This window comes from Rattus norvegicus, chromosome 16 (genome assembly GCF_036323735.1).
Source record: "Rattus norvegicus strain BN/NHsdMcwi chromosome 16, GRCr8, whole genome shotgun sequence".
In the NCBI taxonomy this organism is placed as follows: domain Eukaryota; kingdom Metazoa; phylum Chordata; class Mammalia; order Rodentia; family Muridae; genus Rattus; species Rattus norvegicus.
The window spans coordinates 77,364,705-77,506,477 of record NC_086034.1 but is presented as its reverse complement, the minus strand read 5'-3'; the positions used below and the strand labels follow the sequence as shown (position 1 = coordinate 77,506,477).

Genomic DNA, 141,773 nt, shown 5'->3' with positions numbered 1-141,773 from the left:
CCACCAATCAATGAGTACACATGGAGGGACCCATGGCTCCAGCCGCATATGTAGTAGAGGATGGCATTGTCTGGCATCGGTAGGAGAAGTCCTTGGTCCTGTGAAGGCTTGTTTCTCCAGTGTAGGGGAATACCAGGGCAGTGAGGTGGGAGTTGGTGGGTGGGAATGGGAGCATCTTCATAGAAGCAGAGGGAGGGGGAATGGGAGAGGGGGAACTAGGAAAGGGGATAACATTGGAAATGTAAATACATAAAATATCCAATAAAAGTAAAATAAATAAAAGAAATGTAAAAACTATAAAAACAATAAGTGAGGTAGTCTTTCCTTTGGGTTTTAACTTTATTTCTCTAGTGATTGGTGATACTGAACATTGTTTTATTAACAACTGTCATTTGCATATCAGTCTATGAATAAATGTGTCCAGGTTCTTTGGCATTGTTTTAATCGGGTTCCTTTCTGTGTTTCTCTTTATTGTTTTATTTTATACTCTGACTTGGATGTTGCATACTTATTAGCCCTATCAATTATTTCCATTTTGACTAGTTTCTGGCATTCCTCTTACTCTGTCGTCTCCTTTCTTGGGCAAAGATATATTTTTTTTTAGTTTGATATATGCTTATATGTTTATTCTTGCTACAATGGCCAATTCTACATGCCTCGTATTCATAGAATTGTCTTTTTGAGCAGTGTTGTAGAGGTTTTGTACCATATTTATTTCTTGTTTTATAGTTTTGAGTTTTCGCACTGAAGTTTTCAACCCATTATTAGTTGATTTTGTATATGACACAAGGGGCTGGAACTGAAACCTAGGATTTCATCCTGTGAGGGCTGAGTTAAAGGCTGTATTCAATTTTTAGCTCATGATATATCCATGATTATCCAAGAATATCAACTGGAAAACAACTAGGTAACGATGCTAGAGTTGAGGAAGGTGAGTCATTCCATATCTACGTTGTGAAGCCCATTATTGAGTTTACAAAGGCTTCTTGAAGGCTTCAAAAACATCTGCCTTTGCATCGATCTTTCTGAGGCAGGGAACTCATAGGTGTAGGTTTAGATTTTTCAAAACCTGCTTTTTGAAAAGTGTTCTTAAATGCTTCAACCCCCGTACTAGCCCATCATCCACCAGAGGCAGTAGAAAAGAAAGGAGATGTGGGTGGTGGACCTATTCAGAAATAGTTCTTTGGGGCTACCCTGTTCTTCTTTGTCAGCAGTCCAGTAACTTGGCAATCACCATTCGTAAATCAGCAACAGCAGTTTGATCTAGAGTAAACTGTGATCACTTGGCCTGAGTCAGCCAGCAAAAGGCACAAGAAACTGCTGGAATATCACAAGGTCTTTGGTGAGTTAACACTCTACAAAGTCACAATAAACGAAGATCAGCAACACAATGCAAAACGAACCAATACAAGAATGTTGGTAGCCAAGACTGGCTAGGTGCAACCAGGGCCAGAGCCTCCTCCTTCTCCTGTCTGTGAGGTCATCTTTATATTCTTTCTAACCATCTGCCGTGCCAGCCCGACTTCCTTTCAGGAAGCTAGCTGTGTGCGCATGTGCAAGAGTGTGTTCGTGCCAGGTCTTTGCCCACTCCAGGGCGTGCCTATGAGATCATGGGTAAGCGACCAATCAGGTGTGGATGCGCCGCGCTAGGGTGTATATGAGCCGCGCCATTCTGGGGCTCGGGGCTCTCCTCTTCAAGATGTAATAAATGCTTTGCTGCAGAAGGATCCTGGTGTCCATGCGTGCGTTCCTGCTGGCGAGATGTTGGGCGCGCGATATATGGTGCCGAAACCTGGCAAAAATGCCTCACCATTGCCGGCGCCGAGGAGAGCCTCCATTCATGGAGAGGATTCAGAACTGCAGTGTCTAGGGTAAGCTCTGAGAGGCATGTTTGGTCTTGATCTTTCTCGTCTCTCTCCCCCATTAGAAGATGCAGTGGAAGCTTTTGTTATTGTTTTGGCAGCGCCCATTCTTTCTCTTTTGGTTTTTGATTTTGCAGCTGCTGCTAGGCACAGTCAGAAGTCGTGCCTAGAAGATGGGAAATGCCGCCCAACAGTGATAGCGGGACAGAGAGTGCTAGGGGAGTTACGGGACAGCATGTCAGAAACAGAGCGGGTTGAAAGATTAAAGAGCTCAAAGAGAAAAGGTGCACATAAGAAAAAAGGCCCTTCCAAGGACTTTAGATCCGAGGAAGCAAGAGATAAGGGAAAGGACGCCCTGGGAGAGAAAAAGGGAGGAGAAAGAAAAAAAGAAAAGAAAAGGAGATAAAAGGAACACAGTATTTTGGGAGAAAAATTTTGTGTTTGTGCTTGTAAAAGGTGTGATTAGGCTCTGGAAACTTCACAGAGTCATACTGATCAGATTTGATAGAGGTAGACCGCCTGAAAAATTTACTCAGGAGAATCAAACAAAAGATATCTCAATTCTAAACTTTTGTCTTCAGAGCTGTATTTTACAGAGTGTGCCTACTTGGATTCCTGGTCTCAAGGACTTTCATCTGAGACCAGTCAGGTTTCATTTTTCCTACCCCCTACCCCCAAGGACATCTCAACGCCCATACACAGCTTGATGGAGTTAATGTAATTGGGTTGTGAGTGGAAATATTCAGGACTGTGTTTCACTTCCATACCATTTGTGAATGTCAGTCGTGCTGCTCAGATATCCTGTAATATATCTCAGTATCTTACAGGAATTTGGTTTCAACATGTTGATGGACTAGTCCAGGAATTGAGACAATCCATCGTCCATATCAACTCCACTCGAGTGGATGGTCACTGTGGAAGTGGTGGGAAAGGGGAAATCCTACCTCTCTGCTGACTCCTATTGGAATCTGGGTTCCTTTGGTGGGACACCATCTAGTTTTTCCCCTTTGTCTATTGTCTGTCCTTGGTGCACCAAGCTGTCCATGTATGTCAGTTTATGTCTGTGGTTTTTGTTTCTTGTTGCTTAAATGTTTTATGTTTCATGAAAAGAGAAAATGGTAAAAACTTTATCTGCCAGTCGTTCACACCTTGATTTGATTTTTAACTCATTTCAAAAAAGGAACAAATGAATAAAAAGCAGTTTCAATCAGCCCTTGGAGCCCTGTACCTGTAGCCAGGTGTCTAGGTCAGCTGGAGAAGCTGCCTGGGGGTGAGCGTCTGCACGAGCTGATCTTAAAGTCACCAGCAGCTCCTCAGCTTCTATGGTGATAAAACTGATGGCTGTTTCTCTTAGAAAATCTTTGACTGTGATTATTGGACTCAACAGGTGACATGGTGCTTCTCTTAAAATCATAGCTAGAAAAGTAAAAATGGTGCTTGGTCTAAATATTAAAGATATGTGTAGCCACTTCAATTTTGTTTCTCATTGGTTTTAAATGTATAAATATGCTCTACATGCCTTAGTTATGGACTGTTGGCTTTTAAGTTATTGGATATGGTTAAAAGGTATAACATTGGTAACAGAAAGTTGACATAAAACTGGTAATTTGGATAAAGTCATTCTAGACAACATGTGGCATGAGCCAACCTAGGGAAACAGGTCTAAATTGAGATAATATTTTTATGTTATTCTTATTCTAGAAACCAGGCTTCTAAAAGATTTTAGGGCAATGTCTCTTTGTTGAGGTATTGGAGACCACACCATCATGCATTCATTTGTAGGAATTGACAGTCAAACTTTGTAACGGTGTTTTGGAGACTGGATTTTAGAGGCTAGTTTGTTAGAAGTTGAGTTTTGCTTTCCAAAGTTGTGGTTTGCCCTGAAGTTATCTGTATTTTGATGCTAATTCCACTGCCCCAAGAACAGCTGCCTAGTCACATACTCAGGACTCAGGTGACTTTCCAAAGTTGTGGCTGTGCTCTGGTGTTACAAAGAGAACTTAAAGATTGTGATCAAGGATTGCCAGTGTTACATTGACTAACTCAAACTTATTTGTAATTAAGAAAAAAAAATCAAACAGGTAGAGATTGTTACAGGATTTACGAAGGATTGATGAGGTTTTGAAACTTGTGAGAGCATTACAGCCAGTTTGCTTACTCCAACTGCCATTTCAAGATAGATTTAGAGGATTGTTTTTATACAATTTGTTACGTCCTGGTGATTGTGAGTTTTCATTTTGTGATCTTGCTTATAATTTTAGAGAGCCCATAAAGTGATATCATTAAAAATTTTACAAAAGAATGGCTAATAGCCTTATATTATGTAATTTTGTCGCTTCTTCAATGTAAGAAGTTAGAACTTTAAATCTTTCAGTGTATACGGAAATATTTACTACAAACTTTTGCTCTCAAAATGAGCTTTAATATTTGGGGAGTAGCTGTTACACTACTCCAGAAAAGAATATTTGAAACTAATTTTAAGCTTCTAAGGATACGTTGATTGGCTAAGTACCTCACCTTACCAGAGGATTTAGGTCTTTGTTTGTTATCCTCATTGGAGATAAAGCTTCAGTTGTGTTAATACAGAATTGTAGGCTGGAGTCATGGAAGTATTTTAAAAAGAAACCTGGTAAAACATATCTTATTCCAAACAACAGTTAAATTGGTTATTACAAAGTACTGATATTTGGCCTATTACATATACAAATTTTTCAGGCAAAATTGATAATTTTACTCTTTGCATGCTTTTGTACTTCCTGTATATTTGTGCATGCAACCAATAGGAAATGTGCTTATTAGAGGCAAATTTTCTACATGAAATCAGTGAGTGATGATTTCAGTGTGAATTGTCTGACAACTCACTGTCCTTTCAGTGCTCTGGCTCAGACAACTAAATTAAACCTTAGACTCATACCTAGCTTTAAAAAAGGTAATGGAGTTGATATGAAAAGAGGAAGACTCCATTTTTTTACTTTCAATTCCCAGCCTCACCCTGCCAGCTCAGGGATTTCTAGTAAGACTGAAATTGGACAATATTTACAGGTTTTGACATTTCTAATTAATGCTTATGTTTAGGTAAATAAAGTTTGTGAAGTGCTAGAGAGATGGCTTAGTGGTTAAGAACACTAAGTACCGTTCCTTTATAGGCCATTTAAGAATTTAAACTGGATTGCCTGGACCCCTTAAAGAGGGAGGACAATGATACTAGACAGTTTATATCTTAATAAATAAAAAGGGGGAGTTATCCCTGTATGCTATACAATTATTAAATAATACTCTTTTTATTTCAATTTTAAAATTTGGGTGCCAAGGAACACTCTGAGTGTTTATGGCACTGTACAACTAGGCATACTTCTGCCTAGGTGAAATAGAAAGATGCACGTATTGGCATGATCCTGTTCAGATATTTTATATGGGGAAGAGGGAATGTTTGTGTTTTTTCTACAGGATGCTACAAGAGTATGCCAGCTGCCAGAAGTGGTTGGTGAGTCTTGCTGATCCTGGTTGCATGAAGATTCAGCTCTCGTGGTTCGGGTCCCTGGAGTCATTCCTCTGCCCTGAGAGGAAGATGGAAGATTCCCCCTCATCTTTTGTCATCACAGAGATTTTGGCGTTGCTGCAGTCAGTGTTACCGCTGCATGTGTCCCGTCCCACTGTGGCCTGCACTCAGACCCTCTGTGCACTGCTGCTTGCTGGAGAAGACTGGACTCCGTTACCCCTGCCCCCCTCATTCCCCTGGCGACTCTTGCTGCCTTAACTGGTGTTGTCATTTTGCAGTCTGTAGCTTCACAGGAATGCCACCTGTGTGAAGCTGCTGTGGACTGGGGAACTCTGTCCTGGTTGTGCAGATCTCAGACATGGTTCCATTGCCTGCTGGTTGTTCCAGAGAAGAATGACCGATCCTAAACTGTCCTGGGAAAGACCTTGTTATTTTCGCTGCTATTGTAGCAGCCATTTACTGCTGCAGCCATTGTGTCTGCAGTGTCTGGAGTTACCCTCCCCCCATTCTATTGTTAGGCAAGCACAGTGGGTGAACTTTCTGGAGTAGTTGCTAACAATTGGGAATTCTAAATTTTATTATAGTAGCGGCTTGACTACGGCCCTTGGTGGTAGCAGCTGAGGAGAACCAGATGAGGTGCCCACTACTTATCGGGAGTGGCTCTGTTTGGTGCAGCCCTATGCTGTGGATTAGTTTTCATGCTATGGTTGGTTTGCAAACTCAGATCTTAACAGAAACGTGACAAGGTCATTATCACTCAAGCACTTGTGGCCATTGAACAAGGGGCCTCCCCTGAAATTTGGTTATCTATCTTCAAAAATTAGTCGACATCTGAGTTCTCTGCTCTTGCACCCCATGGATTTGTGGATCCATTGCACTGGGATGAGAGAGACTCAATTATTCTTTGATCAGCCCTTCTACATCGCTGAGGTTTCCTCACTGCACGCGATAGGGTGATCATGATTTCCCCACTAACTCATTTTCTGGCTGGCCTCTTTTGTAGAGTTCGCCCTAGGTCGTTTAGCAGTTACTGTCACACAGCACTGCGGTATCCAGAGACGGGCAACTTTCCTCATGCACAGACCAATCTAAGACACAGGGCCCGGTGGCGATAGGGTTACCCTATGATGGATAAGGCTGTGACATAGAGAAACGACCTAAGACAGGAGCTACAGCAGATGGACGTAACTACAGAGGCCTAGACCAGCCTCATTCTAGTAAAACAAAAAGGGGGAGATGTGGAAAGCTGCAATAACATTCGCCACCACAAGATGGCGCTGGCTTCCACTGCGCCCCATGTGGAAAGCCAGGATAGCATTTGCCATTACAAGATGGCACTGGCTTCCGCTGCGCCTGCCTGACTTCCTTTCAGGAAGCTAACTGTGTGCGCATGTGCAAGAGTGTGTTTGTGCCAGGTCTTTGCCCACTCCGGGGCGTGCCTATGAGATCATGGGTAAGCGACCAATCAGGTGTGGATGCGCCGTGCTAGGGTGTATATGAGCCGCACCATTCTGGGGCTCGGGGCTCTCCTCTTCAAGATGTAATAAACGCTTTGCTGCAGAAGGATCCTGGTGTCTGCGCGTGCGTTCCTGCTGGCGAGACGTTGGGCGCGCGACATATGAAGGAGGTGGCAGGGTGGTTGTGATGGTTTGATCTGAACAAGCCCTGACTGCATAAACTAATTTAGGTAGAAGTGGCCCCACGCCCCTGCTCTGTCCTTTGCCACTTGAGATGAATTGGAGTAAAGTGGTCCTCATTAGTACATTTCTTGTAAAAACCAAATGAAATCATATTTTCTTATTTCATGGCCATATTTCTATTTAACCAGACAGGGATTTTGGACTGGTCTGTCCTTCACTGCAGGTGCCCTTAAATAACCCACATTTTCCTAACTCGATACAGATTTATAGACAGCGCAGTTTAATATGAAGAAGCTACTTGTCAGTGTGTTTTTTGGTATTACAGCAATGGCTACACATTCTTCTCGCCAGTTCTGATGTATCAAAAGTATTTGTGGCAACATTTGCCTTTTCCCTCATAACAGGTGCCGACTACATCACGAAATCTTGGGCACTGGAGTATGTGACAGGTGTTTCTCTTCTCAATGCATACTCTTGTGTCAAGGACAGCAACTGCAAGAAAAGGAGAGAAAAATCTTCAAACTCTTGGCTGTAGCTGCAGTGATTTTAGAATGCTTGAGGAAGTCATAAGAGTTCTACTCTTGTAAACTACTTTTTTTTTTCATTTAAAAAAAGTGTCCACAATTGAGTTTTTAGGATCTCTAATGAAAATAATATTTTTTTCTGAACTCACTAACCAGAGAGATCCTCACTGCCATATAACTGTGGCTACTGCATTAGAAAAGGCAAATGGAGAATACTTTTCCTATTGATTTTGAGACAAGGTCTCACTCTACAGGCCTGACTGGCTTGGGATTCATTATTTAGGTCAGGCTGGCTCTGACTCACAGAAGTGCTCCTTCCTCACCCTCTTGGATGCTGAGAGTAAAGGAAGATCCACCATCTCTGGCTGTAGAGCACTCTCATCACCACAAACTCTTCTGTGGGACAGTGGAGCTGTGGTGGTGGGAGGAAATGGACACTCTGATTTCCCTGCCCCAGAACTTTCTAAGAAAACCATCACAACCCAAACCACTCACTTGCTCATACTAAATCCCTCTTCCTGAGTTCCGTCTCACAGCCTTTCTCTACATTCTGTGGGTTCTCACTTCTGCGGTGTATGATTGTTGAAAGAGCAATGCTCTAAGTCTAATGTTTGCTCTTATAATGATCATTCCCAGTTAGACCATCCAGAGGTGACCACCTTCAGGTTTTTTTTCCTTTTGTGGTGCTGGTGATGCTGGTATGACCCTAAGAGGATGCTTTATATAGTCTATGTTCCCTAGTGAAATATTTGCAGCTGATTTTCTGTTACTAGGAAGACTAATAGAAATCAAGTGTTTTTGACAATAAACTGACTTGCTGAGATCAAATGCAGATACATGGTTGAGCTAAGGCTGAAGCTTGGCAGGGGGTGGGGGGGGGTTCAACACAGTGTTCAGAACTCTTATCATCCTGCTCCCTAACCTTCTCAGGATCCCTCTAGGCTCTCATACTTTAAACTTGCACTAAAAGGAAACAGTTCATCTTGTCCATTATAATATTTTTCTTCTTCCTCCACCTATTTCAAGTTCTCTTTTTTAGCTTTCCTGTCCTCTTTTGCTCCCAAACGTTCAATGCTGCCTTTAATCTTGCTGCATTCTGTTGGCTGTCTCCCCTGAAATCTTTAGTGCTACAATAGTGCCACAGATCAGTTGACAGCTTGATGCAGAAATTTTATGTTTGGCAGGTTTTAATCTAGAAAAGCCTGGAGGACATTTGTCATCTGCCAAGTGACGTTCTTACAATGTCTCTCCTCCCACGTTCACGAGTGGCATGCTGTGACCTTCCACACACCCACACTGCTGTGTGTACAATTTCAATGGGATGCACATTCTACTTCCCTGAGGGCTCTTCTTAATCATGAAACTACAGTGATGGTTTTCAAATGTAATTTTTTTTACTGTCTGTTACTCAAGTTATTTTAAATATTTGTTTTCACCCTTCATTCACATCCCAAAGGCCTTGCCATGAGAACATCTGTAACTCATGTATCTTAATGGGTCTTAAGTAAAACTGAACCATGCAAAGAGAATTGTTTATTTGTCATGTTAAAAATGAAGCTCTGCATGTAGTAATCAAGTTTTGAAAGGACTTTGCTGTGTTAGTTTTCTTAATGACATCATTAATCTAAGTACTGATATATATATATATATGTATATATGTATATATTTATATGCATATATGTATGTATATATAATGTTTCTTTTTGTTGTTGATCATTTTTAATGGCTCTTTTACATTTTCAGAATGACAGGATTTAGAGTCATTTGGGAGAAGGGCCTCTTTTATGCCTGTGGAGATTCTCTTAATTGTGTTAATCAATATGTGATAACCCATTTACCTGAGGATAGGAATATTGCCTGGGCAGGCATTATGGATTATATAAAATGGAGAAACTGGAAGCTTGTACTAATTCATTGCTCTCTGATTGTGCACTGTGGCTTATTGTAGTTTCCTTTCCAGTTGCTAAAACAAAACTGTATGATATTTGTACAGAGACAGGCAGGTATCAGTGGAATAGAATTGAAGACCCAGAAATGAATCCACACACCTATGGTCACTTCATCTTTGACAAAGAAGCTAAAACCTCCAATGGAAAAAAAGATAGCATTTTCAACAAATGGTGCTGGTTCAACTGGAGGTCAGCATGTGGAAGAATGCAGATTGATCCATTCTTATTGCCTTGTACAAAGCTTAAGTCCAAGTGGATCAAGGACTTTCACATAAAACCAGATACACTCAAACTAATAGAAGAAAAAGTGGGGAAGAGTCTGGATCACATGGGCACTGGAGAAAATTTCATGAACAAAACACCAATGGCTTATGCACTAAGATCAAGAATTGACAAATGGGACCTCAGAAAATTACAAAGCTTCTTTAAGGCAAAGGACATTGCCATTAGGACAAACTGGCAACCAACAGATTGGGAAAAGATCTTTACCAATCCTACAACCGATAGAGGGCTAATGTCTAAAATATACAAGGAATTCAAGAGAGTCAAATAACCCTATTAAAAATGGGGTACAGAGCTAAACAAAGAATTCTTAGCTGAGGAATATCAAATAGCTGAGAAGTATCTAAAGAAATGTTCAACATTATTGCATCAGGGAAATTCAAATTAAAAGAACCCTGAGATTCTACCTCACACCAGTCAGAATGTAAGATCAAAAGCTCAGGTGACGTCTCTGCTCCCAAACCCTGTGGGAGAGAGACCCCACCGCCTGATCAGGTGGGCACTCCTGAGGCTGCAGAGCGGAGGAGACCACCAACACTGCCCACCCCTGCCCACATCCCTGGCCCAAGAGGCAACTGTATAAGGCCTCTGGGTTCCCGTAGGGGAGGGCCCGGGAGCGGCAGGACCCCTGCGCCAGAGACACTGCCGGAACCTGAAAGAAACAGACCGGATAAACAGTTCTCTGCACCCAAATCCCGTGGGAGGGAGAGCTGAACCTTCAGAGAGGCGGACACGCCTGGGAAACCAGAAGAGACTGCACTCTGTGCACATCCAGGCGCCAGAGGAAAACACCAAACGTCATCTGAAACCCTGGTGCACGGAGGCTCCCGGAAGGAGCGGCACAGATTTTCCCGGTTGCTGCCACAGCGGAGAGGACTTAGGCAGTACCCCACGAGCAAACTTGAGCCTTGGAACCACAGGTAGGACCAATTTTTCCCCTGCAAGAAACCTGCCTGGTGAACTCAAGACACAGGCCCACAGGAACAGCTGAAGACCTGTAGAGAGGAAAAACTACACGCCCGAAAGCAGAACACTCTGTCCCCATAACTGGCTGAAAGAAAACAGGAAAACAGGTCTACAGCACTACTGACACACAGGTTATAGGACAGTCTAGCCACAGTCAGAAATAGCAGAACAAAGTAACACTAGAGATAATCTGATGGCGAGAGGCAAGCGCAGGAACCCAAGCAACAGAAACCAAGACTACATGGCATCATCGGAGCCCAATTCTCCCACCAAAGCAAACACGGAATATCCAAACACACCAGAAAAGCAAGACCTAGTTTCAAAATCATATTTGATCATGATGCTGGAGGACTTCAAGAAAGACATAAAGAACTCCCTTAGAGAACAAGTAGAAGTCTACAGAGAGGAATCGCAAAAATCCCTGAAAGAATTCCAGGAAAACACAATCAAACAGTTGAAGGAATTAAAAATGGAAATAGAAGCAATCAAGAAAGAACACATGGAAACAACCCTGGACATAGAAAATCAAAAGAAAAGACAAGGAGCTGTAGATACAAGCTTCACCAACAGAATTCAAGAGATGGAAGAGAGAATCTCGGGAGCAGAAGATTCCATAGAAATCATTGACTCAACTGTCAAAGATAATGTAAAGCGGAAAAAGCTACTGGTCCAAAACATACAGGAAATCCAGGACTCAATGAGAAGATCAAACCTAAGGATAATAGGTATAGAAGAGAGTGAAGACTCCCAGCTCAAAGGACCAGTAAATATCTTCAACAAAATCATAGAAGAAAACTTCCCTAACCTAAAATAAGGGATACCCATAGACATACAAGAAGCCTACAGAACTCCAAATAGATTGGACCAGAAAAGAAACACCTCCCGTCACATAATTGTCAAAACACCAAACGCACAAAATAAAGAAAGAATATTAAAAGCAGTAAGGGAAAAAGGTCAAATAACATATAAAGGGAGACCTATCAGAATCACACCAGACTTTTCGCCAGAAACTATGAAGGCCAGAAGATCCTGGACAGATGTCATACAGACCCTAAGAGAACACAAATGCCAGCCCAGGTTACTGTATCCTGCAAAACTCTCAATTAACATAGATGGAGAAACCAAGATATTCCATGACAAAACCAAATTTACACAATATCTTTCTACAAATCCAGCACTACAAAGGATAATAAAGGGTAAAGCCCAACATAAGGAGGCAAGCTATACCCTAGAAGAAGCAAGAAACTAATCATCTTGGCAACAAAACAAAGAGAATGAAAGCACACAATCATAACCTCACTTCCAAATATGAATATAACGGGAAGCAATAATCACTATTCCTTAATATCTCTCAATATCAATGGCCTCAACTCCCCAATAAAAAGACATAGTTAACAAACTGGATACGCAACGAGGACCCTGCATTCTGCTGCCTACAGGAAACACACCTCAGAGACAAAGACAGACATTACCTCAGAGTGAAAGGCTGGAAAACAATTTTCCAAGCAAATGGTCAGAAGAAGAAAGCTGGAGTAGCCATTCTAATATCAAATAAAATCAATTTTCAACTAAAAGTCATCAAAAAAGATAAGGAAGGACACTTCATATTCATCAAAGGAAAAATCAACCAAGATGAACTCTCAATCCTAAATATCTATGCCCCAAATACAAGGGCACCTACATATGTAAAAGAAACCTTACTAAAGCTCAAAACACACATTGCACCTCACACAATAATAGTGGGAGATTTCAACACCCCACTCTCATCAATGGACAGATCATGGAAACAGAAATTAAACAGAGATGTAGACAGACTAAGAGAAGTCATGAGCCAAATGGACTTAACGGATATTTATAGAACATTCTATCCTAAAGCAAAAGGATATACCTTCTTCTCAGCTCCTCATGGTACTTTCTCCAAAATTGACCATATAATTGGTCAAAAAACGGGCCTCAACAGGTACAGAAAGATAGAAATAATCCCATGCGTGCTATCGGACCACCACGGCCTAAAACTGGTCTTCAATAACAATAAGGGAAGAATGCCCACATATACGTGGAAATTGAACAATGCTCTACTCAATGATAACCTGGTCAAGGAAGAAATAAAGAAAGAAATTAAAAACTTTTTAGAATTTAATGAAAATGAAGATACAACATACCCAAACTTATGGGACACAATGAAAGCTGTGCTAAGAGGAAAACTCATAGCGCTGAGTGCCTGCAGAAAGAAACAGGAAAGAGCATATGTCAGCAGCTTGACAGCACACCTAAAAGCTCTAGAACAAAAAGAAGCAAATACACCCAGGAGGAGTAGAAGGCAGGAAATAATCAAACTCAGAGCTGAAATCAACCAAGTAGAAACAAAAAGGACCATAGAAAGAATCAACAGAACTAAAAGTTGGTTCTTTGAGAAAATCAACAAGATAGATAAACCCTTAGCCAGACTAACGAGAGGACACAGAGAGTGCGTCCAAATTAACAAAATCAGAAATGAAAAGGGAGACATAACTACAGATTCAGAGGAAGTTCAAAAAATCATCAGATCTTACTATAAAAACCTATATTCAACAAAACTTGAAAATCTTCAGGAAATGGACAATTTCCTAGACAGATACCAGGTATCGAAGTTAAATCAGGAACAGATAAACCAGTTAAACAACCCCATAACTCCTAAGGAAATAGAAGCAGTCCTTAAAGGTCTCCCAACCAAAAAGAGCCCAGGTCCAGACGGGTTTAGTGCAGAATTCTATCAAACCTTCATAGAAGACCTTATACCAATATTATCCAAACTATTCCACAAAATTGAAACAGATGGAGCCCTACCGAATTCCTTCTATGAAGCCACAATTACTCTTATACCTAAACCACACAAAGACCCAACAAAGAAGGAGAACTTCAGACCAATTTCCCTTATGAATATCGACGCAAAAATACTCAATAAAATTCTGGCAAACCGAATTCAAGAGCACATCAAAACAATCATCCACCACGATCAAGTAGGCTTCATCCCAGGCATGCAGGGATGGTTTAATATAAGGAAAACCATCAACGTGATCCATCATATAAACAAACTGAAAGAACAGAACCACATGATCATTTCATTAGATGCTGAGAAAGCATTTGACAAAATTCAACACCCCTTCATGATAAAAGTCCTGGAAAGAATAGGTATTCAAGGCCCATACCTAAACATAGTAAAAGCCATATACAGCAAACCAGTTGCTAACATTAAACTAAATGGAGAGAAACTTGAAGCAATCCCACTAAAATCAGGGACTAGACAAGGCTGCCCACTCTCTCCCTACTTATTCAATATAGTTCTTGAAGTTCTAGCCAGAGCAATCAGACAACAAAAGGAGATCAAGGGGATACAGATCGGAAAAGAAGAGGTCAAAATATCACTATTTGCAGACGACATGATAGTATATTTAAGTGATCCCAAAAGTTCCACCAGAGAACTACTAAAGCTGATAAACAACTTCAGCAAAGTGGCTGGGTATAAAATTAACTCAAATAAATCAGTTGCCTTCCTCTATACAAAAGAGAAACAAGCCGAGAAAGAAATTAGGGAAACGACACCCTTCATAATAGACCCAAATAATATAAAGTACCTCGGTGTGACTTTAACCAAGCAAGTAAAAGATCTGTACAATAAGAACTTCAAGACACTGAGGAAAGAAATTGAAGAAGACCTCAGAAGATGGAAAGATCTCCCATGCTCATGGATTGGCAGGATTAATATAGTAAAAATGGCCATTTTACCAAAAGCAATCTACAGATTCAATGCAATCCCCATCAAAATACCAATCCAATTCTTCAAAGAGTTAGACAGAACAATTTGCAAATTCATCTGGAATAACAAAAAACCCAGGATAGCTAAAGCTATCCTCAACAATAAGAGGACTTCAGGGGGAATCACTATCCCTGAACTCAAGCAGTATTACAGAGCAATAGTGATAAAAACTGCATGGTATTGGTACAGAGACAGACAGATAGACCAATGGAATAGAATTGAAGACCCAGAAATGAACCCACACACCTATGGTCACTTGATTTTTGACAAAGGAGCCAAAACCATCCAATGGAAAAAAGATAGCATTTTCAGCAAATGGTGCTGGTTCAACTGGAGGGCAACATGTAGAAGAATGCAGATCGATCCATGCTTATCACCCTGTACAAAGCTTAAGTCCAAGTGGATCAAGGACCTCCACATCAAACCAGACACACTCAAACTAATAGAAGAAAAACTAGGGAAGCATCTGGAACACATGGGCACTGGAAAAAATTTCCTGAACAAAACACCAATGGCTTATGCTCTAAGATCAAGAATCGACAAATGGGATCTCATAAAACTGCAAAGCTTCTGTAAGGCAAAGGACACTGTGGTTAGGAGAAAACGGCAACCAACAGATTGGGAAAAGATCTTTACCAATCCTATAACAGATAGAGGCCTTATATCCAAAATATACAAAGAACTCAAGAAGTTAGACCGCAGGGAAACAAATAACCCTATTAAAAAATGGGGTTCAGAGCTAAACAAAGAATTCACAGCTGAGGAATGCCGAATGGCTGAGAAACACCTAAATAAATGTTCAACATCTTTAGTCATAAGGGAAATGCAAATCAAAACAACCCTGAGATTTCACCTCACACCAGTGAGAATGGCTAAGATCAAAAACTCAGGTGACAGCAGATGCTGGCGAGGATGTGGAGAAAGAGGAACACTCGTCCATTGTTGGTGGGATTGCAGACTGGTAAAACCATTCTGGAAATCAGTCTGGAGGTTCCTCAGAAAATTGGACATTGAACTGCCTGAGGATCCAGCCATACCTCTCTTGGGCATATACCCAAAAGATGCCTCAACATATAAAAGAGACACGTGCTCCACTATGTTCATCGCAGCCTTATTTATAATAGCCAGAAACTGGAAAGAACCCAGATGCCCTTCAACAGAGGAATGGATACAGAAAATGTGGTACATCTACACAATGGAATATTACTCAGCTATCAAAAACAACGAGTTTATGAAATTCGTAGGCAAATGGTTGGAACTGGAAAATATCATCCTGAGTGAGCTAACCCACTCACAGAAAGACATACATGGTATGCACTCATTGATAAGTGGCTATTAGCCCAAATGCTTGAATTACCCTAGATCCCTAGAACAAAGGAAACTCAAGACGGATGATCAAAATGTGAATGCTTCACTCCTTCTTTAAACGAGGAAAAAGAATACCCTTGGCAGGGAAGGGAGAGGCAAAGATTAAAACAGAGACTGAAGGAACACCCATTCAGAGCCTGCCCCACAGGTGGCCCATACATATACAGCCACCCAATTAGACAAGATGGATGAAGCAAAGAAGTGCAGACCGACAGGAGCCGGATGTAGATCGCTCCTGAGAGACACAGCCAGAATACAGCAAATACAGAGGCGAATGCCAGCAGCAAACCACTGAACTGAGAATAGGTCCCCCGTTGAAGGAATCAGAGAAAGAACTGGAAGAGCTTGAAGGTGCTCGAGACCCCAAAAGTACAACAATGTCAAGCAACCAGAGCTTCCAGGGACTAAGCCACTACCTAAAGACTATACATGGACTGACCCTGGACTCTGTCCCCATAGGTAGCAATGAATATCCTAGTAAGAGCACCAGTGGAAGGGGAAGCCCTGGGTCCTGCTAAGACTGAACCCCCAGTGAACTAGACTATGCGGGGAGGGTGGCAATGGGGGAAGGTTTGGGAGTGGAACACCCATAAGGAAGGGGAGGGGGGAGGGTGATGTTTGTCCGGAAACCGGGAAAGGGAATAACACTTGAAATGTATATAAGAAATACTCAAGTTAATAAAAAAAAAAAAGAAAATGAAAGGCATGAAAATTAGACATGAGAATGTGTGTAAGAGTCACAAATATTATTAGAGTATAGGACAATAAAAGAAAAATAAACTGATTCTAAAATATGAAAAAAAAAAAGCTCAGGTGACAACAGATGCTGGCAAGGATGTGAAGAAAGAGGAACATTCCTCCATTGTTGGTGGGATTGCAGCCTGGTACAACCATTCTGGAAATCAGCCTGGAGGTTCCTCAGAAAATTGGACATTGAACTACCTGAGGACCCAGCTATACCTCTCTTGGGCATATACCCAAAAGATGCCCCAACATATAACAAAGACACATGCTCCATTATGTTCATAGGAGTCTTATTTATAATAGCCAGAAGCTGGAAAGAACCCAGATGCCCTTCAACAGAGGAATGGATACAGAAAATGTGGTTCATCTACACAATGGAATACTACTCATCTATCAAAAACAATGACTTTATGAAATTCATAGGCAAATGGATGGAACTGGAAAATATCATCCTGAGTGAGGTAACCCAATCACAGAAAAACACACATGGTATGCACTAACTGATAAGTGGATATTAGCCCCAAATCTCGGATTACCCTAGACACAATGCACAGACCACATGAAGCTCAAGAACAAGGATGACCAAAGTGAGGATGCTTCAGTCCTTCTTAGAAGGGGGGACAAAAATATTCATAGGAGGAGATATGGAGACAAAGTTTGGAGCAGAGTCAGAAGAAATGTCCATTCAGAGCCTGCCCTACCTGGGGATCCAACTCATATACACACAGCCACCAAACCCAGTCAACATTGCTGATGCCAAGAAGTGCATGCTGACAGGAGCCTGATATAGCTGTCTCCTGAGAGGATCTGCCAGAGCATGACAAATACAGAGGTGGCCTCTCATAGCCAATCATTGAACTGAGAACAGGATCCCCATTGGAGTAGTTAGAGAAAGGATTGAAGGAGCTGAAGGGGTTTGCAACCCCGTAAGAACAACAATACCAACCAATCAGAGCTCCCAGGGACTAAAGAGGGTACATAGACAGACCCATGGCTCCAGCTGCATATGTAGCAGAGGATGGCCTTGTTGGGCACCAATGAGAGGAGAAGCTCTTGGTCCTGCCAAGGCTGGACCCCCCAATATAGGGGAATGTCAGGACTGTTGGGTGGTTGGGTGAGGGAACACCTTCATAGAAGAAGGTCGAGAGGGGATGGAATAGGAGGTTTTTGGATGGGAATCCGGGAAAGGGGATAACATTTGAAATGCAAATAAAAAATATCCAATAAAACAATCTAGTGTTCTGTAAAACAAAATCACTGGGATGCTTGTTGGTTTCTTCAAAAGTTTGTGATGGGTTTGTTGGACATAAGATGTCTTCATATTGATCTCAATCCAACAACTTTTAGCACAAAGGAAAGATCTGCCTCACTGCTATGAAACTTGGGGTCAATATTCCTATGGCATTCAGAGGCTCTCAAATTGCCATGTCTCTCCTGATTCCATTTTCCCCTCCATTCCCAACCAGGAGACTCAAATGTATGTGTGGAAGACAGGCCATTGATATTAATTAACTGGAAATGAAGAAAGAAATTCTTGTTAAGGGCTCACAATGGACAACAGTTTTTCCATCCCCTTGTCCTTATAACCAGATGCCCTGGCCTGACTGATGGAAGGTTGGAGTGCTCTTGTCTTACACAGTTGGCATACAGTCTCCAGATGGACTCTGAACACAACTGTGGGAGATTCTTGGGGAATATTTCAGAGGTCAGTGTTGGGAGTCAGGCTGTTTGAAGGCTTTCTCTGAGACTCTGATGAAAGGGAAAGCTACTCCTGCACTGTTGACAGAGGCTAAGTCTGCACTGGGGCTGGGGCCAGGGCTTCAAAGAACCAATGCTTTGATTAGTCCCAAGGGCACACTGTGCTCAGTCTGTGGCTCACTGGAGATATCCTGTGTTCCCTTTGTACCACAGTGACTGATTAGCTTCCTGATAACTTTGTCCCACTGTATGATAGCTTTCTGCGGACTCTCCCATTTCCCCCCTGCAAACCATACATAAACACTACACTTCTCGATAAAGTTGCTTGGCATAAGGCATCAGCTTATGCAAAACCAGTTGACCTGAAATTTTCTTTGTTTTTTTCCACTCAAGTCCTCTACTGTCAGAAACCAGAACAGCCTGACCAGGTCAGAGAGGTACAAGAGAGGCCATGGTGTTCATGGTGAAATTGCATGTTGAGACACATTGTAGATAGGGAAGGTGGGAATTGGAGCCACAGACTGCTGTGTCCTGGAATCCTCATTTTTGCCTCATTTTCAAGGGAGAAAATGAACCTAGTCTTTTTTTTTTTATTAACTTGAGTATTTCTTATATACATTTCAAGTGTTATTCCCTTTCCCGGTTTCTGGGCAAACATCCCCCTCCCCCCTCCCCTTCTTTATGGGTGTTCCCCTCCCCATCCTTCCCCCCTTGTCGCCCTCCCCCCAACAATCTAGTTCACTGGGGGTTCAGTCTTAGCAGGACCCAGGGCTTTCCCTTCCTCTGGTGCTCTTACTAGGATATTCATTGCTACCTGTGAGGTCAGAGTCCAGGGTCAGTCCATGTATAGTCTTTAGGTAGTGGCTTAGTCCTTGGAAGCTCTGGTTGCTTGCCATTGTTGTACATATGGGGTCTCGAGCCCCTTCAAGCTCTTCCAGTTCTTTCTCTGATTCCTTCAATGGGGGTCCTTTTCTCAATTCAGTGGTTTGCTGCTGGCATACGCCTCTGTGTTTGCTGTATTCTGGCTGTGTCTCTCGGGAGAGATCTACATATGAACCTAGTCTTAATGATATACGTGTTCAGACTTTAGAGAAAGGAAGAAAGGGTTTGCAGATTTAAAAAAATGCCTCTGCTAGAGCTGTGTTGTAAAGTTAATGAGAGGCAAACATTTTGCTAGAGAGAGTGCCAAGTGGATCATCTTCTCAATTCTTGCTCACCCATTATTGGCCCTTAATTTCCCCCTAAATACACCAATTTTTAAAAATGCCATTTTCCATTTTGTCCCTGCAGAATTTGAAAACCTGTTGTTTCTTCTATCTTTATGTGTGTGTGCCCTTTTGATCCCACAGCAAGCAATTCTTGAGTTTTTTTCCTTGGATTTCATGATCTTCTCTGCACTGTCCTTTCGGCATTGTGCCAAACCCAAACCTCAAGGGTTCCCAGAGAGACACATCACAACTCATGGCTACTGGGCTTTGACCTACTGAATGCTGGTCATGTGACTATGATTACTATTTATTCACAGGGACACTGTGAGGAGTAAATTAAAACTTGAGCCCTTGTACTTCATTGTATATCTGTGCTTCCCTCACACGGCCTTTCAAGACATACATCATCTCTCACCAAGTTACCTAATCTAAAATATCAAGTTCATATTCCCCATTAGTCAAGTTTATTGCAGTCATGTGTTAAATGGGCCCGTGAAAGGTCTGTAAGGAAATGTATCCATCTCCCAATAGAAATCTGGCCTCTTGGTGAGCTATGCTTTCCTGGGGTAAGAAAGAATGGTTTCTATAAGGAATATTTTCTAGAGGTCTGTGACAGGGAGGGGATTGAAGATCTTGGAAACCTCTATTACTAGCTCTTTGCTCTGGTCAGGCTCACTGTCTGATACCTAGGACACAAGCTGAAGCCCCCGAGGCCAATTGGCCACAGGCTTTTGAGCCTTGCAATTGTGTTCTGCTGGTCACGCCTCAGATCCTAAACTCATTTTTCAACTGTTCTAGGACCCAGTGTCCCCAGCTCTGGCCAGGGGTTTAGCAGTTCTTGGTACTTACATGGGTTGATCTGGAAGCAGGAGAGAGAGAGGACCAGCAGCAGAAAGCAGGAGATCTTCATGCTTGCTGCACAGCGAGCTGATTAAAGACAAGGCCAGAGCTGGAAAGCTTAGTTCAAAGATTAACCCGGAACACAGAGTGCATCCGTAATAATAGAGAGGCAGGAATAAGTAATCTCAAAGTTGAGCTTTAAGGGGCAGTGGCAATCTAGAGTGACTGTCCCAACAGCTAAGCTCTATAGTGTTTATTCTGAGGTGTCTCAAATCCTGAGGGCATTCTAACTCTGTCGCCTTTGCCTACATTTTGCTTTCATCTTGGAAATGCTAATTACCTCTTGTCTAAACAGGACTCATAAATGCTCCATAGGAAACACACAATTTCTTTAAAAATAGTTATTGCCAAGTATTTTAAACTTATACTAATTACACATTGGTTGATTTCTCTCATAGTTTGCACCCTGGTATCTTTACAGTGCAGGACAGGGCTAGGAGGCAGAGGGAGATGTCTTCCCCAGACTTTCATGGAATTATGCTGCAAATGATTGGAGCCAACCATCAGACTGAACTCAGGGAATCTGATGGGGGAGCTGGCTGAAGGACTGGAGGAACAGAGGGACTGCAATCCCATTGGAAGAACAATATAGGCTGGCCTGACCACCCAGTTCTCCCAGAGTCTAGACCTCCAACTAAGGAGTGTACCTGCAGGAATCCATGGCTTCAAATACATACGCAGAGGATGTCCTTGCCTGACAGCAAAGGGAGGGTAGGCACTTGGTCCTGGGGAGGTTTGATGCCCCAGAATATGGGGATGCTGGATCTGTGGAGCAGGAGAGTGTGGGTGGGGGAGCACTCTCATACAGGCAAATGGAAGGAGGGAGAGCAGATGTGGGATGGGTGGATGGGTGGGTGGAGGGGTAACCAGGAAGTGAGATATCATTGGATATGTAAATGAATAGAATGATTAATAAAAACAGAATCATTGTGGATACATCACAGACTTTTAGAGAAAAGTAGTCATAAAATCATCCCTGTATATTGAGAATTTGCTACAAATGTACCATTCTAAACCCTGGTCAGAGCCAACTAAAAGGAGGCTGGAAATGAGAAGCCAGGTTCCTGAGTGTCTTTTTGTCAGCTCTTGTCAGTCTGGCTTCAATGAACGCAGCTGTTTGTGCTTTTCAACCTCTGGGGACAGCACTGGGCAATTATCACAGACGTTTAAATAACCAGCTAGTACCAAATGTTGAAATATTTAGTGTTTAAATTTTTGATTTTTTTTTACAAGCTCAGGTGTTAAGCTGTTGATATTGTCCAATGTTACCCATCATTATAGATGACTCTAAGTCTTTTAATGCTCTTTCTCCCTGAATAAAAATGTTCTCTGTGCTACAAATTCGGGGATCTCCTTACTGTGGTTCCAAATGTGGCCAGTCTCTGGTATTGACTCTTTTCTGTCTTGTAGTGTAGAATACCTCATTCTCTTACTATGTGAACAACTAGGTCCTTTTCCTTAAGACTCTCTTCTACTGTCTCTTGGACTGATTCTCTTAGGAATCATTTCCTGCTCTCTTTCACTTCTGGTATCTGTAGATTAGCAGTAGGTTCTGGCATGTCAATTAGTTTTTAGTGTCATGTGTGGGCAAGAGTGTTCCATATCATGTCTTAATTAGAGTTTTACTGCTATGAACAGACACCACAACTAAGGCAATTCTTATAAAAGACAACATTGAATTGGGGCTGGCTTATAAATTCAGGGATTCAGTCCATTATCATCAAGACTGGAGCCTGGCAGCATCCAAGCATTCATGGGACTGGAAGGAGCTGAGAGTTCCACTTCTTGGGAGAAGACTGGCTTCCAGGGAGCTAGCATGAGGGTCTTAAAGTCCATGCCCACAGTGACATATCTACTCTAACAAGGCCACACCCCTTAATAATGCCACTCCCTGGGCCAAGTATATACAAACCATCACATACTCTGTCCTTCTTTGTCTCTCACAGAGAGTGCAGTACCACCTGTGTCTCTCAGGCTGAGGCCGATCCTCTGGTGCGGTTTGTTTTAGCCTAGGATGAATTTTTTAACAGACTGGCCTTAGAACAATCTGATAGTTTATATTGGTGATTCCATTCAGAGTTATAAAACGGTTCTGCCTTTTTATGTCTTTCAGGTCTACTTACTATGAAACAGTTTTATTAGAGATGGTATGCAGATATTGCTAATACGCTCTCGTGAGTGACCCAAACCACCAAATATCAAGTAACTGTGTTCACCACCACATAGTTTCCTTTTGAAAATAACATCCTTAGTCATCAGGGAAAGGCAAATCTAAACAACCCTGAGAGTCTATCTCACGCCAGTCAGAATGGCTAAAGTCAAAAACTCAGGTGACAACAGATGCTGGCAAGGATGTGGAGAAAGAGGAACACTCCTTCATTGTTGGTGGGATTGCAAGTTGGTACAACCACTCTAGAAATCAGTCTGGAAGTTCCTCAGAAAATTGGATATAGTACTGCCTAAGGACCCAGTTATAACACTCCTGGGCATATACCCAAAAGATGCTCCAACAAATAAACAAGGACACATGCTCCACTATGTTCACAGCAGCCTTATTTATAATAGCTAGAAACTGGAAAGAACCCATATGTCCCTCAATAGAGGAATGGATACAGAAAATGTGGTAAATTACACAATGGAGTACAAATTAGCTATTTGATATTGGATAACCATTTAAGGGTTCATTCCTCGGGAAGACTTATTTCCCACCTCTTAGTGGTCATTAGTAGATTGTAGTGCTTTGTCTATAGGTGAAGTCCTTTGAGATTCACCTCTTCCTTATCAGCATGACAGTTACTTTTGTTCTTTTCCAGTTCTTATTTAGACAGCCATATGATTGAGGCATTATGGGTGTAGTGTCCCTGTCATTTCTAGATGACATAACTAGTGATCAACTTCCCAATCCTCTGTCCTTTAGCAATCCTTTTGTCCCTCAGCTACTGCAATGGTTCTTGATCCACAGGTGAGTGGTATTCTAGGATGTAACACAATGATGCTGATAACCCCTCAATAGATTATTCCCTGTATTTTGAATACTTGTGGCTTTCTGTGATGATCTCTGCTTCAAAGAGAAGCTTCCTTCATGAAGAATAAGAGCTACACATGGAAGAATAATATTTAAAGAAATTAGAAATTAGGTTGACTTAATAAAGTGGGAAGGGGGTAGATATACTTCCCTACGATCCACATCTCAATAGCCAAGATAGCTGGATAGGTTTTGAGTACCAGGCTTGATTTCTTTCTCATAGAGTCAGATTTACATCCAACTAGAGAGCTTTTGGCTATCAGCAAGATATACATGCCACTATTGCATCTTTAGGAGTTTCTCTCAGGGCTGTACCTCTCTCTCAAAACTTGTTTTCATAATACCAGATGTCAAAGGAGAATCCACCAATAGTTCTACATATCAACAACAACTATGAAACACAAAATGTAATGTGTGCTCATCAAATCAAATCTACCCCAAACTACTTTCCCCTTGAATTCCTCTTACAACCCAGGAACCACCCAACTTTGTGTGTCCATTAAAAAAGCCCACAGAGTTCACATAGGACTGCATACATACGTGTGTGTGTGTGTGTGTGTGTGTGTGTGTGTGTGTGTGTGTGTGTTCTTTAACTTGTAAAGACTCTGGGACCTTTAAAGTTATTTGTATTTTTAATTGTTTATTTACATTCTAAATGTTGCTCACCTTCCCGCATCCCATTGTGTAGATGTACCACATTTTCTTTATCTATCTTCAACTGAAGAACATCTATGTGGTTTCCAGTTTTTGGCTATTAAGAATAGAGCTGCTATGAACATAGCTGAGCAAGTGACTTTGTGAGATGTTGGAGCATCTTTTGGGTATATGCCCAGGTGCTGGGGGCCAGCCCCAGCGGCTTTTTCTTGTTGGTTCTTCTTTAGGAAGTTGTCCCACTTCCTAGTTCCTCCTCTGAAAACCTCCCACCCTGTCCCCCCTTCCCTTTGCCTCTAAGAGGGTACTCCCCCACCCACAACCTATTCCCTGCTCACCCCTCCAGCATTCCCCTTAGATAGGGCAACAAGCTTCCACAGAACCAAGCACATCCCCTCCTACTGATGCCAGATATGGCAGTCCTCTGCTACTTATGTAGTGGGAGCCATGGACCCACCCATGTATACTTTTTGGTTGGTGGTTTAGTCCCTGGGAGCTCTGTGGGGTCCATTTAGTTGATATTATTGTTCTTCCCATGGATTTGCAATCCCCTTCAGCTCCTTCAGTCCTCCCCCTGACTCTTCCATTGGGGTCCCGTTCTTACCCTAATGGTTGGCTGTGAGCATCTGCATTTGTCTTAGTCAGGTGCTGGCAGAACCTGTCAGAGGGCAGCCATACCAGTCTCCTTTCTGCAAGCACTTCTTGTCATTAGCAATAATTAGCAATAATGTAGGGGTTTGATGGCTGAAGTTGGGATGAATTCCAAGGTGGGGTGGTCTCTGGATGGCCTGTCCTTCAATCTCTAGTCCATTTTTTTGTCCCTGAGTTTCCTTTAGACAGGAACAATTCTGGATTAAAATTTTTAAGATGGGTGGGTGGTCTTATCCCTCCACTAGGGGCCATGTCTAACTGCTGAAGATGCTTTCTTCAGGTTCTATCTCCCCGATGTTGGGTATTTCAGCTAATGTCATCCCCTTTAGGTCCTGGGGCATTCCTCTCACATCCCTTAAATCTGGGACTTTCTAGTGGTTCCCCTCCTCCACATTCTCCACCCACCATTGCTACTTATTTCTATTCATCTCTTGGCCTTCTGGAATTCTCTCCTGTCCCTTCCCATTACTGGTCTTGCCCCCGTTTTTTCCCTCCCCCTTCCTTCTTTCACCCAGTTCTCTCTATCCCTCTGCCTCCTGTGATTACTTTGTTCTTCCTTCTAAATGGGATTGAAACATCTATACTTTGGCCTTCCTTTTTGTTAAGATTCGTATGATCTGTGAGTTGTATCATGTGCATTCTGAACTTTTGGGCTAATATCCATTTATCAGTGAGTATACCATGCATGTCCTTTTGGGTGTGGGTTACCTCAGGATATTTTCTAGTTCCATCCATTTGCCTACAAAATTCATGCAGTTGTTTTTTTTTCTTTTTCTTTTATTTACTTGCGTATTTCTTTTTTTTAAACTTTTTTTTATTAACTTGAGTATTTCTTATTTACATTTCGATTGTTATTCCCTTTCCCGGTTTACTGGCCAACATCCCCCTAACCCTTCACCCTCCCCTTCTTCTTTTTTTTTTTTTTTTATTAACTTGAGTATTTCTTATATATATTTTGAGTGTTATTCCCTTTCCGGGTATCCGGGCAAACATCCCCCTCCCCCCTCCCCTTCCTTATCAGTGTTCCCCTCCCAACCCTCCCCCCATTGCCGCCCTCCCCCCACCAGTCTAGTTCACTGGGGGTTCAGTCTTAGCAGGACCCAGGGCTTTCCCTTCCACTGGTGCTCTTACTAGGATATTCATTGCTACCTATGGGGTCAGAGTCCAGGGTCAGTCCATGTATAGTCTTTAGGTAGTGGCTTAGTCCCTGGAAGCTCTGGTTGCTTGGCATTGTTGTACATATGGGGTCTCGAGCCCCTTCAAGCTCTTCCAGTTCTTTCTCTGATTCCTTCAACAGGGGTCCTATTCTCAGTTCAGTGGTTTGCTGCTGGCATTCGCCTCTGTATTTGCTGTATTCTGGCTGTGTCTCTCAGGAGCGATCTACATCCGGCTCCTGTCGGTCTGTACTTATTTGCTTCATCCATCTTGTCTAATTGGGTGGCTGTATATGTATGGGCCACATGTGGGGCAGACTCTGAATGGGTGTTCCTTCAGTCTCTGTTTTAATCTTTGCCTCTCTCTTCCCTGCCAAGGGTATTCTTGTTCCCCTTTTAAAGAAGGAGTGAAGCATTCACATTTTGATCATCCGTCTTGAGTTTCATTTGTTCTAGGCATCTAGGGTAATTCAAGCATTTGGGCTAATAGCCACTTATCAATGAGTGCATACCATGTATGTCTTTCTGTGATTGGGTTAGCTCACTCAGGATGATGTTTTCCAGTTCCAACCATTTGCCTACGAATTTCATAAAGTCGTTGTTTTTGATAGCTGAGTAATATTCCATTGTGTAGATGTACCACATTTTCTGTATCCATTCCTCTGTTGAAGGGCATCTGGGTTCTTTCCAGCTTCTGGCTATTATAAATAAGGCTGCGATGAACATAGTGGAGCAGTGTCTTTTTTATATGTTGGGGAATCTTTTGGGTATATGCCCAAGAGAGGTATAGCTGGATCCTCAGGCAGTTCAATGTCCAATTTTCTGAGGATCCTCCAGACTGATTTCCAGAATGGTTGTACCAGTTTGCAATCCCACCAACAATGGAGGAGTGTTCCTCTTCCTCCACATCCTCGCCAGCATCTGTTGTCCCCTGAGTTTTTGATCTTAGCCATTCTCACTGGTGTGAGGTGAAATCTCAGGGTTGTTTTGATTTGCATTTCCCTTATGACTAAAGATGTTGAACATTTCTTTAGGTGTTTCTCAGCCATTTGGCATTCCTCAGCTGTGAATTCTTTGTTTAGCTCTGAACCCCATTTTTTAATAGGGTTATTTGTTTCCCTGCGGTCTAACTTCTTGAGTTCTTTGTATATTTTGGATATAAGGCCTCTATCTGTTGTAGGATTGGTAAAGATCTTTTCCCAATCTGTTGGTTGCCGTTTTGTCCTAACCACAGTGTCCTTTGCCTTACAGAAGCTTTGCAGTTTTATGAGATCCCATTTGTCGATTCTTGATCTAAGAGCATAAGCCATTGGTGTTTTGTTCAGGAAATTTTTTCCAGTGCCCATGTGTTCCAGATGCTTCCCTAGTTTTTCTTCTATTAGTTTGAGTGTGTCTGGTTTGATGTGGAGGTCCTTCATCCACTTGGACTTAAGCTTTGTGCAGGGTGATAAGCATGGATCGATCTGCATTCTTCTACATATTGACCTCCAGTTGAACCAGCACCATTTGCTGAAAATGCTATCTTTTTTCCATTTGATGGTTTTGGCTCCTTTGTCAAAAATCAAGTGCATATAGGTGTGTGGGTTCATTTCTGGGTCTTCAATTCTATTCCATTGGTCTATCTGTCTGTCTCTGTACCAATACCATGCAGTTTTTATCACTATTGCTCTGTAATACTGCTTGAGTTCAGGGGTAGTGATTCCCCCTGAAGTCCTTTTATTGTTGAGGATAGCTTTAGCTATCCTGGGTTTTTTGTTATTCCAGATGAATTTGCAAATTGTTCTGTCTAACTCTTTGAAGAATTGGATTGGTATTTTGATGGGGATTGCATTGAATCTGTAGATTGCTTTTGGTAAAATGGCCATTTTTACTAAATTAATCCTGCCAATCCATGAGCATGGGAGATCTTTCCATCTTCTGAGGTCTTCTTCAATTTCTTTCCTCAGTGTCTTGAAGTTCTTATTATACAGATCTTTTACTTGCTTGGTTAAAGTCACACCGAGGTACTTTATATTATTTGGGTCTATTATGAAGGGTGTCGTTTCCCTAATTTCTTTCTCGGCTTGTTTTTCTTTTGTATAGAGGAAGGCAACTGATTTATTTGAGTTAATTTTATACCCAGCCACTTTGCTGAAGTTGTTTATCAGCTTTAGTAGTTCTCTGGTGGAACTTTTGGGATCACTTAAATATACTATCATATCATCTGCAAATAGTGATATTTTGACCTCTTCTTTTCCGATCTGTATCCCCTTGATCTTCTTTTGTTGTCTGATTGCTCTGGCTAGAACTTCAAGAACTATATTGAATAAGTAGGGAGAGAGTGGGCAGCCTTGTCCAGTCCCTGATTTTAGTGGGATTGCTTCAAGTTTCTCTCCATTTAGTTTAATGTTAGCAACTGGTTTGCTGTATATGGCTTTTACTATGTTTAGGTATGGGCCTTGAATTCCTATTCTTTCCAGGACTTTTATCATGAAGGGGTGTTGAATTTTGTCAAATGCTTTCTCAGCATCTAATGAAATGATCATGTGGTTCTGTTCTTTCAGATTGTTTATATAATGGATCACGTTGATGGTTTTCCGTATATTAAACCATCCCTGCATGCCTGGGATGAAGCCTACTTGATCATGGTGGATGATTGTTTTGATGTGCTCTTGAATTCGGTTTGCCAGAATTTTATTGAGTATTTTTGCATCGATATTCATAAGGGAAATTGGTCTGAAATTCTCTTTCTTTGTTGTGTCTTTGTGTGGTTTAGGTATAAGAGTAATTGTGGCTTCGTAGAAGGAATTCGGTAGGGCTCCATCTGTTTCAATTTTGTGGAATAGTTTGGATAATATTGGTATGAGGTCTTCTATGAAGGTTTGATAGAATTCTGCACTAAACCCGTCTGGACCTGGGCTCTTTTTGGTTGGGAGACCTTTAATGACTGCTTCTATTTCCTTAGGAGTTATGGGGTTGTTTAACTGGTTTATCTGTTCCTGATTTAACTTCGATACCTGGTATCTGTCTAGGAAATTGTCCATTTCCTGAAGATTTTCAAGTTTTGTTGAATATAGGTTTTTATAGTAAGATCTGATGATTTTTTGAATTTCCTCTGAATCTGTAGTTATGTCTCCCTTTTCATTTCTGATTTTGTTAATTTGGACGCACTCTCTGTGTCCTCTCGTTAGTCTGGCTAAGGGTTTATCTATCTTGTTGATTTTCTCAAAGAACCAACTTTTGGTTCTGTTGATTCTTTCTATGGTCCTTTTTGTTTCTACTTGGTTGATTTCAGCTCTGAGTTTGATTATTTCCTGCCTTCTACTCCTCCTGGGTGTATTTGCTTCTTTTTGTTCTAGAGCTTTTAGGTGTGCTGTCAAGCTGCTGACATATGCTCTTTCCTGTTTTTTTCTGCAGGCACTCAGCGCTATGAGTTTTCCTCTTAGCACAGCTTTCATTGTGTCCCATAAGTTTGGGTATGTTGTATCTTCATTTTCATTAAATTCTAAAAAGTTTTTAATTTCTTTCTTTATTTCTTCCTTGACCAGGTTATCATTGAGTAGAGCATTGTTCAATTTCCACGTATATGTGGGCCTTCTTCCCTTATTGTTATTGAAGACCAGTTTTAGGCCGTGGTGGTCCGATAGCACGCATGGGATTATTTCTATCTTTCTGTACCTGTTGAGGCCCATTTTTTGACCAATTATATGGTCAATTTTGAAGAAAGTACCATGAGGAGCTGAGAAGAAGGTATATCCTTTTGCTTTAGGATAGAATGTTCTATAAATATCCCTTAAGTCCATTTGGCTCATGACTTCTCTTAGTCTGTCGACATCACTGTTTAATTTCTGTTTCCATGATCTGTCCATTGATGAGAGTGGTGTGTTGAAATCTCCCACTATTATTGTGTGAGGTGCAATGTGTGCTTTGAGCTTTAGTAAGGTTTCTTTTACGTATGTAGGTGCCCTTGTATTTGGGGCATAGATATTTAGGATTGAGAGTTCATCTTGGTGGATTTTTCCTTTGATGTATATGAAGTGTCCTTCCTTATCTTTTTTGATGACTTTTAGTTGGAAATTGATTTTATTTGATATTAGAATGGCTACTCCAGCTTGCTTCTTCTGACCATTTGCTTGGAAAGTTGTTTTCCAGCCTTTCACTCTGAGGTAGTGTCTGTCTTTGTCTCTGAGGTGTGTTTCCTGTAGGCAGCAGAATGCAGGGTCCTCGTTGTGTATCCAGTTTGTTAATCTATGTCTTTTTATTGGGGAGTTGAGGCCATTGATATTGAGAGATATTAAGGAATAGTGATTATTGCTTCCCGTTATATTCATATTTGATGTGAGGTTATGTTTGTGTGCTTTCATTCTCTTTGTTTTGTTGCCAAGACGATTAGTTTCTTGCTTCTTCTAGGGTATAGCTTGCCTCCTTATGTTGGGCTTTACCATTTATTATCCTTTGTAGTGCTGGATTTGTGGAAAGATATTGTGTAAATTTGGTTTTGTCATGGAATATCTTGGTTTCTCCATCAATGTTAATTGAGAGTTTTGCTGGATACAGTAACCTGGGCTGGCATTTGTGTTCTCTTAGGGTCTGTATAACATCAGTCCAGGATCTTCTGGCCTTCATAGTTTCTGGCGAGAAGTCTGGTGTGATTCTGATAGGTCTCCCTTTATATGTTACTTGACCTTTTTCCCTTACTGCTTTTAATATTCTTTTTTTATTTTGTGCGTTTGGTGTTTTGACAATTATGTGACGGGAGGTGTTTCTTTTCTGGTCCAATCTATTTGGAGTTCTGTAGGCTTCTTGTATGTCTATGGGTATCCCTTATTTTAGGTTAGGGAAGTTTTCTTCTATGATTTTGTTGAAGATATTTACTGGTCCTTTGAGCTGGGAGTCTTCACTCTCTTCTATACCTATTATCCTTAGGTTTGATCTTCTCATTGAGTCCTGGATTTCCTGTATGTTTTGGACCAGTAGCTTTTTCCGCTTTACATTATCTTTGACAGTTGAGTCAATGATTTCTATGGAATCTTCTGCTCCTGATATTCTCTCTTCCATCTCTTTTATTCTGTTGGTGAAGCTTGTATCTACAGCTCCTTGTCTCTTCTTTTGGTTTTCTATATCCAGGGTTGTTTCCATGTGTACTTTCTTGATTGCTTCTATTTCCATTTTTAATTCCTTCAACTGTCTGATTGTGTTTTCCTGGAATTCTTTCAGGGATTTTTGCGATTCCTCTCTGTAGGCTTCTCCTTGTTTATTAATGTTTTCCTGTGTTTCCCTAAGGGAGTTCTTCACGTCTTTCTTGAAGTCCTCCAGCATCATGATCAAATATGATTTTGAAACTAGATCTTGCTTTTCTGGTGTGTTTGGATATTCCATGTTTGTTTTGGTGGGAGAATTGGGCTCCGATGATGTCATGTAGTCTTGGTTTCTGTTGCTTGGGTTCCTGTGCTTGCCTCTCGCCATCAGATTATCTCTAGTGTTACTTTGTTCTGCTATTTCTGAGAGTGGCTAGACTGTCCTATAAGCCTGTGTGTCAGTAGTGCTGTAGACCTGTTTTCCTCTCTTTCAGTCAGTTATGGGGACATAGTGTTCTGCTTTCGGGCGTGTAGTTTTTCCTCTCTACAGGTCTTCAGCTGTTCCTGCGGGCCTGTGTCTTGAGTTCACCAGGCAGCTTTCTTGCAGCAGAAAAGTTGGTCTTACCTGTGGTCCCGAGGCTCAAGTTCGCTCGTGGGGTGCTGCCCATGGGCTCTCTGCAGCAGCAGCAACCAGGAAGATATGCGCCGCCCCTTCCGGGAGCTTCAGTGCCCCAGGGTTCCAGATGGCTTTTGGTGTTTTCCTGTGGCATCCAAGATGTATGTATAGAGAGCAGTCTCTTCTGGTTTCCCAGGCTTGTCTGCCTCTCTGAAGGTTTAGCTCTTCCTCCCACGGGATTTGGGTGCAGAGAACTGTTTATCCGGTCTGTTTCCTTCAGGTTCCAGCAGTGTCTCAGGCAGGGGTCCTTCCGCTCCTGGGCCCTCCCCCACGGGAGCCCAGAGGCCTTATACAGTTTCCTCTTGGGCCAGGGATGTGGGCAGGGGTGGGCAGTGTTGGTGGTCTCTTCCGCTCTGCAGCCTCAGGAGTGCCCACGTGACCAGGCGGTGAGGTCTCTTCCCCACGGGGTCTGGGAGCAGAGAGCTGCTGCGGGCCGGGATCCGCGGGTGCGGGACTTCCGGTAAACAGAGGACGTGCCCGGTCCTAGAGGAGTTCTGCCTCTGTGTGTCCCGATTTCACCAGGCACCTTTCTTGCAGCAGACAAGTTGGTCTTACCTGTGGTCCCGAGGCTCAAGTTTGCTCGCGGGGTGCTGCCCACGGGCTCTCTGCAGCGGCAGCAACCAGGAAGACCCCCCGTCCCCTTCTTTATTGGTGTTCCCCTCCCCATCCTCCCCCCATTGCCGCCCTCCCCCCAACAATCTAGTTCACTGGGGGTTCAGTCTTAGCAGGACCCAGGGCTTCCCCTTCCACTGGTGATCTTACTAGGATATTCATTGCTACCTATGAGGTCAGAGTCAGGGTCAGTCCATGTATAGTCTTTAGGTAGTGGCTTAGTCCCTGGAAGCTCTGGTTGCTTGGCATTGTTGTACATATGGGGTTTCAAGCCCCTCAAGCTCTTCCAGTTATTTCTCTGATTCCTTCAACGGGGGTCCTGTTCTCAGTTCAGTGGTTTGCTGCTGGCATTCACCTCTGTATTTGCTGTATTCTGGCTGTGTCTCTCAGGAGAGATCTACATCCGGCTCCTGTCGGCCTGCACTTCTTTGCTTCATCCATCTTGTCCAATTGGATGGCTGTATATGTATGGGCCACATGTGGGGCAGGCTCTGAATGGGTGTTCCTTTTGTGTCTGTTTTAATCTTTGCCTCTCTATTCCCTGCCAAGGGTATTCTTGTTCCCCTTTTAAAGAAGGAGTGAACCATTCACATTTTGATCATCTGTCTTGAGTTTCATTTGTTCTAGACATCTAGGGTAATTCAAGCATTTGGGCTAGTAGCCACTTATCAATGAGTGCATACCATGTGTGTTTTTCTGTGATTGGGTTACCTCACTCAGGATGATATTTTCCAGTTCCAACCATTTGCCTACGAATTTCATAAAGTCATTGTTTTTGATAGCTGAGTAATATTCCATTGTGTAGATGTACCATATTTTCTGTATCCATTCCTCTGTTGAAGGGCATCTGGGTTCTTTCCAGCTTCTGGCTATTATAAATAAGGCTGCAATGAACATAGTGGAGCACGTGTCTTTTTTATATGTTGGGGCATCTTTTGGGTATATGCCCAAGAGAGGTATAGCTGGATCCTCAGACAGTTCAATGTCCAATTTTCTGAGGAACCTCCAGACTGATTTCCAGAATGGTTGTACCAGTCTGCAATCCCACCAACAATGGAGGAGTGTTCCTCTTTCTCCACATCCTCGCCAGCATCTGCTGTCACCTGAGTTTTTGATCTTAGCCATTCTCACTGGTGTGAGGTGAAATCTCAGGGTTGTTTTGATTTGCATTTACCTTATGACTAAAGATGTTGAACATTTCTTTAGGTGTTTCTCAGCCATGCGGCATTCCTCGGCTGTGAATTCTTTGTTTATCTCTGAACCCCATTTTTTAATAGGGTTATTTGTCTCCCTGCGGTCTACCTTCTTGAGTTCTTTGTATATTTTGGATATAAGGCCTCTATCTGTTGTAGGGTTGGTAAAGATCTTTTCCCAATCTGTTGGTTGCTGTTTTGTCCTAACCACAGTGTCCTTTGCCTTACAGAAGCTTTGCAGTTTTATGAGATCCCATTTGTCGATTCTTGATCTTAGAGCATAAGCCATTGGTGTTTTGTTCAGGAAATTTTTTCCAGTGCCCATGTGTTTGAGATGCTGCCCTAGTTTTTCTTCTATTAGTTTGAGTGTATCTGGTTTAATGTGGAGGTCCTTGATCCACTTGGACTTAAGCTTTGTACAGGGTGATAAGCATGGATCGATCTGCATTCTTCTACATGTTGACCTCCAGTTGAACCAGCACCATTTGCTGAAAATGCTATCTTTTTTCCATTTGATGGTTTTGGCTCCTTTGTCAAAAATCAAGTGACCATAGGTGTGTGGGTTCATTTCTGGGTCTTCAATTCTATTCCATTTGTCTATCTGTCTGTCTCTGTACCAATACCATGCAGTTTTTATCACTATTGCTCTGTAATACTGCTTGAGTTCAGGGGTAGTGATTCCCCCTGAAGTCCTTTTATTGTTGAGGATAGCTTTAGCTATCCTGGGTTTTTTGTTATTCCAGATGAATTTGCAAATTGTTCTGTCTAACTCTTTCAAGAAATGGATTGGTATTTTGATGGGGATTGCATTGAATCTGTAGATCGCTTTTGGTAAAATGGCCATTTTTACTATATTAATCCTGCCAATCTATGAGCCTGGGAGATCTTTCCATCTTGTGAGGTCTTCAATTTCTTTCTTCAGAGTCTTGAAGTTCTTATTGTACAGATCTTTTACTTGCTTGGTTAAAGTCACACCAAATTACTTTATATTATTTGGGTCTATTATGAAGGGTGTCGTTTCCCTAATTTCTTTCTCGGCTTGTTTTTCTTTTGTATAGAGGAAGGCAACTGATTTATTTGAGTTAATTTTATACCCAGCCACTTTGCTGAAGTTGTTTATCAGCTTTAGTAGTTCTCTGGTGGAACTTTTGGGATCACTTAAATATACTATCATATCATCTGCAAATAGTGATATTTTGACTTCTTCTTTTCCAGTCTGTATTCCCTTGATCTCCTTTTGTTGTCTGTTTGCTCTGGCTAGAACTTCAAGAACTATATTGAATAAGTAGGGAGAGAGTGGGCAGCCTTGTCCAGTCCCTGATTTTAGTGGGATTGCTTCAAGTTTCTCTCCATTTAGTTTAATGTTAGCAACTGGTTTGCTGTATATGGCTTTTACTATGTTCAGGTATGGGCCTTGAATTCCTATTCTTTCCAGGACTTTTATCATGAAGGGGTGTTGAATTTTGTCAAATGCTTTCTCAGCATCTAATGAAAAGATCATGTGGTTTTGTTCTTTCAGTTTGTTTATATAATGGATCACGTTGATGGTTTTCCGTATATTAAACCATCCCTGCATGCCTGGGATGAAGCCTACTTGATCATTTTCGATGATTGTTTTGATGTGCTCTTGGATTCGGTTTGCCAGAATTTTATTGAGTATTTTTGCGTCGATAATCATAAGGGAAATTGGTCTGAAGTTCTCTTTCTTTGTTGGGTCTTTATGTGGTTTAGGTATAATAGTAATTGTGGCTTCATAGAAGGAATTTGGTAGTGCTCCATCTGTTTCAATTTTGTGGAATAGTTCGGATAGTATTGGTATGAGGTCTTCTATGAAGGTTTGATATTATTCTGCACTAAACCTGTCTGGATCTGGGCTCCTTTTGGTTGGGAGACCTTTAATGACTGCTTCTATTTCCTTAGGAGTTATGGGGTTATTTAGCTGGTTTATCTGTTCCTGATTTAACTTTGGTAACTGGTATCTGTCTAGGAAATTGTCCATTTCCTGCAGCTTTAGTAAGGTTTCTTTTATGTATGTATGTGCTTTTAGTATTCTTTATTTTGTGCATTTGGTGTTTTGACTATTATGTGACAGGAGGAGTTTCTTTTCTGGTCCAATCTATTTGGAGTTCTGTAGCCTTCTTGTATGCTATGGGCATCTCTTTCTTTAGGTTAGGGAAGTTTTCTTCTATGATTTTGTTGAAGATATTTATTGATCCCTTGAGCTGGGAGTCTTCACTCTCTTCTATACCTATTATCCTTAGGTTTGATCTTCTCATTGAGTCCTGGATTTCCTGTATGTTTTGGACCAGTAGCCTTTTCCACTTTACATTATCTTTGACAGTTGAGTCGATGATTTCTATGGAATCTTCTGCTTCTGAGATTCTCTCTTCTATCTCTTGTATTCTGTTGGTGATGCTTGTATCTACGGCTCCTTGTCTCTTCCTTTGGTTTTTCTATATCCAGTGTTGTTTCCCTGTGTTCTTTCTTGATTGCTTCTATTTCCATTTTTAATTCCTTCAATTCTTTGATTGTGTTTTCCTGGAATTCTTTCAGGGATTTTTGTGAATCCTCTCTGTAGGCTTCTACTTGCTTATTTATGTTTTCCTGTGTTTCTCTAAGGGAGTTCTTCATGTCTTTCTTGAAGTCCTCCAGCATTGTTATCAAATATGATTTTGAATCTAGATCTTGCTTTTCTGGTGTGTTTGGATATTCAGTGTTTACTTTGGTGGGAGAATTGGGCTCCAATGATGCCATGTAGTCTTGGTTTCTGTTGCTTGGGTTCCTGCACTTGCCTCTCGCCATCAGATTATCTCTGGTGTTACTTTGTTCTGCTATTTCTGACAGTGGCTAGACTGTCTTATAAGCCTGTGTGTCAGGAGTGCTCTAGAGCTGTTTTCCTGTTTTCTTTCAGCCAGTTATGGGAACAGACTGTTCTGCTTTCGGGCTTGTAGTTTTTCCTATCTACAGGTCTTCAGCTGTTCCTGTGGGCCTGTGTCCTGAGTTCACCAGGCAGGTCGCTTGGAGCAGAAAGTTGGTCTTACTTGTGTTCCCGAGGCTCAAGTTTGCTCGTGGGGTGTTGCTTATGAGCTCTCCGTGAGGGCAGCAACCAGGAGGACCTGCGACGCCCTTTCTGGGTGCCTCCGTGCACCAGGGTCCCAAATGGCGTTTGGTGTTTTCCTCTAGAGTCAGAAATGTGGGCAGAGTGTAGTCTCTTCTGGATTACCAGGAGTGTCTGCCTCTCTGAAGGTTTAGCTCTCCCTCCCACCGGATTTGGGTGCAGAGAACTGTTTATCTCGTCGGTCCCTTCAGGTTCCGGCGGTGTCTCGGGCACAGGGGACCTGCTGCTCCAGTGCCCATGCAGTTGTTTTTAATAGCTGAGTAGAATTGTGTGTAAATGTATCTCATTTTCTGTATCCATTCTTCCATTGAGGGGCATGTGGGTTGTTTCCAGCTTCTAGTTATAATAAATGATGCTTTTATGAACATAGTGGAGCAAGTGTCCTTGTTATGTGTTAGAGCATCTTTTGGATATATACCCAGTAGTGGTATATCTGCGTCTTCAGGTTGAACTATTTCCAATTTTCTGAGGAATTGCCAGATTGATTTCCAGAGTGCTTGTACCAGTTTGCAACCCATCAGCAATGGAGGAGTGTTCCCCTTTCTCCACATCCGCACCAGCATGTGCTGTTAATTGAGTATTTGATCTTAGTCATTCTGATTGCTGTTAAGGTGGAATCTTAGGGTCATTTTGATTTGTGTTTTCCAGATGACTAAGGATGTTGAACATTTCTTTTGGTGCTTGTCGGCCATTCTAGATTCCTCAGTTGAGAATTCTTTGTTTAGCTCTGTATCCCATTTTTTTAGTTGGGTTATTTGGTTTCTGGAGTCTAACTTCCTGAGTTCTTTGTATATTTTGGATATTGGCCCTTTATTGGATGTAGGGTTGCTAAAGATCTTTTCCCAATCTGTAGGTTGCCATGTTGTCCTATTGGCAGTTTTCTTTGCCTTACCAAAGCTTTTCATGAGGTCCTGTTTATCAATTCTTGATCTTAGAGCCTGAGCCATTGATGTTCTGTTCAAGAAATTTTCTCCTGTGCAGATGTGTTTGAGTGAAAGATTCCCACTTTCTCTTCTATTAGATTTAGTGTATTTGGTTTTATGTGGAAGACATTGATCCACTTGAACTTGAGCTTTGAAAAGGAAATAAAAATGGATCAATTTGCATTCTTCTACATGCTGACCAACAGTTGAACCAGCACCATTTGTTGAAGATGCTTTCCTTTTTGCACTGTATGGTTTTGGCTTCTTTGTCAAAGATCAAGTGACCATAGGTATATGAGTTTATTTCTGAGTCTTCAATTTTATTTTATTAATCTACCTGCCTGTCTCTGTACCAATACCATACAGTTTTTTATCACTATTGCTCTGTAGTACAGCTTGAGGTCAGGGATAGTGATGCCCCAGAAGTTCCTTTATTGTTGAGGATAGTTTTCACTATCCTGGGTCTTTTGTTATTTCAAATGAACTTGCAGATTGCTCTTTATAACTCTATGAAGAATTAAGTTGGAATTTTGATGGGGATTGCATTGAATCTGTAGATTGCTTTCAACAAGATGGCCATTTTTATTATATTGATTCTGCCAATCCATGAGCACAGAAGGTCTTTCCATCTTCTGAGATCTTCTTTATTTTCTTTCTTCAAAGACTTGAAGTTCTTGTCATATAGATCCTTCACTTGCTTGGTTAGAGTCACACCAAGGTATTTTATATTCTTTGCACCTTTGTGAAAGGTGTCATTTCCCCAATTTCTTTCAAGCCTGTTTATCCTTTGAGTAGAGGAAGGCTACTGATTTGTTTAAGTTAATTTTATATCCAGCCACTTTGCTAGAGTTGTTTACCAGGTTTAAAAGTTCTCTGGTGGAATTTTTTGGGGTCACTTAAGTATACTATCATATCATCTGCAAATAGTGATATTTTGAATTCTTCCTTTCCAATTTGTGACTCTGTAACCTTGTTTTGTTGTCTAATTGCTCTGGCTAGGACTTTGGGTACTATATTGAATAGATGAGAGACTGGGCAGCCTTGTTGAGCCTTGATTTTAGAGGGATTGCTTCAAGTTTCTATCCATTTAATTTGCTATTAGCTACCAGTTTGCTGTATATTGCTTTTACTATGTTTAGGTATAGGCCTTAAGAAGTGTAAACATACACTTCTTAAGTGAACATTAAGGCTCCTTAAGGAGCCTGATATAACTGTCTACCAAGAGGCTCAGCCAGAGCATGTCAAATACATAGGCAAATGCTAGCAGCAAACCATTGTACTGAGAATGGGGTCCCCATTGGAGGAGTTAGAGAAAGGATTCAAGGAGCTTAAGGGGTTTGTAACACCATAAGAACAACAACCAACCAGAATTCCCATGGACTAAACCACTACCCAAAGACTACACATGGACAGACCCATGGCTCCGGCTGCATATGTAGCAGAGGATGGTCTTATTGGGCACCAATGGGAGGAGAAGCTCTTGGTCCTGCCAAGGCTGGAACCCCCAGTGTAGGGGAATGTCAGAGTGGGGAGGTAGGAAGAGGGGAGTGGTTGGGGAGGGGGAACACCCTTATAGAGGAAGGGAAGCAGGATGGGATAGGGGGCTTAAGAACAGGAAACAAGGAAAGGGAATAACATTAGAAATGTAAATACAATATCTTAAAAAAAAAAGAATTCCTGATTTTTTCCAAGATTTTTACCATGAAGGGGTGCTGAATTTTGTCAAATACTTTCTTAGCATCCAATGAGATGATCATGTGGGCCTTTTTTTACTTTGAGTTTGTTTATATAGTGGATTACGTTGATGATTTCCATATAATTGAACCATCCCTGCATCCCTGGGATGAAACCTACTTGATCATGATGGATGATTGTTTTGATGTGTTCTTAGATTCAGTTTGTGAGAATTTTATATTTAGTAATTTTGCATAGATATTCAAAAGGGAAATTAGCCTGAAGTTCTCTTTCTTTGTTGGATCTTTGTGTGGTTTAGGTATAAGCATAATTGTGGCTTCGTAGAATGAATTGGGTAGTGTTCCTTCTGTTTCTACTTTGTGGAATAATATTAGGTCTTCTATGAAGGTCTGATAGAATTCTTCACCAAACCCATCTGGTCCTGGGCTTTTTTGGATTGAGAGACTTTTAATGACTGCTTCTATTTCTTTAATGGTTATGGGACTATTTAGATGGTTTATCTGATCCTGATTTAACTTTGGTACCTGGTATTTATCTAGAAAACTGTCCATTTCATCCAGATTTTCCAGTTTTGTTGAGTATAGGCTTTTGTAGTAGGGTCTGATGATCTTTTTGGATTTCTTTGGTTTCTGTTGTTGCGTCTCCCTTTTTATTTCTAATTTTGTTAATTTGGATACTGTCTCTGTGCCCTCTGGTTAGTCTGACTTAGGGTTTATCTATCATGTCAGTTTTCTCAAAGAACCTGCTTCTGGTTTTGTTGATTCTTTGTATAGTTCTTTTTGTTTCTACTTTGTTGATTTCAACTCTGAGTTTGATTATTTCCTGCCTTCTACTCCTCTTGGGTGTATTTGCTTCTTTTTTCCCTAGAGCTTTCAGGTATGCTGTCAAGCTGCTAGTGTATGCTCTCTCCAGTTTGTTTCTGCAGGCACTCAGAGCTATGAGTTTTCCTCTTAGCACTGCTTTCATTGTGTCCCATAAGTTTGGGTATGTTGTGCCTTGATTTTAATTGAATTCTATAAAATCTTTAATTTCTTTCTTTATTTCTTCCTTGACCAAGTTGTTACTGAGTAGAGCATTGTTCTGCTTCCATGTGTATGTGGACATTCTGTTTTTTTCTTTTTGTTGTTGTTATTGAAGACCTGCCCTAGTCCATGGTGATTTGATAGGTTGCATGGGATTATTTCAATCTTTTTGTGTCCATTGAGGCCTGTTTTGTGACTGATTATATGGTCAGTTTTGGAGAAGGTACCATGAGGTGCTGAGAAGAAGGTATATTCTTTTGTTTTAGGATAAAATGTTCTATAGATGTCTGCTAAATCTATTTGATTCATAACTTCTGTTAGTTTCACTGTGTCTCTGTTTAGTTTCTGTTTCTATGATGTGTCCATGCTGAGAGTGGCATGCTGAAATCTTCCACTATTATTGTGAGAGGTTCTGTGTGTGTTTGGGCTTTAGTAAATTTTATCTTATGAATGTGGGTGCCCTTGCATTTGGAACAAAAATATTCAGATTTGAGACTTCCTCTTGGTTGATATTTTTTTGATGGATATGAAGTGCCTTTCCCCATCTTGTTTGATTCCTTTTGGTTGAAAGTCTATTTTATTGGATATTAGAATGACAACTCTAGCTTGTTTCTTCAGACCATTTGCTTGGAAAACCTTTTTCCAGCCTTTTACTCTGAGGTAGTCACTGTCTTTGTTATTGAGGTGTATTTCTTGTATGCAGTAAAATGTTGGATCCTGTTTATGGATCCAGTATGTTAGTTTATGTCTTTTTTTATTGTGGAACTGTGTTCACTGATGTTGAGAGATATTAAAGACAGATGATTCTTAGTTCCTGTTATGTTTGTTATTGGAGGTGGTAATATGTGTGTGTGGGTCTCTCTTTTAGGGTTTGTTGTGAGATGATTAATTTCTTGTTTTTTCTTTGGTGTACAAACTCTCCTTGTGTTGGAGTTTTCCTTCTAGAATCCTCTGTAGGGCTGGATATATATATATATATATGCATATATATGTATATGCATATAATTATATATATAATTATATATATATATATAATTAGGTTTGGTCTTATATATATATACATATATATATATATATATAGTTATAGTTCAAGTTTGGTTTTGTCATGGAATATTTTGGTTTCTTCATCTATGATTAGCGTTTTCTTGGGTATAGTAACCTGGGTTGGCATTTGTGTTCTCTTAGGGTCTAGATTATATCTGTCAAGGATATTATGGTTTTTAGAGTCTCCATTGAGAAGTTTGGTATAATTCTGATCAATCTGCCTTTATATGTTACTTGGCCTCTTTACCTTACAGGTTTTAGTATTCTTTCTTTGTTCTGGGCATTTAGTGTTTTGATTATTATATGATGGGGGGGGGAGTTTCTTTTCTGGATCAATGTATTTGGTATGCTTATTTGTACTTTTATGGCCATCTCTTTTTTTAGGTTGGAGAAATTTTTTCTATAAGTTTGTTGAAGTATTTTTTTTTTTTTTGCCTTTTGAGGTGGGAATCTTCACTCTCTTCTACTCCTATTATTCTTAGGTTTGGTCTTTTCATTGTGTCCTAGATTTCTTGGATGTTTCAGGTTAGGAGTTTTTAATGCTGTATATATTCTTTGACAGTTGTGTCTATATCATATATACATACATACATATATATATATGTATACATATATATATATATATATATATATATATATATGCCTGAGATTCTCTCTTATATCTCTTGTATTCTATTAGTGCATCTGTAGCCCCTGTCTTCTTTTCTCTGTTTTCCATTTTCAGGGTTGCCTCTGTCTGTTATTTCTTTATTGTCTCTATTTCCATTTTTAGGTCTTGGACCACTTTGTTCAATTTCTTCACCTGTTTGATTGTGTTTTTTTGTATTTCTTTGAGGAATTTATTTATTTGCTCTTTAAAGGATTCTACCATAGAAGTTAATTAAACCTTAGAGTTTAAGTATGTTTTCCTATATTTCTTTTTCCCCTACCCCCTCTATATTTCTTTAAGTGGGTTATTTATATCTTCTGTTAAGATCTCTATTATCTTCTTGAGATGGGATTTTGGGTCAGCATCTTGCTTTTTCAGATGTGTTGGGGGTATTCAGAGCTTTTTATGGTGGGAGAGCTGGGTTCTGATGGTGTAAAAGTATGTTGGTTTCTGTTAGGTGTGGTCTTGTGCTTACCTCTTGCCATCTGATTATCTCTGGGGTTAGTTGCCCTGTGTGTCTCTGTCTGGAGCTTGCCCCCTGAGTCTCTGAGTTGCAGGAGATCTCCTGAGAGCTCTCTGGCCCTGTTTGTAGAAGATCTCCTGGGAGTTGTAGTGTTGAGAGAATGGGGCAGACGAGCAGATCCAGTTATAGGTTCAGACTAGAAGATAAATAGTGTTCTTGAAGAGGGGAGGGAGTTCTACATCTACTAGGCTCCTTATGGGTCCCAGCTGCTGTGGTTATTTTGGTGGGTGTCTTACCTGGGGCCCTGACTGCATCAGGACTCCTGGGAGATCTGCAGACTTGTGGTGTTGAGAGAGAGAGAGAGGTACAGACAAGCAAATCAGCCTGGGCTCATGTGGAGACCGGAAGGGAAAAGGCTGTGTTTACATTTTTATTAGTTCATCACATTTTCTTATACTGTTTTCTCCTTTCTTGTGACACAATCTTTTTTAGCTTTATTTACACTCATTTGCTTATTTTTCTATAAATGTGTATTCTTCTTGGGCCATAGCTATAAAAATATCTTTTTGAGCAGTGTTGTTTTTTTTTATACCATATTTGATTCTTGTTTTATAGTCTGATTTTTACATTGAAATTTTCAATCAATTATTTGTTGATTTTGTATATAATATGGGACAAGGGGTTGAAACTGAAACCTAGGATTTTATTCTGTGAGTGGCTGGGTTAAAGACTGCACTGAATTGTTAGATCATAATATGTCTATGAATACAATGAGGGTATTAATGGATAAACAATTAGATTCTAATGCTAGACTTGAGGTAGGTGGAGCTGTTCTGTATCTAAATTATGAAGACCCTGGGTAAGTTTAGAAAGGCTTCTTAAGCTCTTTGTACCTTCAAAAATCTTGCCTTCACATAGACCTTTCTGAATCTGGAAACTTCAAACCTCTGATAGCCTCTAGAATCAACCTTTAAATGCTTTGGAGGAAATCTTTCTTTGGCTAAGGAAATGGTAATGGCCACATTTTGGTAAAAGCTTTGCTTGTCCTAGGCTTTCTTAGGACCTTGCCAGATCCTCTATAATATAGAGGCCTTGACTTCTAACCAGTGCATCAAGATGAATCACAATGTGTTACTCATGAGGAGATACACTGTCTTCTAAAACACTGTTCTCATTCCCTGATTCATAGAAACTAATTTGGATATAATGTATCAGAATGAATTTTAACATTGTTAGGAACTGTAGCCTGTCTCTGCAAATTTGGACCAGTTCAGATTTAATAATGTAGTTTTTGCCATTGGTTATTCTTACCTTTAATGTTATACCTCAGTGATGCAGAAAGTTCTCAAATTCTTTGTGTAGTTACTAGGATGGATATCCAAAGTATCTGTTTTCTCCTTCATGTTAGCACAAGGAATTACTTTTACTCTCTGCTCACTGATGCTGGGAGCCTCCTATGTACAAAGTCTTTACAGATTCATGAGAAAAACAAGTTAGTGGATTACAGGTTTAAAGCCATCAGTAACTCTGAAGAGTGTTACAGCAGTCATTCTGTCGGTTCCAACTTGGGGTGGGAATAATGGCCAGTGGATTCAGAAACCTAAATACAACCACAGCAATTAGATCCAAAGAAGGCAGGTACTTTGTGGCTGCATGGAAATTACAAATATTAAGGAGGTGGCAGGGTGGTTGTTATGGTTTGATCTGAAAAAGCCCTGACTGCATAAACTAATTTAGGCAGAAGTGACTCCAGGTCCCTGCTCTGTCCTTTGCTACTTGAGATGAATTGGAGTAAAGTGGTCCTCATTAGTATGTTTCTTGAAAAAAATGAAATGGAATCATATTTGCTTATTTCATGGCCTTATATCTCCTTGACAAGACAGGGATTTTGGACTGGTTTGTCCTTCATTGCATGTGCCTTAGAATAACACAATTCTCTTAACTCAATATTGATTTGTACAATACTCATTTAGTACAAAGTAGCTACACCTTCGTGTGTTTTTCTTTATTAAAGCAATGATTACACATTATTCATGTGACTTCTGGAATACTAATATCGCTTTTGGCAACACTTGGCTTTTCCTTTATAACAGGTGCTAACAGAAATAGACAACCATGGGCATTCAAAGTAGTAACAGACGTTTTTCTTTTGGACACATTTTGCTGTGTCCTGATCAGTAGCTGCTAGAAAAGAAAAGAACAGAAAAGACTTAGTCTCTTGGCTGTAGCTGTGGTTACCTTTTGCACGTTGATGAACAGGTAAGAGTTCTATACAAAGTACATACAAAATTTTATTATTTAAAGAAAAAATTCATAACTTGTATTCTGGACATGTAATAACATATGAGCTGCCTTGAACTAACATACCATGGACAGTCCTACAGCTCAGTAGCCATATTGGTTGTGATTACTACATTAGAAAAAGCAAATGGAGAATATTTTCTTTTCTATTCTTTTGAGACAAGGTCTCACTGTATAGGCCTCACTGGTTTGGAATTCATTATTTAGGTTAGGCTGGCTTTGACTCATCCTCTTAGATTTGCGATTAAAGGAAGAACCATGCTCGCTAGCTATAGAAAATTCTCCTCACCACAAAATCTTCAGTGGAACAGTGGAGCTATGGTGGTGGGAGGAAACAGAACAAAACTCTGCTTTCCCTACCCCAACACTTTCTCAGAGAAGATTCACAGCCTAAACCACTCACTAGCTTGCTCACATCAAATCTATCTTTCTGAGTTCTGTCTCATAGCCTTTCTCTACATTCTATGGGTTCTGACTTCTGTTGTGCATGATTGTTGAAAGAACAATGCTCTAAATCTAATGTTGGCCTCAAAATGATCATTCCCAGTCAGATCCTCAAGAGGTGACCACCTCGAGATTTTGTTTCCATTTGTGGCACTGTCAGATGCCAGCATGACTCTAAGAGGATGCTTTGTGTATTCCATGTTTCCTGGTGAAGTATGTGCAGCTCATTGTCTAGTACAAGAAAGAGGTGAAAGAAATCAAGTTTTGAAAGCATATTGCTGTGTTCAGTTTTCTTAATGACATCATTAATCTAATCTATATCTATCTATCTATCTTTCTATCTATCTATCTATCTATCTAGTCTTTTAAGTTGTTTTAAATTATCAGCTTGATGGAGTCTAGAGTCACTTTGGAAAAGGGCCTCTTTTATGTCTGTTGAGATTATCTTGATTGTGTTAATTACTGTGAGATAACCCATTTTAATTGTGGATAGGACCATTCCCAGGCAGGCATCATGGATCATTTAAATGGAGAAACTGAGGAATAATGTACTCATTCATTGTTCTCTGATTTTGGACTGTGGTTTATTGCAGTTTCCTCTCTAGTTTCTTTGATAAAATATCCTGGGGAAAACAACTTATGAGAGAAAGAACTTAGTTCATAATTACAAGCTACAATTTATCAGTACAAAGACATCAAGGAAGTCGAAGAAGTTAGTTGTCACAACCACAATCAAAAGGAGAGAGAGAAAGAGAGACAGAGACAGATATAGATATACAGTGAGAGACAAAAAAGAGAAAAGGACAGTCAGAGAGACAGTCAAAGAGACAGAGACAGACAGAAAGTGAGAGAATGCGAGAGAGAGATAGAGATAGAGAGATATCGAAACAGTGATAGAGTAATAGCAAGAGAGAGTGAGAAAGAGCAAGAGAGATAGATAGAGACAGAGACAGAGAGACAGAGAGAGAGACAGAGAAAGGCAGAGAGAGGCAGAGAGAGCTTGCATGCCAGTGTTTAGCTCACTTTCTGCAGCTTTTTACAGTCCAGGCCCTAAGCCCTGGAAATGGTGACATTTTTAACAGGCAAGTCTTCTTATTTCAGTTAATGAGGCAAAGACCTATAGGTAACCTAGATAACCTGAATTGATATTCTCTTCCCATGCCACTCTAGCTTGTGTCAAGTAGACAACAGTATCCATCAGGTGGATACAAGGTGACCACCTACTTCAGCTCCCATTGCCCTGGCTTCCCTGCTATCATATACTGAGATGGGAGATAAAATAAATTTGATATTCTCTTCCCATGCCACTCTAGCTTGTGTCAAGTAGACAACAGTATCCATCAGGTGGATACAAGGTGACCACCTACTTCAGCTCCCATTGCCCTGGCTTCCCTGCTATCATATACTGAGATGGGAGATAAAATAAAGACTTTCTCTCTTCGTTGTTCTTTCAGAATATTATACCACATCAGAAAAACAAACCAAGGCAATTGCTAAGCAGAAGAGGTTTAATAGAATAGGACTGTTTTAGAGTCAAGGAGAGACTGAGAACTCAGTTCATTCAATGTCTCCCCGATGTAACAGATGATAAATGTGTCCATTGTTTTCACAGCAAAGACACAGAGAGAGACCACGATGGAATCTCCTGCCCTTGTTTTGATTCTCATTCTTCCTAAGTACACCTCTGGCTGGCCATCTCATTCTGCTAATCTATAGAATGAAATTCTGTCGTTTCCTTTACTGGACTGTGTACATCACAAGGGAGACTTAGTTATGAGCTTCATGTAAAATAATTCAGTTGTATAAGCAGATTTTGCTATGCAGTGATAATGGTTAGCTTGATTCCTCATCCCTTGGATTGGACTCTTGTCCTACTGAACATAAGTTATGTGGTTGTAGTGGACTATCTAAGAAATAGGCATGACCCTTTTTATTCACAGGAACACTGTGAGGAATAATTAAAATGGTGGCCCTTGTACTTCATTCTAAGTCTACGCTTCCTTCCCACAGGGCCTTCAAGACATGCATCATCTGCTACGAACTTACCTAATCTAAAACATCAAGTTCATCTTCCCCATTAGCCAAGTTTATTGCAGTCACGTGTTAAACAGGCCTGTGAAAGGTCATAAAGGAACAGGTGCCTGACTCTTGATAAAAATCTGGCCTCTTGGTGAGCTAAGCTTTCCTGGTGATAAAGAAGAATGGGTTCTACAAAGAATATTTTTTTTAGAGGACCATGAGAAGAAGAAGGTTGAAGATCTTGGGAAATCTCTATTACTAGCTCTTCATTCTGTCCAAGTTTATTGCCCTGATACCTGGGCCCCAGAATGAAGCCCCAATGTCTGTTGCCTGCAGGGTGTTGACCCTAGGAATGCTCTCCCACTGACCGTTCCTCAGACCTCAAACTCATTTATCATCAGTTCTTTGACCCAGTGTCCTCAGCTCTGGTCAGGGATTCAGCATGTCTTGGTACTTACCTTGGTTGACCTGGAAGAGGTAGAGAGAGAGGACCAGCAGCAGAAAGCAGGAGATCTTCATGCTTGCTGCACAACGAGCTGATTAAAGACCAGACCAGAGCTGGGAAACTTAGCTCAAAGATGAACCCAAGCACAGAGTGCATCTGTCTTAATTGAGAGGCAGGAATAAGTAACCTCTGAGATGAGGCATAAGGAGGAGTGGCAATCTAGAGTGACTGTCCAATAGCTAAACCTTACAGTGTGTATACCGAGAAAACTCGAATGCTGAGAGCCTCCTGTCTCTGTTGCCTGGGCCTAGAGTTTGCTCTCCCCCTGAAATTGTTAAGTACCACTTGCCTAAACCAGACTCATAAACGCTCCTTAGGAAACTGAGACTACTCCTTTAAACTATGTTTACTGCCAAGGATTTTAAACTTACACTAATTACACATTGGTTGGTTTCACTCACAGTTCGTACGCTGGTTGTTTTACAGTGCAGGACATGGTTGGAAGCAGAGGGAAATGTCTTCCCCAGACTCTCAGACCAAGAATTTGCTACAAAAGTGGCATTCTAACTCCTGATCAGAGCCACTAAAAGAAAGGTGGAAACCAGGAGCCTGGATATTGTTTCTCGTTCAGTCAGCCATTGTCCCTATGTTTTCATTGACACACAGCTGTCTATGCTTTTCAAACTCTGGGGACAGCACTGGACAGTTATTCCAGATGTTTAAGTAACTAGCAAAATGAAAATACTTAAATATTAAAATATTTATTTTTGATTCCCATGAGGGGTATTTTTTTTTACCAGTTCAGGTGTCCAGCTGTTGATATTTCCAAAGTCCCCATCATTACAGATGACTCAGATTGTAACGCTGTCGGTCCCTGAGTATAAATGTCCTCAGTGACCACAGAATCATATACCTTCTCACTGTGGATCCAAAATGGCCACACTCTGGGTTTGGTTCCTTTCTGTCTTGCAATGTAAAACACCCCGCCCTCCTCTTAACTTTAGGTTGTAGGAAAATCTAGGTTTTTTTTTTTTCCTTAAGACTCTTCCCTACTGTCCCTTACACTGATTGTCATTTTCTGCTCTCTTTCACTCACTCCTGCTGTCTCTAGATTAGCAGTAAGATCTGGAAGGTCAACTAGATACAATGTCATCTGAGGGCAAGAGTGTCTCATTGCGTGCCTGTGTCCTCCTTTGTCTCTCACAAGAGGAAGTGCAGTAGTGCCTGAATCTCTCAGTAAGGCCAAGGCTGACCCTCTGGTGGGGTTTGTTTTAGCCTACTCCTCCATTCTTCCACTCTAGGGTGAGTGTTTTACAGATCAGCTTAATTAGAATTTAATGGGTTAAGAAAAATTATTATTGTCTGTTCCCCTGACATATTTATCTGATTTTACCACACTCCTGACAGTGATTGGTTTTCCTATCCCCCTGGCTCGATTGGTTTCTAAGTTCAGCACATTCTCCTCGCTGTGCACCCATTCGCCCTCCTTCCTTTTTACAAATAGAACATTTGTAGACACATACCATAGAAAGAATGGTATATTATAAGAAAGTGCTACAGTGATATCTGTCAGATGAGCACACACCCTCCATTCTTATGGAGATCATCTTCTTAGGTACCTGCTGTAGAAGTGAATATTGAAGTGAACGGTGGAAACGCGACATTGCCTCATGGGGACAAAAGAGCAGGAAAAAATAGGTGCTAGAAAAATTCATTAAGTGCTCAAATCACATTTTGTGAGAAAAGCAGATCCAACAGTAAACATGGGCTACACGTCAGAAAGAGAAATAAACAAGCTGTGAAAAAGGTGAAACCAATCCTTCTCAAGTTCTCCCTTTAATTAGTGTACACTTTTCATTTACTCACTTGAAAATTTGAATCAAAGCAAACAAGGTTTTTTTTTAATGAAACCATGCCCAACCAAAATATTAATATAGGTTATATTTTGTTTATTTTGCATTGTTATTGAGATAATTTCATATGTTCTTGTCATATGCTTTAAATTGTTATTGTTGTTACATATATGTTAATATCCAAAATATACAAAGAGCTCAAGAAGTTAGACTCCAGAGAGTCAGATAACCCTATTAAAAATAGGGGTGCCTGAAACTGACCCGAACCTGTTCCACAGCTCCCTGCACTCAATCACGTTGGGGAGAGAGCTGAACTCCCAGAAGTGCAGACAATTCTGAGAACTCAGAGGAGACAACTACTTTATGCCCACATTCCTGACCCAAGAGGAAATCACTTAGTGCCATCTGTGCACCCTGAGCACAGGGACCTAGGAGCAGCAGGACCCTTTGCGTTTCTGACTGTGCTGAGAGCTGAAAGCCAGTCACCAGGATTATCAGTCACACCTGAGAGCAGAGGCAAGACCAACTCTTCCGTGCCAAACACCTGCCTGGAGGCTACAGGTCACACAAACCCAGGAGCAGCTCTCTGTTCCCAGATCCAGCTGAAAGAGAACAGGGCTACAGGAGGGCAGAAACACAGACCTACAGGAGAGTCAAGCCATGACAAGCTAACACCAGAGACAACCTGATGGTGAGAGGCAAGCACAGGAAACTAAGCAACAGAAACCAAGACTACTTGGCATCATCGAGGCACAGTTCTCCCACCAAAGAAAATATCCCAATACACTGGAAAAGCAGGATTTGGATTTAAAAATCTCATCTTATGATAATGATAGAGGTCTTTAAGAAAGACATAAATAACTCCCTTTAAAAAATACAGGACAACACAGGTAAACAAGTAGAAGCCCTTAAAGAAGAAACACAAAAATCCCTTAAAGACTTACAGGAAAACAACCAAACAGGTGAAGGAATTGAACAAAACCGTCCAGGATTTAAAAATGGAAATAGAAACAATAAAGAAATCACAAAGGGAGACAACCCTGGAGATAGAAAACCTAGGAAAGAGATCAGGGGTCATAGATGCAAGCATCATCAACAGAACACAAGAGATAGAAGAGAGAATCTCAGAGGCAGAAGATACCATAGAAAACATCGATGATCAAAGATAATGTAAAACACAAAAAATTCATAGGCCAAAACATCCAGGAAATCCAGGACACAATGAGAAGATCACACCAGAGGATAATAGAGTGAAGGCTCCCAACTGAAAACTTTCCTAACCTAAAGAAAGAGATGCCCCTAAACATATAAGAAACCTACAGAACTCCAAATAGATTGGACCAGAAAAGAAACTCCTCCTGTCACATAGTAGTCAAAACACCATATGCACAAAACAAAGGAAGAATATTAAAAACAGTAAAGGAGAAAGGTCAAGTAACGTATAAATGCAGACCTATCAGAATTACACCAGACTTCTCACCAGAGACTATGAAAGTCAGATGATCCTGGGCAGATGTCATACAGACCCTAAGAGAACACAAATGCCAGCCTAGGCTACTATATCTAGCAAAACTCTCAGTTAACATAGATGGAGAAGCCAAGATATTCCATGATAAAACCAAATTTACACATATCTTTTCTAGAAATGTAGCCCTACAAAGGATAATAGATTGAAAACTCCAACACAAGGAGGAAAAAAACTACACCCTGGAAAAAGGAAGAAAATAATCTCTTTGCAACAAAACCAAAAGAAGAGAGACACACAAACATAATTCCACCTCTAATAACAAAAATAACAGGAAGCAACAATCACTATTCCTTAATATCTCTCAACATCAATGGACTCAATTCCCCAATATATATATTTTGAATATTAGTCCTCTATTGGATGTAGAGTTAGTAAAGATTTCCCCCCCCCAACAATCTGTAGGTGACCGATTTGTTCTATTGACTGTGTCTTTGGCTTTTCAAAAGCTTTTCAGTTTCATTCGGTCCCATTTATCTATTGTTGATCTTAGAGCCTGAGCCATTGGTGTTCTGTTTAGAAAATTTCTTCCTGGGCCAATGAGTTTGAGGCTCTTTCCCACCTCCTTTTCTATTAGATTCAGTGTATCTGGTTTAATGTTGAGGTCCTGGATCCACTTGGATTTGAGCTGTATGCAGAATGATAACTATTTTCGTTCGTCTCCATGCAGACTGCCAGTCAGCGGCACCGTCTATTGATGCTTTATTTTTTCCACTGTATGTTTTTGGCCTCTTTGTCAACGATCAAGTGTCCATAGGTGTGTGGATTTCCTTCTGGTTCTCCAATTCTATTCCACTGATTGACCTGTCTCTGTCCCAATGCCATGTGGTCTTTTTTTTTTTTTTTTTTTTTTTTTTTACTAGGCCAAGAATTTTATTAACCTTTTCCAAACTTTATTCCCAGGTGTCTTCAGCTTAATTTGCTGCAAAGAATGAATTAGGCATAAGCGAAAACTGAAAAGAGCTGCAGTGTCCGGGGTGTGTGTGGGGGGGGGTGGGTGGGGGGAGGAGGCTTGGGCTTAAAAATATTAGAGATCTAGATTTTATCAGATCCATAATAAACAAAAAAATTTTAAAAAGCAGTCATGATATAACACAGCAGATCCTGTACGTAACTTCTGCAAGGGTCACCTTCTTCAGAAGTCGCTTCAATTCAGTTTTGATTGTAGCCATTCTGATCGGTGTTAAGGCGAAATCTCAGGGTCACTTTGATTCGCATTTCCCTGATGACTAAGGACTTTAAACAATTTTATCCTCAGCCACTCAGGATTCTTCGTTCTTAGAAGCTTCATCAAAATTCTCCACCAGATCTGGAACTTCATCATCATTATCCTCTCCAGGAGCAAGTAGTGCTTTTCCATCCACAGATTGTTCGGGCAGAGCTTCAGCCCGTCTCCTCAGACTGGTCAGACGGTCCGCCCCAAGATGGCTGAGGATGCTAGGAAGCATTTCTGTCAGCTGCTTGATCTCACCGTGGCCTGTCATGGGGAAGGTGTTTGCTGCCAGAGACGCCTGAACTTTAGGGTTCTTAAAATAGATCGCTGTTCCTTGGTTTGTAAACATGTTCACCTCTTCAATACCAGAGACATTGTTTAGCCCTAACTTCTTTAAGGAGAACTGCAGTTTTTATCATCTGCTGTGTCTGTTCTGTGAACCACCTTCTTCTCTCTACCAGCAGTTCCTTTCCCACCAATGCGCACTTGTGCCTGCAGTTTGGTGAGTTTTCCTGGTTTGTGATCGTTTCTTTCATCTTGTCGGAGTGGAAATGGCACCGCGCGGGGGACTAAGGTTCACACTCAGGGGGTCTCGGGCAGGCCAGCTGAGATAAGGCACACACACGCGGGGATGCAAGATGGCAGCTCTGCCATGTGGTCCTTATCACTATTGCTTTGTAGTACAGCTTGAGGTCAGGGATGGTGATTCCCCTAGAAGATCTTTTATTGTTGAGAATTGTTTTTGGATACCCTGGATTTTTAGTTTTTTTTTTTTTCCATATGATTTGAGAATTGCTCTTTCCGTGTCTGTGGGGTATTGTATTGGAATTTTGGTGGGAATTGTATTAAATCTGTAGTTAGCTTTTTTTTTTTATTTTTATTTTTTTTTGGTTCTTTTTTTCAGAGCTGGGGACCGAACCCAGGGCCTTGCGCTTCCTAGGTAAGCGCTCTACCACTGAGCTAAATCCCCAGCCCCTGTAGTTAGCTTTTAAAAAAATTTTTATTTTATATTTCTTTACTTACATTTCAAAGGTTATTCCCCTTCCCGGTTTCCTGTCCATAAATCCCCATCCTCCCTTCCCCTCCCCAATATGGGTATTCCCTCTATACATCCCCCTTATTGCCCTCCCCCATATTCCCCTGCACTGGGGGTCCAACTTTGGCAAGACCAAGGGCTTTCCCTTCCACTGGTGCCTCAACAAGGCTATTCTCTGCTACATATGCAGTTGGAGCCCTGGGTCAATCCATGTAGTCTTTTGGTAGTGGTTTAGTCCCTAGAAGCTCTGGTTGGTTGGCATTGTTGTTTTTATGGGGTTGCAAGCTCCTTCATAGCTTTTGCTAAGGTAGTCATTTTTACTATGTTAATCATACCAATCCATGAGCATGGGAGATCTTTCCATCTTCTGAGGTGTTCTTTGATTTCTTTCTTCAGAGACTTGAAGTTCTTGTCATACAGATCTTTCACTTGCTTGTTAAGAGTTACACCAAGATGTTTTATACTGTTTGTGGCAATAGGGTCTTGTTTCCCAAATTTCTTTTCAGCCTGTTTTTCATCTGTACAAAGTAAAACTACTAATTCATTTGAGTTAATTTTATATCCTGACATTTTTTATCAGCTGTAGAAGTTCTCTGGTGGAATTTTTGTGGTCGATTATGTATACTATCATATAATCTGCAAATAGTGATCTTTTGACTTCTTCCTTTCCAATTTATATCCCCTTGATCACCTTTTGTTTTCTAATTTCCCTAGCTAGAACTTCAAGTACTGTATTGAATAGGTAGGGAGAGAGTGGGCAGTCATATTTCGTCCCTGATTTTGGTAGGATTGCTTCAAATTTCTCTCCATTTAATTTGATGTTGGTTTTTGTTTTGCTATATATTGCTTCTATTATGTTTAGGTATGTGCCTTGAATTCTTGATCTTTTCAGGACTTTTAATATGAAGGGATGTTATATTTTTTGAAGGTTTTTTCAGCATTTTATGAGATGATCATGTGGTTTCCCCCCCACCCTTGAGTTTGTTTATATAGTGGATTACATTGATGGAGTTTTGTAAATTGAACCATCCCTGGGATGAAGCATACTTGATCTTGGTGAATGGTGGTTTTGATGGATTCTTGATTTAGTTTATGAGAATTTTATTGAGTACTTTTGCATCGATAATCATAAGCAGGATTGGTCTGAAGTTCTCTGTCTTTGTTGGGTCTTCATGTGGTTTGGATATCAGAGCAATTGTGGCTTCATAGAAAGAATTAGTGTTCCTTTTTTCTGTTTCTGTTTTGTGTAATAGTTTGAGGAGTATTGGTATTAGCTCTTTTTTAAAGGTCTGGTAGAATTCTGCACTAAAGCCATCTGGTCCTGGGCTATTTTTGATTGGGAGGTTTTTGATGACTATTTCTATTTCCTTAGGGACTTATGGGGTTATGGGACTGTTTATATAGTTGACCAGATCTTGATCTAACTTGGTGTGTGTTATCTATCTAGAAACTCATCCATTTTACCTAGATTTTCCAATTTTGTAAGGTATATGCTATTGTAGTTGGTTTTGATAATTGAATTTTCTCAGTTTTTGTTGTTATGTCTCCCTTTTCATTTCTGATTTTGTTAATTTGTACACTGTCTCTGTGTCCCTTAGTTAGACTGACTAAGGATTTATCTATCTTGTTGATTTTCTTAAAGAACCAACTCTTGGTTTTTTTGATTCCTTGTCTCATTTTCTTTGTTTCTTACTGTAGATTTCAGCCCTGAGTTTGCTTATTTCATCCTGTCTACTCCTCTTGGGTTTATTTGCTTTTTTCTGCTCTAGAGCTTCTGGGTGTGCTGTTAAGTTGCTTGTATGGGATTTCTCCAGTTTCTTTATGAAGGCACTTAGTAGTATAAAATTTCCTCTTAACACTGCCTTCATTGTGTTTCATTTGTTTGGCTATGTTGTGTTTACATTTTCATTGAGTTTGATAAAATTTTTTATTTATTTTCTTATTTCTTCTATGACCAAGGTATCATTGAGTAGAGAGTTATTCAGCTTCCATGAATATGTGGGCTTTCTGTCGTTATTGAAGTCTAGCTTTATTCCATCATGATCTAATAGGATGCAGAGGATTTTCCAGTTTTCTTGTATCAGTTGAAGCTTGTTTTATGTCTGATTACATGGTCATTTTTGGAGAAGGTTCCATGAGGTGCTGAGAAGAAGACAAATTCCCTTGTTTTGGGGTGAAATGTTATGCAGATATCTGTTAAATACATTTGGTTCATAACTTCTGTTCATTTCACCGTGTCTCTGTTTAGTTTCTGTCTCAATTGTCCATTAGTAAGAGGGGGTGATGAAATCTCCCACTATTATTGTGTGAGTTTCTATGTGTGTTTTGAGCTTTAGTAGTTTATTTTATTATTGTGGGTGCCCTTGTTTTTGGGATACAGATGTTCAGAATTGAGACTTCCTCCTGGTGGATTTTTCCTTCGATGAATATGAAGTGTCCTTCCCCATCTCATTTGATAACTTTTGGTTGAAAGTCTATTTTAATGGATATTAGAATGGCAGATCTAACTTATTTCTTGGGACCATTTGCTTGGAAAACTTTTTTCCAGCCTTTTACTCCGAGATTGTGTCTGTCTTTGTGACTGAGGTATATTTATTGTATGTGGCAAAATGTTGGATCCTGTTTATGGATCCAGTCTGTTAGGCTGTGTGTGTGTGTGTGTGTGTGTGTGTGTGTGTGTGTGTGTGTGTGTGTGTGTTTATTGTGGAATTCATTCCATTGATGTCGAGAGATACCAAAGACAAATGATTGTTAGCTCCTGTTATTTTTGTTGCTGGAGGAGGTGTTATGCGTGAATGATTCTCTTCTTTTGTATTTGTTGTGAAATGTTTATTTTCTTATGTTTTCATGGTGTAGTTACCCTCCTTGTGTTGAGAATTTTGTTCCAGTATCTTCTGTAGGGCTGAATTAGTAGTAAGATGCTGTTTAAATTCGTTTTTTTTTCATGGAATATCTTGATTTCTCTATCTATGATCATGAAGAGTTTTACTGAGTATATTATCCTGGGCTGGCATTTGTATTCTCTTAGGTTCTGAATGACATCTGTCCAGGATCTTCTGGCTTTTAGAGCCTTTGTTGAGTAGTCTGGTACAATTTTGATCAATTTGACTTCATATGTTACTTGACCTTTTGACCTTACATCTTTAAATATTCTTTCTTTGTTCCAGGCATTTAGTGTTTTGATTATTATGTGACAGGAGGATTTTCTTTTCTGGTCCAATCTATTTTGTGCTCTGTAGGCTTCTTGTACATTTTTGGCGATCTTTTCCTTTAGTTTGAGAAGTTTTCTTCTATGATTTTGTTGGAGATGCTTTTTGGCCCTTTGAACTGGAATTCTTCACCCTGTTCTATTCCTATTATTCTTAGGTTGGATCTTTTCAATGTGTCCTGAATTCTTGGATAATTTGGGTTAGGAACTTTTTACTCTTTGTATTTTCTTTGACTGATGTGTCAATATCTTCTATGGTTTCTTCTATGCCTGAGATTCTCTCTTCTATCTCTTTATTCTGTTGGTGATGCTTGTATCTGTATTTCCTGATCTCTTTCCTAAGTTGTCTGTCTCTAGGGTTGCCCACCTTTGTATTTTCTTTATTGTTTCTAATTCCAGTTTTAGTTGTTGGACCATTTTAAGAAAGTTCTTTTTATATCCTCCTTAAAGCTCTTTATCATTTTCATGAGATTAGATTTGAGGTCATTATCTTGGTTGTCAAGCATGTTATCCAGAGGTTGCTGTGGTGGGAGAACTGGGTTCTGATGATGCCACTTTGCATTGGTTTCTTTAGCATACAACCTTGTGTTTGCCTCTGCCCATTTAGTTCTGTCTGGTGTTAAGTTGCATGGGCATCTTTGACTTGAACTGGCCTCCACAGAGTCAGGTAAAGCTCTGTGACTTGAATTAGAGTTGGTCTCCTTGGAGGCAGGCAGTGTTGTCTCTGGTTAGAGTGGGCTTCCCATGTCTCTAGTTAGAGCAGGCCTCCTGTGTCCCTGGTTACTGTGGATGTTCTGTGACCTTGTTTACTGTGGATCTCCTGGGAGACTTCCAAGCTTGTAGCATTTATGTGGGTATAAGGTTGCTGATCTGACCTGGGTTGGGGAAGTAAGCCAGAAGGAAGGTTGAGCTCAGGGTTTGGGGTGGAGGAGTTGGGTCCTGAGCCAGCTGGACTTCCTGGTTGTCTCACCTTCTAAATTCTCACCTGTGTCTTTGGTTTCTGTGGAATTCCTGGGAGGCAAGCAGGATCTAGCATTTGGGTATCACGTTGCTGATCTGGCCCAAGTGGGGAAGTGGGATTATATATTTTGATTATTATGAATTATTATGATCTAGTGAATGAGTACAGATATATTTTTGGCATATTTTCTTTCAGTTATTTTGGGTATATGTTGGTTCAAGGCTACTACAGTAGCATATAGCCCAGTAGTTGCTCTGAGGATATTTACATGAGAGCTAATGTTTATACAATAGTTGTGTTGATATTCCCTGCCAAGAACAGTGGAGAAATAATCAACTTGTGCATCTTCATCTAGTATCATCCTGTTTCTCTGATGTTAGTATTTTTAATAAAAGTGAAGTGGCCTCCCATTTGGGTTTTAATATTTATTTCTCTAGTGATTAGTGATGCTGAGCATTGTTTCATTGACAACAGTCATTTGCACATCAGTCTATGAGTAACTATGTCCAGGTGCTTTGGCATTGTTTTAATTGGGTTCCTTTCTGTGTTTCTCTTTATTGTCTTACTTCCTACTGTAAATTGAATATTGCACAGTTATTAGATATATGATATGTTTACATTTTGATGAGTTCATAGCATTCTTCTTATTCTCTTATCCCCTTTCTTGTGAAAAAGCTTTTTTAGTTTGATTTACCTTCATTTGCTTATTTTTGCTATAAATGTGTATCCTTCTTGGGTTATAGCCATAGAAATGTCTTTCCAAGCAGTGTTTCAGAGATTTTGTACCATATTTGTTCCTTGTTTTATAATCTGAGTTTTCATATTGACACATGGACAGACACATGGCTCCAGCTGCATATGTAGCAGAGGATCGCCTTGTTGGGCATCAATGGGAGGAGAGGCCCTTAGTCCCATGAAGGCTCGATGCCCTGTGTATGGGAATGTCAGAGTGGGAAGGCAGGAAGGGGTGGGTGGGTGGTTGGGGGAGCATCCTCATAGAAGCAGGGGAGGGTGAATGGGATAGGGGGTTTATGGACGGGAAACCGGGAAAGGGGACAACATTTGTAAGTAAATAAAAAATATCCAATAATAAAAAGAAGTTGACCTTCATAAAAAGAAAACAAAAAGACACCTTCAATCCATTGTTTGTTCATTTTCTATATAATATGAGATAAGGAGCTGAAACTGAAACCCAAGGTTTTATCCTGTGTGTGGCTGGGTTAAAGGCTGCATTGAATCGTTGGATCATAATACATACATATATATGTCTACAATGAGGATACTAACTAGAAAACAATTAGATTCTAGTGCTAGACTTGAGGTAGGTAGGGTTATTCTGTATCTACCTTATGAAGTCTTTCTGCATTCAAAAAGGTCAGCCTTTACATGGACCATTCTGAAACTGGAAACTTGAAACCCATAAACTCAGGCCTCTAACATCAACCCCTAATCACCTGTGAGAAAAACTTTCTTTGGCTAAGTAAGTGGCAATGGTTATGTTTTGATAAAGGCTTTGCTCATCCTGGGTTTTCTCAGGACCTTTCCAGCTCCTCTGTACTTCAGTCTACATAGTGAGCCTCGATTTCTAACTGGTGGAACAAGATGAGTCACACAGTATTACTCATGAGGATGCACACTGTCTTCCAAAACACTGTTTTCATTTCCCGATTTGTAGAAGATAATTTGAATATAAGGTGTGGGGATGAAATTTAAGAAGGGTGCTGTAGCTATTCCCCCAAGATTTTAATCAGGTCAGATCAAATAATGTAGTTTTTCCTGGTGGATATTTTTACATTTAATGTTGTGTGTCAGTGATGTAGAAAGGACTCAAATTCTATGTATAGTTATTGGGACGATATCAAAGCCCAAAGTTATCACCATTAAAAAGGCAGCAGTATCTCGTTTCTCCTTCACGTTAGCACACAGAATTACTCTTACTCTCTGCTCGCTGACACTGGGAGTCTCCTATGTATAAAGTCTTTCCAGATTCATGTGGGAAACAAGTTAGTGGATTACAGGTTTAAAGCCATCAGCATCTCTGAAGAGTGTTGCAGGAGTCTTTCTGTTGGTCCCAACTTGGGATAGGAATGGGGCCAGTGGATTCAGAAACCTAAATACGATGATTATAATTGGATCCAAAGATGGCAGATACCTTGTGGCTGCAGGGAAACTGAAAATATGGAGGAGGTGGCAGGGTGGTTGGGATGGTTTGATCTGAACAAGCCCTGACTGCATAAACTAATTTTAGGTAGAAGTGGCCCCACGCCCCTGCTTCCTCTTGACAATGAGGTGAATTCCTATTCAGACAAGACGGCGTTCAATAGGATATTTCTAGAAAAAGCAAATGGAACTTTATTTGCTTAATTCCTGGCCATATTTCGACTTTATCAGGCAGGGATTTAGACTGGCCTGTCCTTTACTGTAGGTGCCATAAAATAACCCACATTTTCTTAACTCAATACAGATTTATAGACAGCGCGTGTTAGTGCACAGATGCTAGACTTCAGCACCCCTTTATTATAGCAATGGTTACACCTTCTTCTTTGGAACTCGGATAGACAAAAGGCGTTTTTGGCAACATTTGCCTCTTCCTTCATAACACGTGCCGACCTCGTCTTGGAAATATGGGCATCGGATGGTGTGACAGGTGTTGTTCTTTTGAAAACATTTTACCGAATCAATACCAGACACTGCAAGAAAACGAGAAACAAACCTCAGGCCATCTGCTACAGATGCGGTGATTTTTTTTTTTAGCACATTTGTGGGAGGTAGGAGAATTCTACACAAAGAATACGGAAAACAATTAGCATTTTAAGAAAAAATTCTGCAATTGATGTTGAAGACCACCAATGAAATTATATTTGCTCTGAATTCAATCACCAGGGAGAGTCCCATTGCTCAATAGCCATTCAGCTTATGGTTAGAACACTGGAAAGAGCAAACAGAGAATACTTTCTTTTCTATTCTTTTTGAGAGAAGCCTCATTCTATAGGGTTTACTGGCTTGGGATTCATTATTTAGGTCAGGCTGGCTCTGACTCACAGAAGTGCTCCTTCCTCACCCTCTTGGATGCTGAGAGTAAAGGAAGATCCACCATCTCTGGCCGTAGAGCACTCTCATCAGCACAAACTCTTCCGTGGGACAGTGGAGCTATGGTGGTGGGAGGAAATGGAGCGACACTCTGATTTCCCTGTCCCAGAACTTTCTAAGAAAACCATCACAACCCAAACCACTCACTTGCTCATACTAAATCCATCTTCCCAAGTTCCGTCTCACAGCCTTTCTCTGCATTCTGTGGGTTCTCACTTCTGCGGTGTATGATTGTTGAAAGAGCAATGCTCTAAGTCAAATGTTGGCCTCAAAAATGATCATCCTCAGTCAGACCCTCAAGAGGTGACGCCCTCCAGATTTCTTTTCCTTTTGTGGTGCTGGTGATGCTGGTATCCTAAGAGGATGCTTTACGTGTTCTATGTTCCCTGGTGAAAAACTTGCAGCTGATTGTCTAGTTTGTGCTCTCTGTTTTTAATCAGTTTATTTGTTTTATTAAATTGTTACCTTAACAAAATCTAGACAGGAAATGGGCAAATTTTTTTTGCCTGTAGGAGATTGTCTTGATCGTTTTTATTGATGGGAGATGACCCATTTTTAACTGTGAATGGCAGGCATAATGGAATATATAAAGTGGAGAAACTGAGGAAGGGAGCACTTATCCATGCTACTCTCTATGACAAAACATTCTGAAAAAAAACTTATGAAAGAAAGGGCTTAGTTCATAATTATAAGTTACAGTTCATTATTACAAGTACATCAAGGTGGAGGGAACTTGAAGTAGTTAGTAGTTTCAGTCACAAACAAAATCAGAGGGAGACAGAGAGAGAGAGAGAGAGAGAGAGAGAGAGAGAGAGAGAGAGAGAGAGAGAGAGAGAGGACAGAGACAGAGACACAGGTATAGAGATGGAGACAGAGAAGTAGAGAGACAGAGAGGCAGCTATAGACACACACACATGATGGACACGTAAGCACACACACACACACGGGGTGGAGAGAGAGAGAGAGAGAGAGAGAGAGAGAGAGAGAGAGAGAGAGAGAGAGAGAGACTTGTATGCCAGTGCCTAGGCCCTATACCAGGAAATGATATAACAAGTAATTCTTATCTTAGTTAGTGGAATAACTTAGACAATTACCTATGGATAATCTTGACGACCTGCCACTGACATTCTCTTCCCTGCCACTCTAGCTTGTGTCAAGTAGACAACAGTATCCATCAGGTGGATACAATATGACCACCTACTTCAGCTCCCATTGCCCTGACTTCCTGCTACAGTATATCATATACTGAGCTGGGAGATAAAATAAAGACTTTCTCCCTTTGTTGCTTTTTCAGAATATTATATCACATCAGAAAAAGAAACCAAGGCAATTGTTAAGCAGAAGAGGTTTAATAGAATAGGGCAGTTTCAGAGGGAAGGAAAGACTCAGAACCCAGTCTCCCTGATCTAACAGATGACAAATGTGCCAATTGTTTACACAGAGCAGAAAGGCCAGAAAGACAGAGCCTGGACCAGGATGGATTCTCCCAGCCTCAGTGTCAGGAGCCAGGCTGCTGGAAGGCTTTCTCAGAGACACTGAGTAAAGGGAAAGCTACTACTGCACCTTTGACTGAGGCTAAGTCTGCACTGAGGGATGGGGCCAGGGCTTCAAAGAATCAATGCTTTGATCAGTCCCAAGGGCACAGTATGTTCAGTCTGTGACACACTTGAGATATCCTGTGTTCCCTTTGTACTGCAATGATTGATTCGCTTCCTGATAACTTTGTCCCATTTTATGATAGCTTTCTGCTTACTCTGTCCCAGTTTTCTCCCTGTAAAACTTAAAAGCTGTGCTACTTAATAAACTCACTTGACATAAAGCATCAGCTCAGGCAGGGCCTTCTGACCTGAGCTTTTCTTTATTCTTTGTTCTTCTTCAGTCCTTCATTGTCAGAAACCTGTAACTGAAGAGTAGCCTGAGCAGCTTAGAGAGGCAGAACTGAGTCCTTTAGGTCATAGTGGAATTTCTGGTTGAGCCAAACAGCAATAGACATAGCAGCTTGTAATTGGAGCCACAGGATCTTGTGTCCTGGAATCCTCATCTTTGCCTCATTTTAAAATCAACAAATGGACCCAGACACACACACACACACACACACACACACACACACACACACACACACACACACGTATATAATCTCCAGCTTTTAGGGAAGAAAGAGATTCCAGATCTAAAAATGACTCTGACAGAGTCATGTTATACAGTTAACAACATGGGGAGGCCAAAAATTGCTAAATGGGATGCCAAGTGGATCATCTCTTCTATTCTTGGTCCACCCTTATTGACCTGTATACACATCATATTCTGAATAAAACGTTATCTTCCATTATGTCCCTGTACTATTTTAAAACCTTTAGGGTTGTCTAACATTACATATGGGTGGCCTGTTGATCCCACTGCAAGACATTTTTGAGTTAGTTCTTGGGATTCATGATCCTCCTTGAAACCTCCCTTCAGCATTCAAGGCTCGCTTCAAAGCCATATCACTACTCATGGCTTGGGTTGGGCTTTCGACCTATGGAACACTGGTCTTGTGATTATGGTAAACTATATTTCTAAGAATTAGGTCTTGTTACTCCTTTTTATTCACAGGGACGCTGTGAGGAATAAATAAAAACAAGAGGCCTTGTATTTCATTCTAAGTCTGTACTTGCCACACATCATCTACACTCGTCATCTATTATTGAGTTACTTAATCTACCACACCAAGTTTATGCTCCCCATTAGCCAAGTTTACCGCAGTCATGTGTTAAATGGACCTGTGAAAGGTCACAAAGGAGCGGGTGCCTGTCTCCCAATAGACACCTGTCCTCTTGGTGAGTTATGTCTTCCTTGGGGTAAGGAAGAATGGTTTCTATAGAAAATATTTTCTAGAGGTCCGTGACAGGAAGGAAGATCTTGGAAATCCCTATTACTAGCTCTTCATTCTGGTCAGGCTCATTGACTGATTCCTAGGACACAGGTTGAAGCCCCTGAGGTCAATTGGCTGCAGGGTGTTGACCCTAGGAATGCTCTCCTGGTGATTGCTCCTTAGACCCCAAACTCACTTTTCACCTGTTCTAGGACCCAGTGTCCCCAGCTGTGACCAGGGGTTCAGCAGTTTTTGGTACTTACCTGAGTTGATCTGGAAGCAGGACAGAGAGAGGACCAGCAGCAGAAAGCAGGAGATCTTCATGCTTGCTGCACAGCGAGCTGATTAAAGACAAGGCCAGAGCTGGAAAGCTTAGCTCAAAGATGAACCCGGAGCACAGAGTGCATCCATAATAATAGAGAGGCAGGAATAAGTAACCTCTGAGATGAGGCATAAGGAGGAGTGGCAATCTAGAGTTACGGTCCAATGGCTATCCTTCACAGGTTATCCTGAGACATCTTAAATCCTGAGGTCATTCTGTCTGTTTTCCTGGTCCTAGATCTTGCTCTCATCCTGGACATGCAATCACCTCTTTTCTAATCAGGATACTTAAATGCTCCATGAAAAACACACATTTCCCTCCGAAAATATAGGTCTCCCAAGGTTTTTAAACTTATAGTAATTCCACATTGGTTAGCTTTACTCATAGTTTGTATATTTGTTGCTTTATAATGCAGGGCAAACAGGCATCAGAGGGAGATATTTTGCCCAGACTTTCATGTTATTATGATGTAAATGGATCCATTTAAAAAACATTGTAGATACACAACAAACTTTTAGTGTAAATTATCCTGATATTTCCATGTATATCAAGAAGTGGCTACAAATGTAGCATTCTAATCCCTGGTCAGCATCACCTAAAAGGAGGCTGGAAACCAGGAACTTGTCAGTCTGCTTTTACTGACACACAGCTGTCTATGTTTTCAACCTTTGGGTACAGCACTGAACAGTCATCCAGACATTTAAGCAAATAGCAAAATAATTATATCAAATATTGAAACTTTTTAAAATTTTGGACTTTTTAGGATACTTTTTACAAGCTCAGGTGTCAAGCTGCTGTTACCGTCCAGTGTCGTTCGTCATTGATTAAGGTTTCAATGCTGTTGGTCCCTGAGTGAAATGTTTTAAACTGTAAGACAGAAAGGAGTGGACACCAGAATGTGGTCATGTTGGGATCCACAGTGGGGAGGCCCCTGCATCTGTAGTCAACGAGGACATTTATACTCAGGTTGGCAGAAAGCAGAAGTTCTGAATCAGAAGGGGGAGATTAGGACTTTATGGGGCCTTCTTTTGCTAGCATAGGGTTTAGGCAAGTTGAGCATGGATAATTTCTGTTTGTTGGGAATTATGGGAGGAGGGGGGAGTCCATAGTTGTTAGACCCTGGTACTTGGATGACTATGGCAGAGGGATGCTGCTTCCTAGGATTTCTGGGCTGAGTTGAAGAAAACTCTTTTTTTGTGAATTAATTATTTTCTTACTTTTTGTTGAGGATTTTATACACGAGCACTTCATTTGCATCCTTTCAATGCCTCCTACACCCTCCAGTTCCTCTGTGCTCTTCTACACACAAGTGAAGATGTAGAACTCTCAGCTCTTCCAGTAGCATGCCTGCCTGGACACTGCCATGCTCCCACCTTGGTGATGATGCACTGAGTCTCTGAACCTCTGAATGCTACTACAGATTCACCAACTTTTCTTTCCTTATTGTTATACAGAGATGCGGAGGGGGGAGGGAGAGGGAGAAGGAGAGAGAGAAAACCACTGAATTCATTTATTTGGTTTACGGGGACCACTTGGGATTCAATAATACTTCAGGGGTCTTGTCTCAGTAGAAGACTGATTTTTGATAGTCTTTTATATGTCATAGGCATGACTGGAGGGGTTGGGTCTTCCTCTAATGAATGGCTGACTCAGGGACGAACATAATCTCTCTAGCTAAGATTTTCTTTTAAAAATGGGATACAACCACACTAATAAATATTTATCTAAAATAACCAATAATACACATAATTATGCCTATAAATATGCATATGTATTTTAGAGGGAATTTTAAAACTGGACTGGCGCTGTTCCCTCTAAGAGCCAAAGATCTTTGTTAGAGTGTTACTGCTGTGAGCAGACACCATGACCAAGGCAACTCTTATATTGACATTTAATTGGGCCTGGCTTACAGGTTTAGAGGGTCAGTCTGTTATCATCAAGGTGGGAGCATAGCAGTGTCCAGGCAGGCGTGGAGCTGGAGGAGCTGAGAGTTCAACATCTTTATCTGAAGGTCACTAGGAGAAGACTGGCTTCCAAGCAGCTAGGAGGAGGGTCTCAAAGCCGCCCACCTCAGTGACGCACTTCCTCCAACAAGGCCACACCTGCTCCAACAAGGCCACACCTCCTAATAGTGCCACTGTCTCCCTGGGCCAAACATATACAAACCACTCCAATTACCTAATAAAAATTCCACATCGGGCATGAGAAATCCTGTTTTAGATTGTTGACTCGGGCTGTCCAAGAGACTCTCCAAACATATTGCCTATTGCTACTCTCCTTGGCTACACCCTGAGATGGGAGGTATGTCCCTATTGCTACTGCCCTTGGGTGCCCCTTAGAGATGGACTGGCAGAAAACAGAAGTAAGCCACAGATCAAAGGTGTGTCTCCAAAGATCTTTTAAGAGTGCATTGTTTTCCTATTTAAAAACAAACAACCCCCCCCAACATATTTCATTCCATTTCTAGAAACAGTATCCACAGTGTATCAATGAGGGTTGTGGTTTGTAATCAGTTCTATCTCACTGTTACCAATAGGCAAGATAAAAGCTCTTAAGGGCACACTGTATTGGGGATTCACATAATTCTTAGTATGGTTCTGAGAACTGGGCCTTAGTCCCAGCAGTCCCTCAGGTTTGATTTGATAAGCACTTCTGGCTTTGAGACACCAGCATAGATCTAACAGAAGTTACTTTTTACCACCAGGACAATTATCTGCATCATCACACATCTTGCAGTAACTTCATGGAAAAAGAGTAACAGAGACACAGCGAGAGAGAGAGAGAGAGACAGAGAGAGAGAGAGAGAGAGGAGAGAAGAGAGAGATAGGGGACAGAGAGACAGAGAGAGAGGAGAGAGAGAGAGGGGGGACAGAGAGACAGAGAGAGAGGAGAGAGAGAGGAGAGAGAGGGGAGAGAGAGAGAGAGGAGAGAGAGAGGGGACAGAGAGAGAGAGGAGAGAGAGAGGAGAGAGAGGGGAGAGAGAGAGAGAGAGAGAGAGGAGAGAGAGAGAAGAGAGAAAGAGAGAGAACTTCAGTGAAAAATGGAAATTTATAGCAAACTTGTGGCTCAATCATCTGAAAATATGTTAAGTATCAAGAATAGTACGTAATGCTAATATTGAAGTCAAATCATAGTGATACTTGGAAACAATAATTTACCTTCTCGCTATGTTTTATCAGATTATCAATGCTATGATTTATGGACAAAAAAAGCCAGTAGTTCTGACTTGGAGTCAGAAATCTTGAAAGGATCAAAGACTTCAAAGATAGGGCACACACACTGAGAGCAGAAGTGTCCGTGGCTCCAGGCAGGTGGCAGAGGCAATTTGCAAAGTTCTTTTCCACCAACGTTTTGGTTGGGTCCATCGCTCAGACAAACACTTGGTACCATCACTCTACCAACTTGGCTAATAAGGTTCAACACCAAAGCGTCTTGAATGACCTTCCAATAGTGACATGCCCTGCAGGGGCAGCCACACAGAGGTCATTATAAAGGACATTTTGTTGTCAGCCTGGTCTCCTCACCTCGATAATCCCAGTCAGTTTTGGCAAGTAAACAAAGGTTTTCAAAGATGCTCCTTCAGTCAAACCAGCTCCACAAAACAGATCTTTGATCTGATTAATCATAAATATGCAAACAAATGCTACAGTAAGGGGATGGCTTTGGGGCGCACCTGAAGAACAATGCCATGAGAAGCCAGTACAAACTGCTGCTAACGGGGGGCAGTGCAAGACAGTGATGAAATATCCTGGTCAAGATCAGAGACTAGACGGGCTGGAGAGATGGCTCAGTGGTTAAGAGCACTGACTGCTCTTCCAGAGGTCCTGAGTTCAAATCCCAACAACCACATGGTGGCGCACAACCATCTGTAATGGGATCCGGTGCCCTCTTCTGGTGTGTCTGAAGACAGCGACAGTGTACTTATATATAATAAATAAATAAATCTTTTTTTTTAAAGGGCAGAGACTAGAAAGAAGGTACTTGATATTTAGGAATTACTGCTAAATCGGAAAAAATAAATACACGTGAAAAACTTTTTGAGTAAGTGGAACAAAGTTTAGAAAGTAGAAGAAGTGTGGCAAAAGATGAAATATATTTTAATAAATTTAGGAAATTCTTTAACAGAAGCAGAGGAAGATCAGAAACAGAAAAATTGATGTCATCAAAGAATTGTCAGCTCTCCATATGTAGGGACATAGATCACCAGGCCAGCATTTAGACAAATCACACAGTAAGCAGAGCCTGGAGGTGGAGCCCACTTTATAGAACATTTGTATAGAATGCCCATGGATACACAGAATAGTGTGTGTGTGTGTGTGTGTGTGTGTGTGTGTGTGTGTGTGTGTGTGTGCACTCAGGATGTAGAGACAGAAGCACTACAAGGTCATTCTCAATTCTCATGGGGATCAGGATCAACTTCGATTACATACTAGCATGCCTGGAGGGAAAGCACAAAATAGCAAAGACTTCAAGGGCAGACGCTACATTTTCTGTCATTTCACAGTGACAGGATCAGGGCACGAAGCAGGTGTGCAAAAACTGCACACTTAGAACTCTGGATTAGGGAAAAGTTAATGCTATACAGAAGTTAGTATGAGAACAAAGCCTGACAAATGACTAACGGGAAGCAGCAATGTATTTTCTTTTCCCACCATAGCAACTAGAAGACCATGTAATACAGAGCCTTCTGGAGAAATTGCTCACCCAGTCAAGTCTCCCATTGACCTGTTTACCTTCATTCTTCTCCCATATCCTTCACCACACAAGAGTTAGTTGTTCTTGACTTTCTGGAATACGTGGCATTGTTTTTGATCCTGCCCCCCCCCTTTTTTTTTTTACCTCACGCATCTCCTATGGTTTTATTCTTTTATCCTTACCCCCAAACCTCATAGCAGGTCTGGTCCAGAAAAAACATGAACCTTGGAAGCTCTTACCTCCCAGCTGCTCCCTCAGCTGAAATAACCAGTAACCACGAATCTGTGACACTGTGTTGTTCATCAGGTGAAGCTGTCCCTGTCTGTTGGACAATGTAGCCAGCTGCTGCACTGTGTGAAGATTGGCCTCCGTCTGCAATGCAGGGTAGACATCATGGCTCCCCATGAACTGCTCTGACCAACCCCACCTCCCCTCAGTGCTCACTGGAGGTTGTCCCACTGTATACATGTATAGATAGAAATGTACTGTTGGACTCATATGCATCCGTCACAGAGACTGGAAGAGGACACACGCACACTCCTCTTATGTATTGGCTTGTTATATCTGAAACGTGTGGCCATGCATTGCTGGTATGTGCACTTCCTGGTAAAACCACACGATTCCTAAGAGGCTCTAACTTAATCCTCTGGAGCAGAGAGATTTTTGTGTGTTCTCCTGTTATCCTAAGCCGATTACGATCACCTCTCATTTCCTGACATCTCTGAAATGGAACTGCCAGACTTACATTGTCCCCAAAGAGTCCTTTAAATAAAGTTTCCCCTTATTGAAACCATTTTCACCCAGCATTCACGGGGTTTCTGTGACCTAACACTCAGTCGCTCTCCTTCAGGGCCAAACACAAGATTTTCTTCTACTGATCACAGGGACCAGTCTCAGTGTGGGCAGGGCTGACCTGGACCAGCAGGGTGTTCTTCAGTTGACAGGTTCCTGAGGGGAGGTATGGAGGATGAGAGAAAGAAGACAGGAAAGTCGAGGTCAGCCACTTGATACTTCTTCATAGCAAAGGCAAAAGGTAACAGAGGGTAGCGACAGACTAAACAGGAGTAAATTTAAAGCAACTGAACACTACTCAGTCAGTACTATGGAGAATCTACAATGGCTACACAGTACAAAACACCCAAACCACATAAATGATAATCGAATGACACAAATAGATAGCTGTCAAATGACTAAGTACAAAGTGGCAATATACAAAAATTGTATTTGTTGTCCAGTGCAGAGAGGCGAGTCCTGAAACCACATACACGCCAACAACAGAATCGGACTCAGCAGGTTGTATTTACTTTTACATGTGCATAAACATATGCTCATATCCACATGTGTGTAAAATACAAAGAAAAGGAGTCCATCAACTTGGGAGTGGAGGTGCACGGGAAAGGTTCAAGGAAGCGTAGCCGGGAGTAACTGGAGGAGGGAAATGGAGGTGGGAAGGTAGGAAATGGGGGTGGAGGTGATGTAGTTCTACCTCAATTAAAACATTAAAAAGAAGTAATGAAGTCTTTCAAAACACAGCGCAAAAAATGTTCACTGCGCCTGGCCACCAAGGAACACAAGTAAAATCGGCGCTGAGATTCTGTGTTGCTAAATCAAATGGCTGCAGTCAAGAAAACAGAAAACCAGGGCTGGAGAGGAGCAGGAGAAATGCAGCCCCCAAACACCACACACTTGTGTAAGTTCACACAATCACTGTGGACACGACTGTGCAAGTTACTCATAGATATAAACACAGAGCCGTGATGTGACCCTCCTAGGTCACCCTGGCAATGCTCTTGATGGGGTATAGGTCCCGATACTACAGAGATACCTGCATATACATGGGGCATCTGGGTTCTTTCCAGCTTCTGGCTATTATAAATAAGGCTGCAATGAACATAGTGGAGCACGTGTCTTTTTTATATGTTGGGGCATCTTTTGGGTGTATGCCCAAGAGAGGTATAGCTGGATCCTCAGGCAGTTCAATGTCCAATTTTCTGAGGATCCTCCAGACTGATTTCCAGAATGGTTGTACCAGTATGCAATCCCACCAACAATGGAGGAGTGTTCCTCTTTCTCCACATCCTCGCCAGCATCTGCTGTCCCCTGAGTTTTTGATCTTAGCCATTCTCACTGGTGTGAGGTGAAATCTCAGGGTTGTTTTGATTTGCATTTCCCTTATGACTAAAGATGTTGAACATTTCTTTAGGTGTTTCTCAGCCATTCGGCATTCCTCAGCTGTGAATTCTTTGTTAAGCTCTGAACCCCATTTTTTAATAGGGTTATTTGTCTCCCTGCGGTCTAACTTCTTGAGTTCTTTGTATGTTTTAGATATAAGGCCTCTATCTGTTGTAGGATTAGTAAAGATCTTTTCCCAATCTGTTGGTTGCCGTTTTGTCCTAACCACCGTGTCCTTTGCCTTACAGAAGCTTTGCAGTTTTATGAGATCCCATTTGTCGATTCTTGATCTTAGAGCGTAAGCCATTGGTGTTTTGATAAACAAACATTTAAAACGTGTAATTTTTTCTGTCCCATGAGCATGGGAGATCTTTCTGTCTTCTAATTTCTTTTTCAATATATAAGCACTCTGTCAACTGAACTACATCATTTCTTTCTTAATGGGTGGCTAAAAATGTATTATGCCTATGTATATAATATAGTAATAAATAATAATATAATATAGTAATAGTGTATATAATATAGTAATAATATTTGTAACTTATTACATTTGTATCCACTCACCTTTTGAGTGAGGGACATCTAGCTGACTTACCAATAATGCAGCTACTGGAAATAGTGCTGCAATATGTACAACAATGCCAAGCAACCAGAGCTTCCAGGGACTAAGCCACTACCTAAAGACTATACATGGACTGACCCTGGACTCTGACCTCATAGGTAGCAATGAATATCCTAGTAAGAGCACCAGTGGAAGGGGAAGCCCTGGGTCCTGCTAAGACTGAACCCCCAGTGAACTAGACTGGTGGGGGGAGGGCGGCAATGGGGGGGAGGGTGGGGAGGGGAACACCATAAGGAAGGGGAGGGGGGAGGGGGATGTTTGCCCGGATACCGGGAAAGGGAATAACACTCGAAATGTATATAAGAAATACTCAAGTTAATAAAAAAAAAACAAACAAAACAAAACAAAACAAAACAAAAAATGTTTTATTCATTCTCCTCACATATTCTTGTCATCCTGACCCTAGGTTTCCCTCCATCCTCGCCTCCAAGAGCCTACCCCCTACCTCCCCTAGTTTTTCTTTTGAAATACTAGTTATTATTTTAATAGAAAAATTTAGTTAAGGGGCATTTTTCTAAACATGCCCACTGTTCACAGTTAGGTCAAAATGGCTTTTACCCCCGTGGACCCCAGCACCCTGTCATTTATTCTATGTGTGTAACTTGCCAATTAGGACACATCTGTCCAGACAGCAAAGGACAGAAGCACAGAATGGGCAGTAGTGACTTCAAAAAGTTTACTGAGAAAAGGGAGAAGAAATGCTTTGCCAAAGGAGCATCTTGCGAAGGAAGGGTTATTGTGTAACATGGCCACGAGAGGGCGCCATTGACTGTCTTCTGATCTTGGCTTCTCCTGACTCAGAATCGTGTGTTATTCAGAATCCATTTTTCATACGTTTTCTGTTCTCTCAGTAATTTTATATTCGTTGACCCCCCCCATGTTGTCTCCTGTCTTTTCCCACTTTTCAGTACTATATTTGGACACGAACCCCAATGTTGAAATATCATTTTCATAATTAAAAAAATTAATTTCTGGAAAATGCAGAGCTGCCAAAAGGATGTGTAAGATCCAATGAAGTCGGGCATGCTTTGGAGAAAAGAAACCGTCTAGGTAAAGAACGAATTTGGTGAGTTACCCTTGATTCTTACTCTGCTAGACTCTTGGCCCTCAGTGCGAGATATGATGGAACCTTTAAACTGTAGGGCTTAAAGTCCTGCCGTGGTGACCCATCCCTGCCACAGTCCTCAGGGAGAGAGTTTCAGGCCAACTTGTGCTACACAGTGAGTACCAGCCCAATCCGGTCTCAAACTGACTCTGTCAAAGCAAATCAAAAGTAAATGAAAACAGTATGTGTAGATTAGTGTAAGTTAATTAGGTCACTGGGGCACTGTCCTTAGAAGGAGTGACATGGTTCTCATGGGGACTCGCTATCCCAGAGAGGTTACAATAACAATGCCCCTCCCTGTTCTCTGGCCTCTTGTCTTCCATACTGCCTTTGGCTCTCATCCATGCTCCCCTTCAGGACGCCATCACCAAGATTTGACGTAGCCTGGGAGACGCTCTCTGAAGCCGAACACAGATCCACCTGATCACGGACGTAAGCCCGTCAGTGGAATAAATTTTTTAAAATAAAGTACCTAGACTCAGTTGTTGGGTGTTAGCAAAAGAGAAACAGGCAAATACACTCACCTGTACCTACCCTCAAGTGAGGACCCTGTTCAACACTTTATCAGAGTCAGAGTCAGAAAAGGGGGTAATTAGAGCTCACATCCCCCCTTAGACCCAGAAACCCGGAGGAGCATGTGACCTCCCTTTGTGCGCAGGTGTTGCTCTCTTTCCATTTCCTGAGCAAGGCTGCTGCTGTTACTGACACTTAAGTACTTCGCTTTGGAAAAGCAGGAGAGGTGTCCTGAGGATGAGATCCCTTCCCACCGAAGGGCTCAGGGTGGAAATCACAAACACACCTGAAAGCGTTTCTGTGGCAGGGTTGTCTAGGAAACTCTCCAGGTTCAGTTGTGCAAGCTCTCAGGGATTGCTGCAGCTCCAGGCCAAGGGGCCTGGTGGCTTCTCGAGGTGGCAGGAGAATTTGCATGTCTATGCCATCCTAGTTTTGTTGGCTTGCAGAATGCAAGACCGGTGGGGATGTGGAGCCTCTCAGGAAGGTTCCAGAGAATGTGGCCTGGATACAGGGCTGTAGAGCAAGGTCCAATTCCCTGCAAGGAGTCCTGGGAGGGGCTTTGCACAAAGCTCTGGGAGTGAGGTCAACTTTGGCCAAGACCCTAGGGTGTTAGAGATACCAAGAATGTTGGATCTCTGCTAAGGAAAGTCACACTTACCAAATGGGTCAGTCTATAAGAGGCCATATTTGCTGCAGGAGAAAGGGCTATGGTGTAGAGATGGATAGCTAGATCCCCTGGGGTTCACATCATGTCACCCCATGCCCCAGAAGCCAGGCTCGGAGCAGAAAGAAGGCTTTCATGTTTGCCCAGCTGGATTTTGGTCTAGGTTTGGGCCTTGCTATCCTCATGACTCTTCTTGGCATGCATGTATTTTCTCTGTGACATGCATGTTGGAAGCATGCCATTTGGATGTTTTACCTTTGTGTATGTACACAGCTGAGTTTTCATTGAATTTTGGAAAGGACTAGACATTAGAGTTTTGATGTGTCAGTATTTCCTTCAAGTATTTTAGGGCTTTGATTTTAGGTGCAATTTTTTTTGGCATTTTTTTTAATCTTGTATCTCCTCTCGTGGATTCATTCATAAAACAACCTTGTCTCTTTTTGTTTTTGCCAAAGTCTGTTTTATAACCTATTGGTCTACCACTTCTTTCCAATGTTTCTTTGAATGTAAAGTTTTTAAACTCTACAACTTACATCTTAATATGTCAGTCTCTAATTGGGATGGTTAATTGGTTTTCCCTTAATGTAATAATCAGTAAGGTAGAATTTATATCAGTTTTGCCATTTGTCTGTCAAAGGTTATGGGATTATCATTTTCTTTTCTCCTTTTTGGTGCAATTTAAATTTCATATATATATATATTTGTTATAAGCAATTGCCTTCAAGATTATTATTAATGTTGCAATTCATACACAATTCTTCAATGGTAACACCAACTCACTTTCAGTAGCAAATTGGAACCACAGCCTCAGTTCTTCCATTCACTTTTGATGTAAAAGTAAATTGGTGAGGTCTGAAGTGAGAGGCTCTCTTGCTGGTCTTGAAGGATGAGATTGCCTTGGACAAAGGGAGCTGTGAGCAGGGGATGATCAGTGGTCTGTCGTTGGTAGAACTGCTGAGGTTGGCCCCTGACTGCATGCCTTTGGAAGGCATTTTCCCTCTGATGGCAAGGCAGCTCGAGTGGATGCTTTATTGTTAGTCTTGTGAAACACTGAGATCTGCACCAGACCCAGACTTCTGACGTGAGATAGTTTGAGATAGCCTGTGCCATATTAAGCTGCTAACCTCACAGTGCATTCTTATGCAGCGACATGAATAGCAATCACATTTTAAGGTGCGTGCATTCTGTAGATGAGCATTTGCATGTTCTCACAAGGCTGTAGTGCTCTCCAAAGCACTGAGTGGTTGAAAGTCTTTGTAATTGTCTTTTTATGAATTCATCTCACTCCTAGAACTTGATAGTAAAACTCTGTTATGCTAAATTCTTTCTCAACATGCTAAATCCTTAGCTGTTTCCCCCTAAGGATGCCTTTGAGTCGATGAACCCACGTGATATTTGTATGACCCATCGAAAACACACATCTTGTTGCCCTCTATCCAGTATCTAGCCACTGCCTGTCAGGAGCTACACCTGCCATGGGAGAGCCAAGTGAGAGCTGAGGGAAAAGTGGTAGCTTTAATATGGGAAACAAATTCTCTGGTGGGGAAATATCCCTGTTTCTATTCCTGTCTGCCATTTTCCTAGCAGATGTTATTGATTAAACTCAGCCCAAAGTCAGGAACCCAGGTGGATCTGGATTGGATAGACCGATGCTAAGGTTTCATAGAAGGGAAAGGGTAGGAGAAGATCCTATGTTGTAGATCATGCTTGTCAGAATCCTGCTCAGGTTCCTGTGTCCCCATAAAACTGATCAGTGTGAGCCCCACAGCTCTGAGTTTTGACGTTTAGTTTGTTAAGCTACAAATTTTATTCCGTAAGGTGGAAGATACAGTTTGGCGTCTGCAGACACCCTGTGCAAGTGGACATTTTGATTCTTCTCTAACCATTTCCTTTTGCAGGCAAGGACAATGCAGTCTCTGCAGCTCAGGCAATAACAGAGCACATGAGGGTTGTTTAAAACATAGACCATAATTGTCAAAATCTGTGGATAATAGTACATTACCTCATCAAGAATCAAGTGAATGGATTTTCCTTGTATTCTATAGAACTACAAAGCTGTCGACAGGGTCAACAGTGACACTTTCGTTCACTCCCACGGTCATTAGTATGTTAGAGAGACAGGAAGAGGCAGTGGTGCACATGCTGCCCCTTGTCTCCCAGCTTTCCCATACCATAGGCAGCAACACAAATCAAATACCCGGATCAAATACAAATCAGAATGATAGTCACACTCTCAGGTGACCCTGAGCCCTATGAGGAAACCCTGGAAAGAACACTTATGAGTTATGAGTGTGCTGGAGATGTGCAGTCCTGTCTGCTTGCGTAGAAGGCATTCATTGCTGTTTTGATTTCTGTCATCTTAACATTGAAATGAAGCACAGAAACAGAATGAGGTGAGATGGGCCTGAACAGCACTGACTGTGACTCCGTGAAGCCACAGATGTTCTCTCCTTGACCATCCATTCAGCACGGCTTCTTACCCCCAGGCCATTGGTCCTTGGGTTCAGATCCTCTCCCGACAGCAGAAGAAGTTCAGCTTGCACTTGCCGGCGATCTTCTCACTGTCCAGGCACGTCCTCCTGCATTTCCCCCGGCCCAGCCTGCATGTCTCGCACACAGCAAACTCCCCTGTGTCAGGAAAGAGCTGCTGAGAGGTTTGCTGGAACTGTGTGGGAGTGGGAAGAGTATCTAAGGCCCCTCACAGGCAGGGTTTGTGTGTATGGCTAGGAGTGTTTTCTAGAATTAGGCCAGAGGTGTTGGGGGTAGCTCAGTTGGCAAAGTGTTTCTTGGGTGAACATGGGACCCTGAGTCTGATCCTCTATGCCCAGATAAAAAGCCAGGTACTTCTGTCCTCAGCTGGATAAGCAGGGACAGATGAATCTCTGCGGCTCAGGGGTCAGATTAGCTGAACTTAGGATAGATTCTGTCTCAGAAAGGGAAGTGGATAGCTCCTGAGGAATGTCGTTTAAGTTTGACCTCTGGCCTCCACACATGCATGAACACAGACACACACACACACACACACACACACACACACACACACACACACACACACACACACACACACACTGTAAGAAGAGAACTACCCCACAGCATCTGCTTACCCCAGTGTGGAGCTGAAAAGAGTTAACAATAGGTAACCATCACCTGCGTCCTCTCCTCCAGGTGTTTACTGTCTTTCATGGGCCCCGTGTAAGTGACAGAGCAACATCTATTCTTCAGAACTATTAAAATGCACGTCTGTACTCCTGAAAATTTACTAGATAGCCTTTGGTTTCAAACCCTAGAAGCTGGAATGAATAATTTAATCTCAATACTTGCTTGGGCCTAGTACCAGCTGCTTAATTTACCAAGCCTCATTCGCCTGATGGACATAGTAGAAATACCTGTCCACACTTTTAAATTGCTGAGTGGTGAAGTGAAATGACTGTGATAATGTTTTGCTGTATGGTATTTACTAGTAAGGGGGGCTTTAATAATTAACTGGTATAATCCGTGTTTAGTTGTTAAGGGCTGGAGAAATTAGTGCTCCATGAATTCCATAGTTCGATTCTATTTAATTATCATTACCACCACCATCACTGGCACCACCACCACCATAATCATCATTATCATCATCATTATGTTAGTGTGTGTGTGAGAGAGAGAAAGAGAGAGAGAGAGAGGTGTACCATGTAATACACACGCATATGTGGGTGCAGGCTCATGTTGCCATGTATGTGCACACAAAACATTAAAAGGCTTTGGGTATCCTTTCCCGTCACTCTCAGCTTTGAAGCAGGGCCTCTCTTTGAACCTTAGCTCAGTTTTCCTAGCTGTTCTGATCTCAGTGAATCCCTTAGCTCTGCCCTTGAACGTCCTAGCTCTACCCCCACAGAGCTGGGGTCCCAGGCTCAAGCAAAACTGTGTGTGCTGAAGTCCAGACTTGGGTGCTCATAGTTGCACAGCAAGCACTCAATCTGTGAACCACATCTCCAGCCCTCCAAGAATAGTTTAATATTTCTTTTAATTGTGTTTGCCTCGTGATGTCTTCCCATGTAAGAGAACCTCTGGTGCGCACCCAAAGCCCGTGGCTAACTGTTATAAACAGTGCTTTATAATGAGGGCGGCACCTCACTGACCATCTACGCCATTCTGCATGATCCTCCTCATCCAGCAGATGCCCTCGAGCAGACCTTGTTCAAGTTAGGTCCTACGGGAAGGAAGCCAGGATCTCTGGGTAATGCTAATTGCTGAGGATGAGGTTGAGCCTAAGCATCACACATTAATGGGAAAGTCACTGGAAAAATACAAATATGACCATGGCCACAAGAGTAATAGAAGATGACACCAATAGACCAGAACTCAGTCCTTTCACAACTACTTTCCTTCCTTGGCCTCATCAGTCAAAGATAGCTAACTGGGCCTCAGTCCCCAAGAGAGAAGGAGAGAGTACAGGTAAAGGATATAATTTACCTCCTGGAAATGACTGGGAATACTCAAGTCCTGCCCAGGACCCTAAATTTAAAACAAAATACATTTTAGGACAGAATATTAAAACAAGAAACAACACATTATAAAATGTCTCCTACATGCTACATGACTCTTGAGGGACCAGTGATGTTCTGGCTGCTCTCTTTATTGGATTTCTCAAGTCCACTCCTGGAAGCCAGAAAGACCAATGTACTGAACAATAAAATCAAAATTAATGCTCTATCCGGTTGGCTCTTAGGAAACATTAATGCAGATCCAAGAAATCTCCGGGGAAGGAAGACTTACTCTCAGTTTCAGGATGGTTCATGGAAGAGTCTTTGGATTTCATGGTCTGCTCCTCCCCACCCCCAACCCTGTCAAAATCCCATCAACTTTGATTTACCTGATGGCAGTTCAACTACAATGAAGAACAAAGCCAGACCAAAATAGAACGTCCCTCTGCTCAGAGCCATGTTTGAGGGGAGATTCTTGAACACAAAGAATCGGGGGTTCTTTGAGGGGACAAGAAAGCATTTATATTGGAAAGTAATGGGCTATGTTCTAGGTCAGCGAAGTGAATCAATAAAGAAAGCAGGATTGCATGCTCCATTTGCTGGGATCAAGAGCTGGTGCAGTGAGTTAGAACCTTGAGTCTGCAAAGCCCTACTTCCCCACGCCTAGCCAGTGTGTAGAATGGAGTGGACATTGGTCCAAGGCTGGGAGAATCCAGGGTCATGCACGCTCTACTGTGGGAATTGAGGGAGAGGATGCTGATAGCTTTCCATGACTTCTCAAGGATCAGCGCTCATGTTCTTTGCAGCACGTCCTGGGGATCCAGTATGATTTCAGCTCAGGAGAACTTTGAATGCTCATCTTTTTACAGAGCTCTGGTGGGGACTAGAGGCAACACACAGATGTGCACACTGACCCTCCTCATTCTCACTGTCGTGTCAATGAATTGTTCAGCAGAATGTGAGGAGTAACAGACCTTTGCTAAGGTAGCTTTGAATCCTGTGCCTGTCAGACATCTCAAGAGAGAGCCAAGTTGTTAACACAGCAACTTCTAGTAATCAAAAGCATGGGCATCAAAGAATATTCATGTCAAGTCCCCAACCTGGGTCCTGCTTAAGGCACCCAGATGCTTGTAGTTACACGATGTTCTGGTTTTCAGTCTCGGAGGCAGAACAGGCCTCGTGTCTCAGGCTTGTAAGCCAACTACTCCAGGGACTGAGGCAGAAGCACCACAAGCTACACAGTGAGTTTAGTGAGTTCAAAGCCAGCCTGTGCAACTTGATGTTACTGTTATCTAAAATAAGTTAAAAGGGGACCAGGGTGTTTCTCAGTAGCAATGTGTTTCCCTGGCATACACAAAGTCTACATTCAATTCTCTGTGCCTTCCTGTCTCACACACACATAAAAAATGTAGATTTTATAGCTAAACAGACACCTACCATGTAGACCATCTTAGATAGGTTAACAATATTTGAAATCTCAGCCTCTTTATCCATAAATTGGGTTATAATAATTATATCAGTCTCATTGGGCATCTGGAAACATTGTATATAACAAAGAAGTATTTTGAAGAATGTCTGATTATGATATCATCATCATCATCATTACATTTATATTTCTATAAAACTTTGAACAACTACTCTGCTAAGTAGCGTAGCAATGTGACTCCTAATGACAAATCCTATACTCACAGATCAGAGCATCCATTAACCTTCACCAGAGAAGCTTCCTCTTGCATTATGGGGTAGTTAACACAGAGATCCACCACTGAGCGATGTGTAGATTGTGAGAGACTGTGGAGCTCACAGCCCTCAGTGGGATATCTTTATTACACTCCTCCACTCAAAGCCCAGGGATCTATGTGGAAAAGGAGCTGGAAAGAGTGTCACAGGAGTAGCAGACAACCATAAGGGGACTCCTCCAGATACTACAAGGGTGGTGAACACCTGGATTCATAGAGCCTGGCAGTGTGTACAAGACCTGCACAATATAAGCTAGACAAATAGCAAAGGGGAAGTAGGCACAGAGTTCATGCCTAGACAAGAAGCTACTTATTTGTAATCGATAGCTGCTGGGATAGGGAAATAAGTTTCTATCACGGGAGTAATATTGGGTTTATCAACTCCCATCTGGGACAGGCCTTATGCTCAGGGTAGTTGACCAACCCAAATCAAACGACATGAACTTGGATAGGTAGTGGGGAGGACCTGGGAGGAATTATGGGAGGGGATAGAATGTGACCAACATAAACTGTGTGAGGGGGTAGAGAGATGGTTCAGCGGTTAAGAGCACCAACTGCTCTCTTCTAGAGGTCCTGAGTTCAATTCCCAGAAAACACATAGTAGTTTGAAACCACTGTAGTGGGATCCAATGCCCTCTTTGGGGATCTGAAGACAATTACAGTGTATTCCTATAAATAAAATAAACAGAACTTTAAAAAAATATAGTGTGTGAAATTCTGAAAAAAAAAAAAACCAAAACAAATGAAAGCATAAGCAAAACAAAACAAGCCTCCAAGATTAAGATGATTTAAGTAACACTTGAAATGGGCTGCATGCAGCAAGTCCAGAATTTAAAAACAAATGATGGGGTACACGCTTAGGTTAGCTCCTGTTCCCATTGTGCACAGCCCACAAATCTGACTCTGCAGTTCAGAGACCACCTGACCACAGGGCACCAGTTCTTCACCGGAACATGGGCTATTGTATACTTTCACTCCTATATCTGTGATCTGAAGCCACTAGAGAAGGAACACAGTTGGAATTAATAATGCAAAGGACTGGACTCCAGATTCTTCTAGCACAAAACTTACACCCAGTCCATCCTTCTCTGTCCACCTCTGCTTTATGCTCATGCCTGTTTTCCTTCTTGGGAACTTTCCAGAACCAGAAAAAACAGCAACACCCTGTAGGTTGAGCAACACTCACTGAGGTGGGTGGGCTCCCTGTAGCAGGTCGTGGGGTCACTTGTTCTGATGGGTTCACTGATCAAGGCCCTTTTTGCTCTGGAGAAGCGTATAAAGGTGGGTGGGTGTTGGTGCCCTTTACCATGGACACCGTGCTGACCCTCACAGCCCTTCAGGTCATGAAGACATTCTTATTTCTCTTTGCTGTTTTCTTCTTTCTTGACCCAGGTAAAGAAAATGGAAATCTTTATATGGAGGGTGATCTGTGGTGATGGCCCAGACACAGGGTCTGTCCTGCCAATGCCCAGGAGTGATCAACCCTAGGATTTAGGATACCTTTTGTCTGTTGGATTTGAAAGAGAACAGTTGTTACAGAAGGTAACTTCCCTATGACTTATCAATGAATCATGTATTGATACATTGCCTTTTCTAATAATGATGTTGTCACAGGTTTGGAGAAGTTAAAGGGCAGCATCAGGAATGATGTGTTTGATGTCTGGCTTATTATCAAAATAATGGACAAAGTTAAGGGAAGAATTAAAGTGAAGAAATCCACAGATTTTTAGAAAATATGTTTTAAGTGTAGAATAAAGCAGACAACAAAGAGACAGAAGAGGAGGTGGAAGAGGAAAGAGGTGGACTTCCATTCCCATATCCATCCTGGCACAGGCAAAGCACACACTGGAGGCAGCCATTTCCTAATTGCTTGTCTAACGATGGGTCTGTGTTGTAGAGTTGTGATGATGAACACATTTACTTCTCCAAAGCCAGTGCCTTGGAGGAAAATCCTGTTGTGCTTTTAATATAGAGATATTCAGAGTCGTTTTTCTTTTTGGCTTGAAACTTCATACACATGTATGAAGTATATACCATATGTACATTCTATGCACATGGAGACTGGGACTTGGTCGGGTGTAGCTTCTTTTCAGGGACATACAGGTCAGTCAGCATTGGCACTCCGTGCTGCGCGGTGTGACCTGTATGGGGCATCCTCTCCACATCAGAGCGCTCTGCTCTTTCTCACTCTTCTGGAAAGTTTCAAAAGCTGCAGCTGCATCCTCTCCAAGATTGAGAGGCAAGACTCGACCTTAGCAAGTTCCGTGGAGCTGAAGAAAGGGGCTCATGGGAGTCCAAGTGAATCTAACTTTATTCCAGGTACTAGTGCTGTAGCCAGCCCACATGGGCTAATTTCACATTAGTTGTGTGCACCACTGATCTGTGTTGTGGCAAATCTCTCTGAGTGGATGCTGCATCGGGATACAGAGATGTAGGCCTTCAGTAGATAAATGATACGGCATGCATTTGCTGGCATAAATGTGAACGTTCAAGGCTGAAGAGAGATATTGGGACTGCTCAGTAGGACTACATAGTTAACGCAATGTAAGATTATCCAGTATAAAATTATCCGCCGTTCCAAATGCACCACACATGCAGAGACTCCATCTGGACTCGTTAGAAAGCGACAGGCAAACATGTTCTTTTGGTCCAAAAGCTGCTGGTTTATCATTGTGAATTGGATATGCTAAAAAGTTCTCAAGGCAGAGTAAGGTCTTGAACCTTTAGTCTGACACAGCCTTAGTATGTTAGGAGAGCAGAGAAAATATTGAACACTGTAGAGAAAGACAGGGTTTAAAGGGCTTTGAAACCATGGGGTACTTATACTTGTGAATCGATATCCAGACAGAGGATAATGGCTGGAATGCGAGAGTAGTCACCCCCTGGGATTTAAGATTTGCAAACATTTGAGTTAGCAGACTTTGTATTCATGTCAGACAGAATCCATGTACTTTCCGTACCTCCATGGCATGTTCTTCAAGTCATCGACTCTTGAGATTTTGATCCTGGTAATATGGATTGTGTGTCTTTAACATAAGGTAGCAGACTGCTCTCGTGAGGGCTAATGCAAGAACTGCAGTTTCCTGCAAAATGACAAATTAAAGGCACAGGGAGTTGGCCTCAACTACGCCCCCTTCCCTAAAGTGTCTGACTCTTACAGTGGAATTTTGGTGGAGCGTGATGGAGAAGTCAGATATCTTTCTGTACTTGGGTATCCGTGATGGCCCATTAGAAACCCAAGGACAAAGATTTTCTTTGTCTTCAACCTTCCTGGGTTGTCACTGGGAATTAGATTTACTCCAGGCCTCTACTTTCTGTCTTCTCCATTAAGCTTTTGTCCATTGTACACAATTCCACTTTTAATACCAGTCTTGTGCTGTCTCCACAGACTTAGCTCTTGCTCTCTTCCCGAGTAGCCATCTTTGAAAGTGTGTAAGGGAAGTTCCAGGGTGTGAACATGTTCATGAGTTGAGTTGATATTCTTCTTTCTAATATATTTATACTTGTCTTATAAAGTCCTAATCAAAACTGCTCAGGTGTTAGCTAATTCTTCGTGCTCTTTCACCTTGTGTGACAAAAGATGGGGTTATCCCACAGAAAATGTTTCTCTAAGCGATTCGTCTACCTGAGTCTAAAGGAACTAAGACACAGCTTTAAAGTGGTTGTTGCTGATGGTAGACAACCATCACAGACAGTGATTAGCCACATTTGACACAAAATTAACCTGGGCGGGGCTTCTTCTTTTGTGAAGCCAAGAATGCATTTTTCGATGAGAAGTGCAGCAGGATTAATGGGAGATGCACAGAATCTTGTCTGAAGAATGAAGAACTCATTGCTCTCTGCCAGAAGAACCTGAAGTGCTGTGTGACAGTCCAGCCGTGTGGGAGGGACAAGGGCGACGAGTTGGATGAAGACTCGGGCTACAACAGGACTCGGGGATGAACTAGTTTTGTCTTTCTGCTGGAAGCAGATGCTGCAATGAAAATAAATGGCTGCTTTCTTCATCTTGTCAACTGCTTCTTTCAGAAGGCCAAGAGCAGCTATCTAAACTGGATGGTCACTCTGTACTCTTTCCCTATGGATTTGGGAGGCAAGCATCCCAAAGTTCCAAGGTATTTATTTCTCCTAAAACAAGGGTACTAGCATAGCTTAGTTTTGACCAACTGGCTTCCACCAAAGGGAAGAAGAAAGGAATTTGATAATGGAGAAATGAGCATTAGACAGCTCGCTCGTACTCATAAAAATGCATCTTAAAAAGAAAAGCAGTCTTCAGGAAAGAGGCTCCCACTGGCACAGCAGCATGGTTGTTTGGAAAGGAACTGCCCTCCGATTGGATTCCAGGCCCATGCCATGGGAAGGAATAAATACCTAGCACTGGAAACCTAGGTACAGGCCTAAGACTAGGGAAAGTTGTCAAACCTAGGGAGGAACTTTCTCCCTAGGCCATGCTAAATGGATGTGCTACCAAACTGCATCTAACTATTTATGCTTATGTGGTATATCAGTGCTGTTCTCAACTGTGGTCAGAGAATCATTTGTGTACAGTGGTTAGTGCCTACTTCAGAGCCTCATGAGTGGTCAAATTGCTGAGAGTAATTGACTTATCCGTAAGCAGGAACATCAGTACCACTCACTGTCAGTCCCAGGAAAAGTCACAGAAAAGGAAAGGATGTAAGAGATGGAGGATGGGCAGGTTTGAGAAGTGCCGTCTTCTCTCAAGACATAGCAATAACATTACGAATACACAGCTACGGCTACCTGCACACATGTCCACAAAGGGTAGGACATGAAAACAGGAAGGTGACCTTTTGGGAAGAAGTGTGCAAGATCGGGAGGCGATGAAGGGGACAATACATTACACTCACATGTGTGTATTTTGTTAAATGCTTGTGTTAGAGAGAAGCCCAGGTGATACAACAGCCGAGAAAGCATGTAGAAACAGAGAGGATACGCAGAGACAGGGGAGCACCAGCCCCCTTCTCCAACCAGTCCACATGTGGTGTGGAGGAGATGAAACCACAAGGCTTGGGCATTGGTTCACTCTGAGGTGAGCCCAGCCTGCGGTGCTCTCTGGGGCCAGCAGTGGTCCATGTGGGAAGATATGAAGCTTCCGCCTCAGTCCACACTGGCCCAGCAATCAGCCCACACTGGATAGTTCTGGCATAGCAATCAGCCCACACTGGCTCAGCTTGCAGCCCACATGCAGTCTTATGTAGAACAGTGGGGAAGACTAGAGTGAGATAGCCTTTACCCCAGTAGACTAGCCAAAGAATTAAAGGACACCAGGGATCCAGGCAAGGCTGAAGAATAGTTATATTTACATAACAGAAAAGTCATGACTGCAACACATTCAATACCCACGGAAAATTGTTAAGGGATAGACACATGAATCTGTGGTAGAGAGGAGAGAGGCCAGCTACTGGCTAAAAGCCCAGAAAATTTAGTCAATAAAATTATAGAAGGTGATCTCCTAAATTTAGGGAAAGAAATGACATATAAGCATATGAAACTTTTAGGACTCAGGTAATTACGGTCAGAAACACACCTATCCACATCACATTGTAGTTAATTCTAGGAATAGATAAGAGAATACTGACCGTTGTGAGAGAGAGGTGCTGGACTCTTGCAAAGGCAGACAAGAGAAGGAATACGGAAGGAACAGAAAGTGCTGAGAGAATGGGAAATGACCTCATTCGAGCCCTGAAACACCAGAGCTGCCCCCCAAAGACTGCCATGCCCTACTGTAAAAGTCAAGGGAGATGTGAAGACCTCCCATGATACACATGTCTCAAAGCAATTCATGGTCACCAAGCCGGCACTTCAGGAGACAGTTACATGGAATCTGTACCCAGGCAGGAATGAGAAAAACAATCACAAGAGGTCAGAAAAAAAAACAAACAAAAAACAAAAACCAGAAACAAAACACCTCTCATGAAAGAACAGATTAAGATTTGAGACAGGAAAAAATCAGACAGGGTGATAATAACCCAGCAGATGTCTAATATGGATAACTTGGTAAAACCGTATCAAATGTAACCTTGTGTGTAAGCAGGGCTGGCTCCCATGTTAAAAGACTGATTGGATTAGAAAGAAATATGAGACAGTTTGCTATCTAAAGGGCAAATTTTACAGAGAAGATTTGACACAAAATTAGAAGGCATAAGGAAACTCACTATACATTAATAATAGGAGCAATCTAGTTATACACAATCTTGAAGATGTTTAATGACTGTACATAAATGCATGGACCTTTAATTCACCCACTATCATAAGATGAGCACTGTGAGTTTAAAGGACAGACAGGTCCCACACAGTACCAGTGGGTGATTTCGACGCTGAACTTTCACCAACAGACGAACCATCCAGGCAAGAAAATTAAAATAGAAACTGCAAGGTTAAATCGTGCCGTGGATCAAGTCACGTACAGACTGTCCCATCTGGCAACTTCAGAGCAGACTCCTGTCAGCAGCCCAACTTTGTCAAAGCCCAAACTTTGTCAAAAGAGATTCTGTTTAGAACATGAAACAAGTTGCCACAAACGCAAAAACTCAGAACAATATTCTGTGCCTTATCAACTGAAATACAACTAAAAAGAAATAGCAAGAAATCTACAGAAACTTAGATTAGCACACACACACACACACACACACACACACACACACACACACACTAAAGTCACTGGCATTTTATTGAACATATTCTTAAAAACAACACTTTTCCTCTAACCCAACAGTCCCTTCCACAATGGCAGGGGATAAGACACAGTACCCCTGCCTGCTAAAGCCTGACCCAGCGTACTGTGTTTCCAGGGCTCGTTCCCTTCCACAGCCCAGCAGATTCCATTACCTACAGGATTTCAAGACCGTTCATTGTCGTGCTTCCTAACGACTCCCACGTGTCTACTGTGAAAAGCACACCAGGCAGCTTCCTGACACACATTTGCTGAAGGAAATTCGCTGACACGTGGACAGCTCCCAGTTGGCACCCAAGCACAGTTTGGAAGCAGGGCTGCAGCACATCTGCTGATGTGTGCCCACCTTTCTCTGGGGTCTCTCCTCTGCAACCCAGAGGCCTTCTTGACCTGGTCTCATCTCCCTAACCTATTCTTAAGTATGAACTTGTAGCATGGATTTAAGCCAAAGGTCAGTGTTGTTCTCTCTCCCTCTTATTCTCTATCCTACCTTAAAGGTAGCTTAGAGATCAGTCCTATTTCCTGTCTGATTCTTACTCTTTGCAGTCTCCAACCAGGTGATTTGGTGATCTGCCCTGTTACTGCATAGGGGGAGTGGTTATAAGCAGTTGCTCTGAGGACGTGCACACGCTCCCTCCAGCTAAGGTGCATGAGCAAAGTGCTGCTGTCTGCTCTGTGATCCGGGGTGAGGAGAGTTTGTTCAAGGATGTCGACTTTCAAGGCCAGGCATTTATACTTTCTCTGAAATACTCCATTAATTTTTCTAAAGGTAAAATTATCAGGAACGACGCCCGAGGGCAAACACAGGCATCTAAGTGTTTTTCGTCTTTCCTGTGGACAGGGGTGGGAGTCAAATCCCTGGGCCTCTGTTCTCAGGAAAGGCAAAGACTATTTCAAAGAGTCCTCACTTGTGAACACTCTTGGTCCCCACACCATGGTCACCTGAGTCAACCCCAAGCCTAGGCTTAGTGTCAGCAATTGGTATTCTTACTCTGTTCCTAAAATGCACTGTCAACTCCTGCTGGCATTCATGACCTTCACTCGCTACACCTCTGTTCTTTGACACGATTCTTTGTTTACTTCTTTATTTTTGATTCAGAGAATGGTTTCTACAGAATGGTGGTGTTAACCCCATTTACCTGCCCACTCTCCTCTACAAGCTCCTCCTCAGTAACATGGTGTGGAGCCCTTAGATGTCAGCTGAGGGAAGAAGAATGGAAAGTTCCTTTCCTGAGTCACAGGATATTGGATTGCAAATGCATCTCAGGGATCGTCAGCGTCTTAGGGATAGTTAATGTCTTAGGGATCATCTTGTCTGGCTTTTGTTTTAGGTGAAGAAATGTATAAGTGGTATGGGCTTCCTATGGGTAACACTCCCTACCCTACACTCTTAGGTCATAACTCTAAAGTCCTCCTGTAAATATTCCTTTACCCTGTGTCTTGGTGTGTGCTCCCACCTGAAGACACTGTCCATAAATCCTTCTCTCCACCATGCTGGGGGAGACCCTTCTCCTGCTTCTCTTTTCTCTACCAACCCCAGCACTGTTGGTCTCTGCTCTTCTCAGCTATGTCTCTTACTTCCTCCAGATAAGAAGGGCCTCTGGGCTACAAATACACACAGCTGAAGGTGATGGAATTTGGGGGAACACCTGAAGAAAACACATCCTGAGAGGTTAAGCAAGCCACTTCAACAGCAGCACACCTCATTGTCATCACTGAATAACTTACGGAACACTGCGGACCATAGTCCACCTTCCTACCTCCTGTACTGAACCTTAGATTTAGGATGAAAGCAAAAGGAACCAAACAAAACAGGGGGTCAGGGGTGCTGGACGTCATCTGCAGGCTCAAGAAACCCTTCTAGGTGTTGCTCTTGATTCGTCTCCACCATTGGCAACCTCTAGGACCTTGTTTAGGTGTTAATTGTTCTCAGGCCTTTGGGAGATGAGACTCATTATCTGTTCTGCACTGAAGAGTAGGTTCAGGTGTAGTTGACCTGTGGAAATGAGGTGCTCTTTGCCATGTGCCTCCTTCCGAGCAGCTTTTCTCTGTACCCTAAGTTTGACCCTCTCTGTTCTTTCTTGTCAAAATACAGAGAAACACATTGTGTTGATTGGATAAAAGAACTATTTGTTGATAACAAAAATGGTAGGCCCTGGTTGGACCCACTGAGGAGATCCTGACGTTAGAGTCAGATGCTAGCAATCTCTGGCTCCTGTGCTACTGTGTGGACCTGGAAGCATTGCCAATTCCTGCTGTAGAAAAGCTGCCCGGATCCTCTCTAGTACACCGAATGGAATGACCCTCTTGGAGTCAGTGGTTTGAATCCACTCAGGCATTTGGACACTTGGTTCCCAGTTGGAGTTGTTTAAAGAGCTCCAGGGAGAGTATCCTTGCTGGAGGAAGTACATGTGGAAGCTGGCTTTGAGAGGTCATAGCCTGGCCTTTCTTCTAGCTTGCTCCTTCTGTTTGTGTTTGGGGCCAAGGAATGATCTCTTGGCTTCCTGCCTGCTTCCTTGCCTTCCCCTTGACGCTCTGCTCCCCGCTGTCTATCATGGACTCATCCCTCTGCAATAGTAAACAAGGAGAGCTTTCCTCCTTAAGGTCCCTGTGTCATGGTGCTGTGTCCCAGCAACAGAAACATCAATACAGAGTTACTCAACAAACCCAGCTGAGCCAAGAACAAACCAGCACTGTCAACTCCATACGGTCTTTCCTCCCTTGTCACCCAGCGGCTTTCTCAGGCTCTGAGGAAGAAGAGTGTGTCAAGGGCCATGCAGAAGGAACAACAAACAGCCTTAGAAACTCATGGAACGCAGACCACTGGTTAGCACAACAAGACGGGTATTCCTTGGAGGAGAGGCAGTGCCTGAGGACTAGGAGTCCTAAGGCCTTAAGGCTGTTGCAATGTTTTGTTCTGTTTGTTGTCTTTATAACCTCTCGATCTAAGAATGGTGTGAAAAGTCTACGGGGCTTCCCTGGCACTCTAGTAATTATTGATGACCAGCACCACTTAAAAATATTTGGAAAAAAATGTTAGTGAAGCTAGGTGAAGATGTTTTAGTTAATGGGCTTGATGTGGAAAATCCTAGGGAGCGATATGAAGTTCAGAAAGGCACATTCTTATTAGTTACTTTTTGAGGTCAAGGGACAAGAACCACAGCAGCTTGACCGGCACTAACTGCCATGCCCCTTTCGCTAAAGCTGGGCTTTCGTCAAGTGATGGTTGATTTCTCATACCCTCTTTTGCACTCAGCTTCCTGATATGGTTTTAGTAAAATTTGCTGATGTGTAGATGTTTATTCTGAGGATTTAAAGTAAAAAGGACTGGATTTTTTAAATATAAAAGTTTAGATTTGAGATTCTTTTAAGTTTTATGGGATTGCTTTTAAAGATAGATAATAAAATAATGGACACTTTCTTTGTAGTTGCAAATTGCAGCCTGCAAGTGAGAGAAACTGGCTGAGAAAATTACTTTGCTTGCCCATACCTTGTTAATCTATAACAAGTTACTTAGTTACGAATATGGATTCTTGCAAATGATTTGTTTTCTTTACCTGTACTATATAATTATTTTTATGTAAAGGGAAACACTGTTTTTTGATAACCATTCACTAAAATAATGGAATGTAGTCACACTATAATTTTTATACTGCTTAAAAGATTTTGCTGGGATATATAAACTGTGGGAGAAAAAACTAAAGTTGTTGGAGTCTGCTTGTTGGAGTTTGCTCCATTTGCCTAATATGTATATATGTATATATGTATATATGTATATGTGTATATGTGTATATGTGTATATGTGCATACGTGCATATGTGTATATGTGTATGTGTATATGTGTATATGTATATATGTATATGTATATATGCACATATGATGTGTATGTATATATGTATGTATATGTATATATGTATATGTGTATATATGTATATATGTATATATGATGTATGCACATATGTAGGGTTGGTTGGAGCTTTGCTTCATCCACCCAATGTGTGAATGTGTGTTTATGTATGTATGTATGCATGAATGTATGCATTTTTGTGTATTTATTGCCGCTTGTCTTGCTTCATCAGTTCACTGTGTGTGTGTGTGTGTGTGTGTGTGTGTGTGTGTGTGTGCATGAGTCTTTCCTCTCTTTTGACTTTTTCCCTTGCCAGTTTCCAAAAGTTCAAAGAGTTCAGTGTCTCTTCTCTGGTTTCGGCGAGTACCAACCAGCCCCAGGGGATCTAGGTTATTTTTACTCTCAGAGAAAAGACTTAGTGATCAGTTGCCCACTCTAAGGACCCCAGCCAAACCAGGGAGGATTTCAGTGGCCCCAGTCAGTCGCCAACTCTATATCCTGTCTCAGTTTACCCTGGATGTCAAAGCCAGTCTTTGACCAGAGTGCCGGGTAACACTGGGAGCCTGTGCTAAGAAAATATGGCCCTCACATCCCCTCAGGGCTTAGCATCACTGTACAGGTGTTCACCCTGGTGCATGGTGTCAGACCTGGTGAACTGGGTTGGCCCTAGCAAGGGTTTATAGCTTTGGATTTGTTTACCGTTCATGTTCTATATACTACATATGCAGTGCATTGTTAGCTTACGAACCACAACGAGGTTTTGGCTTAACCGGTGCTGAATACCTGAAAGCCGCTCACCTCCCTTCTCTGAACACCATTCTCACTTTTGAGTAGATAACGTATATAGCCCAGTGTTCTAAAGCTCATGTTCCTTGTCTAGTCTGTTCTGTGTCCACCATCATTTGAACCTTCTTTTTCCCTCTTTGAGGCCACAGAGTTTCTTGGTCAGTGTCATCTCCAACTGCACTGCTTTGCACTGGGCCCTGTGCATAATATATATTATATCTTTCAGTTTAGTTCTTTTTTTTTTTTTTTTTAGCAGGTTCAACAATTAGAACTTCACTTTATATATATATATATATATATTTTATTAACTTGAGTATTTCTTATATACATTTCAAGTGTTATTCCCTTTCCCGGTTTCCGGGCAAACATCCCCCTCCCCCCTCCGCTTCCTTATGGGTGTTCCCCTCCCAACTCTCCCCCCATTGCCGCCCTCCCCCCATAGACTAGTTCACTGGGGGTTCAGTCTTAGCAGGACCCAGGGCTTCCCCTTCCACTGGTGCTCTTACTAGGATATTCATTGCTACCTATGGGGTCAGAGTCCAGGGTCAGTCCATGTATAGTCTTTAGGTAGTGGCTTAGTCCCTGGAAGCTCTGCTTGCTTGGCATTGTTGTACTTTTGGGGTCTCGAGCCCCTTCAAGCTCTTCCAGTTCTTTCTCTGATTCCTTCAATAGAGGACCTATTCTCAGTTCAGTGGTTTGCTGCTGGCATTCGCCTCTGTATTTGCTGTATTCTGGCTGTGTCTCTCAGGAGAGATCTACATCAGGCTCCTGTCGGTCTGCACTTCTTTGCTTCATCCATCTTGTCTAATTGGGTGGCTGTATATGTATGGGCCACATGTGGGGCAGGCTCTGAATGGGTGTTCCTTAAGTCTCTGTTTTAATCTTTGCCTCTCCCTTCCCTGCCAAGGGTATTCTTTTTCCTCATTTAAAGAAGGAGTGAAGCATTCACATTTTGATCATCCGTCTTGAGTTTCCTTTGTTCTAGGGATCTAGGGTAATTCAAGCATTTGGGCTAATAGCCACTTATCAATGAGTGCATACCATGTATGTCTTTCTGTGATTGGGTTAGCTCACTCAGGATGATATTTTCCAGTTCCAACCATTTGCCTACGAATTTCATAAACTCGTTGTTTTTGATAGCTGAGTAATATTCCATTGTGTAGATGTACCACATTTTCTGTATCCATTCCTCTGTTGAAGGGCATCTGGGTTCTTTCCATTTTCTGGCTATTATAAATAAGGCTGCGATGAACATAGTGGAGCACGTGTCTCTTTTATATGTTGAGGCATCTTTTGGGTATATGCCCAAGAGAGGTATAGCTGGATCCTCAGGCAGTTCAATGTCCAATTTTCTGAGGAACCTCCAGACTGATTTCCAGAATGGTTTTACCAGTCTGCAATCACACCAACAATGGAGGAGTGTTCCTCTTTCTCCACATCCTCGCCAGCATCTGCTGTCACCTGAGTTTTTGATCTTAGCCAATCGCACTGGTGTGAGGTGAAATCTCAGGGTTGTTTTGATTTACATTTCCCTTATGACTAAAGATGTTGAACATTTCTTTAGGTGTTTCTCAGCCATTCGGCATTCCTCAGCTGTGAATTCTTTGTTTAGCTCTGAACCCCATTTTTTAATAGGGTTATTTGTTTCCCTGCGGTCTAACTTCTTGAGTTCTTTGTATATTTTGGATATAAGGCCTCTATCTGTTGTAGGATTGGTAAAGATCTTTTCCCAATCTGTTGGTTGCCGTTTTGTCCTAACCACAGTGTCCTTTGCCTTACAGAAGCTTTGCAGTTTTATGAGATCCCATTTGTCGATTCTTGATCTTAGAGCATAAGCCATTGGTGTTTTGTTCAGGAAATTTTTTCCAGTGCCCATGTGTTCCAGATGTTTCCCTAGTTTTTCTTCTATTAGTTTGAGTGTGTCTGGTTTGATGTGGAGGTCCTTGATCCACTTGGACTTAAGCTTTGTACAGGGTGATAAGCATGGATCGATCTGCATTCTTCTACATGTTGCTCTCCAGTTGAACCAGCACCATTTGCTGAAAATGCTATCTTTTTTCCATTGGATGGTTTTGGCTCCTTTGTCAAAAATCAAGTGACCATAGGTGTGTGGGTTCATTTCTGGGTCTTCAATTCTATTCCATTGGTCTATCTGTCTGTCTCTGTACCAATACCATGCAGTTTTTATCACTATTGCTCTGTAATACTGCTTGAGTTCAGGGATAGTGATTCCCCCTGAAGTCCTTTTATTGTTGAGGATAGCTTTAGCTATCCTGGGTTTTTTGTTATTCCAGATGAATTTGCAAATTGTTCTGTCTAACTCTTTGAAGAATTGGATTGGTATTTTGATGGGGATTGCATTGAATCTGTAGATTGCTTTTGGTAAAATGGCCATTTTTACTATATTAATCCTGCCAATCCATGAGCATGGGAGATCTTTCCATCTTCTGAGGTCTTCTTCAATTTCTTTCCTCAGTGTCTTGAAGTTCTTATTGTACAGATCTTTTACTTGCTTGGTTAAAGTCACACCGAGGTACTTTATATTATTTGGGTCTATTATGAAGGGTGTCGTTTCCCTAATTTCTTTCTCGGCTTGTTTCTCTTTTGTGTAGAGGAAGGCTACTGATTTATTTGAGTTAATTTTATACCCAGCCACTTTGCTGAAGTTGTTTATCAGCTTTAGTAGTTCTCTGGTGGAACTTTTGGGATCACTTAAATATACTATCATGTCATCTGCAAATAGTGATATTTTGACCTCTTCTTTTCCGATCTGTATCCCTTTGATCTCCTTTTGTTGTCTGATTGCTCTGGCTAGAACTTCAAGAACCATATTGAATAAGTAGGGAGAGAGTGGGCAGCCTTGTCTAGTCCCTGATTTTAGTGGGATTGCTTCAAGTTTCTCTCCATTTAGTTTAATGTTAGCAACTGGTTTGCTGTATATGGCTTTTACTATGTTTAGGTATGGGCCTTGAATTCCTATTCTTTCCAGGACTTTTATCATGAAGGGGTGTTGAATTTTGTCAAATGCTTTCTCAGCATCTAATGAAATGATCATGTGGTTTTGTTCTTTCAGTTTGTTTATATAATGGATCACGTTGATGGTTTTCCGTATATTAAACCATCCCTGCATGCCTGGGATGAAGCCTACTTGGTCATGGTGGATGATTGTTTTGATGTGCTCTTGGATTCGGTTTGCCAGAATTTTGTTGAGTATTTTTGCGTCGATATTCATAAGGGAAATTGGTCTGAAGTTCTCTTTCTTTGTTGTGTCTTTGTGTGGTTTAGGTATAAGAGTAATTGTGGCTTCGTAGAAGGTATTCGGTAGTGCTCCATCTGTTTCAATTTTGTGGAATAGTTTGGATAATATTGGTATGAGGTCTTCTATGAAGGTTTGGTAGAATTCTGCACTAAACCCGTCTGGACCTGGGCTCTTTTTGGTTGGGAGACCTTTAATGACTGCTTCTATTTCCTTAGGAGTTATGGGGTTGTTTAACTGGTTTATCTGTTCCTGATTTAACTTCGGTACCTGGTATCTGTCTAGGAAATTGTCCATTTCCTGAAGATTTTCAAATTTTGTTGAATATAGGTTTTTATAGTAAGATCTGATGATTTTTTGAATTTCCTCTGAATCTGTAGTTATGTCTCCCTTTTCATTTCTGATTTTGTTAATTTGGACGCACTCTCAGTGTCCTCTCGTTAGTCTGGCTAAGGGTTTATCTATCTTGTTGATTTTCTCAAAGAACCAACTTTTGGTTCTGTTGATTCTTTCTATGGTCCTTTTTGTTTCTACTTGGTTGATTTCAGCTCTGAGTTTGATTATTTCCTGCCTTCTACTCCTCCTGGGTGTATTTGCTTCTTTTTGTTCTAGAGCTTTTAGGTGTGCTGTCAAGCTGCTGACATATGCTCTTTCCTGTTTCTTTCTGCAGGCACTCAGCGCTATGAGTTTTCCTCTTAGCACAGCTTTCATTGTGTCCCATAAGTTTGGGTATGTTGTATCTTCATTTTCATTAAATTCTAAAAAGTTTTTAATTTCTTTCTTTATTTCTTCCTTGACCAGGTTATCATTGAGTAGAGCATTGTTCAATTTCCACGTATATGTGGGCATTCTTCCCTTACTGTTATTGAAGACCAGTTTTAGGCCGTGGTGGTCCGATAGCACGCATGGGATTATTTCTATCTTTCTGTACCTGTTGAGGCCCGTTTTTTGACCAATTATATGGTCAATTTTGGAGAAAGTACCATGAAGAGGTGAGAAGAAGGTATATCCTTTTGCTTTAGGATAGAATGTTCTATAAATATCCGTTAAGTCCATTTGGCTCATGACTTCTCTTAGTCTGTCGACATCACTGTTTAATTTCTGTTTCCATGATCTGTCCATTGATGAGAGTGGGGTGTTGAAATCTCCCACTATTATTGTGTGAGGTGCAATGTGTGTTTTGAGCTTTAGTAAGGTTTCTTTTACGTATGTAGGTGCCCTTGTATTTGGGGCATAGATATTTAGGATTGAGAGTTTATCTTGGTGGATTTTTCCTTTGATGAATATGAAGTGTCCTTCCTTATCTTTTTTGATGACTTTTAGTTGGAAATTGATTTTATTTGATATTAGAATGGCTACTCCAGCTTGCTTCTTCTGACCATTTGCTTGGAAAGTTGTTTTCCAGCCTTTCACTCTGAGGTAGTGTCTGTCTTTGTCTCTGAGGTGTGTTTCCTGTAGGCAGCAGAATGCAGGGTCCTCGTTGCGTATCCAGTTTGTTAATCTATGTCTTTTTATTGGGGAGTTGAGGCCATTGATATTGAGAGATATTAAGGAATAGTGATTATTGTTTCCCTTTATATTCATATTTGGATGTGAGGTTATGTTTGTGTGCTTTCATTCTCTTTGTTTTGTTGCCAAGACGATTAGTTTCTTGCTTCTTCTAGGGTATATCTTGCCTCCTTATGTTGGGCTTTACCATTTATTATCCTTTGTAGTGCTGGATTTGTAGAAAGATATTGTGTAAATTTGGTTTTGTCATGGAATATCTTGGTTTCTCCATCAATGTTAATTGAGAGTTTTGCTGGATACAGTAACCTGGGCTGGCATTTGTGTTCTCTTAGGGTCTGTATGACATCAGTCCAGGATCTTCTGGCCTTCATAGTTTCTGGCGAGAAGTCTGGTGTGATTCTGATAGGTCTCCCTTTATATGTTACTTGACCTTTTTCCCTTACTGCTTTTAATATTCTTTCTTTATTTTGTGCGTTTGGTGTTTTGACAATTATGTGACGGGAGGTGTTTCTTTTCTGGTCCAATCTATTTGGAGTTCTGTAGGCTTCTTGTATGCCTATGGGTATCTCTTTTTTTAGGTTAGGGAAGTTTTCTTCTATGATTTTGTTGAAGATATTTACTGGTCCTTTGAGCTGGGAGTCTTCACTCTCTTCTATACCTATTATCCTTAGGTTTGATCTTCTCATTGAGTCCTGGATTTCCTGTATGTTTTGGACCAGTAGCTTTTTCCGCTTTACATTATCTTTGACAGTTGAGTCAATGATTTCTATGGAATCTTCTGCTCCTGAGATTCTCTCTTCCATCTCTTGTATTCTGTTGGTGAAGCTTGTATCTACAGCTCCTTGTCTCTTCTTTTGGTTTTCTATATCCAGGGTTGTTTCCATGTGTTCTTTCTTGATTGCTTCTATTTCCATTTTTAATTCCTTCAACTGTTTGATTGTGTTTTCCTGGAATTCTTTCAGGGATTTTTGCGATTCCTCTCTGTAGGCTTCTACTTGTTTATTAATGTTTTCCTGTGTTTCCCTAAGTGTGTTCATGTCTTTCTTGAAGTCCTCCAGCATCATGATCAAATATGATTTTGAAACTAGATCTTGCTTTTCTGGTGTGTTTGGATATTCCATGTTTGTTTTGGTGGGAGAATTGGGCTCCGATGATGTCATGTAGTCTTGGTTTCTGTTGCTTGGGTTCCTGCGCTTGCCTCTCGCCATCAGATTATCTCTAGTGTTACTTTGTTCTGCTATTTCTGAGAGTGGCTAGACTGTCCTATAAGCCTGTGTGTCAGGAGTGCTGTAGACCTGTTTTCCTCTCTTTCAGTCATTTATGGGGACAGAGTGTTCTGCTTTCGGGTGTGTAGTTTTTCCTCTCTACAGGTCTTCAGCTGTTCCTGTGGGCCTGTGTCTTGAGTTCACCAGGCAGCTTTCTTGCAGCAGAAAATTTGGTCTTACCTGTGGTCCCGAGGCTCAAGTTCGCTCGTGGGGTGCTGCCCAGGGGCTCTCTGCAGCGGCAGCAACCAGGAAGACCTGTGCCGCCCCTTCCGGGAGCTTCAGTGCACCAGGGTTCCAGATGATCTTTGGCTTTTTCCTCTGGCGTCCGAGATGTGTGTGCAGGGAGCAGTCTCTTCTGGTTTCCCAGGCTTGTCTGCCTCTCTGAAGGTTTAGCTCTCCCTCCCACGGGATTTGGGTGCAGAGAACTGTTTATCCGGTCTGTTTCTTTCAGGTTCCGGCGGTGTCTCAGGCAGGTGTCCTGCCGCTCCTGGGCCCTCCCCCATGGGAGCCCAGAGGCCTTATACAGTTTCCTCTTGGGCCAGGGATGTGGGCAGGGGTGAGCAGTGTTGGTGGTCTCTTCCGCTCTGCAGCCTCAGGAGTGCCCACCTGACCAGGCGGTTGGGTCTCTCTCTCACCGGGTCTGGCCAGTTTAGTTCTTTTATGGGATTCCTGATCTGTGAGTGAGTGAGTCTTTGATTCTTTCTATTACTATAATTATTATAATAAATTTTATTAACCATTTTCCTGGTTTCTTGTCCATAACCCCCCTTTCCCATTCTCCCTCCCTCTGCTTCTATGAAGGTTCCCCCGCCAACCCTTCCCACCTCCCCGCCCTGACATTCCCCTACACTGAGGCATCAAGTTCTTGTTCCTTTTCCTGGTGTTATTTTTCTGATGACTTGGATTGTCCAACTTTGATATGATAGATTTTGTTTTATTTTATTATATTTTATTTTGCTAAAAATTTAAGTCATTCCCTAAAAGGGCAGACTGACCCCAATGATTACATTATACAAGAAAAAGAAGGAAGAGAAAGAGAGGAGGAGGAAGAGGAGGGGAGCAGGAAGAAGAGGAGAGGAAGAAGAAGAGGAGGAAGCAAATTGAGCCTGTATGCTTTCCAGATTAAAATTTATGTATGGTAGGGAGTTGGGGGGTGGGAGCAAGGAAATGGTGAGAAAGAAAAACTTGAAGATTGGCAAGGAATGTGGGTGATCAGATTCTTTACCCAGACTTTCACTGGGAAATGCCAGCATGGAGAAGGCAAGGTTTCCAGCACGGGCTTTCTTGCCTTCTGGGACAGACGTAATGTGTCTGTGCCCACAGGCTCATGTGCTCATGTGTTTAGACATTTGTTTTCTACCTGGTGGCAGATGTTTTAGGAGGCAGAGCTGTGCTGGAGGAAGTGGTCACTCCTTCTCCTTTGAGATGCTAGAAGGCCCAGCAGCAAGCCTCCTCCGCCATCATCTTCGTGGGACAGAACAGCTCATATGTGAGCCATGATAATAAACCTCTCCTCCCTCAAGTGCCTTTGCCAGTTATTGGGTTAAAGTACAGAAATGTCACAAATACTCCTCCCATTGTTGCATCCTGGAAAACAGGAATGTGAGGATTAGCCTAGCTTGGGCTCAGGAGTTTATCCTGGGTGAGTCTCAGATGAGGGAAGCCAGTGTTCACATAGGATTTGTTTGTTTGTTTGTTTGTTTTTTAAGATGTCTGTCAGGCATTTCTTTTTAAAGGTTTATTTTTTATTAATTTAATATATATGAGTGCTCTATCTGCATGCACATCTGCTTGTCGTAAGAGGGTATCAGACCTCATTACAGATGGTTGTGAGCCACCATGTGCTTGAACTCAGCACCTCCGGAAGAGCAGGCAGTGCTCTTAACCTCTGAACCATCTCTCCAGCCCCCACATAGGATTTTTTTTTAACCTTTCAGCTTTGTTTGTAGGGTTCTAGCATAGCCACAAGGCGTCATGGGTTTTATTTGCATGGCATATTTCTCTAGGATAAAACAAGGGAGGCTCTGGGTTTTCCCAACACAATAAAACCAAAAACACAGAGAGCCAGAAACTGAGGTGCTGGGAGGGAGTGGAGCTGCTTCATGAGCATGTTTAAGGGAAAGCATTCACTGTTGAGAGTGGCAAAGGTCAGCACAGTTTTCTTTTTTTTTTTCTTTTTTTCTTTTTTTTCCTTTTCTTTTTTTTTAAATATATATTTTTTTTATTAACTTGAGTATTTCTTATATACATTTCAAGTGTTATTCCCTTTCCCGGTTTCCGGGCAAACATCCCCCTCCCCCCTCCCCTTCCTTATGGGTGTCCCCCTCCCAACCCTCCCCCCATTGCCGCCCTCCCCCTACCAGTCTAGTTCACTGGGGGTTCAGTCTTAGCAGGACCCAGGGCTTCCCCTTCCACTGGTGCTCTTACTAGGATATGCATTGCTACCTATGAGGTCAGAGTCCAGGGTCAGTCCATGTATAGTCTTTGGGTAGGGGCTTCAAGAGATTCCTTCAAAGGAACCAAGCCCACAAGGGGAACGGCACCATTCCCACTACAACTATGACCTTGCTATTGTGGCTCCCTAATCAATGCTCCTTAAAAATCAGCAGACATGGGGTGATATCAGGGAGAAGCCTGCTCTTTTCTGAAGGCAATGGGTCTTGGTGAGAGGGAATATTCAGGGATGAGGCAGGGTAGGAGAGAAGGGAGGGAGGTTGCAGCTGGGATGTATAGTATGAGAGAAGAATAAAAAATAAAAAACAAATTAAAAAAAAGCATACAAGTTGTATATATTTTTGTCAGTACAGGGCACTATTTTGAGTCAGGTATATAATGTATTGTGTGCTAGTTAGGGTGCTTAGTTCTTCTTTCCCTTTTACCATTAACTTTCCGAGAGATTGGGAATCTGAGAACATTCCTCTTCTAGCTCTTCGTAAAACACACAGTTGAGTTTTGTAAACCTCAGTCACACCGCTGTACTGCCTGCCAAGCAGCAGAACTCATTCCAGGCATCTAGCTAGTGTTTGGGTTCTGTTATCCCAGTGGCCTCTGTCGCCTTCCTCTTCCCAGCCTCCCTTAGCTTTGTCTGTCCTCTGAATTCCCCTCTTCCATTTAACCTTGCCTTGTCCCTGAGCTCTCTTGGTGTGTGTGCAAGTAGCTGGCTCCAGTCTTCAGCGTGTGGTTCACACTCATGAACACTCCACTTCCTCACTGTTCTCTGTCTGCTCTTTGTAAACCAATGGCTGAGGCAGGTCCTTCATGTACATAGAATCCTGCTTAAATTTTTAAAAGATTTATTTATTTTATGTATGTGTGTGCACTGTCACTGTCTTCAGACACACCAGAGGAGGGCACCGGATCCTGTTAGATGGTTGTGAGCCACTATGTGGTTGCTGGGAATTGAACTCAGGACAGCAGTCAATGCTCTTAACCACTGAACCATCTCTCCAGCCCCCCTGCTTGTTTTTTTAAATTTAAATTTATTTATTTTTACTTATTCACTTTACATCCCACTCACTGCCCCCTTCCAGTCTCTCTTTCCCACAATCCTTCCCCTCCTTCTCTTCTGAGTTGGTGGGGCCCCCTGAGCATCCGCTGACCCTAGCAGTTCAAGTATCTGCGAGGGTAGGTGCTTCCTTTCCCACTGAGGCCAGACAAGGCAGCCCAGCTAGAACAACCTATCCCACAGACAGGCAACAGCTTCTGGGATAGGCCCCGTTCCAGTTGTTCAGGACCCACATGAAGGCCAAGCTGCACACCTGCTGCATATGTGCTGGAGGCCTAGGTCTGGCTCATGTATGTGTTTTGCTTGGTGGCTCAGACTCTGGGAGTCCCAAGAGTCCAGTTTAGTTGACTGCTGGCCTTTCTGTGGAGTTCCCATCCCCTTTAGGGCCCACAATCCTTCCTTCTCTTCTTCCATAAGAGTCCCCAAGCTCCATCCACTGTTTGGCTGTGGGTGTCTGCATCTGTCTGAGTCAGATGCCGGGTGGAGCCCCTCAGAGGACAACATGCTCCTGTCTATATGACTAAGGGGTCTGATGGAGGTGGAGGAGAGGCGACCGGAGGGTGGACATGCCCTGGGAGAGCAGGCTGCTCAGGGCAGCTTCTCCTGCTTGTACTATAATGGAAGACAGAAATTGAGTGGACTGGATGGAGGGGAGGTGGGGAGAAACTGGGAAGAGTAGAAAGAGGGAAATGATAGTCAGGATACATTACACGAGGAAGAAAACTATCTTCAATAAATGGGGGAAAAGAAAAGAAAAGAAGAAACAGTGGGAGAGAAATTGAATTCAGTTTTCAGGTCTAAAATTCTGTGAAAATTTCATTAGAATTGGCAGCTTCAATAGGCTTGTTAAGATCTACAAGGATGTGAGGTTTTTAGTCCTTCAAAGGAGTTTTTAATTCCTTAGAATTCTTATAAGACGTTTTATTCTGTCCCTTTGTGTTATTTGAGCAGGGTCATAGGAAGGCTAAAATCATTTCAGATCAAACTGATACTGGAAAAGCTGGTACATTCTGTGACTCCTTGCATGCTTGAAAAATGAAGATCTCAAACCCCCATTTCCACTGTGTGACCACAAGCTCAGCACGTCGACTTTTGTCTAGTTCTGCGAACCATCCCATTTACTGCCATCCTAAGGAGTCCCTGTCGACTTCCCTTTCCAAAGAGGCTTCTACTGTCTGTTCTGTCTTCCCCCGTGTGAAATTCTTTCTTTCGGGGGTGTTCTACATGCTCCTCATAGCCCTAATGGACACCGTCCTATGTCCTCCCCACAGCGTCCATGGTTCTGTTAGCAAATTGAAATTTTAAATCTCAAAACAAGGAAACGCAGCTGGCAAGGCTCACCGCACTCATCTGTGAGTCTCCTCTTGGGCATCTCTTAAAGGTTGAACTTGATTCACAAAAGCTGCTGAGACCAAACTGGCTACTCTAGATTTTTCCCTGCCCACATTTCCATTTCCAAGATTAATTGAGATGTCACCCAGGAGGTAATAAAGAGATGACAATATTGAAGATCTTCTCATGTGCATAGTCACACATTATAATCAACACATGGATATGCAACATGTAATATCTGCTTTAGCCCTGAAGTCTCATGTTTTTACTTCCCACCATCTAATGGATTCAGGGGACAAGATGTCATGCACAAAGCAGCACTGTAGTGTTGAGTACATCCAGACGTCTAAGGCCCCGTTTACTGTGTAACACTGCTGTGTGCGCCCCTGTTCCCAGGGCCAGTCTCCTGCATGCTCTTTTTGCTTCCCCCAATCCCCATGGTTGCTGCTCTGTTCTCAACCCACTCATGGTTTTCTCCACACCGAGATGAGTATTTTCAATTGCACAAATAGCCTAAGATGTTTTCTATGTTCAAACAAAATGTATGTCAAATGAGACACATTCACACAGCGTTACCATAGCAACTCTTCCTGGGATCTGCTGATGTTCAATGGAAGTCCTTCATGTAAATCTAGTTTCCCTCTATCAGTGCCATCAATAATCTTTGGGAAGCATCGTTGCTGCATTCGGCCATTTTGAACACTGACCACTTTTCAATTTACATTTGCTTTGTATTACCTCCTTCCCCTGTCCATAATTGTAAGTGACTTCTCTTTAAACAAGTTTTGTGTCACCATAAATTAAACTGGACTCTGCTCCAGTATCCACTGAAGCTTGAACCAGGGTAGTTGACTCATTTTCCAATAGATTATGAAGATATATGGAACCTAAATCTTTCTGGGTCACCCTACCACTCCCAGAGCAAGTCCTAAAGCAGAACAGAAGGAGACTTTAGAACCATGGGGACCACTGGGGCAGTCTCAGGAGATGCTCTGCTGGGATTCTCTTGGTCACACCCTCCAAGTGAATGCTTTGGAGGCTGGGTCTACCTCAGGCAGTTTTCATAGGATGGTGTACAAGTGTCTACTCCAATGTTGTATTGTTTTTCTGTTGCTTATTTTTCTTTTTCCTTTTATTGCTGGTTGCTGTATATGTAATAACCTCATACATTCAAATCTGAGAGTGTTGGTATCATGGATTATTCCCTGAGCAAAATACATAGGGTATTTCATGATTAAATAGCTCTTGAACCAAAGACTATGCATCTTGGTTTGGTCTGAACTATACTCTCAGGGATGTGCATGCTTGACAGAAGTCAGTGAGACAAAACACCCACCTGGGGAGAAGATGGAGGAGAACAGGCTTGTGTGTGGTTACCACCACAAGGGAAAACCTGGCCTCAACTGTAGGACGTTTTCCTGCAGAATTGAATTGGTGTTAATGGCATCACCTAGACTTGTCAGGAGGTCAGAGGAAGGAAAGGAAAAATGAAGATAACTCAGATAATTTAAAATGAAAAGAAAGAGGGTCAAAGAAAATGAAGGAGAAAGGGAGGGAGGGAGGAAGGGAGGAAGGGAGGGAGAGAGAGAGGGAGGGAGAGAGGGAGGGAGGGAGAAAGGGAAGAAGGGAGGGAGGGGTGAATAAACACAGAGACTGGAGAAGAAGGAGCAGTGATGAATATTTTAAATCCACCTGACTCCCTGGAGCCCTGCCTAGCTGGTGTGTCTCATGCTCTCATGTAGGACAGTGTTCCACTGAGACAAACGTGTTCTGCAGACAGCACAGAATCAGCATTGCAGCCTTCTGTGCAAGCTACTGAAAAGTAACTATGGAAGTGCTGATAACATTTACTTTTGCCTCTCCATGCCTTTCATCTTGATTTACCTTCACGGATTCTCTTGTTCGTCAAGGCCACCCAAAGTCTTCAGCCATGTCCTTGACTTCCTGCAAAAAACAAACCCACGTAACTCAAGCTTGTTCTGGGAACAGTGGGGGAAGAAGGGCATCTTCTAGTGACCTTTGTGGCTGTGCACTCTGTCTGGAGGCTCCCAGCCCACACTCCCAGCTCAGCTATAAGAGAGCCTGCAGCAACTGCCCACCCACCCGGGGCACTTCAGTGCCTGCAGTCCTCTCCACAGCCATGAAACGGAGACTCCTTCCTTCCTTTGTCAGCCTCCTCCTTGCAGCCCTGCTCCTTCCAGGTAAAGCAGAAACATGGCTTCGTTCCTGGACCCAGGCTCTTTCAGCAGGTGTCACTTTAGGTATGGAAGTCTAGGGCAGCCATAGACGTCAGTGTGCCCTGCGGTATAGGGCGCACTTCCCTAGTGGGCTTTTTGGGGGGAAGTCAGTGAGATGGGTTCTCAGATGGGTTGGTGGCATTAGTTTTCCAAGAGGAAGGATTCCTCCTCATTCTTCTATGCTATACAGAGGACACTGAGGCTTAGATTTAGGGATCCTGGCAATGCCTCTGTGATGTCCATGATGGAGGCTGGGTTCGTTGTTGAGGTGCCCATTGGTCCTGGCGTGTTTCCTCACACGCACTCTTTCCACTTCCATATCCGCACACGTACATGCATGTGGATGAATACATACATAAAGAGTTTGTGTGGATCCCTTGCAGCTCATTCCAGTCTCTTGCCAGCCCCCACTCACTGTGGAAACCCACCCCATCCTCTTGAGTTGCTGAATAGAGAGTTTCTAAATATCCTTCATTTCAGCAGGGTCGTCCAGTGCCTCGTCCATTAACCACTTAGTCACTGAACCCCCCAGTTCCCCCCAGGACGAATTTCCTGCCCAAGGAGGAAATGGGTCTGGGTTGTTGCATCACAGAGTGAAACGCTTCCCTCCACGCACCCCCCCTTACCATGGTAAGTCAAGCATCCAAGATCAAAGTAAGTTCATCCACTTGGGAAATATGGAGCCCACGTGACGGGAGGTGACAGCGTGGATGGGATGAGGTGAGCGTCACTGTCTGTGGAGACACAGTGTAGATGGTTCAGTCTCCCTAGATGTCAGGAGTGTCAGGAGATCCTGCAGCCTCTGCTGAAAGTGGATCCTTAAGGGGCTCAAAGTCATAGGAACCTTGAGGGGCCAAGAGGTGAGTTGTCTCAGTTCACTATGGTGACGTCCTACTTGATGAAGCAGTGACCAGAGGAGACGATTCTCTTCCTACCCAGTTCCTTTTTCCCTCAGCCTTGGAGGTCGTTTTCTCAATTGGAATTTGTGGAATACTTGATAAGTTCTGGCAGGTTTCTTGGGAAGCAGGCAGAGGACAGGCTGAGCTGTTTGCCACCTCCTGTGGGGACAGATACAAGGGAGTGGTGAAGTACCACGAGCCCAAACATTCTTCTGGACTCTTCTGGTCACATCCAGGCGTCCTGTCTGTTCCCACACCCTACCCCAGAGTCAGTTCCAAAGCCACAGAGCCTGGAGGAGTTGGTAGTTTCCAAAATGCCCTTAATCTCAAAGTCATTTCTGAGTCAGAGACAGGGGTCAGCGGACATGGCAGACAATTGAATGCTGGCACATACCTGATGATATTCATTAGGTACAGTCCCACCCCCTCTAACTGCTTCCTTACCCTATGTATCATAATCTCTGCCTCCTTGGAATTAACCTCCTCTGTCAAAGGACTTAGTTCACTAAGGGAAGAGAAAAAGGAAATGCAGTTGTCACGCCACAAATATAGCCAGGCACAATCGGGGGCATATGTTCTTTCTGACAGTGTGCTGTGAGGCAATATTACAACATCATTTCATTAATATAGGAACTTGTGGGACTTTGAAGGAGCAGAGTGCTATCTGGACTTGTGTTCATGAATTGGAATTTGAAATTATGAACACTACAAGCTATTTCATACTGTTATCCCCTGCATCATAGCCTTACTTTAGAAATAACCTGTGACTAATTCTTGGCATAAGTTAATGATATTAATTTGCACATTCCTTTTTACAGAGCCTGGACCAAATTACCAAATTGTCAACTGCAAGAAAAATGAGGGATTCTGTCAAAAATACTGTAATTTTATGGAAACACAAGTGGGCTACTGTTCAAAAAAGAAAGAAGCCTGCTGCTTACATCCCTTCTGACGGGGCTGATCACTGAAGCTGAAGTGACCTGCACACCTGTAAGGTCTCCTGGACTCCGGCGATGTTCTAGGTGTGAGTGTACTAGAGAGGACCCTAAAGAGAGAAAGACATCTCTCTCCATGTCCAGCAACCTAAGCATTTTATTATGACAAAACTAAACAACTAAGGCTGTCTACACACTACCTTACAAAAGGCTTGCTACCTTCAGACACATCTCCAGTGTCACATCATTCATGCTGGAAGATGTAGCAATAATAACTCTTCATAGGAAAGCATTCAATCAATGTGTTCATTCATTTAAGACATAATTTTAATTACTTCTCTTTGTCATGGATACCAAGAAAATGTGAAAAAGCAACATGGGTAAGATACACATGGAAATAAATATCTGAATGGACAGAAAGAGTGAACTGGTATCTTTTCTTTAATGTGGGTGTATCTTAGACAGTAGTTGTGGAGTATTAAGAAGTGGCTCCTTGGGAAAGGTGAGAAAGGTATGTTGGATGATCAGAAATTTGTTAAGTTGGGAGAGGGGGCAGAAATTTCCAAGCATAGGGTACAGTTGGTACAAAGGTATAGGGGCATAGAAGCATGGTTAGCCCATTGAATGGGAAGAAGTCAATTAGATCTGCAAGGGAGGTCACACCACAGAAGCAGGTGTTCTCCATGTGGGAATGGGTACAATGCCACTGAGCCCAACGGAGCACAAAACCTTGAAGTGCTAATCATGAGGGAGTTGTATCAGGTGCTCTAGTATGACAATAGCCTGTCTGTGCTGATTCTAACAACAGATTTTAGAATGTACAAGAGGTGAGAAGCAAAACAATCAGGAAGAGATGATTGCCCCCTTTGAAGATGAAGAAAATCAATTACAACTGAGGTTGAGAAAACAGTCACAAGGAAGTCACCAATCAGGGGATATAAGGAAGTGGAGAACCCCTGTCTGGTGACCATGGAGAAGGAGGGATCGCAGGGTAGAGGTGAGTTATGCTAACAGAAGCTACCCACACAGTACAAGAGAGGGCACATGATCGTGTGTACCTGAAACTCTAAGGCTTTCACATCGAGGAGATGAGTGAGTGTATGTGAATCCAGGAGAGAAGATGAAATGAGATCCGAAGTCGTAGTCATTTGTTGGTAGGCGCTAAAGCCTGTAGTTAGAGATGGGTTCCTGGGAAATAGAGATCTGTGATTCAGGGATGGCTTTCAGGGTGTTGTGGGGAGTTACTAAGTGAAGCACTGGAAATAACATAATTCCAAATGATGAGGAGAGAGGTGGTTTGTTGGGATGGACAGAGGAAATCATGAGAGACAGCAGGAAGTGATCCTGGAAAACAGCCATGGATAGCTCTTCTGCCTTTCCTCCTTTATGGAGCGGCCCACAGCGTGGTAAGGGCAGGCACACCTGGCGTCTAGACTGAAGATTGATTACCAAGGAACTTAGATGTGTAATTGGAGGAGGTCAGTGTTTCTTAAGTGCAGAGATCAAAAGTTCCTTAAGAACGAGTGTTTTTGTTTTTGAGATAAAAGTTAAGATAGTCAGGAAGATTAACCTTGAGGGTAGAGTGCAGGAAGGCCTGTCTATATGAGGTGGACCCCAAGTGGGAGTTAAGATGAGAGGGGCAGGGGAGGTTTTCCAGCCTTCCAAACTAGCAGTGCACACGGTTCATTATTTGTTTTACATCTGAGATTTTTTTCTCTTCTTTGTCTCCTTGATTGCTATATATATCTATATATATATCTATATATATATATATATATCTATATATATATCTAGTACCAACCATCATCTTTCCTTAAATTGTTATTTTGGGTTAAAACATTACATCATTACCAAACTCACTATGCTCATGAATTTTATATTTCAACTAGCATGACTAACCATATGGAGGTAAAATATATAACTTGAAGCAATCCCACTAAAATCAGGGACTAGACAAGGCTGCCCACTCTCTCCCTACTTATTCAATATAGTTCTTGAAGTTCTAGCCAGAGCAATCAGACAACAAAAGGAGATCAAAGGGATACAGACTGGAAAAGAAGAAGTCAAAATATCACTATTTGCAGATGATATGCTAGTATATTTAAGTGATCCCAAAAGTTCCACCAGAAAACTATTAAACCTGATAAACACCTTCAGCAAAGTGGCTGGGTATAAAATTAACTCAAATAAACCAGTAGCCTTCCTCTACACAAAAGGGAAACAAGCTGAGAAAGAAATTAGGGAAACGACACCCTTCATAATAGTCCCAAATAATATAAAATACCTCAGTGTGACTTTAACTAAGCAAGTAAAAGATCTGTATGATAAGTACTTCAAGCCTCTGAAGAAAGAAATTGAAGAAGACCTCAGAAAATGGAAAGATCTCCCATGCTCATGTATTGGCAGGATTAATATAGTAAAAATGGTCATTTTACCAAAAGCTATCTACAGATTCAATGCAATCCCCATCAAAATACCAATCCAATTCTTCAAAGAGTTAGACAGAACAATTTGCAAATTCATCTGGAATAATTAAAAAACCCCAGGATAGCTAAAACAATCCTCAACAATAAAAGGACTTCTGGGGGAATCACTATCCCTGAACTCAAGCAGTATTACACAGCAATAGTGATAAAAACTGCATGGTATTGGTACAGAGACAGACAGATAGACCAGTGGAATAGAGTTGAAGACCCAGAAATGAACCCACACACCTATGGTCACTTGATTTTTGACAAAGGAGCCAAAACCATCCAATGGAAAAAAGATAGCATTTTCAGCAAATGGTGCAGGTTCAACTGGAGGTCAGCATGTAGAAGAATGTGGATCGACCCATGCTTATCACCCTGTACAAAGCTTAAGTCCAAGTGGATCAAGGACCTCCACATCAAACCAGATACACCCAAACTAATAGAAGAAAAAGTGGGGAAGCATCTCGAACACATGGGCACTGGAGAAAATTTCCTGAACAAAACATCAATGGTTTATGCTCTAAGATCAAGAATCGACAAATGGGATCTCGTAAAACTGCAAAGCTTCTGTAAGGCAAAGGACACTGTTGTTAGGACAAAACTGCAACCAAGAGATTGGGAAAAGATCTTTACCAATCCTATAACTGAAGGAGGGCTTATATCCAAAATATACTCAAGAAGTTAGACCGCAGGGAGACAAATAACCCTATTACAAAATGGTGTTCAAAGCTAAACAAAAATTTCACAGCTGAGGAATGCCAAATGGCTGAGAAACACCTAAAGAAAAGTCCAACATCTTTAGTCATAAGGGAAATGCAAATCAAAACAACCCTGAGATTTCACCTCATACCAGTGAGAATGGCTAAGATCAAAAACTCTGGTGACTGCATGATGCTGGCAAGGATGTGGAGAAAGAGGAACACTCCTCCATTGTTGGTGGGATTGCGGACTGGTACAACCATTCTGGAAATCAGTCTGGAGGTTCCTCAGAAAATTGCACATTGAACTACCTGAGGACCCAGCTATACCTCTCTTGGGCACATACCCAAAAGATGCCCCAACATATAACAAAGACACATGCTCCACTATGTTCATAGCAGCCTTATTTATAATAGCCAGAAGCTGGAAAGAACCCAGATGCCTTCAACAGAGGAATGGATACAGAAAATGTGGTACATCTACACAATGGAATATTACTCAGCTATCAAAAACAATGACTTTATGAAATTCATAGGCAAATGGAGGGAACTGGAAAATATCATCCTGAGTGAGGTAACCCAATCACAGAAAAACACACATGGTATGCACTCATTGATAAGTGGCTATTAGCCCAAATGCTTGAATTACCCTAGATGCCTAGAGCACATGAAACTCAAGACGGATGATCAAAATGTGAATGCTTCACTCCTTCTTTAAAAGGGGAACAAGAATACCGTGGGGAGGGAATAGGGAGGCAAAGTTTAGAACAGAGGCTGAAGGAACACCCATTCAGAGCCTGCCCCACATGTGGCCCATACATATACAGCCAACAAACTAGATAAGATGGATGAAGCAAAGAAGTGCAGGTCGACAGGAACCAGATGTAGATCTCTCCTGAGAGACACAGCCAGAATACAGCAAATACATAGGCGAATGCCAGCAGCAAACCACTGAACTGAGAATAGGACCCTCGTTGAAGGAATCTTAGAAAGGACTGAAAGAGCTTGAAGGGGCCTGAGACCCCATATGTACAACAATGCCAAGCAACTAGAGCTTCCAGGGTCTAAGCCACTACCTAAAGACTATACATGGACTGACCCTGGGCTCCAACTGCATAGGTAGCAATGAATATCCTAGTAAGAGCACCAGTGGAAGGGGAAGCCCTGGGTCCTGCCAAGACTGAACCCCCAGTGAACGTGATTTTTGGGGGGAGGGTGGTAATGGGGGGAAGATGGGGAGGGGAATACCCATAAAGAAGGGGAGGGGGAGGGTTTGGGAGATGTTGCCTGGGAAACCGGGAAGGGGACTAACATTCGAAATGTAAATAAGAAATACTCAGGTTAAAAAGATGGAAAAAAAATATATATGCCATCAGAGACAATAGTAAATATGAGAGAAGGTTGGAACTGGATAAAATCCTAAAGGATATCGGAGTATGGTGGCCAGAGGCACCAATGTGAAGGAGCAAAAAGCAGTGCACTGGGTACCGGCCTCGTGTTTGGGAGTAGGGCTATGTGCCCAGAGCAAAGGGACTAAGAATGTAGGTGAGGTGGGGGGTTACTAAGTGACCTTTCAGGCCCGGTGGAGGTGACTGAGCACAGCCCAAGTGCACTGGGAAGAAGGCCACTGTCTTTCTGCTGGGTTGGAGTTTTTGTCAGACTGGATAGCAGAGGGACCCGTCTTTATGCAGTGGTATCCTACTGTTCAGTTCATCTTCCCAAATAAGAGAACTTCAATCTACTGTCCTCTAATTAGCTCTCTCTTCCTCCTGACCCATTTCAGATAAGACATAGAATGTATTTCAGTGTATTTGGATATCACCTATTACAGATACAATATGCTTTCCTGTCTGTTTAGGTCTGGAAGTCCATTTACTTCAATTGGATAGTTTTTATTTATATTTCAAATGATATCCCCTTTCCCGGTTTCCCGTCCATAAAACCCCTATCCCATCCCCTCTCTTCCTTTTTCTATGAGGGTTGTCCCCCACCTATCCACAAACACCCTCCCTTCCTGCCTCCCTACCCTGACATTCTCCTACACTGGAGCAGTTGAGCCTTGGCAGGACCAAGGGTTTCTCCTTCTATTGGTACCCAACAAGGCCCGTCCTCTGCTACATATGCAGCTGGAGCCATGGGTCTGTCCATGTGTACTCTTTGGTTAGTGGTTTAGTCCCTGGGAGCTCTGGTTGGTTGGTATTGTTGTTCTTATGGTTTTGCAAACCCCCTCAGCTCCTTCAATCCTTTCTCTAACTCCTGCAGTGGGGATACTGTTCTCAGTTCAATGGCTGGCTACGAGAATCTGTTTCTGTATTTGTCATGCTCTGGCAGAGCCTCTCAGGAGACAGCTATGCCAGCCTCCTGTCAGCATGCACTTCTTGGCATCAGCAATATTGTCTGGATTTTGTGCCTCTGTGTATATGGGCTGGATCCCCAGGTGAGACAGTCTCTTGATGGCCTTTCCTTCAGTCTCTGCTCCAAACTTTGTCTCCATATCTCCTCCTATGAATACTTTTGTTTCCTCTTTTAAGGACTGAAGCATTCACACTTTGGTCATTCTTCTTGAGCTTCATGTGGTCTATGGATAGCATCTTGGGTAATCTAAACTTTTGGGCTGATATCCACTTACCAGAGAATTCATGTCACGTGTGTGTGTGTGTGTGTGTGTGTGTGTGTGTGTGTGTGTGTGAGAGAGAGAGAGAGAGAGAGAGAGAGAGAGAGAGAGAGAGAGAGAGAGAGATTGGGTTACCTCATTCAGGATGATATTTTCTAGTTCCATCCATTTGCCTAAGAATTTCATGAAGTCACCCCATTTTCTGTATCCATTCCTCTGTTGAAGGACATCTGGGTTCTTTACAGCTTCTGGAAATCCATTTTTCTAATCTTACATATCATTTCATTATGCAGTACAATTTCAACAGAACACATTTAAGGAAATTCTGTGCAGATTCAACTACAAGATCACTTTTATACATCTTTCTAAAGAGGCACCCAGGAGGCCTTTACACATAATATGTAGTGCTATTCCTTTTTTTAATGATTGCATAAATTTTGTTTCTTGAATGAACCTACAATAATTCATTCATTAACATATAGGATGCTAACATTTTTGATCTTAATGACATGAAAAGCACTTTAATTTTTTTTAAATAATTATACGAGCTAACAAAATTAACATTGTTAGGTCATAGACTATGTGGGCATTGTTACACTGTGTGCCCAATTTCCTTTTAGAGAGAGAATTTCTATTCATTCTCCTATCAGCAGTGTATTAACATAGAAAATACTCCAATTCTTTCTAACTCCTAATATTGTTGAAAATTAATTCTGGGTAGAAAGTAGCAGTTGACCTCTTTAATTCCATAGTATCTTTTTCTTTTTCTTCTTGTACATATTTAAGTGGTATTAAGAGTGAGTTTTGGTATGCATATTCACAGTGAATGTCTGTAAGTGTAGCAGACTAACATTTATTGCAAATGTAAGAATGTCTGGGCTCTCCCAAGTTAGCAAATATAATATTTCTTACTAGAATCATCACATCCCTCAGTGCGAACTTGGGGTCCTGTATAACTGTGCCTTTGCACCAGTTGAATTTCCTCTTCCTGTTCCTCCTCCCAAACCACCTTTCTTCTTTCTCTTCCTTGATATTTAATTATTTTCAAACATATACTTTCAGTTTTTAAAAATTAATATTTTTATTTTTGAAAAATTATCATATGCATTATATTACACTGTGGCAATCTCAGACAGAGTGTTTTTGTGGGTCCCCTTCTCCTAATCTTCCGCACCCCTTGCTACTCTTATTCTCCCTGTGAACTCCCCACCCCAGACTTTTCTTTTTCATCTATAGAATAAGGAAGAATGTAAGGGATAAGAATCAGAGAGAGGCACAGATGTCACAAGTCTGAGAAATGTGGCTGGTCACCTCACTAGCAGGATATTACTGAGCTCAGGAATGACTGGCATGGTTTATTGACTTTGTTCCAACAGGCTTCCACCCTCGGCTTGCTGGCTGGCAAGGGTACACAAGGCAGTCTCTTCTAACTTGTTAACCCTCTGCCTTCTCGGGTCACCAATTCTCAGTAAAGGACAGCCTGAAGATTCACCTCCTCTCTCTGTTCATTGACATTTACGGCGACCGACACCAGGAATGTAACACCTAAGTTCCGTCTAATTTAACAACCATCAGGTCCATAATGCAATGCTAATCTCTGGGAAATACACACACACACACACACACACACACACACACACACACACACACACACGCCTGTTCAAGTATATATGCACAAAGAAACTATTAAAAAAGAAATAAGCCCAGCTCTTAATTCCCTGCAGCCTCAGCAGATGTGAAAATACAAAACCTCATCCATTTCTAGGGCTCATCACCCAGGTGGGAGCTGCAATCTTTGGGTTGGTTTTTCATTGTTTCATTTTTATTCCAGGGTTGTATGTAGCCTACACCAGCCCCAAACTCACTCTAGTCATAGATGAGCTTGAACTCCTGATCCTCCTATCTGTACCCTGCAATTGCTGGGGTTAAAGGCATGCAACATCAATGCCTGGCCTAGAAGTTGAGATTTTGGCACAGAGACAAACGTCTTTCAAGTGAACAGTATGCATGCAAATTGCTCCCTCCATGAACGGATTGATGTTGGGTGCCTATTGTCCTTGCACTGTATAAGGGATGTTGCAAGGACTTGGAGCATATTTAAAGCCACCTCTCTGGTCTCTGTGCTTTGGAGTCACCTAGGACTGCTCATCTCCTCCCAGGAGTAGCTAAATCAGGAGCCAAATCTACAGAGTGATGAGCATGGACCAACCTACAGAACTCTTTGTGGAGCAATCGTCCTGTCCTATAGGAACGCAAGACTGAAATGTGTCTTCTCGTCTGTCACCTTGGCTACTCCACTCTCAAAAATCATTCCCAGGTGACTGCAAAACATCTTAAAGTTTTGGAGAAATTATCACGGTGTTCAAAACAGGACAACATCGCAGCAAGCTGCCTCCTTAAATGGATATTATACATCCTTAAAGGGATATTACATACCTTTAACGGGGTATGACACACCCCTTAAATGCAAGAAAGACAAAAGGATCATGAAACCAAAGAAAAGTTGAAGGTAAAAATGCTCAAAGGTTATTCTCTGACCTTACAGGAAGCAAGTGTTCATATAATTTGCTCAAAATTATTGTTAAAGCTGTTTAAAATAAATCTAAAGTCCAATGTAAATATCATTGATGGTTTAAATTATTATATCGTATAAGGCACCCCATAAATTATTGCATTATTTTTTATGTTTGAAATACACATATATAAGGAACAAAAGGCCCTGCACTCCAGAGTATGCATGAATGTAAAAAGCCGTCTTCCACGCACAGCAGACACTCTGTAGTATCCTTAAACAGTTCCGAATTGTAAATCTCACCTAAGAAAGAGCTTTCTGGACATTAAAACAATAAGACTTTAAAATGTTACCCAGGAAGGTTGTAGCATCTCACTGAATTCACACACACTAAAAAAAAAACCTTATTGTTTTTTCACCCATCGGAGGTCAATTTCGCATTTCTGTTTGTGGATAAGGGAGTGGACACCATGACCTCTCGAGGTCAGCTCTGAGCCCTTGGCTCTGTTAGTCATCTTGTTTATGTTGGTTTTGCTGAAGCTGTTTAGTACAGAAGCCCAAACAATGGCAGCAGCTTTATGGACACAGGCCGTACCCTAGTGGAAAGAGACTCGAGCCAGCACTAACATCTCAGACTGCTAAAGAGCCAGCCGATCTACCCGGTGTTCTCGTTTCTACATTACCTAGCTCACACAATGTCCTCCCTCTCACTGAGCATAGAAGCCTCCGGAGGCTTTGATCTATGCTTTGTTCATTGCTTGGGGCTTCCCCTTCACTGAGAAGTCTGGTTTTTCCTCATCACCTGGCCAGCCAGGCAGCTGGTAGTAGGCAGGAGCAGTTAATCCTGTTCCCAACTTGGCTTCCTATGGCCTATGCTGACCACAGATAGCCTTTTCTTTCTGACAGCATATAGGGTGAGCATAGCAATCCTGAGGCCTAGGCTGTTTGGGACTGGCTTGTCTTCCCTTCTTAAGTCTGAGGAAAAGATACCATGGCTCCCAAGAAATCATCTTGAGAGGCTGAGTTTGTGAGCACAGCTCTGTTGCTCTCTTGACGAAACACAGATGGCATCCTGGAGCAATCTAAATAATTTCAGCTTCCCCATGCAGAGGAGGGAGGCAGGGAAATAGTGAACAACCTTCTGGTACGGCAGAGATCTCCTCAGAGGGGCCTCATTCATGGCTCTGTTGAGTTGAAGTGCTTGTCAGGTGATGGGATAACTTATCAGGTCGCTACTTAAGCTTTGAGGGAAGTATGAAAATATTCCAGAGCCATTTCTATTTTTTGCTTAACTTTCTGGGGACCTCCTCTTGGATCCCAACCCCACCCTCCTCTAGTAAGAACTCGAGACAGAGAATTCTAATTTTCTGCTACATTCTTGTCCGAGGCACTTGCTGGTTTGTTCCTCTGTTTCACTGCAAGGCACACAACACAATAAGGAATTGAATCTTTACGTAGTGCTTTTTTCAGATCCGAGAATCTGAGAAGGCAAAGGGTTAACACCTTGAAAACAGGCTGTCTTCCCTCTCATCTGCAGCCAGCAGGCTTCTCAGGTAAGGGAGGGGCAAGAGCAGTCAGGCATGCAGGAGCCCAGGTTTGTCCCCAGGGCCAGGTTGTCCCCAATGTTTATGAGACTTGTGACAGGTGTACCTCTCTACCATCCTCTGTTCTCTTCCTTGTTCTCTGGACATCTGGGTTCAGCTACTTTTGGGAGACTGAGTCATGTCGGCATCTGCATTACTCACCTGCAGTGTTAACTCAGAGCAAGCGGGTGTAACACTGTGTGCTTGCTAAGAAAGCAATGCCACGTATATGCAGACTCCTTTCTACAACATGGGACAAAAGAGCCCCTCTCCATCCCTCTGTTCCCTATCACTTGGTCTGATTAATTATACATAAGAAGCAAACTTTGAAGAAGAATAGGTTTATTTAGTGTAGATGTGATTTTAGGGACTAATGGGTCAAATTCCTACAGACTTAGCACTGAAGGACATAGTCGTAATTATGTTATTTTATTATTCTATCTATCATCTATCTATCTACCTATCTATCACTATCTATCTATCATCTTCTATCTATCTATCTATCTATCTATCTATCTATCTATCTATCTATCTATCATCTTCTATCTATCTATCACCATCTATCTATCTATCTATCTATCTATCTATCTATCTATCTATCTATCTATCTATCTATCTATCATCTTCTATCTATCTATCACCATCTATCTATCTATCTATCTATCTATCTATCTATCTATCTATCTATCTATCATCTTCTATCTATCTATCACCATCTATCTATCTATCTATCTATCTATCTATCTATCATCTTCTATCTATCTATCACCATCTATCTATCTATCTATCTATCTATCTATCTATCTATCTATCTATCTATCATCTTCTATCTCTCTATCATCATCTATCTATCTATCTATCTATCTATCTATCTATCTATCTATCTATCTATCTATTGATATTTAATTTTATTTGCCAGCATGGACATAAGTACATCATGCATATGCTTGGCACTCATGAAGGATGCTAGACAAGGGTGTCAAATCTCCTCACTGGAGTTACAGATGGTTGTAAGCCACCATGTGGGTGCTGAGAAAAGAACCTAAGTTCTTTGTAAGAGCAGAGAGTGCTCTTCACCACTGAGCCGTCTTTCCAGTCCCATAGTCATAACTTTGTTCTTGGGATGATGTAAGAAAGTGGGTCTTAATATGGAATATTTAGAGGAGGAATTTAGTACCCAGCATTCCACTTTTCAAAGGACAATGGATTATTATTTAAAGCAAAAAATATTTGGCCACCTGTGGCTTCTGGGAGGAGCATGATCCCTTCTGTAGGGTAACTCCAATAAAGTCCCCCTCCCCCTCTGTGTGTGTGTGTGTGTGAGTGAGTGTGTGCATGTATGTATCTATATAAATCTTCCATGTGGCTTTCAGTATTGTGACTCTTCTCCCTCTCTGCTGCTTTTTCTCTCTTCCCATCTCTCCCCTCTTAACATGTCTTCCTATTATTCCCCCTTTGACAGTTGATGGCTTTTGGGTGAGGGAGTCAGTTTCTTTTAGCATGTGGCCCTAGTGGGCCAACAAGCTCCAGCAGTGACCCCACCATCACCAGCACGCACTCTCTCTCTCTCTCTCTCTCTCTCTCTCTCTCTCTCTCTCTCTCTCTCTCACACACACACACACACACTCTCTCTCTCTCTCTCTCTCTCTCACTCACACACACACACTCTCTCTCACATACACTCTCTCTCACAAACTCTCTTTCACACACACACACACACACACTTACAGCAGGTCTAACTGTGATAACAATCTTATTAATTTCATCTGAAAACCATTAACCCTACCACCTGCCGCATTTCTGTGTGGTTTTGAAGGGCTAAGAATTTCAACAGCTGTCTTTTGACACTATTTCTTCTGTGAAAGTCTTCCACCATGCAGCAGTGCCCCGCCCTGTGGGCGACAGGCCTAAGACCTTTGTACCTCATCTGATCTAGTTACCCCTGCAGGTGTGTCTCTTCTTCCTCTGACTTGCCAGCTCAGGTCTGGCTCTCATCTCATCAATCCCAACTCGGAGGTGGTGCCTTCTCCTCCGTGCCATAGCTTCGTCTGCCCTCTAAACCCTCCCGCCCCAGCCTGCTCCCGTTGGCTCTTGCCTTGCCTTGTCCTTTTAAACACTTGTCTTTAATTAGCAGAGATTAATTTTTGCTAAAGTGGGGCACACGTTTGCTTTCCAATTCCTTCAGTGTCTTAATAATAGGAAAGCTCTCATATTTGGTTTCCCCAATAATAGCCTCTCACCTTTATTTTGTAGAGTTTATTGGTTTCCTATGCATTTATTTAAGTTCTGTGTCTGTTGTCAAAAAGGCCAGCTCATGTGGAGGATGCTGGGCTGTAAAGAGCCAAGTTCAGTTTGTTCCAACACGTGTCGTAGTTATCAGTCTGATCTTCACACATGTATAGAGCTCATATCTGTTTTACATCCTTAATTCCTAAGTATCACTTAGGGTGATGATTCATTTTATTTTCATGGTTAATTGAGGACACAGAATCAAGTTCACAGTCCCATTCACCCCAAAGCTATATTTTCATTGGCATTTTTGGTTTTCTTTTCTTCATATTTTTAAATCAGTTCTTTGAAATTCTCGCCCAATTTGTTTTGATCCTAGTCGGCAACTTTCGACAGAAAGGGCTGTGACTCAGGGACCGATTGCTGGGGTCCTCAGACTTTGATCATCGTTTATAGAGCTGGAGATGTCTGACGGACACTTTGTCCTCTCTGCGGAGGGAACTCGCTGTTCAGTTACACAGTAACTTGGGCATCATGCCTGACCCCTCTTTTTCAAAGCCCTCTTTTGCTCAGGCTGGAGGTCAGTATGTGTGTTGTAGACTAGTTAGTTGGGGTGGAAGTCAGCTGACAGGGACGTTATGAAGCTGTTAAAAAATGAGAAAGCTTTCCATGATCTTACTTAAAACATCTCTCCAATATATGCCAAGACCAGAATGTATATATGAACATATTACTTTAGTGCCACTTACAGAGACATTGATGAAGGAAGGGTTCTTGACTACAGCATGGAGACCTTAGCTGTGTTGACACCACTGAATAAAGTGTCTTCCTGTCTTCCAGCAACTGTTGACTGCATATAAATCCTCAGAGAGGGGCTAGGCCTCGAGCCCCTCCCCTTTTCCTTGGCAGGATGTTGTCCAGCCTACACTTGTGCAGGTAACCCCAGCCACTGGGAATCAAGAACAAAGCCTTTTCAGCTTTTATTAGAATCTTAAGAGAAGTGAATCCAATTGACCAGAGACTAAAATAGGGACAAGGTGACCAGCTGCACCAACTATGTGTTTCAGACTCAGAAAACCTTCATGAGAGATCTGCCCTCGATTCTACTTCAGGACGCCCTTTCTAAAGATTGCTTTCTGTCTCCAAAATCCAACTGGGGTCTTCATTCTGTGCCCACAAAGTCCTACACCTCTCCCTCTAGATACATGTCAGCACAGCTCCACATCCCTGGCGGGTCCCTGGCCCTTCCAACTGACTTCTTCAAGTGGGGAGAACCTTGACAGGTATGAGATACGGACAATGTGGACAATATCTAGCTTCTGATAGTTTGGCTTTGTAAATTTGTGAGTTTGGTGTGCTCTAGCCAGCTTTCCGTCTACTTTGCATGCCTGTGGTGTGGCTGTCTTCGTCACGCTCTCCTGTTCTCGTCGCTGTGTGGGAGATTACCGATTGTTTCACGGTGTTGTAATGGGCCACTTAGAATTTGACTAGAGACTATGCTGAGTAACAAACACTACACCCAATGCTCTTCTACACCCTCTCAGGTTCACACGGGACTTTGTTTCTTTGGGCAGGTTATCTAGGTGTGGCTTCTGGCCACACTCTTTGTGGTGTTCTCCACTGAGGTGGCTCCTGGCCAGTTGAATACTTTGAAAGCCAAGGACACATGTTTTATAGAGTTGGGTCTCTGTCACCCACTATCTTACTACATTGCAACATGACTTGGTGCAATGTAGCCAGTCCCCAACGTCCCCAATGTCCCCAATGTCACCAATGTCCCCAGTGGTAATTTCTTTCCTTTCAGGTTTCACATGCTACATTGGCCAACCTCTGCCTCTGGGGAATGCCACAATGCCTGTCTATTTTTAGGCAAAAAAAGAGAAAAATCACCTGGTACCATCTGCCCACAGCCTAGCTCAGTAGAGCAGATAAATATACTCACTCCTGAGTAGCATTCTCCAAAACTATAAAGGTTCTGTGTTTGTCCCTTCCCACCTGTCACCCAGTCATCAGTCACATCTGCTTTCCTGCACAGAGAGAGCGCCATAAAACATGAAGGTTTTGTTACTCTTTGCTGTTTTCTTCTGCTTGGTCCAAAGAAACTCAGGTAAATGTCTTCTGAGTAGCCCTGGAGAAGGCAGGATGCCCTTTTAGGTTTGTAGACCACATTGAGGTGTGTCCAGGTATCAACATTGGGCACAGATGGTGGGCCACTCTGGGGCTCAGGGTCGGACCACTTTCCTAACGAAGAGGTTTTATTTTGATTTTTTTTTGTTTGTTCATTTGTCAAGAGTTGCAAATTTTACAGCACGGAGACACAGAGGCCTATATTCTCCATTGTGAATAAGAAGGTCTGATTGTAACTTGAGAGTTTATTCAGGACAGAATTACAGCCGTACCTGTGTCAAAAGTGTAATTTTACTGCCTCGCTGTGAGCAGAGAAGGTGTTCACATTTATGCCCCTTCCCTACCCATTACATCCACAGAACACCAGATGTATGCTTTAAATGAATTTTCAAATGAGAGAAAAATAGGTTCCTTTAAGAAAGCTAGAGTCCAGGTCCTGAAGCCTTGAATTGCTGGCAGTTCTGTCAAGGTGGACTACACCCACATCTCCATGAACCTTCCCAACCATGGTAAACCGGATGAACACAGTATCACAAATCAGTCCCCAGCTGAAGTCCGGCTATTGCAGGAGACCAGTTTCCTAAATGTTACAGGCATAGGTTGGGCCGCTGTTGCTTTTTAACACAGGGTGTGCAACATTGTTAAAAAGGTTTTTTTTAACCATCTCTTTCCCATGGTGCTTTCTTTTGGGGGACTCTAGTTGTTTTTGTTTTGTTTTATTGTTTTACTTAGAAGGACACACAAGACACATTGTTATCTTTCTTCTTCTTATTGTAGTCATAAGAGTGAAAACCCAACCATGAGCTGAGACAGACCCGCTCCTAACTTTTCTATGGCCTGAGACCCAGCTCCTGTTATTCTGTTCTGTTTTCTTTTTCTTTTTTAATTTATTTATTTTATGTATGTGAGTACAGTGTCACTGTCTTCAGACACACCAGAAGAGGGTGTCAGATCCCATTACAGATGGTTGTGAGCCACCATGTGGTTGCTGGGAATTGAACTCGGGACCTCTGGAAGAGCAGTCAGTGCTCTTAACCGCTGAGCCATCTTTCCAGCCCCTGTTCTGTTTTCTTAAATACCACTCCCCCACTCCACAATGTACCTCTATCTCTGGGCAGCTGCAGAGCCCTGGCCTGCAATGGGCTAGGTGACTTCACACTCAGTCTGTCATGCCATCCCCGAAACACCACGAGATATAAATGGTTGCTATTGAAAGCTAAGGAGGAAAATCTCAGTGACGCCGAAACTCTGGAAGAGTGGAGCAGATTCTTCGAGAGGGGCTGGGGGCTGGGGGCTGGGGGCTGGAGCCACTGTTTTATCTCAGTCTGTTGTTTCCACAGGGGACATACCACCTGGAATCAGAAACACCGTGTGCTTCATGCAGCGGGGCCACTGTAGGCTCTTCATGTGCCGTTCTGGGGAGAGAAAGGGGGATATTTGCTCTGACCCCTGGAACAGATGCTGCGTATCCAGTTCCATTAAAAACAGATGATAGAAGACTCATTGGAAGATCTGAGATGTGGGGTGCAAGCTCTTGGAAGCTGGAGACCTGGAAGCACCCCAAAGGCTTTGAGTATGTGTGGCTGATGGTGCGTGCTCAATAAACACTTGCTGAATAAATCTGTCACTGAGGCAAAGGTCCCATGAAAGGATTTTACTGAAAAAAAAAAAAAAGCGTTGATTTGCTATTTATTTTAAAGGACTTTGAGGAGTTCCTGGGTTGTTCTTCATTGCTCTGCTTCACCCTTTCTTCTTTATAAGTAACATCTCCTACACACTCGGAGAGGGTAGAGCAGAAACCGAGCTCAGCTCTCAATGCTGTTTTCAAAGGGATGGCTGGCTCACTGGCCTTGTGTCCTCTCAAACTCAGTGCGAGCTTCTCTTCCCTGCTCCCTTTCCTGAGTCTTCTCACGCTGTAATGCTTTAACACTTTGTTGCGTTTCAGCATTTTCTCTTACGTTATCTCAATTGAGTAACATGGTGACCTTGCCGTCTCATAGAGAATATAATAAGGTTTAAACACGGCCATTCCGGGGATTTAAGAAGAATGAAAACAAATAAACAAACAAACGAAAACTAGTGAGGCCAATCAAATTGCCACAAATCAGAAATTTATGGATTCTTGATGTGCCTGTAAGAGTGTTCATTCTGTTACTTTTATCTTTAAATGTTTAATTTGTGTGTGTGTGTGTGTGTGTGTGTGTGTGTGTGTGTGTGTGTGTGAACACCTGCTCATACCATGTGCATATATGGAGGCAAGAAGATTTGGGGATGAGTTTCCTCCTTCCTCCATGGGTGCTGGGCCGGAACTCCTATCACCAGACCTCCACAGCCAAGGGTTTCCTTGGCTGACCCACCTCGTCGGGCCCACTCTGCTATTTTAAAAGAACACACTGCTGAACACCTAAAGCTCTGCAAGGCCCACGGTGTGGAATTCCCTAACATCGAGGAGTTTGCTGTTCGTCTCTGCAGGCCGTTCTGCTGTGGGGGCGGGTACCTAAGAATTAATGAAGTGAGTTAATGAAGGCGAGGGATGCAGAGGCTCACTGAGGGAAACGTGCTGGTGCATCAGAGATCACGTCAAGCTTTCTCTAGATGAGCACATAAAAATCCTTTCTTTCTGTGTTTCCGGTTACTGCTTAAATCTACTTTGCTGCTTATGAACCAGTGGAAACTCCTTCCCGGTTCCCTCCCGGATTCTCATACCTAGTGACAACACTCGACATTCTGGCTTAACCACCCTTCAGCCTCTTCTCAGTGTATTCGTTATTTATTTTTTCTAAATATAATCCCTGGAACTGCACAGAAGGAAGCCTCCGTCAGACAACAGCATCTCCCCATAGAGAGTAGAACACGTGAACGCCTGTCTGGGGAGGGCGCTGGCTCCAGGTTCAGCCTCTGCTCTGAGGTAGTGAAACTCCTGTCCACAGCAGGAGAGTTGCCTCTCCAAGCTCAATGGAACTGTGTCAACAATAAACCGGAAGTGGTAACCAGCGGTGAGATCAGAGGAGGATCAGGAGCCTGGTTTCTCCCTCCTCCCTCCCAGCGGAGGCCGGTGGTGGTGGTGGTGGTGGTGGTGGTGGTGGTGGTGGTGGTGGTGGTGGTGGTGGTGGTGGTGGTGGGTGTTCCTGATCTATGCTTTCTCAAGCTTAGAAGAAGCTGGGCTAGAAATCCGAGGTCCCAGCACAGGACACTGTCAACTTTTAGGGCAGAATGCCACTTCCCTAGCAGCTCTGGGTGGGAATTTCCACAAGTAGTGATGAGAAAAACTTCCCCTTCTCCTCGTTCCACCACACATCCTAAACACGCAGCAAGAGCAGTTGAGAGCCAGGCCAGAAGGATTTCATAAAGTCATATTACATACTCACACCGTAGACTGTGTTACTCACTGGACAACACGTTTTATTTTTCTGGACACTTTTTCATGTAGTTCAGGCTGGCCTTGGACTCCTGATCTTCCTGTGTCCACCAACCAAGAGCTGGGGCTACAAGTCTGTACCACTACACCGGGATTATTCAGTACTGGACACTGTTCGATCCCTACAGATGCTACGTAAACATTCTACTGTGAAAGGTGCCCCTGGACTCCGAAGGGTTCCGTTTAGTCTGCCTAATGAGCGCCAAGGACAGCATTCACTCCTCTTCTCCACCATACGTTCTGTCGTATTATTAAACGAAAGCATATTTGGGCCTCAACAGTCCTCCTGGCCTAGTACGAATGCTGACTGTCTTTAGAGACCACAAAAACAAAACACAAAACAAAACAAAACAACACAACCAAACCTGATGCTGGTGGACCACCCGTCGATACCAATAATAGCCACAAGAGGGCGCGCCGCCACTGCTAATCCCCGAAGGGTTTTAGTTTTGGTTTTAATTTTATTTATTTTCTCCACTGAAGCTGGTCCCGTGGTGAAGGAAAATCCCAGGGATTTTTGCAGGATTCAGAAATAATTTCACTTTCTAGCCTAGATTTCTTAGTACTAACTGTACTGTCTTTATCTCTGGGCTACACAGGTTAGCCATTTACTCTAGGCCACTCTAGGGAATGAGAAAGAATTCAGTTCGGACTGATCCATTGGGATATTTATTAAAGCCTCCCATTTAATATCCTGTTTGAGAGTAGTGTCCAGCCAAATCTGCAGATAACAAATTGAGAGTCCATCTGTGTCCCGTGGCTAACCTTCAGGGGTTGTGAGCCTAGCAGCGTCCTTCACCTAAATTCCTGAGTCATCGGGGTGGCTGGCGTCCAGGTGAATCTGCCAGGTACTCGAGCTTCTGGGAGACACCCAGTGTGTGTCAGCTCACACTAGACTATAGGTTGCTCCGTGGGTGACTCCGTTGGAGGCTGTCATGTGTCCTGCCCACAAGGAAGCGTGCTTGCTTCAGCCGAGCCTGACAATTCACAGAGCGCTCTTCCCGTCAGCAGAGCGTCCATGGGTGGTGGTTTCCGTATGACCCACAGGGAACAAAAGCCATCAGTGTGGGGACCTGGCAGGTTCCCTGGCCTCCAGCCACTCTGATGACTCGGGAATTTAGAGACCCATTCACTGTCTGTGGACTGACAAAGATTTGCTTCCCCTCGGAGGGAAGAAAATGGCAGAGGACTGTGGAGGACCTCCTAGCTTCCAGAGACTTGAATTCCTTTGAAAGAGAAGTGTGTGGTCTTGCTGAACCAGATTCTATGCAGCGGAAGACTTTTGTAGGCCTGTTGTGTGGAGACAGTTCCTAAAACAGAAAAAAAAAATCCGTCTTGATGTTTTGAGACGTGAAGAAGCTCAGATCTGAACTGTCAGAGACTTTCAGTGTGACCGTATTAAAGTGTGTGTTGAAATCAATTTAACACACCTCATATTTTTCACCATCGGAACGCAGCGCACCCGTTCATTTCTGTGCTCTCTCTAGTCTTCCCCTTACACTGGCTGAGCCAGGTAGCTGCAACAGGTGACAATAAAATCTAAACCTTTTAGCTCTTTGCAGGACAAAAAACGGACATAGCTTGAGATGTGTGACTTGTAACTGGACAAGCTGGTGCTCAGGACATATAGTTGAGTTGATATTCTACGCTTTCTGTATGGTTAAGGGCAGAATCCCAGTTTGAATCTCACTATTACTGGAGAGAATGCACTTGTCTAAACCAACTCACAACACCCCCTACACACACACACACACACACACACACACACACACACACACAGACACGTATACACAGAGACTCACAGACACACACACACACAGACACGTATACACAGAGACACACAGACACACATACACAGACACGTATACACAGAGACACACAGACACACAGACACACACACATACACACACAGACACACAGACACACAGACAGACAGACAGACAGACAGACACACACACACACACACACACACACACACACGGAACCAGGAAAGAAGGAAAGAAGGACAGAAGGACAGAAAGAAAGACATATATATATAATTATGACCCTTTGGAGGTCAATGGTGGACTTAGATGGACAGCCCCTCGTGACATATTTTCTCATGAAATATAGGGATTGTGGTGTCTGTGTACAACGTGTATAATGTGTACTCTTTCTCTCCAGAGATTTTTCATTTCATTTTATTTTTTAAATTATTTTTACAAGTAAATATATTTTTTATTGGCTTTTTTATTTCTTTACATTTCAAATGTTATGCCTTTTCCCAGTTTCCCCTCTGCAAACTCCCTCCCCCCTCCTCATGCTTCTATGAGGATGCTCCTCCCCCACCCTCCCACCCCCACCTTATTGCCTTGGCATTCCCCTACACGGGGGGCATCGAGCCTTCACAGGACCAAGGGCCTCCCCTCCCACTGGTGCCCAATAAGGCCATCCTCTGCTCATATGCTGCTGGAGCCATGTGTCCTCTTTGGTTGGTGGTTTAGTCCCTGGTCTGGTTGGTTGATATTGTTGTTCTTCCTATGGGGTTGCAAACCCCTTCAGCTCCTTCAGTCCTTTCTCTAACTCCTCCATTAGGGTCCCCATGCTCAGTCCAGTGCTTGGCTTCGAGCATCCGCCTCTGTATCTGTCATGCTCTGGCAGAGCCTCTCAGGAGACAGCTATATCAGGCTCCTGTCAGCAAGAACGTCTTGGCATCCACAATACTGTCTAGGTTTGGTGTTTGTATATGGGATGGATCCCCAGGTTGGGCCAGTCTCTGGATGGCCTTTCCTTCATATTCTGCTCCACACTTTGTCCCCGTATTTCCTTTAGGCAGGAGCATTCTGGGTAGAGATGAGTGGGTAGCCCCATGCCCCAACCGGAGGCCTTGCCTCACTCTGGATTTGGTCTCTATAGGTTCTCCCTCCCCTTTGTTGGGCATTTTAACTAATCTCATCCCTGTTGGGTTCTGGGAGCCTCTTGCTCTCCTGCATCTGGGACTTGCTGATGCCTACTTCCAGTTCCCCACCCTCTATTGCTACACACCTCTGTCCAATTTCCTGACCCTCTGTACATTGTCCCCATCTCCTTCCACACCTGATCCTGCCCCCTTCCCCCTTCCTCCCAAGTCCCCCCCACCTTCTACCTCCTGTGAGTATTTTGTTCCCCTCCTTAGAAGGACTGAAACATCCCAGATGGTGATTGTATAATCTTTGGGGGCAAAACATTAGTGGAAGACTGTGAACTGCGAATTCTGTTTCATATATGTGCCTGACTCTGAGGACAGATGAGTCAGCCGCAGATCCCAGGGACAGGGAGATGGCTGTCTCAGTCAGGAAAGCAGTTCACGCTGCATTAAGGGAGCAGCCTGCTGTAGCTCTTTGGTGGGTGTATGTGAAAAGACCTTGGTATTTCTGCCATACTGCGGGTGTTTCTGGATTTGCAAGGCTGGAAGTGAGTCTGGGAAGTCACCTCAAGATGCTTCCGAGTAAGAGCCAAGGAACTCTTGCCCTATCCTGGAAGACAAGAGGGAAACAAACAGGTCACAAGGTGGCACGGGAACACTGGAGAATTTCTCCAGTTACTGCCTGGCAGCAGGAGTGGTTGGCAAGTGATTTTAACCCAACCCCCCCCCCCCCCCCCCCCGTACTCACACAAGCAGCCATCTTGTGAGCTTTCAAAGAGGGCTTGAGCCAGTTGCTTGAAAGTCTCTATTTAACAACACAGAGGAACTGAAGCACAGACCCTCTGGCTTATGCCTGCTACAGGTGTGGAGGCAATGGGGAGCACAGGCAAGAAGGGCATGGTCCCTTGTGTCTCTCACGTCTTGGGGTTCCCTAAGTATCCATTTCAGCAGTTATACATAAGTTCCCCTTCAGTTTTCTTTTTTTCAGTTCTTTAAGCAGCTCAAAACATTTTTAGATTTCTTAACTTTCCATACTGTTTATTACCCAGATTTTGTGCCTCTGTTTCCCACGCCCACTGTACTCCCTAACTTCACAATGCATTGGCCAGACAGCCTCCTTAACCTCCTTCCTCCGTGGTGGCATATACCATAAGCAGCTATCTACCACCTTGGCCCAGTTGCCACCTAAATTGGGCAATGTTTTATATTTTTGGGCAGAAGAAAGAAAGGGAAGCAGAGAAGGAGATGCAAGAAAGAAAGGAGGAGAGGGGAGGAGAGGGAAAGGCAGAGAAAGGGAGAAGAGAGGAAAGGAAGTGAGGAAGAAAAGAAACAATGGGAGTTACACACACACACGCGCGCGCGCACGCACGCACGAACATGCACATGCACATGCGCGCGCGCACACACACACACACTGTACACACACCAGACTGGCATCCAGATAGACAAGACCGTCCAGAACATGGGAGGGGTCAAGAAGAGCCGGTTGTCCTTCCTGTGTTCTTGTTGGCTCATTCCCCAGCAGCAGGATGAGGGAACGTAAGAAAGAAGTAATGACTACCAGACCAGATGGCAGGGCAGCCAATGGGAGGGAGGAACAGCTAAGGAGGAAATGCTCCTAGTCTCTGGTGGACCAGGGTACAGGTTACTATGGAAGTCCTCGAAGGAAACATCTCTGGGTCATCGTGTTCCTCTGCCTTCTTCCTCCGTAGAGGAAGTATCTCTCCTTCCCACTCCTTTCCCACGCGTGCCACCCCCTAAGGTGAGGAAAGCCCTGTGGATGGTAGCAACCTGGACACAGATGAGCACCGTGAGACAGTGTACATCCGGGCCTTTCCCAGTGGAGGGAAGGTATTGATGAGTCAAGCCAGGGCTTCCTGGAATCCACATTTGCCAAACCAGTTGGAAGCCGAGAGTCATGATGACTCCCTCAGTTGGCTGCTCTGTAATGCTTGAGGCTAGGTGCGGCGCACGTCACAGCCGAGCATAAACATAGGAACCAGAAAGTGCCTCGTTTCACTGTGGCCCTCCCCGCGGTGTCACGGGGAGGAGGCTGGAAGGACAACGATTCTTCCTGTCAGTTACTAGGCAAGGCTTGTCTGTCCACCACTCAGGTGTCCTCACCCTCTAGGTATCAACGTCCTCCAATGCTACGATGCTCATCCTATCTTTGGGGCTTTGAAAATTACTATTATTCCCAGTGCCCTTCACTGGGATCTGACCTATGCAACAGGTGTGGCTCAGGTCCTCAAACTCCCTAACACGCCTGCCCGGGACACGTCAGGTACAAACAGAAATGTCTCCAGTCTTTCCTTAGAGACAGTAAAATGCTGAAGTCAAGCATATTTACAATTTCTTTGGATTCTAAAAGAAAATACTCCTGCCCGAGCCCTCTGACAGGCTGGTTTTCCAAGTGGTGTCTAAATGGGTCCCAGGCTCCGTCTCTTACCCCAAAGCTATCCTCCTGCTCCATTTTCTTTCTCCCATTTACTCCAGGAAATTCCACTTCTGACTCTATTCAGGAGTGACTCTCTGAAGACTCTTTTAAATGACCAGACTGTACCACTCTCCACGGAGAGCAGCAGGACAGTTGTGGGTGTATAGCCTGGGTCAGGGAGGATGAGCATGATGCAACTGAGATTTCGATGGCACTCTGATAGAATAGCATTGGTCCAACACCGCAGGCTCCCTCCTATGTGCTTTCTGGCTAATCTCATCTCTTTATATCATTCATATTCATGCTGGGCAGACTGTATCACTCTTCAGGATGGGTGCTTGCCTTTCAGGGTAGTGCAGTTGTAATGAGGATGGCGATGACGAGGGAATAGTTCCCTCACTGCTAAGCCATTCCTCATTTCCCAGAGCCTGGAAAATGTCCTTGGTATCTTCCTCATTCCACCTTAAATCTGCAGGGACACTTAAGACACACTGTTTGGGATGATCAAAATGTGAATGCTTCACTCCTTCTTTAAATGAGGAAAAAGAATACCCTTGGCAGGGAAGGGAGAGGCAAAGATTAAAACAGAGACTGAAGGAACACCCATTCAGAGCCTGCCCCACATGTGGCCCATACATATACAGCCACCCAATTAGACAAGATGGATGAAGCAAAGAAGTGCAGACCGACAGGAGCCGGATGTAGATCGCTCCTGAGAGACACAGCCAGAATACAGCAAATATAGAGGCGAATGCCAGCAGCAAACCACTGAACTGAGAATAGGTCCCCTATTGAAGGAATCAGAGAAAGAACTGGAAGAGCTTGAAGGGGCTCGAGACCCCAAAAGTACAACAATGCCAAGCAACCAGAGCTTCCAGGGACTAAGCCACTACCTAAAGACTATACATGGACTGACCCTGGACTCTGACCCCATAGGTAGCAATGAATATCCTAGTAAGAGCACCAGTGGAAGGGGAAGCCCTGGGTCCTGCTAAGACTGAACCCACAGTGAACTAGTCTATGGGGGGAGGGCGGCAATGGGGGGAGGGTTGGGAGGGGAATACCCATAAGGAAGGGGAGGGGGGAGGGGGATGTTTGCCCGGAAACCGGGAAAGGGAATAACACTCGAAATGTATATAAGAAATACTCAAGTTAATAAAAAAAAAAAAGACACACTGTTTGTTCTCTCCTTGTATTTGAGGTGGTGACGTTGATTTGTCCGGTTAGGAGTCAGTGAAATGGTTGCATCTCCCCAGGGGAAGGTGAACAGAGGTAATTTCAGACATTCATAAAACAGTAAATAAAATGTAGGGCATGAAAAACAATCTAACACCTTAGTTACATAACTAAATTGAAATAAAATGTGTGGAGAGATAATATATAGAAATAAAAACAAGCGTAAAGGCTTTTTCCCTTTGGGTAGAGCCTGTCTCTTCGTGATAAGGGGAGCTCCGAAGCACCCTCATGCTACTGTTGGTGTGAAAAATGGGCAGAGCTTAAGAAGGATGCCAGATTATCGGTTCCCACCCCACGGATTCTCCTTAAAAGGCAGACCCCAGTAGATTTTTGGAGAAAAGCTAAAACACGGTTTTGCGTGCTGGCATGTCTGAGGGTCTGGGTAACTCATCACTCTGACACACAGAAGACCCCTAGCACTGGGATTGGTTGGTTACAGGCATGTGCCACTCTCCCTACCTTTTATGTGGGTGCTGGGGATTGAACTTAGAACTCAAGCAAGAAAGTTTCAGTGAGGCCAGCACCTGAATAAAGGAACAGAGTACATAGTATGGATATCAGGTGGCAAGGCAACTGAAGCCATCGTGGAAACTGTATGCCAGAGTTCAGCAAGCTACAACCCCAGCAGCTAAGTTCCGATGCCACCTGTTTATGTAGATGCTGCTTTATTGAAACAGAGCCATAAGGGTTGGCTTCTTGCTTCTGATAAATTTTGCATTATACCCGTAAAGCCGAGCAGTCACAATAGAAGTTGTGTGGCCAGCAAAACCTAAAAGCCTTTACTGTCTCGCCTTGGTAGAGAAGACATGCAGATTCCTAGTGGCCGAAATTGCTAAACTGTGAAGAATGCAGAAGACAGGCCATCTCTAGGTTGAGAGGCCAGCATCCAAGATTCCACAGCCTGCCTGCACTTCCGTAAGGGGTTAGCTGTAAGCTCTCAAAACCAGAATTGCTCTGTGGTCTATTGAATATGCGGGGCATGTCCATGTCTTCAGTTCCTAAATCTCTTTCATTCATATTTTACCACTTACAGCCACTGGACTTTCCATTAAGAAGAATGAGCGACTGGAAGGGTGTAAAAACAAAAGGGGAATGCAGGTAGTAAAGGGGGATTTTTAGAATGTGAGTCAGATGGCTTGGCCTCCAAATTTGAGCTCAAAACTATAGTTTCATTCTTCTTGCAATACATATTATAATGCTATCTTCACATCATTTCGGTCAGAAAAAAATGCCTTTAAGTTCAAATTAAAAAGAAAGTTCCAGCTACCACGGTGCTGGGTATATAATCCCAGCTCTGTTGGGTACCAGCCATCATAAACAGTCAATGCATTGCCCCTGCCCGTTACACCATTAGCCAATAAGTTCATTTTAATAACCAGTTCTAATTACATGACTATGTCAGACATCCTATTAAAAATAACCCCTGAGGATATGAATAGGAAAACAAGAAGCAGATGATATGACATATATTATACCTAAGAGATTCTAAAATTTTCATGGGGAAACTTGTAGAAACAGCCAACAATTTCAGCAAAAGAGTAGGGTACAAAATCAGCTTTCATAAATCAGTAAGGAAGAACTTCTCTTGGGGTCTCTCCACTAGACAAAACTGCAGGCAACTAATGACCTCAGAATTAACCTCTCTGAGAGATGCACCTCTTTATGAGTTAATTAAAAAGCAGAGTGGTCAGTCTTGAGACTACATACACACCACCAACAAAAACAGATTCAGAGAGCTGCATTCACGTATGCTGGTGTGCACACATACATAAACACGATACATAGGCACATGTACATAATAATAGCAATAGTCAAATAAAAAGAAGCTGTCAATCTGAGAGCGGGATTCAAGGAAAGGTAGCTTGGAGGAGCTGGAGGTAGGAAGGCCAAGGGGAAAGTTATATAATTCTGTTTCCACTAAAACATTAAAAAATGAATAAAAATAATCTCTGGGGTCCCACCTTTTGCCTTTGAATACATGATTTTCTTGATCCCAGTCCCCAGCCTACTAATGAGTTGACTTCAAGATCATTGTATAAGACAAATTTATGCCTTTAAATCTCCTGCCTTCTTTTGACGGATGTGTACGCTGTTGGCAAAACTTGCTCTATGGTGGGGTCTCTCTAGGGTTGTGTTGTTTAGTGCAGCTAGATGATCTAATCTGAGATAAAAAAGGCACCATTATGCCTCCGTCCCCCTGGGCATGATCCGATCCCTAGTAGATATAAAGAAAAATGTCCTTGGGTCAACCTTTTATAGAATTTGATGTATTATTGATTTCATTCTTAAGGATCAATAGGCCGCCCCTGGGGACTGGATGTGATTTTGGAAACTATGACAGTCATGCCTATATCATTGCTAAGTTTCAAATTCTTAAACTAGTTCGAGCATGTTAAAAGCGGCTGTGACTGCATACAGAAAGACTGTGTAAGACCAAACCAGACAAAAATCTCAGCATGCGCCTGGGAGGCAGTCACTAAGTTCCACCTCGCTATTGGCAGTTGATGGCTACCGGAGGAGGCGTGCCAGTTATCTGCAGGGTTGGGGTACGGAAGAGAATATACGTGCTCCAGTAGATGGCCGTTTATCCATTTAGTGGACTCTGTGACTTTTGAAAAAAGGAACATGAATTATAGTGCGGGGATGGGGACAGAGTTGATCAAAAAACATTCTATGTGAGTGTCATTATCAAACAACAAAAACGGAGGGCATCTTCCTCCTGGCTCTCTCTCTTGGGGTCATGCCTTCTGTTACTATTTGCCAAGTGTCACCCTAATTCTCCTCCTTAAGGGTAGTCTCATCTGTTATGGAGTCCCAGCGGGTATCATGGCTGGCAGGGAAACAAAACTTGAGGAGATGAGAATGAAAACTTGGTACAGCTGGACTTGATCAGTCAAACTGGATCCTATGGTTTAATGCTCTTACGCATTTAAAACACAGTCAAACTTCGGTCTTTCATAGCAAGACTTTTAGGCATAGCTACCAAGAAACTTCCTAGTAAAGTAGCAAAGTGCCTATGAGCTTTACAATAAGAATGAGTTTTATCGGTTGATGAACAGGGCTCAGGGCGAGGGTCGAGGAAGGGAAGATTTGTGATGTGGATGCAAAGTACAGGACGGCTCTCGTAAAGATGGTTTCTATTCACTGAGAGACAGAAGCTCAGGATCAGGGCCTGAACAATGCTCAGAATATTGGAAGATTTAGGAAGGCTGGCTTCAAAGAATAGCAAAAAGATCTCGGGGTTGTCAGACAACATCCACTCCAGCCAACCAGGTGACCAGGCGCCATTCATCTCCTTCCATTGCTTGATTGACATCCTGATTTCTCCAGCGCTTACTGTAAGCAGTGCTCCCTACACTCATCTTCCTGCATCGAGAACAGAAGCCAGGCAGTCTTCATAGCCCTCTTCCTTTCATTACTTCCTTAACTCAAGCTTCTTCCTTCCAAATGACTCCAACTCTCATGTTCATGTGTTTATTGAATTGGCATTGGGATATGACAACTTCTTGATTTGCTTGGTCTTCATTTCTACAACCATCTAGCCCGCCTGCTCTATCTGTTTACCTATAAACTTACCTGATGTATGTAAATATTCTGTGTGATTTTTTTTCATTATCTGATTAAGGTACTGTCATTTACTCCCCCCACCTCTCCCCATTCCAGGAATTAGTTGTTCTTAATAATATTTGTCTTGGAGTATCTGGGGTTTAAAATGTTCCTGAATTTCAAAGAGTAAGGGGAAAAACAGGACTTAAGGCTTTACTTTCTCATACAGATTATCCGAAATGGTTACAAGCAACATACCATATGCACTGTGAAATTGGCAAAAGGTCCGGTTGCCATACAAGCTGTGCTCTGAGTCAGCACACAGTACCAAGGGGTCCCTTTTAATCATGATAGTGGGGTGATTAACACTTGATCTTTCGGACAGGCTGTGAAGATTGTGCAAACCACCATGTAGAAATAGTCATATGGATACAGTAACTGTCTGCATTTGAACAATAAGAAAATAAGAAGGATTTCAAAAAGGGTTTGAAATTCCAGGTTCCATAACCAAGAAAACTGGCAGAGTGCAGGTGTTATTCACACACACACACACACACACACACACACACACACACACACACACACACACACAGAGAGAGAGAGAGAGAGAGAGAGAGAGAGAGAGAGAGAGAGAGAGAGAGAAGAACAAAGGATCTACCACTAGCTGAAGTAAAAGAGAGTCACCAGATACCGAACTGCTGATCATCACTAGGTATGGAATCTAGTCAGAAAAGTTGGAAAACAGTCTCTACCACTGGGTAACAGTCTCTACCATATGCCAATATTGTGAGTGGTAATAAGAGGTGAAGGAGAGGAAAAACCTCATCTCTAATTGAGAGTGTGGAGTATTTTTATCATCTTCTCTAAGCCTTCGTTTACTTATCTGTAAAATACGCACAACTTTATCAAGCTGCTGACTGATTCCAAGGGAATCAAGACATTTATGTTGCTTAGCATTGCATATGGTGTATAAGTGTGTACTTGATAAAGATTGGCAAAGATGACAAGACCCGGAGGAAGGAGAAGAGGATTGCCAAATCCTTAAAGATTGTATCAAGATTGGGGATAGGAGAAAGAGGAGACAGCCCAGTTAGAATTAAAAACAGCAACCAGGGCTGGAGAAAATGGAAAGTGTATTGCTTCAGCACATCAATCTCTGAGGGTTTTCTACCATCCAACTTGGAAATAGTGATGGAATAGTGATGAAATCCCAAATACTGAATACAATTTATGTTTGGTGCTTGTACAGCTTCAGTTCCTGAGGTCCAAGAGAGGGTGCGTTAAATGTTTTCTGGGTGTTGAAGTAGAGGGGTGGCTTCAGGCATGAATATACCCCATAGGTCATATGATGTAAAGAGACCAACTTAGGCAAAAAAATAAAAAATAAAATAAAAGCCACTGGATTGAACATGTAAAAACGCTGTTGAAGTTTACAAGGAAAATTTGGATGGTTTATTAAGACAGATGCCAGGAAAATGTAGGTTTATGGTAGGTAATTGGGTGAGTATGTGGTAAGTTTATGCATATGCTAATTCATAAAGGTCTCTATAGATGCAGAGAGATGGGGAGGGAGGGAATTTAGTGAATAAGCAATGGAGCAAAAGAAGATTATTCTCTGAGACAAACAGAATTAAGAATGAGTAAGAAAATATTTTTTTTGAGCAATATCATATGAGATTTAACTGGGAAACAATGGTGGGCTCTGGCCCCATTACGCTAAACCACATAGGAAGAAACAGTGCTAGGAAATGCAGCCAGGCTGTGGGTGCGTTCAGGACCAGCTGCTTATACTAAGAGTGGGGAATCCTGGGTGCCTGGGCAGGGCTTCCCTGATGTATCTGTTCTTTATGCACACATCAAGGGTCTCTGACATTCACACAGGCTTCTGTATTCCAGAATCTGTCAGTAGGACCCTGTTCCTTCCACTGTTGCAGGAAACACAGGGCATAACCGGCTGCTGCAGCATGAATCTGGGGTTTGTTGTCAGTTCATCTCCCAGGATTTCGAATCATGCACGCCCTATCCCTTTTCTAGGGGGCAGACTTCCACTCTCTCATCTTGATCACAAGTCCTGGCCAGTGAACAAGCAGGAGGCACCAACTTTTAGAAGCCTGTATGTCCCTTTTCGTCTTTTCTCAAAATTGTGCCCTGTGAGTTAACCATTTCCTTACTTCATTAATTCAGGGGGACACTAATTTCTTTCTCCTGATAGAAACAAAATTGAGTGTGCCTATCTGGTCTCTCTACATAGTGTTCACTGGCTTAAGCCTTGACCTCTGGACAACACAGTCTTCAGATTCTACTCCCTGTAGTCCCCGGAGGCCCTATATCTCCGTGCAGTTTTGGTTTTCCCTGTTCTTCCTGTAGTTTCTTGTTCAGGCAATAATAGAAGTTAAGCACAACGCTTTCTGGAAAGACAGCCACGGAGGTCAATTGCCTGACCGGGCAATCTGTGGAGTTGGTGACCTGTGCGAATGTAGCTGAGTTCTATGAATCTTCTCTCTCATTCGAACGCCAAGCAGCGCACGTGTCTGCTAGACGTCAGAGTAGGATGCCGTGGGTGCATGGAAATGCGGAAGGAGGCCCTTACCTTAAGCATAATCTCTGCTCTAGAAAGAACAGAGAAGTTATATCAATGACTTCTCAACAACATAGCTACCCAAACAAGACCTGAAGAAAGGCAACACCAACACACATGCTAACACGCAAGGGAAAAAAATCTCACGGGGATCCAACCTGAGACCAAGAACTACAGGCAATGAAGGAATGCTAAGAGTAGAAGAAAATAGCCTCCCTTGAGTAAAAAGCCCTCAATACCAAGTGCGCCACCCTGAAAGCATCAGTTCTTCAGATTAATGCGTGAACGCTTGTAGAAAAGGATCAGAAGTGATAGTAGAGAGAAACGGCAGTATTCTACCAAGCCTGAGCCTCCTTGACTCCCTGTGAGACTACATCATATGAATGGCATAGACCACATCCTTAACAAGAGCTAGGGGCTCTGCCCTGCCTGTGTAGGGTTGTTATCCCTAACAGAGATTCTTAAGCTGTGAGACTCTTCTCTGGACCATGTCTTTGCTATGAGGACCAGAGGACAGAATGTTCCAGACCCAGTGAATGTTTCTAGGTTGAGTAGAACATCACACGGTGGTCAAGCTCCAATAGTAAATGGATTTTTTCTTTTTTCTTTTTTCTTCTTTCTTTCTTTCTCTCTTTCTCTCTCTCTTTCTTTCTTTCTTTCTTTCTTTCTTTCTTTCTTTCTTTCTTCCTTCCTTCCTTCCTTCCTTCCTTCCTTCCTCCCTTCCTTCCTAAAGATTCACTAGCTAAATTGTGTTCCAGGCTATCTCCTCTGACTTCATGTAAGGAATTATCAGTTAGATAAGAATTTCGTTAACTAAATCAAATACAGACTTGTTTTAAATCTTGGCCACTACTCACCATTTCCCCAAATGCTTGTGCACTTCCCACCTCTGTGATCTTGCTTCTGGGGACAAATCATGCCTGTGTGACTGTCTGCACTGTTACCATAACGTGAGTCCTATGACTCAGGATGAGCCAGGGATCCTTTGTGGTAAATTTTTATCCTTGCTTTGGACACTCCACCCTCACCTTCTCACTCTGCTTCTCTCACCCTGATATAGTGGTTGAAGAATAATATGTGTTCAAAATTCAGGGGTGTTTATGCCATAGAGCCTTTAGTGTGTATCCCTACATACAAGATATAAAACCTCTGAAAAGTCTTTAGTCTGATGATGACACAGACTGTTGGTTCATATAGCCTGGTGTTGTCACAAAACTCAGTTACCCAGTGTGAAACCTCATGCTTTCCCTAATCTGCCTCTGCTATTGTGAGTTCACTTTCCAAATTTGCCTTAAAGAGAAGACAGTATCTTCTAAAGCTTCCAGCCCAGCCAAGATGTCATTGAGAGATATGAGACCACAGGAATACTCAAAGCAGAACAAACAGAACTTGTAAGGGAGTTAACAAGGCAAAGTGACTTCTGTTCCTGATGAACCTCCTCTGAGACAATGGTGGCACCTTAGAACGGCCTCTCAGCCTTCAAGGGCCCATGCCATAGCCAAAGGATCACCTGTGGAATCTGTTTTCCACATGGAAAAGTGAGTTACCTCCACTTTTAGTGGAGTGGTAGGGTGGCCCAGTGACACATGGTTGAGAGCTGGTCATTCTCTGACACCCAGGGTAGTCCCCATGTCTTTCGTAATATACAAGGTATAGTATGCTGCCAAGCCAACACCCAACCCGCTCCACACTCATCTACTTCCTCCATTTCAAAATGTTCCCCACTGTCTCTACAGGCTGTGTCATCGTCAGACCAAAGGCTTTTCGGAGGTTTTGTATCTTGTATGTGGGAATACACACCAAAGGCTTTATGGCTTAAACACTGATATTATTCTTCACCCACTATATCAGGGTGAGAGAGTCAGAGAGAGAAGATGAAGGTGGGGTATCCACTATGTAAGAGGAAAACTAGATTTTAAAGACATTTGTCTATAGCTCCTAAGTATTCCTAAAATATTCCTATATCTACAGATGTGACTTCACTCCTCAGCTTGTCACTAGTTTGTACACTGGTACAGCCTTGTGCTTGAGTATGTGCTATTCTTACCTCTCAGCACCTATGCTATAGTTGAACATCAGCATCAGCTTAGAGGCTGTAGCCCACCTTAAGATCCCTGAGAGAAGAAACCAAGCTCTGTCCTTCTTCCCATTCCAAGTATCCAAGGTATTTGTACGCATTCCATCCTAGAACCAACACACCCAAGACCCTGGATCCACTACAGTTGCATTGACACATTGCAACAGCTGGGATCTCTGCAATGACGTGATCACCTGATTGAATAGATTATCAATGAACATAAAATGGTAATAGGATTCCTCAACATTCATGTGTGTTAGTCAAGAATCTATTGACTCTTCAGCTACTGAGTTGATGCCTAGTTGAATTAACTGAACCCTGGCCTTCTTTAAAAGCCCATGGGTAAAGAATACCTAGAAGTCTTCTTCAGTGTCTTTGTTAGCCTCTCCAGTACTGAAAGAAGATGCATATGTATTACTATGGTTCTCTCTCTCTCTCTCTTTCTCCCTCCATCTCTCTGTCCCTCTGTCCCTCTGTCTCTCTGTCTCTATCTCTCTCTCCCTCCATCTCTCTGTGTCTCTGTCTCTCTCTTTCCTCCCTCCGTCTCTCTGTCCCTCTGTCCCTCTGTCTCTGTATCTCTCTCTCCCTCTGTCTCTCTGTGTCTCTGTCTCTCTGTCTCTCTCTTTCTCCCTCCGTCTCTCTGTCCCTCTGTCCCTCTGTCTCTCTGTCTCTGTATCTCTCTCTCCCTCTGTCTCTCTGTCCCTCTGTCTCTCTGTCTCTGTCTCTGTCTCTCTCTCTCTCAAAATGAAACAACCCAACTCCCGAATCTAGGTAGTTTTCAAACAATGATGAAATACAAGACAGGTTTTACTCCTATAGCAAAGACTTTTCAATACAGTCCAAGTTTCCTCTTGTCTTTACTACCTAAATTCTAGTTCTGTCTCTCAATTCTGAATATGCCCAAAGCTTAATTGATTTGATTCACAGAAGACTCTCAAGTCTCTTTTGGGCTTTTAGATAGCTACAGAAATCACAAGATTGCATTCAAGAGGCAATTCAGTCCCAAGCTACATGTCCTGGGGGCTATTCCTAAAAAGAAATATTTTGTCCATACCAGTTCTATCTGTACCCACAGTCAGAAACTGATCTGGAAATATGCCCAGGGACTCGATGATCTCAAGAGAGTTCCAACAAGCTTGACTACACCCATTAGGCTTGTGAGCTTCTGGGTGTATGGGTGTGTTCTTTGCGGTGAGAGATACTGGACAGACACATCAGGAAATATGTCATACTGTCATCACAGTGACATTACAAGAGTTGTAATCATGGATTACCTTGTTATATAGGTGGAGAGGCACATGTCCTGGCTCAATCTCGGCTTGTTGGGAAGCAGTCAGCTATGAGGCTTCATTATCTGCTATTTGTTTTCCTCATCTTGTTCTTGGTGCCTGCTCCAGGTAAGAGGCGTTGGGAAAGACAGGGTGGGAAGGGTTCATAACATGCAATTTAGTCTGATCTCCTCTGCTCTTCTGGGTGAGCATGAAGTCAGGTGGATTTGTTGAAGGAAAAACAAACATGGCCAATGGTTTCTTCCAACCATAGTCAGTAAGAGCCTTAAAGCAGGCTTCTGCGTCTGTCCTGTAGCACTCTTCAAAGACTAACTGCTGCCACGGATGCCGACCTTCCCCCATCTCATCGCTGGAATAGTATTAATGAGACCAGAGAAAGCTGATGTGAAATTTCAATTCTGACAGAAATGAACAGTTTAGTCTGGTACCCAAGCCCACAGATATCTATTTCAGTGGGCTTTGTGGTTGGAGGCAGAGAGAGAGACACACACTTGGGCTGCTTGGTACTAGGGACGATGGTAGCTTCAATCCTCAGTTCCTATGGGAGGCTTAGAGACCAGGCCACTGTGTGTTCACAGCTGAGGTGAAGCCCAGAGAGACTTTTGTTTGCTTCCTGCTTACATCTCCTTTAACTTTACTTGTGGTTTTATAGGAAAAGAGAAACAAACGCAAAACGAAACTAATTCAGTGATGCCCAGTTTGCTAGACCCAATGCCTTTCTAGCCCTCTTTTCCTAAAGTATTCTTTTCTTTTCCTCTTACAGGGGACACATTCATCCCAAAAAGCCTCCGAAGGTTTTTCTGCAGAGTAAGAGGCGGCCGGTGTGCCATACTCAACTGCCTTGGAAAGGAAGAACAAATAGGTCGATGTTCTAACAGAGGTCAAAAATGCTGCAGAAAGAAGAAGTAGACCCAGATTGGAAACGAGAATGTCGCCACGCAGGGTGAGGGTGGGGGAGGTCCTCCCAGAGATGTATTTATATATATGTAAATTTAAAAAACCAGTAGCTTAATCTCTGTGAACATTCTGCTCATTACTAATATAGGCAACTAAGGAAGTCACTAAACTCAGTCTGATTTGAATGAAGCACCATCTCTGCAAGGTCCACAAGATACCTAAGCTCATTTCCCAGGGCCAAGGATAGCATAGGATGTGTGTGCATGTGTGTGCACGTGTGCATGTGTGTGTGCATGTTTACATGTGTGTGTGCTCACATGCATGTGTGTATGTGTGCATGTGTGCGTGTGTGTGCATGTGTGTGCATGTGTGTGTGCAAGTGTTTGCATGAGTGTACATGTGTGTAACATGTATATGAATATGTGTGGATATATGGAATATACATGCACACAGACAATCTATAATTTGTACATTTTATACTCCATTGAAAGTGGAGTTATTATCTCTTAAAATACCTCCTTTCGGTCTTACTATAGATATTTTTAACTTTCTGGACTTCTCCTCAGGTGCATCTTCCTGAAACTAAAATGTTGGTTCTCCCCAGGTCATCCTTTAACCCCTTCTGAAACTTTTGCTAGAGAAACGGGATTTCCTGCTGCTCTGGCCTTTACTCGGGTGCTTCCTGCCTACACACTCTATCCACACATTTCTCAACTATAGTGTACCCCAGGAACTGTCTTACAGTCTCTTCTTACTCAAAACAGCAAGCTTCCCAAATAGGAGTAGTCTTTCCCTAGATGTGCTTGCCACAGAGTCTGATTAAGTCCTCTATCTACGACTCTTGCTTTTTTTTTTTCCAAGATGATTTTATTGATTATTTGGGAATTTCACATTATGTACCATAACCATACTCACTTCCCAGTCCTCTAGGGTTTGTCCTGCACCCTTGTGATTCCCCCAAAAAAAGATAAAGAAGGAGAAAGAGGAGGAGGAACATGGTGAAACTCCCAGTATCCACACTTTTAAAGAAAAATAAGTCTGCCACCACTCACGCTCCCACCAGAAGCCTTCAGTTGTTTTTGATCTGTGGACATTCACAGATGGCCACCTTCCACACTTTGTTGTATGATTCTTAATTCCTAACAACGTGGCCTTGATTCCATTTCTAAACATTTAGTGCCTTGACCGAGCAACTGGTTAACAAGCAAGGTCTGAGTGGAAGGACATTCATACAGCTGAGAGATGATTCCACTTTGCTGCCCTCTAGATGTTGAGACAGTGATTCAGGTACACCCAGTCAGT

General features: G+C 42.5%; 8 protein-coding genes, 1 long non-coding RNA gene and 1 pseudogene across 12 annotated transcripts; 4 read left to right on the top strand and 6 right to left on the bottom strand.

Annotated features, from left to right (window-relative positions):
* Positions 1-7,262: 7,262 nt before the first annotated feature.
* Positions 7,263-20,529, bottom strand: Defb37 (defensin beta 37). Its single transcript, NM_001411814.1, has 2 exons — positions 20,386-20,529; positions 7,263-7,493 (listed from the first exon to the last, which is right to left on the bottom strand). Exons 1-2 carry the CDS (start codon positions 20,444-20,446, stop codon positions 7,363-7,365), a joined length of 192 nt encoding a protein of 63 aa, NP_001398743.1. The 5' UTR covers positions 20,447-20,529; the 3' UTR covers positions 7,263-7,362.
* Positions 20,530-44,359: 23,830 nt separating this feature from the next.
* On the bottom strand, positions 44,360-47,691 carry Defb38 (defensin beta 38). Its single transcript, NM_001037552.2, has 2 exons — positions 47,592-47,691; positions 44,360-44,550 (listed from the first exon to the last, which is right to left on the bottom strand). Exons 1-2 carry the CDS (start codon positions 47,650-47,652, stop codon positions 44,420-44,422), a joined length of 192 nt encoding a protein of 63 aa, NP_001032641.1. The 5' UTR covers positions 47,653-47,691; the 3' UTR covers positions 44,360-44,419.
* Positions 47,692-52,218: 4,527 nt separating this feature from the next.
* On the bottom strand, positions 52,219-52,705 carry Btf3-ps2 (basic transcription factor 3, pseudogene 2; annotated as a pseudogene).
* Positions 52,706-59,903: 7,198 nt separating this feature from the next.
* Positions 59,904-63,708, bottom strand: Defb39 (defensin beta 39). The gene is made up of 2 exons (NM_001037522.1): positions 63,579-63,708; positions 59,904-60,064 (listed from the first exon to the last, which is right to left on the bottom strand). The coding sequence occupies exons 1-2, from the start codon at positions 63,637-63,639 to the stop codon at positions 59,904-59,906; spliced, it is 222 nt and encodes a 73-aa protein (NP_001032611.1). The 5' UTR covers positions 63,640-63,708.
* Positions 63,709-75,195: 11,487 nt separating this feature from the next.
* Defb105b (defensin beta 105B) lies at positions 75,196-78,368 on the bottom strand. Its single transcript, NM_001037514.2, has 3 exons — positions 78,264-78,368; positions 77,864-77,905; positions 75,196-76,036 (listed from the first exon to the last, which is right to left on the bottom strand). The coding sequence occupies exons 1-3, from the start codon at positions 78,331-78,333 to the stop codon at positions 75,912-75,914; spliced, it is 237 nt and encodes a 78-aa protein (NP_001032603.1). The 5' UTR covers positions 78,334-78,368; the 3' UTR covers positions 75,196-75,911.
* Positions 78,369-80,920: 2,552 nt separating this feature from the next.
* Defb34 (defensin beta 34) lies at positions 80,921-83,775 on the top strand. The gene is made up of 2 exons (XM_039095219.2): positions 80,921-81,005; positions 83,365-83,775. The coding sequence occupies exons 1-2, from the start codon at positions 80,921-80,923 to the stop codon at positions 83,553-83,555; spliced, it is 276 nt and encodes a 91-aa protein (XP_038951147.1). The 3' UTR covers positions 83,556-83,775.
* A 19,950-nt stretch (positions 83,776-103,725) lies between these two features.
* Positions 103,726-106,285, top strand: Spag11bl (sperm associated antigen 11b-like). 2 transcript variants are annotated; one of them, XM_039094089.2, is made up of 3 exons: positions 103,726-104,065; positions 104,525-104,671; positions 105,759-106,285. In XM_039094089.2, the coding sequence occupies exons 1-3, from the start codon at positions 103,735-103,737 to the stop codon at positions 105,890-105,892; spliced, it is 612 nt and encodes a 203-aa protein (XP_038950017.1). In that variant the 5' UTR covers positions 103,726-103,734; the 3' UTR covers positions 105,893-106,285. The 2 variants fall into 2 exon arrangements, with proteins under 2 accessions (XP_038950017.1, NP_001291353.2); NM_001304424.2 differs by having other exon boundaries at positions 103,925-104,005; positions 105,759-105,928.
* Positions 106,286-119,981: 13,696 nt separating this feature from the next.
* On the top strand, positions 119,982-121,723 carry Spag11a (sperm associated antigen 11A). The gene is made up of 2 exons (NM_145087.2): positions 119,982-120,089; positions 121,450-121,723. The coding sequence occupies exons 1-2, from the start codon at positions 120,035-120,037 to the stop codon at positions 121,599-121,601; spliced, it is 207 nt and encodes a 68-aa protein (NP_659555.1). The 5' UTR covers positions 119,982-120,034; the 3' UTR covers positions 121,602-121,723.
* A 2,245-nt stretch (positions 121,724-123,968) lies between these two features.
* Positions 123,969-138,380, bottom strand: LOC134482415 (uncharacterized). The gene is made up of 2 exons (XR_010058485.1): positions 138,256-138,380; positions 123,969-124,837 (listed from the first exon to the last, which is right to left on the bottom strand). It is a non-coding gene; the product is annotated as an uncharacterized LOC134482415 (long non-coding RNA).
* On the top strand, positions 136,810-140,586 carry Defb14 (defensin beta 14). 3 transcript variants are annotated; one of them, XM_006253372.4, is made up of 3 exons: positions 136,810-137,746; positions 139,572-139,682; positions 140,338-140,586. In XM_006253372.4, exons 2-3 carry the CDS (start codon positions 139,625-139,627, stop codon positions 140,481-140,483), a joined length of 204 nt encoding a protein of 67 aa, XP_006253434.1. In that variant the 5' UTR covers positions 136,810-137,746; positions 139,572-139,624; the 3' UTR covers positions 140,484-140,586. The 3 variants fall into 3 exon arrangements, with proteins under 3 accessions (XP_006253434.1, XP_017455730.1, NP_001032593.1); XM_017600241.3 differs by lacking the exon at positions 136,810-137,746 and adding an exon at positions 138,394-138,512; NM_001037504.2 differs by lacking the exon at positions 136,810-137,746 and having other exon boundaries at positions 139,598-139,682.
* Positions 140,587-141,773: the final 1,187 nt, after the last annotated feature.

What these genes read in the sequence shown, in the direction of transcription:
- Defb37 (NM_001411814.1), bottom strand. Translation starts at nt 20,446, where the DNA reads ATGAAGATCTCCTGCTTTCTGCTGCTGGTCCTCTCTCTCTCCTGCTTC. An exon ending in CTGCTTCCAGATCAACCCAT is followed by an intron (nt 7,494 to 20,385) that starts GTAAGTACCAAG and finishes CTTTTCTTGCAG; the next exon opens with TTGCTGTCCTTGACACAAGA.
- Defb38 (NM_001037552.2), bottom strand. Translation starts at nt 47,652, where the DNA reads ATGAAGATCTCCTGCTTTCTGCTGCTGGTCCTCTCTCTCTACCTCTTC. An exon ending in CCTCTTCCAGGTCAACCAAG is followed by an intron (nt 44,551 to 47,591) that starts GTAAGTACCAAG and finishes CTTTTCTAGCAG; the next exon opens with CTACTGATCAGGACACAGCA.
- Defb39 (NM_001037522.1), bottom strand. Translation starts at nt 63,639, where the DNA reads ATGAAGATCTCCTGCTTTCTGCTGCTGGTCCTCTCTCTGTCCTGCTTC. An exon ending in CTGCTTCCAGATCAACTCAG is followed by an intron (nt 60,065 to 63,578) that starts GTAAGTACCAAA and finishes GTTTTCTTGCAG; the next exon opens with TGTCTGGTATTGATTCGGTA.
- Defb105b (NM_001037514.2), bottom strand. Translation starts at nt 78,333, where the DNA reads ATGGCTCTGAGCAGAGGGACGTTCTATTTTGGTCTGGCTTTGTTCTTC. An exon ending in TGTAGTTGAACTGCCATCAG is followed by an intron (nt 77,906 to 78,263) that starts GTAAATCAAAGT and finishes TTTTAAATTTAG; the next exon opens with GGTCCTGGGCAGGACTTGAG. An exon ending in TTCCCAGTCATTTCCAGGAG is followed by an intron (nt 76,037 to 77,863) that starts GTAAATTATATC and finishes TTCCTGACACAG; the next exon opens with GGGAGTTTGCTGTGTGCGAG.
- Defb34 (XM_039095219.2), top strand. Translation starts at nt 80,921, where the DNA reads ATGGACACCGTGCTGACCCTCACAGCCCTTCAGGTCATGAAGACATTC. An exon ending in TTTCTTCTTTCTTGACCCAG is followed by an intron (nt 81,006 to 83,364) that starts GTAAAGAAAATG and finishes TCTTTTGTGAAG; the next exon opens with CCAAGAATGCATTTTTCGAT.
- Spag11bl (XM_039094089.2), top strand. Translation starts at nt 103,735, where the DNA reads ATGTCCTTGACTTCCTGCAAAAAACAAACCCACGTAACTCAAGCTTGT. An exon ending in TTCAGCAGGTGTCACTTTAG is followed by an intron (nt 104,066 to 104,524) that starts GTATGGAAGTCT and finishes TCATTTCAGCAG; the next exon opens with GGTCGTCCAGTGCCTCGTCC. An exon ending in ACGCACCCCCCCTTACCATG is followed by an intron (nt 104,672 to 105,758) that starts GTAAGTCAAGCA and finishes TCCTTTTTACAG; the next exon opens with AGCCTGGACCAAATTACCAA.
- Spag11a (NM_145087.2), top strand. Translation starts at nt 120,035, where the DNA reads ATGAAGGTTTTGTTACTCTTTGCTGTTTTCTTCTGCTTGGTCCAAAGA. An exon ending in CTTGGTCCAAAGAAACTCAG is followed by an intron (nt 120,090 to 121,449) that starts GTAAATGTCTTC and finishes TTGTTTCCACAG; the next exon opens with GGGACATACCACCTGGAATC.
- Defb14 (XM_006253372.4), top strand. Translation starts at nt 139,625, where the DNA reads ATGAGGCTTCATTATCTGCTATTTGTTTTCCTCATCTTGTTCTTGGTG. An exon ending in GTTCTTGGTGCCTGCTCCAG is followed by an intron (nt 139,683 to 140,337) that starts GTAAGAGGCGTT and finishes TTCCTCTTACAG; the next exon opens with GGGACACATTCATCCCAAAA.